The sequence below is a fragment of the Malania oleifera genome, chromosome 2 (genome assembly GCF_029873635.1).
Source record: "Malania oleifera isolate guangnan ecotype guangnan chromosome 2, ASM2987363v1, whole genome shotgun sequence".
NCBI lineage: Eukaryota > Viridiplantae > Streptophyta > Magnoliopsida > Santalales > Ximeniaceae > Malania > Malania oleifera.
The window spans coordinates 130,675,824-130,820,002 of NC_080418.1; the positions used below are offsets into that span (position 1 = coordinate 130,675,824).

Consider the following 144,179-nt stretch of genomic DNA (forward strand, 5'->3'; position numbering starts at 1 on the left):
TCGAAGTAACTTGGCAACACGAATTGAACACTTTTTGGGCCTATAAATACATGATTTCTTGAATCAAATCAATACCAAGAATAGAGAATCGGCTCTTAAGTCATATTGCTTTTTCTCTCTCAAAACTCTTTCGCTTGCACATTCATACTGAGAATTGCTAAGTTATACCAAGTCTCTGATCAATCTTCTCTAAGCTCAAACCTAAGAATTATATATTCATATCAAAAGAAGAATTCTAATAAAATAATTCTTATGCTTCAATTTGATTTCTTTTTCATATTTGTCTTAAAGTATATTAGCTGAGTTATATTTGTACTAACCAGCTTTATTTGAGAGCATCTCTGTTACAAAAGAAATCCTTCTTGTTTTCTTGTTTCTTAGATGGTTTAGGTTTATTGGATTGTTGTACCAAGCATGAGGTATCGCTTGGAGAGGGGGCTCTATTGTAAACAGTTTTTTCCGCCCACAAAGGAACGTTCTAGTGGAATCCTTATGTGGTCTTGCCTAAGGCGAGGACAGAGGTTGGGTATAAGCCGAACCTCGTAAAAAACTCGGTCTCACTCTTACCTTATACTCTTTAAATTTTCAGCATATATAAATTGTGTTTCTAAGTGCAGGCAGTTGAAAATTGAGATTGAGATAAACATTTAACTTAAAAAAGTACGTTGATTAATATTTTGTGAAAATCGTAAAGGGAGTACATTGATTAATCATTTTTGAAAATGTTGGTTAAAAGAAGTGCACCAATATTCATTCATACATGGCTCTATTTAAAACTCTAAGCTACGTTTTTGCAAATGCTAAATCAAGGACGTGTTGCAGCTCTTACAATTGGTTAAGTATCGTGTGTTTGAATGACTGGTTGATTAAATGTAATTGTTAAAGATATTTGGCTTGTATTGTGTGTTTTCTAAGTATACAAAAGGTTATGAATCTATAAAAGACTTAAAAAAGAAGTTTTTCAACCCAATTCACCTCCCCTCTTGGGATTACACCTTAGTTTTCAGTTTATTTTAAAATGGTGGGCTCAAGGTTTTTTTATTTATTTTATTTTTTATTTTTTTGAAAACCAGACATGGGCTTGGGTTCTTTGGGACTTGGTTAAGGTTCAATTTAGTGCTAGCTAGTGGTTCTAAGCCATGGTTTAGTTCAATCAAGTTCAAGTTGAGGGTTGAACCCAAATTTGGGTTTGAATTCCTACATTCACAATTTGACCCATAGTTCAACATTATAAGCTAGGAAGGAAAAGCCTTGAGTTACCTTGTGTCTTCCTCTCCTCCGATCATCTTGTCCTTCTTGCGAGTCTATTAGGTATTAGTCTAGGGTGCCGTTTAGGAAGTCTGGCTTTCGATTTTCAGAATGGATGTACTAACGAGTGCCTTCTATCATATGGGGGTAGTCTGACACTAGTGGATGTGCCTCTTGAGGGGATGGCTATAACCTTTGAGAGCCTCATAGGATTTTTGCCGCTTTGAAACCTTCTTCAAGAACTTCTTTCTCATGATCTTTGTCTGTCCACCTTGCTCTCAGCCAGTGTATGCACTCCTAATCTCCTTCGTTGATTGTGTTTCATTTGCTCTGTGCGAGACACCCTATTTATAGGGTTGGTCCTAGGTCAACTTAGCCAAAGTCAAGTTTCTTTTTTAAAAATAAATGGATGTTGGAATTGGTGTATTCCCAACAGATGGATGAATTGGAATTTTAAAATTCTTCCTAGGAGTAACCAAATATTAGTAGTATTTCACAACCTAGGTTCTTTCTAAATGCAATCCCAAATGCACAGATAAATATAATGTGCAAAAATTAAATCATGCACACCATTCACAGTATATTGAAAACAACATACATGTGCAGCAAATAAATTGCAAAAATATAAAGTGCACACAAGGTATGTTATCGGAGTTCGGTCAATACTGCCTACATCCCCGTCTTAGCTCGTAAGCCTAAGGATTCCACTAATGCTCACTTAACGGGCGGAGCGGCACCGAATACAATACCAAGTCAAATAACCAGGGTTGACCTTAACTTTTACATCCACTCCTTAAAGTGGTCGAGAAAACCCACCTAAGGCCACGCCTGAATTACAACTAATCCTTACGGGCTAGATCATAACCCTCTCAAGCAATGCCTAGAATAAAAAAAATGAATATAAAATTTGTGTACAATTTCAATGCTTCTCCAATAAGCAAATATGTACCGATACACACAAACAATAACTAATGCACTCACAGATAATAGTATTTAATGCTCAAGTGAGATCTTGAAAGTTTGATTCAAGATAATATATTCAACAAGTGAATATTCAAGGTTACCTCAAAACCCTAATCAAGTATCACACAAAAAATTTATCAAATATAATCACATAAGATACTTAGGGTTTAAGCTTGCAATATATTTATCAAAAGAAGTATGCAAGCTTTCGAAATAAGTATAAAAGATTTGAGGGAATTTTTTTCTAATTTCTTTTGCTAATCTACTTACTAATTAAGGCAAATGAGGGGGTATATATAGATATCCCACAAATTTTGACCGTTGGGGACCTATTGGGGATTTTAAAAATTTTAATTGAAAATTAACCCCAATTACCCTTAATTAACCATGGTAAAAATAAGGCAATACGAGAGTCCGATTGGCTGAGCCAAGGAGATTTCCCAAACGTTTGAGGTTTGGTCAACCGGTGAACTGTTTGCTCTGCTGAACTTCATAATTCGATCACCCAGGGACAATGAAAATGTGGCTTTTAAGCATTTGGCTGACCAAGGATAGTTACTTCAATTTAAGTTCGGTCGGACAAGCAAAGTCAAAAGTTGACTTCCTAGTTGTTTGATCTACTAAGGCGTTTATAGTGCCGATGGTTCGATCGATCGAGGTCTTTTGAAAACTTTTATTCTTCTTTTGACCTTATATGATTTAATACCTATTTGTATGTGTTTATAATTTTGTCTTAAAGGACTTAGTCATGATGTGTCTTATGGTCAGTCATGGCCTTGAGAGTTAACCCCAAAAATCTGACGTTGGTCGACCTAATCCCTAAGGTCAATCTATGGTCTTGAGCATTAAACGCTATCATGCTTGAGATGCAACTATTATAGACCATAAAAAAACTTATTACAATTACAATATAACTTGAACGAAAAACAAAAAAACTTCATGTTCTGCTCCTTTGCAATATCATGAATTACGCCGAATGATGGACTCGTTTAAGTGCTTATTGGCTTCCATTTCTCATCCGTTGTCCGTGCTTAGAAAAGTAAACTTGTTCATACACTTAGCACAGAGATGAGATATTCTTAGCACACAGATGAGATATTGTGGTTTGTCAAAATCAAAACAGGGATCAGACTCAAAAAGTTAACAATTTCCCCCTTTTTGATGGTGACAAACATAGGAGGAAAATTTTGGTTGACCTGACAAAGCTCCCCCTAACAATATGCATTAAAAGAATGATATTCAATAAAGTTCATATACAAGCATGAAGACTTCATAATTTTTCAAGTTGTGCATTTAAGTACAACTATCATTTTCCATTTTGAGTAACAAAAGTTTAGGGAGAAAGAACTAATTTTGCTCTCGTAAAACATCTCCCCCTTTTGTCCCCAGAAAAAGGGCAAAAACAAATATCTCCTCTTCCTCGAGGACCACAAACAACAGAGTCCCAAAAATTTATAAATTTCATGACAAAAAATAAAATTTTTTGAGCATAAGTCATGAATGCTTTGAAGCTTATACACTAGCAGCAAGAGATAAAGTTGATCATTTTAAAAGTTCATTTCTTGCCTAATAATAAAAATATATATATATATATATATATATATATGTATATATATATATATATTCCCTTTATGATATTATCAAGAAGTACTGAAGGTGATGCATTATTGAAGAAGAAACTTTAAAATAAGTCAAAAGCAAACATCAATGTTCAGGTTTATCATTTAAGCACAAGTTCATAAGATAACCATAATAGGACAACCATATAGATCTAATGACACATGTGAATATGGCTAACAATATATTTCACCTTAATATTTTCAATAAAATTTTCACATTTAAGCACAAGCCACAAGTGTTCATAACCGATCTAAGCTAAAAGTATTTGTGAGCATAACAAGATGAATATTTAATTTTGGATACTCCTCCTATCGATTTGAATCATAGATTAGATAAAATGAAATTCTTATACTAATCAAGATTTATTTTATTATGCCTAGAAGTATAAGCCATCATTTTAAATCTTTTAAACCAGCCATACTGATTATCAATCAACTACATTCTGATTAGTACAATCATTTTCTATAGGTTGCAAATGCATCATAAAATACATATTAAGGCATACCGTAATGTTCATAACCAAGAACAATTCATATCAAATTATGAAGCTTTGAGAGCTGGATATGATGTTCGTGATTCTCTGAAGAGCCTCAATATTACAAAAGAAACAAAAATGATGCATATGTGTCCTTTATGTTCTTTCTGTAGGGAAGGTACTTAGCTCCTCTATCCGATGATTATGCCAGGATGAAGTTTAATTTTCATTTAGTTTTCACTCATCCTTTCAAAAAGATTTTAACATTTATTCTATCATAATCATCTTTGTACAAGGTTTTATTTTAGGAGAATTTCTGTCAAAATTTCAGCAGCATGACGTCTATAAATCGGACATTTTTCCATAAAATCTGTTCCTGAAAATGTTATTTTTTTCAATAAATAAAACAATTCAAGCATGCAACAACCTATAATCCACTACCAACATGCAATTCATATCCACTGCATCCTCCGTGCAAAAGACATTCAATACAAGCATGAAATTCAGTAGTTCAAATATATGCTATCGAACAATTTATATAATCATTAGACAAACAATGGATAGTGGGCTGCAAAGTTATTCTCATCAAGGCATATAAGCGAATAATAATGTGAGAGCATTAAATTTATATAGACGTGAAAGAGAGATGCTCCCCCCGAGTTATGCAGTTATTCATTTTATGCCTTTCTTTTATCTTTTCAATTTCTCAAGTTCTTTAGCCAAATTTTTTAATATTTTCAAAGATTTAATCTTGGCTTTAAATGATTTCGCCTTAGAGGACCAAAAAGTCACAATGAATATTTCTTAAAGTATACTAAAGCCAAAATTGCCTCTATTGTAATGAGCTTTAATACGTGTGAGAGGCACAAATTCAAATGACTTTGAACTTTTAGTGACCGTGCATAGGTTTCCTTTAAAATATGTTTCTTCTTCTAAATTGAAACCTAGTGCAATCACTTGAACCATTCAACTTGCTCAAAAGAAATGAAGCTTTAAAGGATTTTATTAAAATTTGAGAGCTTATGAAAGAATTTGAATAAATACTCTTAAGGATTAAATTTCTATTAAGGTGAGAAGAGTATTCATTACAAGTGAACATGAATCAAAGTATTTGGGTGGAAGTAATCATGTCAAGGCTTGGGCAAAGAGCACATAGGAGAATATGAATATTTTTTTAACAATGCTCTTTGGAGAATGGCAAGTACCCTTTGGATATGATCATGATTTATGTTAGGATATGAGCCGATGGATGGATGGAACTTTACCAGATGTGATTGTGGTTTGGCAAGGAGTTCCTATGGAGGAGATGGTAAACCAAGATTGGAGGACTTTAATATTTTAAGATCAAAGGGAACATTTTGATTAATCTGTGAAACTAGAATCCCTTTAGTGGTTGTCTCTAATTTTGATTATGAGGAATGTCTTGCTAATCAGCACTAGTAGATATGGAATTTATTATCATTGGTGCTTATACCTAGAGTGATGATGGGATTTTGATTAATGAGATTAGGGTTAAATTTATATAGAATATGATGGATCCCTAAAGCTTATCTCTATGCAATGGACAACAATTGCTTAACTTAAGATGTTTAAATTCAAGTATGGATTAAGCACTAAGAAATATATACGTGGCAAAGATGCCTTGGCCAATTGGAAGTAGATTTTCTAGATCATGCTTTAGCCAATTTTCATATTTTATCCAACCATTATGATATATATACATATTAAGTTCAGGTTGGCTATATTACTTGAATACTTATATTGAATTATTTATCTAAGATTCTTAGTATTCAATATAGTGTATAGTGAATGCATCTACTAAAAATTTTCATCTTAGGCACCAATCACTTCCCAAGCCTACAATCATTACTATCCCCTCTAGCTAATCCTATGCACTAAGGAAGAATTTGATAATTATGTAATTTCAATTTGAGTATGATCTTCCTTTGGTCCTAAGGGGTTTGCCTTCATAATTACTCACATCATCTCTTTATCTAATCCTCTAACACTTTTACATGAACAAGTAGATTGAATGTGCCATTTCATTTTTCGAAATAAGCAAGTTTTGGATTTTCGTGAAGGGATATGCTTATTTATTCTGTTCTTACTTGATGAGGTATGACTGTGGGTTTGATAAATAGAACATGAACCTTTTTTGAAAATATTTTCCCTTTTAACTACAAAAGGTTCATTATGATTATTCTTTTCATTTTCAGCTTTGATTATAACACTAGAGTAATCATTTATTTCTTCCTCTGAGCACAAGATTCTCAATATCTTTTCAAATTTTTATTTTTAAGGATGACATGATGCTCTTTTAATTTGTATTGCGATGTCCCGGAGCGCGTGTACCCCAGGGTGGCGAAATAAAAATTATGGTTTAAATTTTCAGGAAAAACATGAATGGAATTAACTATCCTTTTAGTATAGTTAGAACACTTAATTACTACCTAGTTAAGGGTAGAATTGGTTTGCTTTACCAAAGTTGGGATCGGGAGTTTGGTTACTCGAGGGGAAGGTATGAGCACCCCCTACGCGCCCATTCTTCCAAACGGTACCTAATTAATTATGAAATTATATGAAAGTAAATTTAAAAATTCATTAAAATTACTCCCTATTAGTAAATTTTTAAAATACACCCAAAAAATATATATATAATATAAAATCCTTCAGAACCAAGGTACGTGAAGCTCGAAAGCTCATACCTTTGCTTTAAAATCATAAGGATAAAAAAAATTGAATATATTTAATAATATATATATATATATATAATACTAAGATATAAAAATAAGTATCATAGTTCATAATAATAAATATACACTAAAAATACCCTAATAAGTTATATATACTAATACACTAAAGATATCATAATAAGTAATACCCTATATATTAAAATACTAATGATACTCTCATAAGTAATACTAATATACTAAAGATACCAGAATAAGAACACCATAATGTACCAAAATACTAAAAAAAATATAATATGTAATACTAAATATAAACATATAACAATACGAAAATGCCATAATATCATATGTACCACCATAATAATAATTATACCATAATAATAATCTACCACAATACTTAATAAAATATCACAATAGTAAACTACCTTTTTACATAATATTGATACCCTAATAATAACTTACGATAATAAATAATAATAACACATTAATAATAACTTACCATATTAATAATGAGAAACCTATGTAATGATAAGCCAAAACCCTGAATACTACACATACAACTTGAATATTGCGCATTAAAAAAAATATGAGAACAAAAATTATTACATTTAAATATTATAATTGAAATCTTACCTCGACAATAAACAAAAAAAAATCCTACAATAATGAAAACAAATAAATTAATATTTATAAATATGAACATTAATTATTAAAAATCCTAAAACAATAACCAAACAAAATTTAAACTTTACAACAAAAACAAAAACGTGTGTGTATGTGTATATACTTGTTGTGTGTTTTAGTGTGTGTAGGGATGTGTGTAAAAGTGCGTGTTTAAAGATGTGTAAAATTGTCTCTTTAATGTGTGTAAAAGTGTGTGTGCAGCCTCATACAGTGGATGTCGCCAGAGCTGGAGGAGATGGCTGGAGAGATGGAAATGGAGGCGGTAGCGATAGTAGAAGGAGGAGATACTGGGGCTGGTATGACGGCGGTGACAAGTGGGAAGCGTTGCCGACGATGGAAACGGAGGTTGAGACGATGGAGCTGCTGGTTTGCTGCTCCTGCGAGGTTGCCGGAACCGTTGTGGGCATTGGTGATGACTCCGGTGTGAAAGCCTGAGGATTATGGTGATGCTGGGGAGTTTGGCCGTGAGGTTAGTTGCTGTTGTGGCTGTGGCTGGTGGCTCTCATAGTGCGGCTGTGTTGGTTGAGGACTGGTGGCTGGCTGGAGTGGAGCAGGGACTGCCGATAAGGGGTGGAGCTGCGGCTGAGGCAATGTTCATGGCTAGAGTTGCTGGCGTGTGAGTGGAAGTTGCTGGTTATGGCAACGACTGTGGAGGCTTGGCTGAAGAGCAGAGAGGGAGAGAGGGAGGTAAGGGGAGCCTAAGGGCTGCCGGGGAGACCGGTATGGCAGAGAAGAGGATGGTACATCAACAAAGATAGATTTTTTTTTTTAGCGTTGCCTCCCCACACATCCCCACCTCCCCTCCAGCTATAGTCCAGGCACCACACGTAGACCCGAAGACCTCCGTTTCCATCATTGCCGATGCTTCCCACCAGTCACCGCCGTCATATCAACCACCAATAGCTTCTTCTCCAGCTTCGACCACGAACCAGAGCTCCGGCCTCTTCCTCCCTTGTGAGTTCCCTGCACGCACAACACACATACATGCACGTGTGATTTTTTTTTTGTATTGTATTATTGTTGTAATATTGATTTTAATAACTAATATCCATGTATATATATATATTTGATTACCTTACTATTATTATTATTATGATTACTCTAGTATTAGTATTTTATCGTCTATTATTATTATTATTATTATTATTATTATTATTATTATTATTATTATTATTATTCTTGTTGTTATGGTTGTTGTTGTTGTTGTTATCATTATTATTATTGTTTGTATATCATTGTGATTATTATTATTATTATTGTTTGTATAGTAGTAGTATTATTTTTATTATTATTACTATTGTTGAATTAGGTGTAATCCCAAGAGGGGGGTGAAATGGGTATTTTAAAAATTTTTTGAATCTATTTATCACTTAATCCCTATTTGTATATTTAACTAATCAACTTCAAAGATTTATTACAAAATTAAATTTTATTTACCAATGAGTTCTTATTACCCAATTAATTGTGTGCAATGTTATTCAACCTACATATGCAATACGATGAATTTAAATGTAATGCTGAAAGTAAAGAGTATAGGGAAAAGAGACGACAAACACAGTTTTTACGAGGTTTAGCCAACTCGGCCTACATCCTCGCCTTGAGCAACCACTCAATGATTTCACTAAAATCCCTACTCCTTAAATTGGAACAAAGCTTCCCTTACAATCCGCTGCTTTCAAGAGGCATAGCTCCCTCCTACTCCGCTGCTTACAAGAGAAACAACTCTCTCCTCAATCTCAGTTCACACACCGAACCATGAATACAATAAAATCTGAAAAAAAAAAAAACACTCAAAAATGCTTCCAAATGAAAGCTCGTGAGTACAATTCAAATTCCTAATACATTAACATATGATATAACTTGAAGCTTAGAATGTAAAAAACGATACAATCGTTTATGTATGATATGCTTCAACACACAAATTCCTTTTTATCAAATCCCCCAAAAATATTTTTATAAATTAATACTTTGGAGAATATTAGGATTCGAGTTCACTTTGCTAAAATGTACAAATATATCTTTTGTGAACTTATCAAAAAGCTTTGAAGATTATATCAATTACAATCAAAAAGGTTCCTTTCAAGTATTCAATCTCAACACAATCTTTATTATATGTAAGTATGCATATATATATATATATATATATATATATATATATATATATATATATATATATATATATAATGATGTTCAACACTCACAAACTGAATATATTGTTGTTCAGAAAAATATCCCTCAATAAAATGTATATTTATAAAAACCAAGGATATTTAATCAAGCGTTAATATATGTAAAATATAGATCCTTTAACAAACACACACTAGAAACCAATCTTTTTAACCAATGATAAAAACCTTTATCAAGCAGTGAGATTATCTAGATAATATATAAAGTTTACTCACTCTCTATCACTTAGCACATTTTAACAATAGATTTCTAAATGAGTGATTCTTTGAAAAATATATATCTCAATGACAAAGTAAACTTTTTCAAGTAATGAACTTGTTAACAAAATCTATATATAGTTAAGAATGCTCAAGATCAAATTTTCTAAAGATATTCAATAGCAAGTAATGAGATGAGAAGCTCTTGAAAAAAAAAAAAAAAAAACTTGAATCACCAAACCTCAATACCAAGATGAAATACAAAATGTATACGTGAGTTCCCTTCTAATTTTCAGAGTTGATGTGCTCAAAGACGATGTGTAGAATGAAGTGCAAGCAATCGTATATCAATCAACTCAAGTTTCTCTATTCTCTTTCAATAAGATGTGTTCTTCTCTTCTTGTGTGTCTTAGCTTCGTTCTAGGGTTTAGATATTCAATATTTATAGTGTCTTACCCTTAGGATTGATCTCAACCATTAGATAAAAAAAAAAAGCTCGCGAGTTCTATTAGTAAAAATCTAAATTTTAAACATTCCTGCAACTTCAGGCAACTGAAGTGAAGTTCAGGCTCCTAAAGTGGTGACTTCAGGGTACCGAAGTTCCATTTCAGGCAACCGAAGTGCCTCGGCCAGATTCTATTTTCCCCATTAATTCTTTAAGTTACGGAACTTAATCTACAAGCTCCTAAACAAATTCTTTAGATGACTGAAGTTGAGTTCAGGCTACCGAAGGGCCCTTTTTCTCAAATTATCTTTTCTAATTTAAAAATCTGCTTTGCTCTCTTTCTTGGGTCTTTTATAAAACATATTTTCCATGATTTTAAAAGTATTTCTAAGTCCATGAAAGTCCCCTAATGATATACATGAAATGTAGGAATCCTAAAGTCATTCTAAGTTATGTGGAGCCTCAAATTATATCATATGAAAATATAAGTGCATGAGTTCTAAATACTCATTCCCAAGATCTTCTTGAACTTTGCCGCTTGCATCTTGATTCTCGTACTCTTTGAGTTCCATGGATCTTGCCAAGATATGTCAGCTTTACTTTATGGTTTCCATGACTCGTTATCTTTCCGTGCATGCTTAATATAGGTTATGTCACAAACTTAATGCACAGATCAAATACCAAGTGATTTGTCATCATCAAAACTGAATTGGACTCGTAGAGTCAACAACTATTATTATTATTATTATTGTTTGTATATTATTATTATTATTATGATTATGATTATTATTATTATTATTATTATTATTATTATTATAGTAATTGTAGATCATCGTGTATTCAATTGTTCTTGTTCTTTATTTATATATATCTGACATCAATTTATTTCTTTTGCAGGATTTTTTTTCTTTTTTGTAAATAATATTTATTCAAGTTATACATATTTGACTCCAATTTATTTCTTTTGCAAGATTTTTCTTCTTTCTTGTAATAATATTTATTTAAGTTCTGTATATATATAGTTGATATAAATTTGTTTTTATTGCAGGATTTTTCTTCTTTTTTAATTTTAGGAAGTCCATATTATTTCTGTATTTGTTTTTAAGGTTTCCATCTTATGGCATGTCTATTTATTATTAATGTGTATATTCCATAGTAGATTTATTATTTGAATGGTTTCCATAACTTTATTCCTTTTTCTTTCCAATATGTGCATATTATTTATGTGGGGGTTAATTATTTCCATATTAGTGTGCTTGTACTTATAGGATATTAGATGTGTGTATCATTATAAGGACAATCATTAGTACTTTTTATTATTACTATTATAATATGTGTTAGGAGTTATTGTTATTATATTTATTATTATTGTTATTATTATTATTATTGTTATTATTATTATTATTATTGTTATTATGGCATGAAGCATTATTATAGTATTATTATTATCAATCATATCATTATTAATGTTATTATCACTAATTTTAGTATTTTTGTTATTTGGCCTTATATGCACTACAGTATTTATTTTATAAAATATTTTGTTAATTTTCATCGCTCTAATTTTAATAAGAGGGTATGAGTTTTCGGGCTTCACGTACCTTTAGTTCTGAGAGAACATATGTATATATTACGTATATTTGTATAATTTTTTTTATTTATTTAGTTATTTTATTTGCTCGTATATTTTGTAAATTCACAAGAGGAGTAATTTTAAAGGCTTTTTAAATTTACTTTGGGATAATTTCATAACTAATTAGGTATCGGTCATAAGAACGGGCACGTAGGGGGTGCTTGTACCTTCCCCTCATGTAACTGAACTATCGATCCCGATTTTGGTAACGCAGACCAATTCTAACCTTAATTGGGTAGTAATTAAGTGTTCTAAATACACTAAAAGGTTAGTGATAACTCCAATATTCCCATTTTTTCCTAAAAATATAAAGTAATGTTTATTTTGCCACCCTGGGGTACCCGCGCTCTGAGACATCGCGACAATAATCAAAATAGAGATCAAACTCAAAAAGTCAACAATGGGCCTAGGTTCTTTTAAAATGGGTGCGGGTTAGGGTTTATTTTAAAATAGTGGGCTCGGGGGTTTAAAAAAAAAAAAAGGTATGGGCCTAGGTTCTCTTGGACTTGGTTGAGGTTTGGTTCAGTACTGGCCAGTGGTGCTAAGCTAGGATTCAGTTCAGGTTCAGGGTTGAACCCAAATTTGGGTTTGAATTCCTACATTCACAATTTCACCCATAATTAAACATTATAAGCCATAAAGGAAAAGCCTTGAGTAGCCTTGTGTCTTCCTCTCCTCCATTCTTCTTGTCATTCTTGCAAGTTTGTTAGGTATCTGTCTCAGGTGACTTACTGGGAGTTTGGCTTTCGATTTCTGAATCGATGCACTAAGGAGTTCCTTCTGTCAGATGGGGGTAGTCTGATACCAATGGATGTGCCTCTTGAGGGGATGGCTCCAACCTTTGAGAGCCTCGTAGGATTGCTTCCACTTTGAAACCTTCTTCAAGAACTTCTTTCTCTCAACCTTTGTTTGTCCTCCTTACTCACAATTTGTGTATACGCTCCTACCCTCCTTCGCTGATTGTGTGTCCTTTGCTCTGTGTGAGACTCCCTATTTATAGGGTTGGTCCTAGGTCAACTTAGGCAAAATTAGGTTTCTATTTTCTCTTATCTTTCCTTCTTAGCAGCAATCAATTGTTGACTTTCCTTCCAACAATGATTTGTTCCCCAATTCTTTCTATTGGGTTGATTCTCTAATCAATGGAGACACTAGCCGCGAGTATGAGGGGGGAACATTTCATTTTTTTTCTTGATCTTTTGCTATATTCCTTAGAAGATTGTTTCCAAATTTGCTCTCAAGCAAGGTATCTTCTATGCACATGTTCAATTTTTACGATTTCTTCATTTAACCATTCTTTGATTCACTCACTTTTCTTTCGAATGAGGTGAACAAAACCCCTGAGGATCCTTCAAAATATACCATCAAGCATCAATTGAAGATTTTGATTTGATTTTTGATTTCCCATGTATTTCCTTTGTATGTATTGTATGGTATTTCCTTATATTTCTCTGTATCTTGTATTTTAGCATTTCCTTGTATTTCATGACTTGGGCACGTGCCTACTTAATAAAATGTCTTACTTCATTATGCATGCATGGGCCCTTCCTTATATATGAAAACAAATCGGACTTAAAGATTCCAGAAATTTTCAATTAATCAACAAATGATTTTAAAAATTCCTAATACCACTTAAGTTCCCATGACGTGGTCTTCCAATAACCGATTAAGGATCTAATGAGCTCTTATGAACATAGCTAGGTAATTAAATCCATTGTAGCTCTATCAAGATGAATATCAATTCGAGAACTGTTATAAAGAATTAAAGATGAAAACCCCCATTTTTAGACCAAAATTTGGACTAATTTGACTTAGGACCCTTATTTATTTGGAATGGATGACTTGAACCATAGTTAGGATGACCTGGTAAAAATTAGGGTGTCTATATATAGCAAGAAATCGGGATTGGCCTCTACAAAAATTTGATGTTAAAAATGCTCTCCTCAATGGAGATTTAGAGGAAAAGGTCTACATGGAGTTGCCACCCAGAGTTAAACATAGCTTTTTGTGTAGTAGTGAAGTTTATAAATTTAAGAAGTCATTGTATGGGCTAGAATAGTCACCTTAAGCTTGGTTTGGGAGGTCCTCTTATACAATCAAAGAATTTGGTTATAAGAAAAGTAATTCATACCATACTTTGTTTATAAAACACAAAGAAGGGAACGTAACATCTTTAAACGCGTATGTCGATGATATGGTCTTGACAGGAGATGACCCATGCGAAATGAAAGTGTTACAAGAGTATTTGGATATTAAATTCAAAATGAAGGATCTGGGGAAACTTATATATTTCTTGGTTGTTGAGGTATCAAAATTAAAATAGGGGATTTTCCTTTTGCAACAAAAATATGTGCTAGATCTTTTAACGAAAACTAGAATGCTTGTTTGCAAACCAATAGAAATGCCCATAGAGATTAATCATAAGCTCGGAATTTTTCCAAATCAAGTTCCAATAGACAAGGTTTGTTACTAGTTGTTGTTGAGAGATTAATCTATTTGTCACACACAAGGCTAGATATAGCTTTCGCTATGAGCATTGTAAGCCAATATGCATGCACCAAGTGAAAGGCATATGAATGCGATATATTGAATCTTAAGATACTTAAAAGGTGCTCTAAGCAAAGGTTTTTTCTAAAAAAATGGTGTCTTTAACATGTGCAGAAGCTTAATTCTAAGGTATGACTCATGGTTTATGCAAATTGTTATGGATTAGGGGTGTTATGAAATATTTGAGGATTCAATATGCAAAACCTATGAATCCTCATTGTGATAATAGAGCAACCATTGAGATTGCATGTAATCTTGTACAACATGACCGCATTGAACATATTGAAGTTGATCACCATTTCATCAAGGAGAATCTCGATCAAAAGATTATATAATTTCCACTTGTCTAGTCTGAAAGTTAGTTAGCTAATATGCTCATGAAAATAGTTTGAAGATAGGTGTTCCATGGTATGATTCACAAGTTCGGCATGATAGATATCTATGCTCTAACATGAGGGGGGCTATCAGTACGAGTTGTATGTGTGGTTTAATTATTAGATTGATTATGTAATTAATGTTAGGGAATATTAGATTGATTTTTTAATTAATCCTAGGGTTCTGATTAGTTGACTAATCGTGTGTACTAAACATAGGAATATTTAATTTTGCTTAGAATAGGATTGTTTCCTACTTTATATGATGTCATTGTGTCTGTATATTGCCTTCAACTTGAAAAATATATACAAGAAGAATTATCCACATACACCATTGTTTAACACTCTCGTTGTCTAGCATAGACCCAGTAAGCCTTTAATGGACAAAACAAAAAATGAATGCATTATCCATTGAATGATATACATCAATTTTAAATAAAAGCTATAATCTATCACGTGACTTGTACAAAAATTGATTTAAAAAGAATAGATGATGTTTCTCTTGGGGCAACTACTTTTCATTTTTTTTTTTTAATTATGCACACAACATCAACATGTGATGACTATTTTTTTTTTCTTTTCTTAATCATCCTTCATCATATTTTTCATTATATTAAATAATAATCAAAAGGTCTATAAAAAGCATCATAAATTTTTTTTTATGCATTCAGTCCCTTGATAGAATTTATCTTTGAGTTTCTTCTCCACTCCTAAGGATCTTAAAGCTTGATTTAGGATTTAAACATGTCTTATCCCTTTCACTTGCTTCAGGGTGGATTATTTGGTTAGTATTCCTTTTATGATTTTGTATTCTTTATTCTAATAATTCCTAATTTGCGTGTGGTTTTTTGTTGCACTTACATAGATTTCATAATTTTCACGTCATTTGTCGAAAAAAACAAATGTTTGTTTTGTTTTTGTTTTTGTTTTTCTTAGTTTGGATTAATATTCAAAGTGATAAGTATTATAGTCTTTGCAATAAGACTATAACTGTTGTTCCTTGCTTAGAGTCAAGCACTTCAAGCATTCCAAAAGTAGTGTGCTTGAGATAATCCTCAAAGATTCCTTAGGTTATTATTGGATCTCTATAAAAAATTACTCTTGTAGTTTTGTTCTTTATGTGCTTGTTGCTCACCAAGTAGCCCATGAATTGGACAATGAAGTCTTTGAAAGTCATGATAGAGCTTGGCCTCAGCCTAGAGCACCATGTCTAGGTAGACTTCTCGAATATGGTGGTGAAATTATGACACATGTTGGATTGGAGGCTCTTTGGAGGACCATGATGGTTCAAAAAATCTGTCATATAAAATTGGAAACCTTGTCATTATATTCATTTACCAAGACTTAAGAAAACAAAAGAAGGCACATGCATTTGTTTATTTTCAAACATATGCGCGTACGATATTTTTTTTAAAAATGACTTTTTTCAACTTCTCCATGAATCAATATTTAAAAAAGGAAAAAAAAAAAATGGATTAGTGTATTTTTTTATTATTCAAATTTTTCTTGTACAATTTAAAAAAAAAAAATAGATAAATAGTAAGACACAAACCTTAAAAAAAAAAAAAAAAGAGGTTGAATGACCATATGCATGTTACCAAAGAATTCTATCTTCATAAAAATGCCTATTTCAACTCTATGCATGTTAAACTCTTTGATAACTTTAGTTAAGACAATCTTTAGCTTCATTAGCTATGCAAAAAAGAAAAAAAAAAAAAAAATCTTATTCAATACTTGTTGTTGAATTTTCATTATTTGAAACATGAAAGGAGAGTCATATATAAGATGTACAAATGAATGTGTATACCAATGGTTAGAACTTGAGACAGTCATAATGGTGGCCTTGGAATGAAATTTTTAGAGAGGTTGGGAAGGATATATATATATATGGGAGATGGACTACCACTTGTTGTCTAACGTAAGCCTAATGGTCCTCTAATGGAATTAAAAAAAAAAATGAATGCATAGTGGTACAGGTTGGGAGGGGCGACTTCTCAGCTTATAATATGGAAAACCATAAAAAAAAAAATTCATATAATATCATAAAAATTATCCATTCAAATAACTTTTTATCCTTTTATAAAAGAAATTTCGAGCATGGGATAGAATTACCATTACAACCAATCTAGTCAAGCATTGTTAAATCCTAATATCATAAACATTATCCATTGAAATAAACAAACCTTAGCTCCTAGCTTGACCATATATAAAGAGGAAACATATATGTGCTTCTTGTTTGTTATTTGCCATAGGTTGAATATTTATGATATGTTAGTTAAAAGAAAATAAAGTAGTTATTTAAATATTATAAATATCAGATTATTTTTATGAATATCCCTTTCTTCCATTTTAATGAAAATGACCAACTAGGTTACATGTAGAAAACATTTTAATGCATGAGCCAATTTAATGGTAAATAAGTGAGTTGCACTCAAGTGCATGTGCTATATTGGTGGCCACCAATACTTCAAAATGTTGGAAAAAATTTATTGCACATTAAGACTCTATAGAATTGAATTATTATAATTATTTTACTAACTAAATGTTGACGAAATGAAGTTTTGAAGTTTACTTTGACACGGTTGTGATAAGATATCCACCCCATTTTATATGATTTAGGTTTATTATAACAGAAATATTAGCACCTGTAATTGAATGTGGCCGTGCCGATTGCCCACGCTTCAATCCGCAATTTGATTATTATACTTTTTTCTTTTTGAAAGGTACCGACTTGATTCTGTTTTTTCAATATGAAGTTCTTAAGCATCCTCAATTGACGTTCTTGAATTCGTAGTTTTGATTCAGAATCTGTATAGATCATAATTGAATGTGAAAATTTTATTTTTCAAAAAAAAAATGTGAAAAAAATTTATTAAATTGAATATTGAATTTTGTATTATGCTCTGTTTTGGGGTTTCATTGATTTGTACGTGTTTTGTTGATCGATTTGGTTTGTGGGTCAGAGAGGGAGAAAAGAGATAATCAAGACGACCTATGATGGAAACAGATTAATTAGGAGTTAAGCTTTATTGAGTTCATTAATCCTATATATTATATTAATATGAGATTAATTAATTCTCAATTATAAGATGGTAGATTTGTATTTTTGGGTGACACAAAATGTTGAACATTTGACCCTATAACTAAACCATGTAGTCTTTAATTACCATATTAATATATTGATGCTAGATTTCATTCTAGCATTTAGCCCATGCTCAATTGTCTATGCCCTTTTTTGACTAGGTTTTACTTTAATTCAATTTTTTGTCTCCAAATTCCATGTGGGATTGAGGAAGCAATTTTTGACTTGGTTGTTGGTGGGTCTAAGCATCCCCTAGGAAAATGAAGAAATTTCTTGTCTCTAAGGAACACTCTTGGACAGAGGGAAATTTAGAAATTCCTAGCCCTTTTTATTATAATCATAATGATAAATTTATTATGAAAATTCAAATTTTCTAATAGATTTTCAATAACTTTTGTAAAAAATAATTGTTGAACATTAAAAAAATGGGTTAAAAATCAAAAAATCGAAACTGAACCGGCCAATGTTTAGTTCTCTAGGGGATAATTAGTTTGGTTTGGTTTGGTTTCGATTTCGGTTCGCAGACTTTAAAAATTGAAAAGTTCAACTCGATTTTTGGTTTAGCCCATAACTAAACCGTTATGATTGACACCACCCTTAAAATTCTAAGGAGCACTCATGGAAAGAGGGAAATTTTGAAAATCCTAGCGCTTTTTTATTATAAATAAGAGGCTATGGGAAAGGAAAAGGGGAGAAAGTTTGTACATTTTTAGGATAGAGTTAGAGACAAGAACGAGAAGGAGTGCAAGTTCAACCTTAGAGACAAGCAAGAAAAAAAGGGAAGCTAGAAGAAGAGAGGTGAATCACTATGTGAGAGCCACACAAAAAAAAAAAAATATTCCTTCTCTTCTTAAAGTGTCTCTAGAGGTATGTTCTTGCTTCTTGGTAGTTCCTTGGATGAGTATCATTAAACACCCATGATTCCTAGTCTTGGGAACTTGTTTTGATGGCTTGCGTATGTATGTTTTGCTTTTAGGATTCAATTTTATTTTCATGGCTTAAGTTTCTCCATCAAGCATTGTGTCCAGGGTGTCATAGCAATAAAAGGATTCGAGTATGCTAGTAGTGGATAGGCATGAATATAGAGAGGAAAAAACCTAAAGAGGGAGATTGTATAGGGAGAGAAGAAATATAAGGATAGAACGAAAAAGAGAGCAAGGTCTCATAGTGGCTATAGGCTTGAGAGGTCAGGGGGCGCCACCATGGCAGCATCCCCACATATCAATAGCAATCACAGAGAGAGGATGTGTTAAAAAATAATAAGAGAGAGAAGAGAGAGCAATTAGAAAGATGTCAGAGGTATTAGAGAGAGGAAAAGAGTTGGAGAGAGTTCTCCTTTGTTTTCTAGTGATTTGGCCTGCTAGAGAATCTCCATCGATGGAGAAAGGGCAGAAGGTAGTGGGCAACGAGGTGTGGTGCTTTGCAGTGGAGCATACAGAGAAGGCAATGGTTGTAGCTCTAGCCAAAGAGAGAGTTTCTTTTGTGTGTGTTTGTATGTGTTTGTGTTTTCATTCTGTAGGTTTTGCTGCCGATGATGTCATGGGGTTAGTAGTGGCCGACATCAGAATAGGATGGACCATAGTAGCAGCGATACAATGCCCCTTTGTGGCGTTGTTGCAGTAACCTTAGGGCTTGTAAGGGAGCCCTTTATGGGCAAGAAGAAGATGAACAGGGGCGGTGCATGTGCCATTCCCATATGCAAGTTTTTTAAGTGACCAGAACTGTTTGGTTCAATTTAATGAACTAGCCGGTCTGTTTGTTTTTTGTTTCTTTTTTTCTTTTTGTACTTATTTGTTCCAATTAGTTAAATTATGTAAAAAAAAATATAAAATATTACAAAAATTATTTTTAAAAAGTTAAAAATAAAACTAAATTTAAAATAAAAATTAATGTATTTGGGGGTATTTTTAGGTGTTTCTCTCATATGTCCCTAGGCATGATGAGGATACTCTTCCTTAAAACCATATGGCCAAGGGAAGTAGGTATCCTCATCAACAATAATGAGGCATGGAGAGAAAACATGAATCTCTCCTTATCCAAATTTTGATTTTTAAAAACCCTTTTGAAATAAGTGATTTCAAAATCTTTTCTCATATTAGCCTATGATGAAACCCTACGTTTTTCTTTAAAAGTTTTCTCTTCTTCATTTCAAATTCTTGCCTTTTCATGAATTCCAAATCTCATCACACTTTATCTTTTAAATCATTTCCTTTCTTAATTTACTTCAAATCAACTCCTTTCTATTATTTCAGTCTCCTTAAAGGTGTCAATTTCAAATTTGTTTCTCCTTAATTCATCACGTCTTTCCATTTTTTTTTCTCAAAATTCAAACTTATTGTTTTCTAAGGCCACCCGTTTTTCCAATAAGAGTACATTAAGGTTTTCTCAACCTTATTTTTTGAGCTATTAGATGATGATGTATAATTGGAGGAGGCAAAGGGGGATTTATTCCTATTTTTTTAAGGCACACATGCAACATTCATAAGTAACTATTTTTAGAATAGGTGTTGTTAATGCTACTGGTTGACCAATTTCCCTTAGAATGATTAGTCAACCACCTTCCTTACGCATAATTGTACTCAACTCATTCTCTAATTCGTAGATCTTTTAGGATTTTCTTAGTCAAAATATTCATTTTTATTTAGGTTTTCTTGTTTGGGGCAAAAAACCATTCGTCGGCACCTTAGGATTGAATCCGGTGTCGACATCAGGTCACATGCATATGCTTATGCATGGCTTAAATGCTAGGCCAAAATTTTTTTGTTTGAAATGGAGGACCCCTCTAGCTTTAGTGTACATGTTGGTTCCATTTTGAGCTAGAGACCCTAATGTATTTATTATTAAACATTTGAAGCTCTTAGTATGTACTTTTTGTACTACACTCCCTAATTGTTGACTTGAAATCTTTTGAGAAAGACTTTTTAGAAATAGAACAAAGGAATGTTGTCTTTTTAGACAAAAAACTAAAATCAATAACAATCAACAGGACATAATTTATTTAAAAATTAACAAGAAAAATTTAATTTGTACTTGTCTATCTTGGAATCAATCAATGGCATTCGTTTTTATGGAATTATGCATATTTATGCATGCATAATAATAGTCATGTTGAATTATAATTGGATTAAACTTGAAACTAGTAATTCTTATAAGTGATAATCATCCTCTTATGTCATAAGACAAATGAAGTTGATTGTGTTGTACATTCAAATTTTTTTACACCTATTGGTATCAGATCTTTGGAGGTATAGTATTCAACAACTTTGCTTTGTCTCAAGATAGGTTTTGGTTTGTTATTTTAGTCTAGATCCTTTGGTGGGACACATGATTTATGGATTTTTAATTTTTACCATAATTGTTTGGATAATGAAGAGATGACAATGATGATGATGTGAATTTTATTTTATTTTTTTAAAATGATAACATGGCATTGACATGGTAAAGAATAAATTTTTTTTTGAAAAATAAAATGAGAGATGTAACTTTTTATACTAATACAAAAATTATCAAAGGGTACTCAAATATAGGGGAAAACCCTTTTCTAATTAATGTAGACAAAATTTAGAACTTTCTATTATATGCAAGGAGTGTAAACAATACTATAAAACTCATTAGAAACACAAATTAAGGTAAATTAAAAAAAATACTAATAATTTTTAAAAAGCTTCTTGCAAATTTTTTTAAAGGATCTATGAAATAGCAATTGTTTTAAGATCCATTTCACTTATAGAAGGATTGATAAATTAATTCTATGTGCAGTTACAAAAAAAATTTAGTTGCTTTTTTCATACTTGTATTGATCAAAAGCACTTGTTTGTTCAAAAGTAATGAGTATATATTTATTTTCCTATGAAAATAGGTGGTGAAGCACATATCTCTAAACGGAGGCTTCCAAGGTCTACCTTTCTCCCAATATTACTTCTCTTTTTTACTCTATTGAATGGAATTACCTTTGCAGCTAAAAAAGTAAGCATGAATATACAACCTTCTATATTTGCAATAACATTTTTCCTCTCCCAACTTTAATAGTCCTAGTGTTGATCTAATTCTATAGTTTTCTTTGGATATATGGTGTAGTCATATATCGTATACATGGGAGGCTATTCACATGGACATGAATCATCATTGATTAGTGTGAATCAAGCGACGAAGTCTCACTATAGTCTTTTAGGATCATTATTAGGAAGGTAATGCAATTTTGTACTATGGATTATCATCTTTCTCCTACTCTCTTGCAAAATTTTTACCATAATTTTTTAATTCTTTTCAATTTTCTAATAGTGATGAACGTGCTAAAGAGGCCATTTTTTATTCATACACCCATCACATTAACGGTTTTGCAGCAATGCTTGAGGAAGAAGAAGCAAGAAAGATAGCTAGTAAAAATCTATTTTTATCCTATTTTCTCTTTCCATTTATTCTCTATTTTTTTAGTTTTAATCATTAGTTGTTTTATTATTTTTCATGTGTACATGGTTAATTGTGATTTGTTTCCACACAAAACAGAGCATCCAAAAGTTGTTTCAGTCTTTCCAAATAGAGCAAGGAAGTTGCACACGACTAGGTCATGGAGGTTCATGCAACTAGAGACAGATAATTGGATGATTCCATCATACTCTGCCTGGGAGATCGCAAGATATGGCGAGGACACAATCATCGGGAACATTGACTCAGGTAAACCTTTTTTAATCTCTTTCTCCTACTCTTTTCTTAAATTATTTAAAGTTTTTATGTATTCCACTACTTTACATTCGTTCTTAGATAGATAAACTCGAACATTAAATTAATCAATTTGATATAAATTAGACTAAATGCTTATTGATATGATCAAACAAAAATTAGTTATCTTATGATCTCTAGACTTTCTTAGTCAAAATATTTGAAGTGTTTTTACTAAGTTACATATATACCTTCAATTTTCACTTCTTTATCACCCTGGTGAATTTACAAAGAAAAAAAAGAAAATCTTTATTGCACAACAATTGTGCACAACCACATAGGTTAGCTTGTATTTGATATCCCCCCCCCCCCTTTTTTTTTTTTAAGTATCTTGCCTTTTTTAAGGAAATAAGTTGAAGGATGCGCATTCAGAAACTGTAACGCATGCGCCCAGGGTGTTACTTTAGTGACGTCTGCATGCCTGGTGCCATAATTATCATAATAAATGCAGCGAAAGTAATGAAACATTCTCGAAATATAAATTACCAGAGTTATAAGTTCCTTCCGTACACAAAGGTTTCTGAATATCCATAATACAATCTGACTCAAAAAGACAACTATTTCGATCCATACGACAATAATACAAGCCCGGAGGCATACAACATAACTACTCACATCAAAGTTCTTGCGAACACTTTCAAAAAGAAATTATACAAGTTTCTACCCCTTAGTTATGCTAAACTCGATACTTGTTGTTTCTTGAAAAGATGATTTATATATTAGCGTAAGACACTTCTCAATAAGGGTGATCAAGTTAATATCAATGTGTGGGCAGCATGCTTTAGTGCTCACAGAAGACATCCATTCTTCATTTTACCGAAAATAGCTGTCTTTACACTGTACGTACTTATATAGTTGGAAATACTTTTTTCATTTTCTTGATATAAACAGTTCATTAATTACATGACATCATTTACATAAATATACAGATATGCATAAAAGACACTCCCTGTTACTAATGACATGCTTAACCCCCATGACGGGTTGTGTTGCCCGAAGGCTGGACTAAGCCAGGGGTGATCAACCTAGACAAAGTCAAACATACATCCGCGTCTAACTCTGACTACACAGGCAACTGCAATTTGCTTGCGTGCTCTGATTGCCTTACCACGTCTTGAAAGTCCAGGCTTCTAGGGAAGGTACACCCTTTACCAAGGTTAACCGGCGAAAACCACCCAACACCACTCTCACCGTACAGTGTGGGAACGCATGGCCACATACATAATCTCTAACAATGGTATCGTGCTCATAACATAATGGTTTTTAGGGTTCCTAAATATTATCATGCAATTTAAGTAATAAAAATCATATTTCATATCCATTACATATAAAACCTGTCATTTAAAACTCCTAGCCCTTGGTTTTCATATAAAACTCAGCTCATAGCCATTAAACATAATTCTAGCCCTCGCAACCTTAAATATAATCTTGGCCTTCGTGGTCGTAAAGATAATCTTGGCCCTCGCGGCCGTAAACATATTCCTATACTTTCACAAGAAGTTCCAATATTTCACAAACACTCATCATTTCGATTATAAACTGGTACCTACATACCATTCACCTACCACACAATTTCCAGTATTTCAAAACATAGCCCGTTGGCAACTAAGAAAACATAGCAGCATCAATTCAAAAGATAAAACCAAACTTCCTACCATTCATTTTTACTGAAAATACCATAACATATATCCTAAGTTTCAAAATGATTCTTTTGAATAGTTGGTTTTCAAAATGTCAACTGAAAACATAAATATACTTAGTCCATAAATATTTCCAATGGTTCAATTTCATTAAAAAGCCAACTTAACTTAATCCCCTTACCAATTTCCTGAAAAACAACCCGAGACGCTCCAAAATCGAATCCTAGCTTTGTCCTAAGATCTAGAATCTACTCCACTAGACTTGCAGAAAATTTCCCCCAAATCCTCGTAGTAACTTCCGATCATCGATGAACCCTAAACTTGATATTTTTTACCATTCTAGATCTCTTCGTCGACGATGCTATGAATTTTGGCGACGAACCACCTGAGGGCCTTCATCGATGAGAACATGGACCTCGTTGACGAAGCCTGCTGTTCAACTATTTAAATTTTGCTCTCTTATTTAATTTTCTTATTTTTCGGGTTTGGGTTTCTACAATCTCCCCTTCTTATTAAAATTTTATCCTCGAAATTTGCTAACTATTTCCTATCACATCATCTAAACTGTTACTGCTCCAATCCTAGGAAGAGTCAGCGGCCACTCCTATAGCAGCCCCATCCTAAATTTATTAGATACTGTTCATTTAGGTGTAATTTTAATGGGGGGTGAATTTGGTATTTTAAAACTCTTTCAAACTTATTTATCACTTAGTCCCTCTTTTTATATTTAAAAAATTACTTATCAAGTTTGTGTGAAATTATTTAACATATATACATGCAATGTAGGTAATGAAGTGCGTTGCAGAAATTAAAAAGATAAGGGAAAAGAAAATGCAAATGTGGTTTTACAAGGTTCAGCCAACCCGACCTACGTCCTTACCTTAAGCAACCCACTCAAGGATTTCACTATAATCCTTGCTCCTTAAATTGGGACGGAACTTCCCTTACATCCACTACTTATAAGAGGTACAATTTCCTCCTAATCCGTTGCTTACAAAAGATACAGCTTTCTCCTCAAACGTGGTTCACAACCCGAACCGTGATTACAATCAAATATCAAATATCTGCAAAACAGTCAATGTTGCTTCTTACAAAGCTAGTGAGTACAATTGAAATTCCTAATACATAATCATATGATGAAACTTGAAGCTCAATATGTATGAAACGCTACAATCTTTTTATGCAAGAATATGATTCACTAAACTTTCCCTTTTATCAAATCTCCCAAAAATATTTATATAAGTCAATGCTTTGGAGAACTTAAGTTAAATCTTTGAATACATAAAAAGCTTTGAAGGATGCAAAGATTTGAAACATACTTTGTCACAACCATATTTCTCTTAAGTTTTCAACCACAATATGATCTTTGTAATATGCAACTTAATATATGTATATATATGATGTGATTACCGAAGATCAAAAACCCAATATAAGATTTTCTAGAAAATATCCCTCAAATATATATATATATATATATATATATATATTGTTACGAACTTATAAGGATATTTAATGAGCTGGTTTTATCAAAGATATCAAGTCTTTAACTAGATACACTTTTGAATCAAAAACTATTCAACCAATGGCAAAAACCTTTCACAAGTAATGATCTTGTCAAAAACTATCTCTATGTGTATATGAACACTCAAGATCAATCCCTCTAATAGTAATATTCAATAATAAATGACGAGATGAGAAAACTCTTGAAAATAATAAATTGATTTACCAAACCTCAATACCAAGTTAAAATCAAGATGTGTAAATGTAATCCCTTTTGTTTTTCTAAGTTGATTTACCCAAGCTTGCAGAAAATCATATAGCAATACGTTCAAATCTCTCAATTCTATGTCAAAAAGATGTTCTCTTCTTTTCATGTTGATCTTAGCTAACGTACTAGGGTTTAGATGTTCAATATATAGGTATCTTGCCCTTAGAATCAATCTTGACCGTTGGATAAAAAAATATCTTGCGAGTTCTCTTATTAAAAATTATATTTTTAAGTTTTCCCGCATGCTCAGACGACTGAGGTCAAAGGCCCAGACGACTGAAGTTCTTTAGAGCTTCAAAAAATTAACCTGGACACAGGGTTAGACAACTGAAGTTTGGGGATCAGACAACTGAAGTCTAAGTTCAGTCTTTTGAGGTGCTTCTGCCAGGTTCTATGTTTCACCATTAATTCCTCAGGCGACTGAACTTAATCTTCGGTCTTCTGAATAAATTCTTTAGACGATTGAGGTTAACTTCGGTCTTCTGAAGTGGCGACTTCAAGTGACTGACTACTAAGTTCATTCGTCTGAAGTACCTATTTCCTGAATTTTTTCTTTATACTTTGAAAAACTGCTTTCCTTTCTTTCTTGGCTCTTTTATAAAAATATTTTTTGTGGTTTTAAAAATATTTCTAAGTCCATGAATGTCCCCTAATTATGCTCATGAGATGCATGAGTCCTAAGGTCATTCTAGTTTATCATTTGAGCTTCAAATTAAATCATATAAAAATGTAAATACATGAGTTCTAAGTACTCATTCCCTTGATGCTCTTGAACTTGTTGCTTGCATCTTCATTCTTGTACTCTTTGAGTTCCATGGATTTGCCAGGTTGTGTATGCTTTACTCTTCATGGCTTCCATAACTTGTTATCCTTCCGTGCATGTTTAATATAGTTCCTATTCACAATCTCAATGCACAGATCAAATATCAAGCAATTTGTTATTATCAAAATTGGATTTAACTCATAGAGTCAACAGATACCCTCACCTATGGCGGAGGAATACCATGGTTACATATAATGTCTCAGGAGTTTAAAATACTATACATACTTCTCCCAGAGACCATCCATACCTAAACTCATAAATAACTGACAAACAAAACATACTTACCTTACCTAACCTGCATATAAGACTAACATATACCTGATCAACCATACCGGTCTATCTAATATTTATCATCACTGAAAGGTTGTGCATACTTCTACCGTATTTTTGTCTCTAGTTCCCAAGAAGCCTCCTCGGTTGTATGATTATGCCACACTACCTTCACTAACGGTATCTCCTTAGTACGCAGTTCCTGTGTTTTCCGATCCAGAATCTGAACTAGTACTTCTTCATAAGTCAAAACATACCTGATCTCTAAGGGTTCATTGCTGATCACGTGTATAGGATCTGACATGTACTTCCTCAGCACTGATACATAGAAGACCTTATGAACTCTTGACAATGCTGGGGGTAACGCCACTTGATAGGCCACTGGACCAATCCTTTCCAAGATCTCAAATGGCCCAATGTACCGAGGATTCAGCTTGCCTTTTTTTCCAAACCTCATCACTCCCTTCATTTAAGCAATCTTTAAGAATACCATATCCCCGATCTCGAACTCTAGCACCCATCGACGAGTATCTGCATAACTCTTCTACTGAATATGTGCTACCTTTATCCTCTCCCTGATAGGTTCGACCTTTGTAGAGGTCTACTGCACTAATTTTCGTCCCAACACGTACCGTTCGCCTACCTCATCCTAGTACAAGGGAGATTGACACTAGCGAGCATACAAAGCCTCATATGGTACCATTTTGATACTGACCTGATAGCTATTATTATAAGTGAAATCAACTAATGGTAGATATCTAATACAACTACCACCAAAATCTAGTACACGTGCCCACAGCATATCCTCCAAAATCTGAATGGTCCTCTTGGACTACCCTTCCGTCTACGGGTGGAACGAGGTACTAAAGGTGAGTTGAGATCCTAAGATGTCCTGCAAACTTTTTCAGAAACGAGAGGTGAACTATGGATCTTAATCTAAAACTATAGAAACTAGGACGCTATGAAGTCATACTATCTCCTGCACATAAAGTTCTGTCAGCTTATCCATTGAGTAACTAACTCTAATCAGAACGAAGTACATAGTCTTCATTAACCTATCCACAATAACCTAGATAGCGTTCTGCCCATGCACCACCGAAGGAAATCCCGACACAAAGTCCGTCAAGATATACTTCCACTTCCACTTTGGGATGTCAAGTAGCTATAGTGCTCCTACTAGGCTCTGGTGCTCAGCCTTTACCTATTGACACATCAGGTACTGCTCTACGAAATGGGTGATCTCTCTTTTTATGTTAGGCCACTAGAAAGAACCTCATAGATCCCTATACATCTTTGTGCTTCCTGGATGTACCATATATAAAGAGTGATGTGCCTTGTCCAAGATGGTTCGTTTAATGTCATCATCATTCAGTAGGCAGATCCTGGTGTGAAATCTCAACATCTCGTCATTAGAGATATTAAAATCTGTATTCAACCCATCCTGTATTCCACTCATAAGCTTTGCCAGCTCTATGTCTTTCATCTGAGCTGATTTGATCCTCTTCTGTAAGGTTGGTTGTACAACCAGGCCAGCAATGAATGCTTGGTGATTTCCTTCTACTAACTTTACCCCCAACCTTTCTAGGTCCATCTTTATCTTATTCCAAATCCTAACTGTGTAGATTGATGCAAGCATTGATGTCTCACTCAAAGCATTAGCTACCACATTAGCTTTGTTAGGATGGTAACTCATAGTACAGTCATAGTCTTTAATCAATTCAAGCCACCTTCGTCGCCTCATATTCAACTCGTTCTAGGTGGACAAGTATTTGAGACTCTTGTGATCAGTAAAGATCTCGCACTTTTCACCGTATAGGTAGTGCCACCAAATCTTTAGTACAAATACTACTACTACTAGCTTTAAGTAATGTATAGGGTAATTCTTCTCGTACTCCTTGAGTTGGTGAGAAGCATACGCAATAACTTTCCCTTGTTACATCAAAACACACCCAAGCCCTTTCTGGGATGTGTCACCCTAGATCATATAACCACCATCCCCTGATGGAATGGTCAACACTGGGGCTATGACTAGATGTTGCTTCAACTCTTGGAAGCTCTACTCACACTCACTAGTCCAGTCAAACCAACTGTTATTTCTTGTAAGATGTGTGAAAGGACTTGAAAGTCTAGAAAAACCCTTAATGAATCAGCGATAGTACCCCACAATACCCAAGAAACTTCTAATCTCATATATGTTCTTTGGCCTCACCTAGTTTACTACTGCCTCTACTTTGCCCGGGTCTACTGCAATTCCTTTCCTGGACACTACGTGTCCAAGAAATGGAACCTATTCTAGTCAAAACTCGCATTTCTTGAATTCAGTAAACAATCTCTTTTCCCTGAGTACATGAAGTACCAGCCTCAAATGAGCTTCATGCTTTACAGGACTCCTCGAATAAATCAAGATGTCATCAATAAATACCACCATGAACTCATCTCAGTACGTTTGGAACACCCTATTCATAAGATCCATGAAGGCTGCAGGCATATTCGTCAAACCAAACGATATAACCAAAAATTCATAATGGCCATATTGGCTTCGAAGATTGTCTTCGATATATCCTCTGACTTCACCTTCAACTGGTGATCAAATCACAAATCGATCTTAGAGAAAACCTGAGTACCCTTTAGATGGTAAAACAGGTCGTCAATACGTGGTAACAGGTACTTATTTTTCACGGTTACCTTGTTAGTCTCTTTTTAGTCGATGCACATCCTTGTCGACCCATCCTTTATTTGTAGGAACAACACCAGCGCTCCCTAGGGTGATACACTTGGTCTAATGAACCCTTTGTCAAGAAGTTCCTATATCTGCTCCTTTAGCTTCTTTAGTTTAGTCGGAGCCATTCGATATGGAGCCTTGGAAATTGGCACCATACCTGGAGTCAACACTATGGTGAATTCCACCTCACGATCCGGAGGCAACCTCGGTAAGTCCTTAGGAAACACATTCGAGAACTCCCTTATCATTGGGATATCCTCTAGCTTCATTCCTTCCTTTGGTGCTTCTTTCACATATGCAAGGTACCCCTGGTAACCCCTCAAAAGTAATCTCCTTGCTTGAATCGCCAAAAGAATTTTTGGTGCAGAGCGCACACAAGATTCGACAAATTTAAATTCTTGCTCTCATAGAGGTCTAAATACCACCTCCTTCTTGTGGCAGTCGATGCTCGCATAGGTGGATGTTAGCCAATCCATCCCTATAATAATGTCAAATCTATACATATCGAAGATTATTAGACTAGAAGACAACATTCTCCCCTGAATCTCCACTAGTAGTTTCTATCCACCTTACTCCATACAACAACTAACCCTATCAGCGTGACCACACCTAGCTCAACTTCTAACGACTGAGTTTCTAACCCGCCCACTTTAACAAACTCCCGAGATACGAACGAGTGGGTCACACCTGAATCAAAAAGCATAGTAGCTTTATTGGAAAGAATATAAATAATACTTGTAACTACGTCCCCAATGTGCTCGGTGTCACCCGACATCATAGAATACACCCTAGGGCTGTTTTCCCCTGGTGGCCACCTTGGGGTGCTTGGCTCCCTATTCCATACTGTGCTGCTAAGGTGTGTAATTCACTGTCGCATGACAATCCCACACTTGATGCCCTACTACACTGCACCATTAGCAAATAGCAAATTCAGCCCTACACTCGCCCTAATGCTTCTTATGGCATTTGGAACAAGTGGCACTCTGAGAACTCCCCTAAAAGGCTTGAGCTCCCATCACCTGCCGCTGGCCCAATGAACTATCAAGCCGCTTCCATGAGCTATGGCTGAAGCTGGACTAAAAACTTCGAGGCCAAGATCTCTTCTTCTGATTTGCCTCCCTCTCTCCTTCCTGAATACTGGCCTCCGCCGCCATGGCTCTGTCCACAAGTTTAGTAAAGCTATGAACCAATAACACTGCAACTTGGGCGCGTATTGCCTATCTCAGCCCCCTCCCATACATCCGAGCCTTCTTTGGCTTATTCGGAACCATATATGGAGCGAATCGGTATAGCTCCACAAATCGAGTTGCATTACTTCTGTACAGTAATGGGCCCCCTGGGTCAAATGTAAGAACTCCTCAGCTTTTACCTCCCAAGTGGCAATAGGGAAGTATCTGCTAAAGAAGGTACCCCTGAAGAAACTCCAAGTAATAGATACATACCTTGGACGCTGTTCCTACATCAGCCTAGTCGACCGCCACCACCTCTTTGCCTCTCCCACCAGTTTGAAGGTGGAAAACGAACCCTCTGTTCCTATGTGCATTCCAGCACACCCAATAGTTCTTGCATCTCCTGAATCCAGTATTTCGCAGCGATCAGGTTCGGTCCTCCCAAAAATGCTGGTGGATTCATCCAAGAAAACTGCTAGAACGTGTAACCTCTGTCAGCCGCTAGCTGACTCTGCTATCGAGAATCCCTCTGAGATTTTTTCTTAGCCTACTATGCTATACTACACAGCACATCCGAGGCCTCAACGTCATCCTCACTAGAGGTATCCACATGATTGTCCCCTTCAATCATGACCTTCTTTCCCCTGGGATCCATCATGAAGATATGATAGAAACCGACTTAGAAATTCCACATTTATCAAGGTTGCTGCAAGTATGGAATGACTAATAGTTAAAATATACAAATTTGCAGTTAGAGGAATCACTTATACATTTCAGCTATAGAACTGCCATAGTATCGGTTCCTAAGCATATGATGACACTACATACATACTTTTCCAACTTATCGTTTCCAACCTAAATTTCTAACCTCCAGTCCCTTAACCTAGAAATGAAACCATCGATGGATTTACCATGGTTTTCCTAAAATCGTCACTTCAGGAAAAACATAGAAGACTATTGAAAGATCATTATCCCTAAGCCTATAGACTAAAACCCAACTTAACATACCCATTCTTATCCTTAACTTATCTCAACCTCTACTCTCGTAATTATCACTGACAAAATCTACAGAGCCTGGCAAACCTAGGCTCTAATACCACTTGTAACGCCCTGATCCGACACGTGGACCCGGGATGCTTGGCGCCTGCGTGCCTGTTACCATAATTATCATAATAAATACAACGAAAGTAATGATCTCCAAACATACATAACCAAAGTTCTAAATTCCTTTCATACACAAAGGTTTCTGAATATCCATAATACAATCTAACTCAATAAGATAACTAGTTCGATCCATATGACCAAAATACAAGCCCAGAGGCATACAACAAAACTACTCACATCAGAGTTCTTGTTGACACCCTCAAAAAGAACTTATACTAGTCTCCACCCCCTAGTTTTGCTAAACTCAGTGTGTGGGCAGCATGCATTAGTGCTTATAGAAAGCATCCATTCTTCATTTCACTGAAAATAGTTGTCTTTACATTGTACATACTTATACAGTTGGAAATACTTGTTTCATTTTCCTGATATAAACAATTCATTAATTACATAACATCATTTACATAAATATACAAATATGCGTAAAAGACACTCCTTGGGACTAACAACATACTTAACCCTCATGATGGGTTGTGCTTCCCGAAGGCTGGACTAAGTGTGGGAGAACATGGCCACATACATAATCTCTAGCAATGGTACCGTGCTCATAACATAATGGTTCTCAAGGTTCCTAACACATATTATGCAATTTAAGTAATAAAAATCATATTTCATATCTATTACGTATATATAAAGCCTATAATTTAAAAATCCCGGCCCTTGGCCATCATATAAAACTCATCTCACAACCGTTAAACATAATTTTAGCCCTCGTGGCCTTAAACGTAATCTTGGCCCTCATAACCATAAACATAATCTTGCCCCTTGCGGCCGTAAACATATTCATATACTTTCATAAGCAGTTCCAATGTTTCATAAACATTCATCATTTCGGTTATAAACTAGTACCTACATATCATTCACCTGCCACACAATTTCTAGTATTTCAAAACATAGCCCATAGGCAACTAAGAAAACATAGCATCATCGGTTTAGAAGATGAAACCAAACTTCCTACCGTTCATTTGTTTTGAAAATACCATAGCATATATCCTAAGTTTGAAAAAGGTTTTTTTGAACAGTTGGGTTTTGAAACCTTAATTGAAAACATAAATATACTTACTCCATAAAAATTTCAAACGGTTCAATTTCATTAAAAAGTTGACTTATCTTAACCCCCTTACCTATTTCCTAAAAAAAATAAAAAATATGAGATGCTCAAAAATCGAATCCTAGCTTTTTCCTGAGATCAAGAATCTACTCCGCTAGACTTGCAGAGAATTTCCTCCTCATCCTTGTAGTAACATCTGATCGTCGATTTGGGCAACGAACAAAGAAAAAATCAGAGAGAGAGAGAGAGAGAGAGAGAGAGAGAGAGAGAGAGAAAGAGAGAAAGTGTGTTAGCTTTGGTGTAATCCCAAGAGAGGGGGTGAATTGGTATTTAAAAATTTTATCCCCTAGGTCGATCCACTAACAGCAGTATTACACAATCCTAAGGTCAATCTAGTGCATATCAAATAAATCAATGTAAATATAAAGCGAAATTTAAACTGCAATAGAAATTTAACCAAGTGTGCACAATAAAGAAGTAAAGGAGTCAACACCAGAAATGTTATCAAGGTTCAGCAAACTGCCTACGTCCCCGCCTTGGCTAACAAGCACAAGGATTACCACTATAGGGTTCACTTAACGGGTGGAGTGACACCTAAACAACTAGGTCAATTAGCATAAGGTTGACCTCAACCTTTACACCCTGGTTAATTAACACAAGGCTGACCTTAACTTTTACAATCAATTTCTTACCGGGCTGGATTACCACCCCCTCGGGTCACATCTGGAGTACCACAGTATTTTTCACAATATAACCGGTATAATGATTATGCTTCTCAGTAAAGCATACATGTACCAAATGTAATCAATCACATGCACATCAACAATATAGGAAATGTAAGCTCAGTGATGTGATTTTGTGCAAGCAACACTCAACAAGGTATTATCACTATTATGCTAAAGAGTGTTCTAATCAAGTTATTTCTTTGAAACATTATATATCAAAAATTCAATAATAAATTAGGGTTTTAAAGATGTTGCAAATATTCAAATCAACTCAAAATATTTTCTTCAAGGAAATAGGTTCAAGAGTTGAAAAAATAATAGCTTGTTAAAAATATTTGCACAACAAAATATAGCTATTGAAATCTTGCAATGACTATTGAAGAATCCTTAAGCTTCTGATTTTATCCCAACACAAGATTTATTATATTCAAATCTATTGGATAAAATTTGCTAAACTCCCCTAAATCAATATCAAATAATCAATCATTCAAATGGGAGTATGAGCAATCTCTAATAATCAATAACACAATATAACACTCTCAAAATACTAAGATGTATTAAGGGAATGAAGAAGTGAGAGTATTTGGGCAAAATAGAATTTTGAGTTTGAGAGGATTTCTTGCTAATCTAATACTAATCCTCACAACTGAACCCATATTTATAGACGAAGGCCAAAATATAACCGTTTAGGACATGTAAGGTATTATTAGCATTATTTTTAAATGCATTAGAAAAATTAACCCTGTTTAAAATATTTTAATCTCGGTAAGTATTTTGCAACCTGAGAAGTTTCGGGTGGCTGAACTTTAGTTTGGTCACCCGAATAGACTCAGCTCAAAAAGGCAATTTAAAAGGTTCAGTAGCCCGAGTCTAGGTTCGGTTGGCTGAACAAAAGTCAGAAACATTATGTCCGCGGTTGGGGTGCATGGATATAAGTTCGGTCGCCCAAGGCCTTTTTGAACGCGAAGATTCAGGTGACCGAGTTGGTGAAAAGTTCTCAGACACTTGTTCGGTCACCCTTGGATGATACGTTTGCCCGAAGCTAGGTCAAACCGCTGACTTCCCACTAGTTTGAGTGCTTGAGGTGTTTTGAACACCTAGGGTTCGGTCGCCCGACCTCCGATAATTATGCCAATTATGTTCAATTTCATTTCAAGTTGATCCCTTGATTGTGAATGTGAATGGGGACTGTGTTGTGCATATGTGTAGGGACCTAAGGTACTTTCTAAGGCCATTTTGAGATAGCCCCAAAATCATGCGTCAGTCAACTGAATGGTGATCCCTATGGTCTTTCCAAGGTCTTGAGCTTGCAACAACCTATATGCATGATATGCAGAGATTATTACAGACCTTTTTTCCTATAATTACTATTATAAACCTGAATAATATAAATTACAGCAAGGAATAATTTTTAGGGTCTTCAGGCTTTACTTTATGTGTCATCAATTGATTTTCTAATATAAACCTGCACACAAACTAGATAGCCATCAAATACTTGAGTATTTCTCATTATCAAAACTAGGTATGACCTATAAGGTCCACAAAAAGAGATATTTAGTTTTCTCAATGCAGAAGCAAGCAAAAATCCTATTTATAACCCCCCGACTCGGTCAAATTCGTCGACGAAGTGGCGCTTTTGTTGACGAACTACAGCAGGCCATTTGTCGATGAAAAAAGGGCTTCGTCGACGAATCCTAAACCTAATATTTTTGACCGTTCTGGATCTCTTTGTCGAAGATGCTCTGAATTTCGGCATCGAACAACCTAAGGGCCTTCGTCAACAAAGCCTGCTGTTCCACTATTGAAATTTTCCTTTCTTATTTAATTTCCATATTTTTTGGATTCGAGTTTTTATGGAAATTTAGAGAGCATTTGTGTTAGCTTTGGTGTATTCCCAGGGGGGGTGAATTGGAAATTTAAACTTTTTCCAAGGTTTACCCTAAACAACAGAAATATACACACAACCCAGGGTTTGTCTATGCAATTTCCAAATGCACAGATAAATATAATGTTGAAATTAAACCATACGCATCATTCACACTATAACATACACGTGCGGTAAATATAAAGTACATAAATATAAATAGACACACGATATGTTATGAGGGTTCGGTCAACTGTGCCTACTTCCTCGCCTCTAGCTCGCAAGCTCGATGATTCCATTAATGACTCACTTAATGAGTGAAGCGGCACCTAATACAACCAGGTCAATTAGCACAGGGCTGACCTCTACCTTTACAAACTCTCCTTGCTGGGCGGAGAAGGCCCTAGGTCAAATTCACAGGGCTGACCCCAACCTGATCCTTCCAGACTAGATCAAACCCCCTCAGGCCACGCTTGGAAATACAATAGTATTTTGCACAAAGTAACTGGTACAGTGATTATGCTTTTCAAGTAAAGCAGATATGTACCCAAATACGCGCAGTATAATCAATCAACCACACATCAACAATGTAGGTAAATGTAAGTTCAGTGATGTGTATTTTTGTGCAAGCTACACTCAATAAGATATGATCGCTAATATGCTCAAGAGTGTTCTTAAACAAGCAGTATCTTGGAATCTAAGCAATGCATAACTCAGTAGCAAATTAATATTCCAAAGATATGAATTAGATAATCGAACTAGTTCAATAAGATTTTCCTCAATGAAATACACACAATACAAGTTTGAAAATGTTTTGCTTGTTTGAAAAATATTTGCACAACAAAAACCAAACTATTGGACACTTGCAATAATAATGCAAATATCCTAAGCTAACTAGGTTATCTCAACACAAGATTTATAGTATGAAAATCTATGGGATAAACCTAAGCTAAACTCCCCAAAAATAATATCTCAATCACACAAGCACAATGGGAGTATTAGCAATACTTAATATACACTAGCACAACAAATATACTCTCACAATACTAAAATGTATCAAGGGAATAAAAAATTTGAGAGTATTTGGACAAAAAGAGTATTTGAGATAGAGAGGATTTTTATTAACGATTTTTGCTAATCTAATACTAATCCTCACAAATGAACCAATATTTATAGGCAGGGGTAAAATTATAAAACTTGGGGACTTGTTGGGAATAGTTAGAAAAGATTCAAAATGTTAAAAGCTCATTAACCCAACTTAACCCAATTTTACCGTGGTTAATTTAATTTTAACCCGCCAAGATTCGGTCACCCAAACAGACACAGGAATAAAAGTGATTTAAATAGGTTCGGTTGCCCGTGTCATGTTTCGGTAGCCCGAATCAAAGTCAGAAAGTTTTCTTCGTAACTTCGGGTGCCCGGTCTAGGGTTCGGTAGCTTGAACTCATATGTTTCGGTAGCCCCGAGTTGGTGTGGAGTCCCTTTCAAGGGATTTGGATGCCCGAGGACGATAAGGTCAAAATGGGTTCGGTCGTTCGAAGTCTAGTCAAACTGTTGACTCCTTAACAGTTCGGGCGCCCGAGGTGATTTGTTCACCTGGGGTTCGGTCACCCGAACTCACACATTTTATGCCTTTTAAGTTCATTTTCACTTTGATTAATTCCCTTGATATTGTAAGTGACATTGGGGACTTTGTGCACTATGTGTAGGAACCTAGAGTCTTTTCAAGTATGCCAAAAACCTGGCGTCGGTCGACCGAAGGGTGCCCTAAAGTCATTCGGTCTCTATGGTCAATCTATGGCATTTCTAAGCTTACAGAAACCTACATGCATGACATGCAGCGATTATTACAGATCATATCCTAATTACTATTAGAGACCCAATACAACTATTAATAAACATTCCAGGCTTTCAATTTCTTTAAGTTGACATGTGCCATCAATATGATCTTCTAATTATATAGCTGCACACAAACTCAAAAGTCATCGAATACCGGAGTATTTTTCATAATCAAAACAGGGTATAACCTATCAGGTCAATAATCTCCCCCTTTTTGATAATGACAAACACTTTATGCAAAAGTAGGTACAGCCAAGAAAGACTCCCCCTAACTTTATGCATAAAGACAATTTAAGTTCAAATTAAATGATTTATCAGTGGGTAATTAAATTTAGATTTTAGAAAAGAACCCAGTTTTGCCTTTTCTCCTCCTTTTGGCAACAGAAAAAAGGGCTATAAATATAAAGCATGTAAGCAAGGCATTTGAGTATGCATCATTTAAATACACGATAAGATTGGGAAAATTTTTGAAATTTCGGCAGTATGCTGTTTGAAAATAGAGCATTTTTCCAAAAATACCTATATAGAAATGACCTGATTGAGTTTTAAATTTGCAATATCTTCACAACAATCAAGTCAAACAGTTCAATATTCTCAAAACATAAATATAACTATCAATCATGCAAGAGATATGATAGTCATGCATTTTATAGCACAAATAACTTCATAAAGTATAAAGACTTGACAGGTTTAGCATTTAAGCACACAAACTCTATAACTGGTCATTTAAATGATTTAAATGACATAACAAACGTAATTAGACCGGAATTATCCACAAACCATAGCACTTTAAATCATATCATAAGACCCATGAAAGATTTGAGTTAAAAGCACACGGCATATGATACCAAATAGAAGGTTTGAGCATAAAAACAATCTAACTAGTTCGCATGCAGTTTTATGTAGGGTTGCTGAACCAGTTATGCAATTTTAAAAGCATATATATATGGTTATAATAATGAGGCAAGAAAGGAAAAATGAATTTAGTTTTGAACTTAGTTCTTGCCATAAAATATTACCATAAATAAATATATATATATATATATATATATGTATAGACATAAAAATATATATCCCCCTTTGATATTTTCAAAATGTATTGGGGGTTGCTTGCTGAAAAAGAAATTTTAATTTTGAAATAAGCAAGCAAGCACAAATTTTCTGGTTTTAGCATTTAAGTAGATTCATAATATAACCTGAAAACCAAAGCCATAATGATCTTAAAATTCAACAATCACATGCAAGATCATATGACAAACACAAACAGCTGTGGCAATGTAAACATGCTTCAGATTATGATTTTCAATAAAAGTATTTCATTCAATCACATGCCACAATTAGTTCACAATAGATCTAAGCTATAGATATTTGTGAGCAAAACAATTAGATGCTCCCCCTATCATTTGGAATTCATGCTTAGATACAATAAGCTGCTTATACTAGATGAATAATTGTTTTATTATGCCTAGTAGTATAAGCCATTAATGTAGTATAAGCCATTAATCCAAGTCTTTAAAATCAACTATACTGAGAATTTGTCAATTACATATTATCACTTGATGAGTATAGTTGTCCCTATAGACCATGGATGCATAAGAGGATATATATTAAGACATGCAATAGAGTTCATGGCCCACGAACATTCTATATCAAAACATAAAGCTTTAAGAGCAGGATATAATGTTCAGGGATTTCAGAGGAGCCTCAATATTTTAGTTGATAAAAGTGATGCATATAGATTCTTTAAGTTCTTTCTATAAGGATGGAGTTGGGCTCCCCTAATTATTCGATGATTATGCAAGGATGAAAATTAATTTTCTATTTGGTTTCACTCATCCTTTCAAAAATGTTTTAATATTAATTTTATCATAATCATCTTTAGCACAAGATTTTATTTTGGGAAAATTCCTGTCAAAATTTTTGCAGCATGCCGTCTGTAAATCTGACATTTTCCTATAAAACCTGTACCGGATAGTGGGTTGTTTTCAACAGATAAACCATGTAAAACAAGCAACAACCTAATATCCACAACTAGCATGTAAAATATATCACTGCATCGGCCATGCAGGAGGCTTTCAATACATACATGCAATTCATTAGTATGATCAACTCAAGATATTTAGTGTAGCTCAATAGTAGAGATATGAACTATCCATCACAGATATTTTAGCCATTAATCAAATCATGGATAGTGTGCTGCAATGCTATACACGTATACGCATAAAGACATAAGCGGTATAAGAATATGAGAGCATTTTAATTTATACAGACATTAAAGATAAATGCTCCCCCTCAATTATGTACTTGTTCATTTTATGCCTTTTTCATCACCAAATATTTAGCCAAGGTCATTAGGATTTTCAATGAATTTATACTTGGCATGAATGTTTTAGGCATATTGGACCAAAGAGTCACAATGAATATTCATTAAGATGATAAGCCTATGTCTGCCTCTTTTCTTAAGAATCTGAATACATGTAAGAGGTACAAGATCGAATGGCGTTGAATTTTAACTACATATGAATAGGCCTCTTTCAAATTTCATTTCATCATCTAGATTTGAAACCTAGTGCAATCACTTTAGCCATTCAACACATTTCAAACGATTTGATTTTAATGTTTGAGAGCTTATGATAATATTTCAAATGAATACTTTTGACAATTGAATTATCATTAAGTTCGGAAGAGTATCCAGAAGTGAGCACATGTGGACAATAATAAAATACTTTTATGATAGTGCATATGTCTAGATTATTGGACAAAGAGCTACAAGGTAAATATGATTTTTGAACATAGCTCTTCGGTGATTGGAAGTATCCTTTAAATAGGAAAATAGTTTGGAACAAGGATACAAACCAAGGAATGGGTAAAACCTTACCGACTATGATCGTGGTTTGGTAAGGATTTCCTATGGATGAGATAAACCAAAATTAGAGGATTTTTTATATTTTTGGTTCAAAGAGAATATTTTGATTTATCAATAAAAATTGAATCCCTTAGTGGTTGCTTCTAATCTTGATTATAGCATGATGTCTTATGAAGAGCACATTTAATATATATTAATCATTTATAATCAATTGTGCTTTAAGCCTAGAGTGATGACTTGATTTTGACTTTAGACTTTTCATATTCAAAAGTGAGTTTAGGGTATAGATGATATAAGATGAAACCCTAACACTCAATTTTATGCAATGGACAGCAGTATGCTTAACTTAAAGTATTATATTTAAACATGGATTAAGCATTTGGAAATATTTACCTAACAAAGATGCCTAGTCCATTTGGAAGTGGAATTTAACCAATTTTTGAATTAGCTTACTAATCTTATGATTCTTAGTATGGCAAAAGTGCATAGTGAATACATATACTAAGAATTTTCATTTTAAGCACAAACCACTTCCTAAGCCTATAGTGATCACAACCCCTAAACCTAGGAACTAAGGGAAGATTAAAATATTTATACAATTTCTATTGGAATCTGATCTTCCTTAGACCCCACAGGGTTTGCTTTCATGATTACCCATATCATTTCTTTGTTTAGGCCTCAGGCGCTTATGGATGAGCAAGTAAATCGAATGTGCTTTTTCTTTTACAAAGTAAGCATGATTTGTATTTACGTGAATGATTATGCTTATATATTTTGTTTTTGCTTAATGAGGCATGAAAAATGCTATGGGATTTAAGAAATAAACCCTTTTTGAAATAAATATTTCTTCTTAATTCTAAGGGTTTGTTATGATTATTCTTCTCATTTTTGCCTTTGAGTGTAAATCTAGAATAATCATCTATTTCTTTCTCCAAGCATATAATTTTCAATATTTTCTCAATCTTTTTCTTTTTAAAAATAGCATGATAATTTTCTACCTCCTTTAATTGTTTTGCTATTCTTTTTTTCTCATTCTTAAAAAGTATTTTATGCTTAGACGTTTGAACTAGAAATTTATGCATTTTAGATAAAGTACATTCTAGTTCTTTGTTTGAAGACATGCTTTCAATAATGAATTCAATGCTTGATTCATCACAAGATATATCAAAATTATTACATGAATCATTCCATGCTTTGTCAACATAATTATCACAAAGAATATCAGATGATTCATCATACAATATGCTGCAATACTTTTCACAAGAATCACCACACACATTATCAACAGAACTGCCATTATATTTAATAGATGATTCAGCATATGATATATCACAGAATTTTTCATAAGAATCATTGCATGCATTAACAAAAAAACTATCATGAAATTCAACAGATGATTCATCCTTTGATACAACACAACATTCAGCATAAGAATCATCAATTGAGTTTGAGTTCGAATCATATACCTCCTCTTTTGTTAATGTAATTTCCCTATCATTTACCACTCCTTGAGTGGTGGTCTCATTCTCCTGGGACTCTCCATATTTCCTTTCAAGTTCATCCCAGATATCCTTTGCAGTCCGACATGCCACAAACTCAACAAAAATATCAGAATCTATTACAAGATATAACATGTCCATGACATATGAATTTGCATGCATCAAATTAATATTGTTTTCTATTGGCATACAAATTCCTTTATTAATCACTTGTCAGGCCCTCCAATTCCTAGATTTTATAAAAATAGTCATTTTAATTTTCCATACCATAAAATCTACACCATAAAACAATGGAGGATCTGAAAGGGATCGTCCCTCACCGAATGGGGATACACCAAATTGAGTCATCTCGATCTTTTAGAAAAAACGTTTAAGTCAATGTCACGAGGCTCTGTACCAATTGTTAACTTTGGTGTATTCCCAAGAGGGGGGGGTTGAATTGGAAATTTAAATTTTTTCCTAGGTTTACCATAAACAACAGCAGTATACACACAACCCATGGTCTGTCTATGCAATTTACAAATGCGCATATAAATATAATGTGAAAATTAAATCATACACATCATTCACACTATAACATACACGTGCAGTAAATATAAAGCACATAAATATAAATAGACACACGATGTGTTATCGGGGTTCAGTCAACTGTGCCTACATCCTCGCCTCTAGCTCGCAAGCTTGATGATTCCATTAATGGCTCACTTAACGGGTGGAGCGGCACCTAATACAACCAGGTCAATTAGCACAGGGCTGACCTCAACCTTTACAAACTCTCCTTGTGGGGCGGAGAAGACCCTAGGTCAAATTCGCAGGGCTGACCCCAACCTGATCCTTCCAGACTAGATCAAACCCCCTCAGGCCACGCCTAGAAATACAATAGTATTTTTCGCAAAGTAACTGGTACAGTGATTATGCTTCTCAAGTAAAGCAGAATATGTACCCAAATACGCGCAGTATAATCAATCAACCACACATCAACAATGTGGGTAACTGTAAGCTCGGTGATGTGTATTTTTGTGCAAGCTACACTCAATAAGATATGATTGCTAATATGCTCAAGAGTGTTCTTAAACAAACAGTATCTTGGAATCTAAGCAATGCACAACTCAGTAGCAAATTAATATTCCAAAGATATGAATCAGATAATCGAAATAGTTCAATAAGATTTTCCTCAATGAAATACGCACAATACTAGTTTGAAAATTTTTTTCTTGTTTGAAAAATATTTGCACAACAAAAACCAAACTATTAGACACTTGCAATAATAATGCAAATATCCTAAGCTTACTAGGTTATCCCAACACAAGATTGATAGTATGAAAATCTGTGGGATAAACCTAAGCTAAACTCCCCAAAAATAATATCTCAAGCACACAAGCACACTGGGAGTATAAGCAATACTTAATATACACTAGCACGACAAATATACTCTCACAATACTAAAATGTATCAAGGGAATAGAAAATTTGAGAGTATTTGGACAAAAAGAGTATTTGAGATAGAGAGGTTTTTTACTAATGATTTTTGCTAATCTTTTACTAATCCTCACAAATGAACCCATATTTATAGGCAGGGGTAAAATTATAACCATTGGGGACTTGTTGGGAATAATTAGAAAAGATTCAAAATGTTAGAAGCTCATTAACCCAACTTAACCCAATTTTACTGTGGTTAATTTAATTTTAACCCGCCGAGGTTCGGGTGGCTAAACCAAGGTTTGGTCGCCAAACAAACACAATAATAAAAGTGATTTAAATAGGTTCGGTCGCCCGTGTCATGTTTCGGCAGCTCGAATCAAAGTCAGAAAGTTTTCTTCGTAACTTCAGGTGCCCGGTCTAGGGTTTGGTAGCCCGAACTCATATGTTCGGTCGCCCGGGGTCCTTTTGAACTATATGGTTCAGTAACCCGAGTTGGTGAGGAGTCCCTTTCAAGGGATTGGGCGCCCGAGGACGATAAGGTCAAAATGGGTTCGGTCGCCCGAAGTCTAGTCAAATTGTTGACTCCTCAACAGTTTGGGTGCCCGAGGTGATTTGTTCACCTGGGGTTCGGTCACCCGACCTCACACATTTTATGCCTTTTAAGTTTATTTTCACTTTGATTAATCCCCCTGATATTATAAGTGATATTGGGGACTTTGTGCACTATGTGTAGGAACCTAGTGTATTTTCAAGTACGTCCAAAAACCTATAGTCAGTCCACCGAAGGGTGCCCTAAAGTCATTCGATCTCTATGGTCAATCGATGGCATTTTTGAGCATACAAAAACCTACATGCATGACATGCAGAGATTATTACAGACCATATCCTAATTACTATTATAGACCCAATAACATTACAACGATTAATAAACATTCCGGGTCTTCAATTTCTTCAAGTTGCCATGTGCCATCAATATGATCTTCTAATTATATACCTGCATACAAACTTGAAAGTCATCAAATACCGGAGTATTTGTCATAATTAAAACAGGGTATGACCTATCAGGTCAACAATTTGGTATCAATGTCAAAAACTATGAAAGCAAAAATCAAAAAATAAAAACTTAAAATTAGAGATAGAAACTAAGAATTGAAAACCTACAATCAGTTTGGTTAATATTTTTAAAACAAAAACAACTTAAAAACTTGGTTAAACAAATGCACTTTTTTGTCCTCGAACCAAATAAAAGATTTAAAAAATATGGTCATAAAATAAAAGTATAAAATAACAATATAAATTAAAAGTAATATAATAAAAATAAAAATTATTATTTTACTTTACTATTATATTCAAAATTCACTTTATAAGAACAATTTTATTCTACATGAAAATTGAAAAGTAGTAAAAGTAATTTGTAAGATGATTATTATTTTTTGTTTTTTTTTTTGAAATTTTATTAAAATTTTAATTTTTGTTATATTTTAAATTCATATGAACATTTTATTTTAATTTTAACTACGAAGTATGTATAAAATGAATGATTAAATTAAACAAAAAGTTGTTTCGGGATGCTAAAATATTTTGGCTACAAGTTGGCAGAATAACTGAAAAGAACAACTAAAAACCATAAAACTTGATTTTCAGTCTTTTTTTTTTTTTCCCCAAATAATTGAAAAGTGACAATAGAAGCAAAATATTAGCACTAAACAAATGCTTTTCATAATATGTTTCTTCATCATACAAAAACTAATATAGAAAATAAAAACAGAAATACAGCGAACAAATGCCTACTTTTAAGCTTTTATAGAAACTGACATTTATCTTGTTTTGGAAGCTTTCATAAGATAGGAATTTAAAATCTTAAAGCAAGAAACTAATTATCCTAGCACATGCCTACCGTAAACTCTTAACAAACATTAGAACGTCATATAATTCGATAATCATGAAAATTTATGGAAGAATGTACTTTCCTTTATTAAAATTTATTTGGAAGGTTAATTTTTTTTTCAAAAAAATATTTAGATATGGCATTCTTCTTATAAGTAATTCCATTATGTAGCAAGTCTAAACAATATTTATTGCAACATAAATTGGGTCCATTTTAATGGTTCCTTTCCATTAGCATCTTTTGATAAATCAAATTCGAGCCAAACTATTTCTCAGTGGGTTAATTTCACCACACACACTATTTTTATTTTTATTTTGTTAGTTGGATGCCTACACTGGGCTTTGCTTACACAACAGAAGGTAGCCAATCTCCTATCCTTTAAAGATTTTTGAATAACAACTTCTTGTACTTTATTGCATGGTATATAATTAATGAGGGAGTACATAGAATCACATTCATTAGCAATTAGTTTTATCTTAATCTTCACTTTTTTTCTATGCTTCAAAGATTAGATGTAACTTTTTATTTATCTTTGGTAGGCTCACTAAGGTTTGGGTCCTTAACTACCAAAAACAATATTTATAAAACCTAACTATTCTCAAGTTTAGTAGAAAGTGTGGAAGTCGGGTATCAATCCACGGGGATTAGAGTGCAACTAACAACTACTTGAAAGCATGTAAATCTAAATTAACTCTACTCCTACATTGCAATGCTCAATCATGAATCTGACCTAAGACGTTGTGTGCGCAATCTATGTTCAGTCAATTATTTGTAATAAGGTTACACAGTGAAAGGAGTCATTCGATGGCATAGGGTAGTAAGCGGGGCACTAACCGTCTAGAGTACGGTCGGGATCCAGAGTATACCCTACCATAACGATCATGAGAACCTTTTTAGATTTGTAGCCTATTACGTATACTTGACTGAATCTATAGAAACGTTATCCTATCTCTCAGGGCATTAACACAATCAAAGTAATAAATAAAAGTAGTAAATCAAAGCATGAAAAGAAAGCATTAAAGGAAAGCAGTAAATAGAAAGTATGTAAAATGATCAATCCTCTTACGACCGAGTGTCTGTCACTAACACCAAAGAATACAATTGAACGATCATCTAATCTATGAGGAAATCATGTAAAAATGGCTTCTCATTGCAAACGAATCATCTATCACTAATGATCAGAAGTACAAAAGAAAACCAAGATAGGAATGTAAGTACAAAAGAAAACCAAGTTAGGAATGTAAAGGAAAGCAATTAAATCTTCTCTAAGGTTGGTTCTCAATGGCATTTTAGGTCTGTCACTAACCCAAAATCAGCCAAAAAGGAACCCAAAGAACATGTTCAAAGCTATTATTTATACCAATTAGGGTTTACAAAGTTTGAAATTTGAATTAGGAAACTTTGCAGCAAATCTCGCGTAGAAGATCGTCATTGTCGACCAAGTTGCTCCTATGCTTCCCTTAATCGTGCCCTGGTCGAGACTTGCGAGAAGTTAGGGATTCAAATCTTCAATGTCTTTGATTAAGTCGCACTATAGGGTCTTGCTGGTTGAGTTGATGGTCGAGACTTGTAGGATCTCGATCGTCAGGAAATCTCAGGAGCTCGACATAGTCGCCCCTTGAGGTCTTTTCGTCGACCACTTGGTTAATGCTCTTGGTATTTCTTGACTCAGTAGGCTTCAGCATCTTGCCTTAGTCACCCTTGAGGGTCACATGATAGAACACTTGGTCGAACCTTGCATTATTTTGGTCTAAGTTTGAACCTTGGAGTCTGTAGTGAATGACTTGGTCGCCCCTTGTGTTACCAATCGCACCACCTGGTAGAGTATAGTCTTCTTTTGCTTTGATGATTCGAGGCTTTGAGTTTGGCTGGAAATTTGATTTGAGCTTTGAGTTTCCCAAATGCTCCCTTGCCTTCTCGTAATGCATAACTCCTTAGTCTCAACCTGTATTTTCTAGAACACGAACAAACCTTGCATAACTCTAAATTATGTTGAAAAAGGGTTACTTTCTGGATAAAAGAGGATAAACAAAGGTAATTGAGGGCCTAAAATCATGCATTTTAGGGACTCATCAATCTTTATTGAGGAAAATTTTAATGAATATTATTTATAAACTATTATGTCATGTTTGGTTTATGGAATGACTGTAATACTAAATGAATGAAAAAAAAAAATTTAAATGGAGAGCATGATGAAATCAATCAAATGATAAATTTGATTTCATTCTTACATGTTTGTTTCCATAATTAACAAAGTGAGATAAATTAAGTTTTAAAATAAAATTATTTTTTAAAAAAAAATTATTGCCATAGTAGTAGCAAGGGTGAACGTTCTCACAAGATAATCTATTCAAATGTACTAATGCAAGTGGGTTATGATAATGTTCTCACAAGATTTCATTCGATGTAAAAAAGAAATTATATTATTTTTTTGGAAAATAATGTTCTACTTCTTACGATAATTTTTTAAGAAGAAAAATAATGACTCATTCAATTGACAATATGAATTGCAACCTGTATGGTATGTTTTTAACCCTCCTATAATAGCACTCCTAAAAATGAAGATTGGGAAATGCATAAAGCTCTAGTTCATTGTAGTTAATTAGGAAAGAAAGCATTTTAGAGAGAGACATATCGTGCAAGTATAACTAATTATCATTAATAAAATATACGCAAGTTCAGATCAATCCAGTGACATGACTATGTAGTGTACTATTTTTATTTAGACATGACTATGTAGTGTACTATTTTATATTTACTAGTAACATATATAAAATTAATGAAAATAAAATTGACTAATTTAATTAGCAACAATTTTCAATAATACAACCACATGGATAGTTAGAATAAATGAAGATGATGTATAATACAACGAGTAAGAATAAATAACGACAACAATAAGTTTTAAGTCTCATTAGGTAGGGTTGGTTATATGAATCTTTTTTCATCATTTTATCTTATTAAGAGTGCTTTCCTCTATTAAATTAAAGGCTAATAAATCCTTTTTCACTATCTCATTTCAACTTTTCATGTGAGACACAACAACTAACTCACTCCTTATAGGTTCTGTACTACACCTGCGTTTTAAATGCTCGACTATCTAAGATGATCCTCCCTTATCTTATTTTCAACTGATGTTATGCCTAAGTTTTTACATATATGTTCATTTCCTATTTTATCTTTTAATGTTAAATCACTCATCCACCTTAATATTCACATCTTAATAACTTTTATTTTTTGTACATGTTATTTCTTAGTTGCTCAATATTCGTAACCATAAAGCATATCTGGCCTTATAATCGTCTTATAAAACTTTCCTTTTAATTTTAAGTGTATTCTATAATCACACAACACACCCAACATAGTCCTCCACAACTTGTTTTAATTATATGTACTACATCTTCTTCAATTTCCCCTTTAGCTTGCATAATAGACATCCAAGATATCCAAAGCTATTAGTGCTATTAATCTCTTGATTATCAAGCTTAATCTTCTCTCTATTGCTACTCCTTACATTACTGAAATTACATTTCATAAATTCTATTTTATTCCTACTTATCATAAACCCTTTAGACTCTAATGTGGCTTTCCAGGTCTATCTTAGATTTCACTTCGCTCCAACTATCATCAATAAACATGATATCATCTCTAAACAACATACACCAAGGGATCTCATTTTCCATATTTTTAGTTAATTCATTAATTACTAAAGTAAAAAGATAAATACTCAAAGCAGAATCTTGATGTACACCTATTTATGTGATTGAAAAATCTCTAGATTCACCTCCTACAGTCCTTACACTAGTCACTACTCTATCATACATATCCCTAATGTTTTCTATATATCTACTAAAACTCCCTTCTTTTCTAAGATCCACTAAAGAACTTCTCTAGGTATTCTATCATAAGCTTTAACCAGTTCAATAAAAAACCATATGCAAGTCCCTATTCTTTTCCCTAAAAAAACGTTTCCATTAGACTTCTTAGAAGATTAATAGCTTTTGTTGTTAATTTCCCAAACATAAAACCAAATTGATTTTTATAAAATCTTTGTTTCTAATCTTATTTTATGTCCAATTACTCTTTTCCATAATTTTATTGTGTGACTCATAATCTTAATTCCATGATAGTTATTACAATTTGAATATCACTTTATTTTTGTGCACATGTACTAATGTACTTTTCCGCCATTATTTTGGAATTTTTCTTTTTATAATAGTGCTGAATAGATTAGTTAACTAAACAATTCCCTCTCCTAAACATTTTCAAACTTCAATTGGTATTTTATTTTGCCCTATAGATTTCCTATTCTTCATTTTTTAATGTCATATCAGCTTCAGGACCCTTTTTGTGAATAAATTCGTCTATTTTTAGGTCTTCTCCCCATTTTTAACTTCCAAGTTCAATCTTTCATTTTTGGTTTTAATTAAAAAACTTATCAAAGTATCTCCACCACATCTTTTGTATGTCTTCTTCTCTAATTAAGACATAATCATTCGCGCCCTTTATATATTTTACATAACTTATATTTTGCATTTTCTTTCTCTAGCTTTAGCAATTTTATAAATGTCTTTTTCTCCTTCTTTTGCATCTAGTTTAGTATATAAAGTATTATAAGACCTATGTTTAGTTTCACTAATAGTTTTCTTTTTTCATTTTTTCTTACTTTATATTTCTCAACTGTTTCTATATTTCTACAATTTTTTTTTCATATTTTATACCAATTTCTTTTTGTCTTACTGATTTTTGGGACCTTTTGATCCTACGACCAACTTTTTTTACTACCCGAGTATCTTCCTTTGGACTCACCTGAAACCTCTTTTATTATCCTTATTGACAGTTATGGTGTAATCCCGATAGGGGGGGTGAATTGGGTATTTAAAAAATTCCTAGGTTAAATATGTTCCGTTTTTAAACCGCATTCAGTATTACACAACCTAAGGTCTTTCTAAGCACTCATAAATACCACAAATAATTTATACACACATGTAATACAATGAAGACAATAAATAATTAAATATACATGTGTGGAAATTAACTAGTATAAGGAGAGAGAGCAAACACAATATTTTTATTGAGATTCGGCCAATCCCGCCTATGTCCCAGCCTTGGGCAAACCACCCAAGGATTCCACTACCTTACTCACCTATCCAGGTGGAGTGACGCTATTTATAATACTCCTTATAGGGTGGAGTCTCCCTAACTCACTTAACCAAGAGGAGGCAAATTGGTACACACCTTACAGGATGGTGTCCTCCTCCTCTAGTGATACCTTGCACCAGGAGCACGGTTCACTACCTGAACTGCAGGGATACAAAAGATATGAAATAAATTTGTGTACAAATAAGATGCTTCTCAAATAAGCAAATAAATACAATTTGAAGTTCAATATGCACTCTCAAATGATATAAAATAATGCTCAATAGAGTATGATAATTTTTTTAATGAAACTTTTGGAATTTTTGAATAAAATGTGCATAATGAATATTTCCAAGATTCAACCCCAAATGATTTCTTCCAAAATGATATTCAAAAAAATGTTTAAAGGAAGCTAGGGTTTTGCTCAAAATGATTCTTTGCAATAAAGACTAGTGAATTTTTTAATCTTGCAATGGATGTGCATAAAGATTCACAAGTCAAATAAAGTTTCTCCAAAAATATTTATCAAGAAAAATATATGGATAAACTCAAGCCTTACTCTCTAAAAATGATTTTCAAAGTGAAGGATTAAATAAGTGTAAATGCTTTGGATGAAGAAATAAATACCCTGAATAAATGCTCCTTTCAACAATCCCTCAAAAGTACATAATCTATAAATAAGGGAGTGAAAGAAAATCAAATTCTCTCTTAAAAAGTACTTTTTTAAAAGAATGAGAGTAAGAGAGTATAAATGATTTGCTTGTGTTTGAAAAGATAAGAGAAAAATGAAGCACAAAATTTTTGAGAGGATTTTCAATATAATCTCAATGTTAGAAATGAATTATGAAAGGAGTATTTATAGAATCTCTTAAAAAAAAATAACCATTAGAGACCTAATGGGCATTAATTAATTTGTTTAATAAAAAACTAATGGCGCTTTCAGCTTTGAAAACTGCCCAACCGGAGAGGTCCAGTTGACTGCGGATTGCTCTGATCGGTTGGCCTTAGGCTATTTTCAAAAATCTCAGAGGTTTGGTTGACTGGGCAAAGTGCTAGTTGGCTAGCCTTGGGCAATTTTTCAAATGACCAAGAAATGGTCTACCGGCCTGAGGATTCGATCGACTGGGCCTTGAAGGCCTGTCAACTAGGGTTCATAAACTAAAAATGATCGGTCGGCTGGGGTATACCAAATTGGCCTAAAGGCACTAGCCGTTTGACTGGTCTTCACACAACATGAAATGGCCAGTCGAATGGGACACACAACCCTGGCCAATATGACTAGCCGATCAACTAGGCCATTTATACTTAACCACGGCTGGTTGATTAAGCACCTTGAGAATTTTAGTTTTAGCCCAAATTTTGATTTTTTTAAAAAGAACATTTTAAAACCTTTGAATGATTTAAGCATTTTTAGAAAAAGGTTTTTCATGGAAGATTTTGGTTCCCTATGATCAATCTATGGTCCATTTGAACTTAGCATCATGTCATGCAAGATATGCATTATTTACAATATAGAACTAAATGCAATACAATTTAAATAAATGTCTTCATATCCTTTGCTCTTTAATTTTTCGTGGAATATGTAGGACAATATGATCTTTGAGTCCTTTAGGCTTCCATTTTTCATTCCCTTATGTATGTGCTGAATTATAAACATGTTCATATACTAAAGAGACACATAAAATACATGTGTTATGTCATTATCAAAACAAGGATCAGACTCAAAAAGTCAATAGTTATGATAGAATTTGTCATTCTATTCGAAAAGGTATTTGCATCAACCTTATCCCATGATGTCCAATCACACTCTTTGTTATTCTATCTTTAAATTGTATTGTTTTATCTCCCTTCAAGTATTGTTGTGTTTGGTGGCTCATTTCTTGGAATGGTTAACATATACAAGGAGAAGGACATAGTTAATATCAGAATTCTAGGAAAAATCATCGACGATTTTTCTAAAATTGTTAGTGGTTTCACTAAAATTTCAAAAATCTCAGAAACCTACTCTCAGTACTTTTTTTATCTATCAACAGTTTCAGGAAAACTGTTGACGGTTTTTTTTTTAGGCTGTGAGGCTTAATTCAAATTTTGAATTTGCACATTCAGTTGGTTGGGTTTTGTGAGGACACCTCCAAAAGAAAGTTTATTTATACACTTGTCTGAATGCATTGTGGGAGAGAGAACATTGTAATTGTTGGAAATGGTGTGATCCCAAGAGGGGGGTGAATTGGGTTTTAAAAATATTTTGGCTAAATGAAACATTTACGCTCATTCAACACATATCATATCACATTCAATATAATAACACGTATGAAAAATGATTAAGCTATCAGTGCAGACATACACGTGTACAACATATATCATTTAAATTAAATGTATGCATGCAAATAATTTTAGCAGTGAACAAATAAGCATACACATATGGAAATTAAAGTGCAATAACTAAATGAGATAGGGAGAAAGAAACGTACAAAATTTTTTATCGAGATTCGGCAAAATCATTTTATGTCCTCACCTTGGGCATACCCCCCCAAGGATTACACTATCCCTTCTCACTTAAACAGGTGGAGTAGAAGCCATTTACATCTTCTCCTTACAGGGTGAGAAAAACCCTAGTTCAATTTCCAGGCGAGAAAAGTTAGGCTAATAAAAGTTACTAATCAAAGCAAATGAGGGAGTATTTATAGATTTTTTGAAAATTATAACCGTTGGGGACACACTGGGTACTTTCCAAACTGTTTAATTAAAATTTAATTACATTTAAGCCCTTAAAAAATTTGGAACCCGAAAGGTTCGATTGACCAGATTACTAAGTTCGGTCGACCACGACATTTTTGAACTGAGGTTTTAGTCGACCAACTTTGAGGTAATTTTGAGACCTTCGAGGTTTGGTCAGCCAGCCTAAGTTCAATTGACCAAATTTGGACGTTTGGTCTAGCAAACTATTTTTCAACTTCAAGTTCGGTCGATTAGAGCGTTGGAAGTTACCCACGTGCCAGTTCGGTCGACTAGACAGTTGAAGTTCATTTTATAATTGGTCAAACCTTTGACCCTGGGGAGGTTCAGTCAACCGAAAGTCTCTCTAAATTCAGGTTCGGCCAACTGACCATATTAAAATTATGCATTTAAGTCCAAATTTTTATTTAAAGTCACCTCGGTTCACATAATTATAACTTATAAGTTATAGGGGACATTTCATGTGATGTGTAGGGACCTATGGTTAGTCTAAGGTCTTTGAGCTAATCCTAAAAATTCGGTGTTCATTGACCAAAGGGTGCGTACGGTTATTTGGTTCCTTATGGTCAATCTACGGTTGATATAAGCATTCGTCTATGTCATGCAAATGCATGCATTATTACAGACCAAAGATAAAAAAAAAAATTAGATGCAATACAATTACAAAAAAAATGTCTTCTTCTTTGCGCCTTTGTCTTTCGTGGAAAATGCCAGTTGATGTGAGCTTTTTGACTTCCATCTTCGTCTTCTATGTGTGCATTTTGAATTGTAAACCTATTCAAAACACTATGTTAACTTTTTGAGTCCTATCTTGTTTTTTATATGACAAATACAAGGTATTTAATGTTTGTCAAGTTTGTGTGCAGGGTCATATTAGTAAGATCATTTGATGGCACATGAAGACTTGAAAACTAAAGACCCAAAAGATTTATTTTGTGTTGTAATTCATATCATGTTTAATTTGGGTCTGTAATAGTAATATAGAAAATGGTTTGTCATAATTTATGTGCATCATGCAAGTTGGATCAATAAGCTCAACAAGACCTTTAATTGACCATAGGGATCTGAATGACTTTAGGAGGTTAACCGATGCCAGGTTTTTGGCCTTAGAAAGACCTTAGATTCCCACACTTTGAATGCATAAGACCCCACATAACTTATATATTTTCTGGGGTAAAATTAAATTGAAGAATGGACCTTAGGCATAAAATCATAAGAGCTTCAGGCAACCGAACCAAGCAAGTCAAATTGCTTTTGTCAACCGAACAGTTGGAAAGTCAAAGGGTTGACTTGGTTTCGAGCAACCGAACCATTGGTGTTCACAACACCTCAGGCGACCGAACCATGGACGGCTCAACAAGTTAACCTTAGTTCGGCAAACCGAACCATAATGAACACATCTTCCATGGTCAACCGAACTTGTGTCATGTAACTTTTCACTAACCCGAATGCCCGAACCTGAGCGTTCAAAATAGCCTCAGGTGACCGAATTTATAAGCTTGGGTTACCGAACTTTAGACCAAGCACCCAAACCACGGACCTCTTGAGGAATCATCTCATTCAGCTAACCAAGCTTATACTTGGGCACCCAAACCTTGAAAACTACTTTTCAAGTTGTATATGTCCGGGCGACCGAATTGAGGTTCAGGCACCCAAAAACTCTTGGGTTGTTTTATTTTTACCGAGGTTAATAGTGGTTAAATGGGGTTAATTTTACTAAAATACTTTTAAAACAATTTTAATAATTCCCCTAGTATCCCCAACAGTCATAATTCTTCCCATGTCTATATATATAAAATCATTTGCAAGATTAACACAAGATTAGGGAGTTTGATTAAGAAAAATTTTCTCTGAATTTTTTAAATCCCTTTCTTCATACACATCCCATATACTCATCCTTTTATCATTCCCTTACCAAATCTTTTTGAGTGAGTATGAGAGATCCTGCAAAGCTATTACTCTCATTACTTTGATTGTTTGAGAGTTTAGCCAAAGGTTTTTCCTTGGATTAACTAATATTCTTTGTATAGGAAAACCTTATAGCTAGTGGGTCTTTGCATCACCATTGTAAGACTCACTTGGCTTGTGTTTTTGATTGTGCAAATATATTTTTCACAAGCATACTTTTCCAATATCTCTTGAGCTATATTTTTCAGAAAATCATTTGGGAGATATTTTGAACACTCTTGTTGAAAATCTTTGAAATCCTTGCTATGATTGATCAATATTGATACTTGGTTTTAAGGATAGATTAATTGTACACTCTTTATGGCTATTGCATATTGACGTGTGTTAGAGTGTAGTTAAACACATTGCATAAAGCTTATAGTTTTTATATCATCTTGATGTGCATTGGTTATACTGTGCGTACAGGTACATATCTACTTATGTAAGAAGCATTTATTTGTACACAAATTTTTATACCATTTGTATCCCAGGCGTAGGCCTAAAGAGGGAGACAAGCCTTATTGAATAGTCCCGGATTGGCTTAGACCCGATTAGGAAAGCAAGGTGCACCATTCGGGTAAGGTGTGGTTGTAGGTTGAGGTCAGCCCCATTAATTGACCTAGTTGTAACTGGTGCCGCTCCACCCGTTAAGTGAGCAGTAGTGGAATCCTCGGGCTTGCGAGCTAGAGATGGGGACGTAGGTAGTATTGGCCGAACCCCAATAAAATATCGTGTGTGCAATTCACATTTCCACAATTTATTTAGCACACATGTATGTTATATTGTGAATATTGCGCAGGATTTAATTTCCACACGTTATATTTATCTGTGCATTTGGACCTACATAGACAGACCCTAGGTTGTGGATATACGACTGCTATTTGTGTTAAACCTAGGAGATAAATTTTTAAATTTCCAATTCACCCCCTCCCCCCTATTGGGAATACACCAAAGCTAACAAACTAGGTACACACATAAGATATATGTGTTTTGTCAGAATCAAAATAGGAATTGGACTCAAAAAGTCAACAGTAATACAATTGTATTATGTACTTTGAGAATTTCATAGTGAAACCTTTGTTGATTGCTCTTGTGGATGTAGGAGTTGCTGAACCAAGTATATTGTCATGTTGATTCTTGTTGCTATCAGATATATTGTTTGTGTGAATTATAATTTGGTACTTCATTGTTTGCTATGTTCATATATATTCCATTGTGCAATCCCATACTCTTTTCACAACATTTGGTATCATAGCGTTGTTGTCATGGCTTCAGGTTCTTTTTCTACAAGGTTTGACATTGTCAAATTTGATGGAACTAGAAACTTCATTTTGAGGCAAAGGAGAGTGAAGGATTTGTTTGTGCAACAAGGGATGGTGAAATCCTTGTATAATGTTCAACCGATCAATATGAATAAGGTAACTTGGAAAGAATTGGAGGCAAAGACTGTTTTGACATTACGTTTGTGTTTGGATGACAAAGTGATTTATTATGTGATGGAGGAGGATTCTCCAGCAGCTCTGTGGCAAAAGTTAGAAAGTCGATACATGTCCAAATCACTTTCTAGTAAGTTATTTCGTAAGCAGTGTATTTATTGGCTTAATTTGATTGATGGTTTGATCTTAAATCAACACACCAATGCATTTAATCAAATTATTAGTGATTTAATGCGTGTTGATGTAAGTTTGATAAAGATGATAAGACTTTGATGTTACTAAATTCCTTGCATACAACTCACACTTATGAAAATTTAGTTACCACTCTTACATAGGGAAAAGAGACTCTTTTAATTTGGAAGAGGTGACAAGTGCCTTGCTAAATTTTTATCAAAGGCTGAAAATATGTGATGAAGGAGAAGGACTTGTGGTGAAAGGTAACTATGAGCGTGGGAAAGGAAAATCCAAACATGGATCAAGTAAAAAATCTCATACTCAATCCAAGAAGAAAAAGGATATCTAGTGTTATAAGTGCAGTAAAAGGGGGCATGTGAGACCGAAGTGTCCGAATTGGAAGAAAGGAAATGCGGAAAAGCATGACAGGACTTCAAAATGTGGTTCAAGAAGAAAATTTAGTTTGCAATGATGGTGATGTACTTTTATTTTTGCTACGGTTGGATCACCTTACGGACTCATTGATACTTGACTCAACATGTTCTTAACATATGACTCCAAACAAGGAATGGTTCAGCACCTATAGGTTGGTGAATTCAGGTTGGCTTCTTATGGGTAATGATGTTTCTTGTAAGATCACTGGCATAGAAAATGTTAAAATAAAAATGTTTGATGGTGCTGTGAGAACCTTGAGTATTGTAAGACACGTACAGAAGTTAAGGAAGAGTCTTATTTCACTTGAAACCTTGGATTGTAATGGTTTCAATTACAAATATGAAGGTGGGGCTATGATAGTATGGAAAGGTCATCTAACAGTGATGAAAGGGCAAAAGGTAGATGGGAATATTTACACAATGTAGGAAGCTACTGTTGTAGGTGGAGCAAAAGTCATAGATGTTAAATCTGATGAAACTGTCTTGTGGCATATACGTCTTGGGCATATGGGGGAACATGGAAAGAAAAAACTACACAAGAGGAAACTCTTGAAAGGTATGATAACATGTAAGCTGGATTTTTGAAAAATTTTTGTTCTTGGAAAACAAAACAGGGCAAAATTCAAATTAGTTATTCATAAAATGGAAGGTATTCTTGATTTTGTACATTTTGATGTTTAGGGTCTGGTTAGAGTAGCATCAAGGGGTGGACATGTGTATTATATGAGTTTTTTTTAATATCACTCATGAAAAGTCTGGGTATACTTCATGCGGCACAAGTTTAATATGTTTGCCAGGTTTAAGATATGGAAAGTTGAAGTGGAAACCCATATAGGAAGGAGAATCAAATGTCTAAGGTCACACAATGGGACGGAGTACGTTGATTCTAGGTTCATGGAGTTTTGTGAGTAGCAGGGCATTAAGAGACACTTTACTGTTCTCTATACACCTCAGAAAAATGGTGTGGCTGAAAGGATGAGCCGAACTCTAGCTGAAAGAGCTCGGTATCTCAGGCTTAATGTAGGGCCACTGAAGAACTTCTGGGCTGAGGTAGTTAATATGGCTTGTTTCTTAAACTAATCAATAAGGTATCACTGGAGGGGAAAGTGGCAGAAGAGGTATGGAAGGGAAATGTAGTAGACTAGTCCGGATTGAAGGTATTCAATTGTCCAGCCTATGTTCATGTGTCTAGTAAGGAGAGATTGAAGCTTGACTCAAATTCTAGATGTTGCATCCTTTTGGGATATCAAAAGGGTATGAAGGGTTTTAAGTTGTGCGATCTAGTGGCAAACATGGTGGTGATCAATAGAGATGTAGTCTTTGATGAGAAGGTTATGGTGAAGCGTACTCAAAATTTGTGATGAATAGAAATAGGAGCCAGAAAATTGGGGCAAAGATGAACAGGTTGTGTTGGTGGAGTTAGAAGCTCAGAGCAATGACAATGATTATGGTCCTTTGGTTGCAGGAAGTTTTAGCTCAAGAAACCAATAAGTTGACAATTTTCGTATATGGAGATCCAGACGCATTATTAAACCACCACCAAGGTATTGATTTGAAGAGTTAGAGTCTTATGCTTTCCTTACAAGTTGTAGTGATCCAACAACATTTCAAAAGGCAGTGCACAACAAGGAGAAAGGTAGGTAGATGAGTGTAATGATTGAGGAAATGGAATCACTACATAATAATCAAACTTGGGAGTTGGTGTAGCTTCCAGATGGGAAGAGGGATATAGTCTAAAAATGGGTATATAGGAAAAAAGGAAGCAATTTCAAAAAATGAAGGAAAAAAATTCAAGGCAAGGTTAGTAGCAAAAGGGTACTCACAGAAAAGGGGAATAGGTTATAATGAAATTTCTTCATTCGTGGTACGACACACTTCTATCAGGATAGTGTTGGGGTTGGTGGCTTATTATGATATGTATTTGGAACAAATGGATGTGAAGACGACGTTTCTTCACGGTGACTTGGAGGAACATTTTTATATGGTACAACCAGAAGGATTTAGTGAACGAGGAAAATAAAACTTAGTTTGCAAGTTGAAGAAATCATTTTACGGGTTGAAACAATCATCAAGGCAACGGTATAAAATATTTGATTCCTATATGATCAAGATTGGCTACAAAATATATGAGTATGACTATTGCATGTATGTAAATAAACTTGATGATGGTTCTCTTATTTTATTGTTGTTGTATGTCGATGACATGTTAATAGCTGCTAAAGATTTAACTGAGGTAAATCAATTAAAAGAATAGTTGCATAAAGAATTTGACATGAAAGATTTTGGTCTAACTAAGAAGATACTTGGGATGGATATTCGTGAGGATAGAACTGTAGGGAGGTTATGGTTATCTCAGGGTGGTTATGTGGAGAAGGTGTTGGATAGGTTTAGCATGGTCGATTCAAAACTGGTATGTACACCTCTAGCGATTCATTTTAAATTATCTGAAAACTAAGGTGTAATCCCAAGAGGGGGGTGAATTGGATTTTCTTTTAATTCTTTTCAAGAATCTTTAACTTCCTCTTCTTCTTTTAATGAATTCTTTACTTCTTGTTGATTTATTCAAATAATAAATACTTAAAAACAAAATTCAATCCACAACCAACAAAGTACTTAACTAATCAATCAACCAATCAATTTTCCAATCATCCACAATATTCAAACTAAGATAGACGATTCATCTTGTGTCTGTTTGCAACCCTATAGTTAATGCATTTGCTTTCTTAAAATGATTTTCAACAAAACATTCACACTCTTCCCAAAATTCAGAATTCAAATAAACTCTTTGTTAATTTATCTTTGAGTGTTAACCAATTAACGTATTCCCTTATGGTTTCCGTAAAGTATGGTTTAACCAATGTACTCCTTTTCGATTTCTACAACCCAAATCAAAATTAGACTTTAAGTTTACTAAATTCAAAATTTGCATAGTATATATATGATTAGGAAATTAAATCATCCACGCAATTTATATGTGCTAAAAAAAAAAAAAAAGCAAGGGAAAGAGAGAGTGAGACCACGACTTTTACATGGTTTGGCTTATACTCAGCCCATGTCCTCGCCTTTAGCAAACCACCAAAGGATTCACTAAAATCAGTTCCTTTTTCGGATAGAACGACACAATTTACACACTCCTTTGATTAGGCTAGAGCCTGCCTCTCCAAACGATATACCCTCATTCGGTCACTCCTTCAATTAGGTTAGACTAGCACCTCTATAAGCGATATCCCCATGCTTAGCCAACAATCCGAACACCTTAAATCATCCAAGAACTACAAAAGATATGAAGTAATCACTGCGTACAAAAGCACTCTCAAAACATAGTAGATTAATACAAATTCAGCTCTAGGTACTTCAACAATTTAAATACCAATAATAAATAGAATTGAAGCTCAACTATAGAATTCACCAAGGGTTCCATTGTGATTGAAACAACTCAGTGTGAGAACCTTAGCTTGATGCTTTAGCAGCAATACATATGATTTCTCTTCAGCAAGAGTTTGAGTAATAGAGAAATTTGAGAGAGATTGAAAGAATTAATGCAAGTATGCTATGTAATTGCCTTGGTTATAATTTCTTGGGATTAAGGTAGTATTTATAGGCTTCTTAGAATTAGTTTCCTTGTTCCCCAAGTTTACTTAGAGTGTCCTCCAAGTTTTTATAACGTTTATAATTGAAAAACTAAAATTTGAAATTTTCCCGTTAGAGTTTAAAAAATCAAATCCCGTGGAGTCAGTCAGCTGACCAGGTGACTAGGTAGTACATTTCTATAGGGTATGTCAGCTGGACAAGCGGTTGACACCCTTTTGTCTTCCAAAAATTTAAATAAGGAAATTGTCAGTCGGCTGGCGTGACATAAATCAAAATGAGTCAGTTGGCTGGGCACTATTAGTCAGTTGAGTGTTTTTCAGTTCATTTTGTTAGTCGGCTGCACAGTTAACTTAGCTGTTGTTTTTCTATCGATTGGCTGAGTGAACCCAGAGTATTTATGATTTTTTATTTTGGGTTTTCAATTTTAGTTTTGCTCTCTTGCTTTGGTCTTTCATAAAACATCTTCCAGAGTTTAAAAATAGGTCTCTAAGTCCATGTATTTCCCATAAAGAGCTTTAACAATATTTCAAAAGATATTTAAATACTAAAGCACTTACATAAAAACTTCTAAGCCATTTTTTTTTTTCTTAAACACTTAAGTCTTCATGCTTTGATCTGCTACTTCTCTTCAAACTTTAAGATACTTTTAGATTTTCATCGAGTTCTCTTTAATATCCATGCTCTCATGATCTTTATGCTTTAGTCTTTGAATTCTCATGCCTTAAAGTATTCTTTAAGCTTCATATGATTATGTTCCTTTGGAATATAAGCTTCAATTGATCCTCGTGAGTACTTGACCTTGCTTTCACATATGTGAGAACTAAAATATCATTATTCAACCAAATATGTTAAGTTCCACTTGTTTGTTAGCATCAAAATAGGATGTTAGGCTTTGTAAGACCAACATTATTTTTTGTAGATTTCCCAAGTACAAATGATGATATTTAAGATATGTCAAAGGTCCCCTATGCTAGCGTCGTGGGGAGTTTAATATATGTCTTGGTGTGTACAAGGCAATATTTAGCACATGTTGTGAGTGTGGTAAGTAAGTTTCTTTCTAGTCTAGGTAGACAAACTTGGGAAGCCATCAAATTGATTTTCAGATACTCACGAGATACATCAAATTATAGCATCATGTTTGGCAAACAACAAGTTTGTCCTTCAGTTAAGGGGTCTGTAAATGCTAATTATGCAAAAGATATGGATGACAGAGGGTCTACAATGGGTTATGTATTTACCCTTGTAGAAGGACCAATATGTTGGAGATCCATGGTTCAATCTCTGGTGGCATTGTCCACAATTGAAGCTCAATATATAGTAGTTGTCAAACCTAGAAAGGAAGCCTTATGGCTAACTAGTTTGGTCAAAGAGCTGGGTATAAAAAAAGATGGAGTTGTGCTACATTATGATAGTCAGAGTGCCATGTAACTGGCAAAGAATCACGTGTACCATGCTAGAACCAAACATATTGATATGAGGCTCTATAGTGTTCGGGAATTGATTACTTCGGGTAAGCTTGTATTGGAGAAGGTTCACAAATAGGAAAATACAGTGGATATTTTGACAAAGTCGATTATTACTGTAAATTTCAAGCATTTCTTGAACTTTCTTTATGTCTCTAGTTGCTAGAATGAAGATGGTCCCAACTCAACAATCTAAGGTCAAGGAGGAGTGTCGGGCTATGTTTTTCGGGTCTACCTAAGGGGCATAAATTCGCCAAGGTGGAGATTGTTGAGTTTGGTGGCTCATTTCTTGGAATGGTTAACATATACAAGGAGAAGGACATAGTTAATATAAGCATTATAGGCTGAAACTGTCGACGGTTTCACTGAAATTTTAGAAATCTAAGAAACCTGTTGTCACGCCCCTGATTTTCTACCATTTTTTTCCATCTGTATATATATCTATAAAATAAACCTGCTCTTATACAAAAGTAATACTGTCATCATGAAAACTATGATACCAAACTATAAAATTCTGTACATAATTCCGTTAGCAAATGTGCTATAGTAACTTGTGTTGCCTAAAGTGGCACCAGGTACAACAGTCCTAAAATAGCCATATAACTCAGCGGAAGCATCTATATACATATCCAATAGCAATACCAGATTTTTGACCATCCTCTTGTTCATACATAAATCCCCAAGAACTATCGATCCATATACGTCCCAAAATCATGCACATACATTCCTATACCACACAGTGTCAAACTATTACTTAACTTAAATAGTACTCTTAATCTCTGCTCTATAGAACTCTAAACCTGTCTACCTGGATTTCCTGAAATGATGAAATTATTAAAGTAAGACACCTCTTAGTAAAACAAAATAGATTATTATCAGTGCGCGGCAACATGAGTTTTAATGTTTCAAATACACTTTCATAGTTTGTCTTTTCTTACTTTGTGAGCTCATATAAAACTGCATACATGCCCGTAAAAATACTTTTCTGATTACTTTCCTTTCTTTCAAATCATGTTGTAAGTAAAATAGTATCTCAAATCATACTCTATATAAACCAGCATCACAAATCATACACTATCTAAAAATGTGTATCTTAATTCATACTTTGTATATAACAAGTGTCTCAAATCATACTTTGTACAAAATAAGCATCTCTGTACAAGTAAGTGCGCATCTATGTATAGAAGAACTCCTTTATATGGATAATACTATAACTTTATGAATTAACCCCGCAAGATATGGGTTGTGCAGCTCAAAGGCTGGACCAAGCCATGGTTGGCGTACCAAACTAGATCAATTATGTCCGTAATTGTAACTGTATCTCAAACTATGAGTATGATTCACCTGCCCAATTTGTTCGAACTCCAAGGAGTAGCTCTACACTTCAATGACAGAATTGACTATGCCACCAACACCCTATCAAAGAAGTGTGGCTGCACTGGAAACTATGGGGCTACGGTACCATGCCTAACTATGGTCCATCAAGGTTCTTAAACCATATAATGCAATTTTCAAAATATTATATACATGATATCATTAACATATTCTGTTAAAAACTATCAAACTATGTACATCTGTAGAAAAAAACTATAACTCTATATAAAAGTACTATACTGTAGTTCCATAAGGAATGTTGTTTCTCCGTATTAAGTATCAATGCTATAGTTCCACTTAGGGAACATTGTAGTTCCACTTAAGGAACGATGTATCTCTGTATAAATATATGTATTGTAGTTCCTTAAGAAATGCCATAGTTCTATATAGAATACTATATTACTGTATAAAATATCTATATAAAACTATGTACGATAGTTCTATATAGAAAACTATATCTTTGTATAAAATCTGCATAAAACTCTGTATAAACTCGGTTACACTGTAGCTTTCTAAAAAGCACTGTCATACTATTGTACTGCATAAAAATCATTTCTCTATCTATATATATACTTTTCTATAAAGTAATAAAGTTATTTTATACATAATATTCAACTCATGTCACACATTTTCTCTGATAATTTGGATTTTAATATACAATTAAAAATATTGGTATCATTATCTCTAGGGTTTTACTCAACCCAACCCAACTTACATAAAATGTATATCTTATCAAAATTCCCATTTCATACGTTTTTATATTCAAGAAAACTCAGACAATCATTTATGAATTCACATGCTATAATTTAGGTAGTTAACTTTGTAAAACGCCCGATGTAATCAATTCCCCTTACCTGATTTATGGAGAAATACTTGTAGGGATCCTAAAGCAGTGCCTGACGCATTCACATAAATCCCCATATTCATATATTTTAGTTTAATAAGCTAAATCCTAGAATAATTACAATCCTAATATCCCTAGGCTCACACACTCTCGTTGACCGGTTAAATTCTAAAAAAAATGTGGGTATGATCCACTTCCCATTTTTAAATTTAATTTCTAACATATTTAAAAATACCTATATGATCAAATTCCCACAGTTTAATGTAATTCCAAAAAATTTTCTGAAATATAATTTTATCATATACTATAATTTAATTAATAAACCATAATTTTCATACCCATAAAATTACTCATAAATCCATATACAATATTCCAGTAATTATATACCATGATTGAACTGGGTGAATTTCTAAAATAACTAACATAACCTATTTTCTATACCTAATCCCAAGAGTGGTTCTTACGATGCCCAAATGATGAATCCACTCCGGTAAAAATGTTGGTGGTTGAATTTGGAACCCAAGGATATTTTCCGTTCTTCAATCGGCACACATTTTGCCAAAAAATCGAGAGAGAGAGAGAGAGAGAGAGAGAGAGAGAGGAGAGACGAAATTGGGGAGTTGGGGGCTTCTTCTGTAATTGGAAGTCCGGAAGATTAATTCTTAAGCTTCCATGTATATATTTATATCTATTATTATATATACCATTAACTTTATATACTTATATATATATATATATATATGTGTGTGTGTGTGTGTGTGTGTATCTATTATTATGTCATATTCATATATATATATATATATATATATATATATTGTTTACTTATTTAATTCGATTAATTCAAAATTTTTAATACTATTCATTGTATTGTTTAATTAATTAATTTAATATAATAATAATTTAATTTTTTTTTTTAAAGATCATTCCATTAATCTTGTATAACTATTTTTGAGGTCGTTACATTCTTCTCTCCTTATAAAAATTTTGTCCTAGAAATTTGCTATCAATCTCATGTATAAATCTCTGAGGAAACATTCAATACAATTTTATTAATTACCCTCACTTATGGTGGAGAAATACCATGGTTACAACAGAGGGTCCTAGGAGATTACAATCATTCACATAAAAGAAAACTCTTCCAAAACCATTCATAACCAAAACCGAAACACTAACTACCCTTCACTATACAAGTCAATAAAAATATACTATCATTTTCTTTTACTCTTACTAGTCTAACTATGGGTCCCATTGAACAGGTGTGGATATCTCTGGCACATTTTTCCTCTAATTCCCATGAAGTTTCTTCTATTACATGATTGTACCAGAGCACTTTTACTAGTGGGATCTTTTTAGTACATAGTTCTTGTTCCTTCCAATCCAAGAACTGCATTGGCACTTCTTCATATGACAGGGCATCTTTAAGTTATAGTGCCTCATAACTAATTACATGAGGTGGATCTATGACGTATTTCCTTAACATAGATACGTGGAATGCATCATGGATTCTTGATAGAACCGATGGTAATGCTAACTTGTAGGCAACTGGATCCACTCTTTCCAATATATCAAATGGTCTAATAAACCTAGGGCTCAGCTTACCCTTTCTCCCAAATATCATTACTCCTTTTATCAGTGCAATTTTAAAAAACACATGGTCCCCAGCACCAAACTTCAGCTCTCGTCAATGGGTGTCGACATAACTTTTCTAGCAACTCTAAGCTATTTTGATCATGTATCGGATGAGTTTGATCTTTTGTGAAGTTTGTTAAACTATCTCTAGCCCCAATATTCGTCTTTCGCCAATTTCATCTCAATATAACAGAGATCAATACCTCCAGCCATACAACGCTTCATATGGTACCATCCCAATGTTGGCCTGGTAGCTATTATTGTAAGCAAATTCAACCAATGGTAAAAACTGTATCCAACTACCACCAAAGTCTAACACACAAGCTCGCAGCATATCCTCTAGTATTTGTATGCTCCTCTCTGTCTATCCATCAGTATGAGGATGAAATGTTGTATTAAATGTCAGTTGTGAACCAATGGCTCTTTGCAAACTCCTCCAAAACTGAGATGCAAGTTGTGGGTCTTGGCCTGATACAATGGACACTCGCACATTGGGCAATCTAACTATCTTTCGTATGTACAACTCTGCTAGTCTACTCATGGAGTAGTTATCTTATCGAAAGGATATAGGCAGCCTTCATCAATCGGTCAATGACTACCCAGATGGTGTCCTGTCCATGAAGTGCCAGTGGTAACCCTGTGACGAAGTCCATCAAAATGTTCTCCCACTTCCATTCGGGGATGTGAAGTGGTTGCGATGATCCAATCGATCTCTAATACTCAACTTTCACCTGATGGCATGTCAAACACTACTTCACATATGCAACAATTTCTTTTTTCATATTACTATACCAAAAAGACTCTCATAAATCCCTGTACATCTTCGTGCTTCTAAGGTGCACTGTATAAAGGGATTGATGTGCTTCCTCTAGGATAATTCTTTTGATCTGGGCATCAACAGGTATGCAAAGCCTGGTACAGAACCTCAAAACTCCATCCTTTGAGATATTAAACTCTACTCCTTGACCATTTTGCCCTTTATCCATAATCTTTAATAATTCTGCATCTTTCATCTGGGCAACTTTAATTCTTTCCTATAAGGTGGGTTAAAGTACCAGATTAGCAATGAGGATCTAGTGATTTCCCTCTACCAACTCCACATCAAGCCTTTTCTAAATCCATCTGGATCGGATGCTGAGTCACCATTGTTAATATTGATGAACCCACTAACTTCCTACTCAAAGCATTAGCTACCACATTAGCTTTTCCTTGGTGGTCACTGATGGTGCAATCATAATCTTTAATTAGTTATAGAGACCTTCTTTATCTCATGTTTAATTATTTCTATGTGAAGAAATACTTCAAATTCTTGTGGTATGTGAAGACCTCACACCTACCCCCATACAAATAATGTCTCCAAATTTTTATGGCATAAACCACTACTGCTAATTGTAGATCATGGGTAGGGTAATTCTTTTAATATTCTTTGAGATTCCAAGAAGCATAAGCGACAATTCTCCCCTGCTGCATCAAAACACACTTGAGTCCTTTGTGTGATGCAACACTATAAATTATAAAACCCTCTTCTCCCGAAGGAATCATTAGAACCAGTGCAGTGATGAGTCACTGCTCTAATTCCTAGAAGCTCTGTTCACACTCATTTGTCCATTCAAACTTCACACTCTTCCTGGTAAATTTTGTCCAAGGACCTAACAATTTAGAGAATTCCTCTACAAATTAGCCAGAGTATCCAGCTAATCCCAAGAAAATTCTTGCTTCCTGCTCATTTTTTTATCTTTCCCAGTCCACTACCGCCTTAATCTTGCTTGGATCCACATAAATGCCGCCCATGGATATCACGTGTCCGAGGAATGTGACTTGTTTCAACAAGAATTCACACTTCTTAAACTTGGCATACAACCTCCTTTCTCTCAGCACCTGTAAAACTATCCACAAATGATCCTCTTGTTCCTCAGAGCTCTTTGAATTCACTAGAATATCATTAATAAAAACCACAACAAACTAATCCAAGTACTGATGGAAGACCCTATTCATTAGGTCCATTAATACAACAAGAGCATTCGTTAGTCTGAACGGCATAATCTGGAATTCATAATGGTCATACCGAGTTTGGAATGTTATTTTTTGAACATCCTCTGCCTTGACCTTCACTTGATGGTACCCGGATCATAGATCAATCTTGTAAAATGTTTGTTCCCTGAGGCTGGTCAAACAAATCATCAATATGAGGAAGCGGGTATTTATTCTTAATGGTAACTTTATTGATTTCTCTATAGTTGACACACATTCTCATCGACCCATATTTCTCTTTCATAAACAATACCGATGCTCCCCAAGGTGACACACTAAGCCTAATAAACCCTATGTATAACAATTCTTGTAGCTATTCTTTCAACTCTTTCAATTTCGATGGCGCCATTCCGTATGGAGCTTTAGAAATCGGTATTGTTCCTAGTGATAGGTTGATAGCAAACTCTACCCCACAATCAGGAGGCAATTTGAGCAAATCCTCCAAAAACATATCAGGAAAATCCCTTATTATCGGGATATCTTTCAATTTTAATTCCGCTTCTAGCACTTCCTTCACACAAACCATTTACCCCTGGCATCCCTCAATAAACAACCTCCTTCCCTGAATGAATCCTAATATCTATAGTGGAGTACACACACATGTCCCCACAAATCTGTACTCCTACTCTCCTAGAGGTCTAAATACTACCTTTTTCTAATAGCAATCAATACTAGCATAGTGGGCAGCTAGCCAGTCCATTCCCAGAATTACCTCAAAACCATGCTTGTCTAGAACTACCAAGTTAGCTGGCAAAGACCTCCCCTGAATACTAATTGGACAATCTTTGAGTACCTTTCTACATAACACTATGGTCCTGGTCAGTGTAGCCACTGATAAACTGATATCTAGTGGCTAAACTTCTATATCACATAACTTAATGAATTCTTGGGCTATGAAGGAGTAAGTCGCTCCTGAATCAAATAAAGCAATAGCTCTATATGACAAAATTGAAATCATACATGTCTCTACATCGTCGGTCACCTCTACGTCTCATTGTGTCAGTGCATAGGCTCGCATTGGGGCATTGTTCCTCTATTGATTTCCTCGGGGTGATTGATTGTTCCCCCGCAATTTTCTTGGAGCAGACAGATTAGTTTGTTGTGCTCATTAGTTTTTCACAATATGTCTAGGCTGACCACACCTATAGCAGGCATTTATCCCAACTCAACACTCCCTCTAATGCCTCCGATCACACCTAGCACAAATAGGGGGTGCTGGATTTCTCCGAGGGACTCCGTGTCTCGCCATCTGCCGTGGACCCATATTGTGCCTCCTCCACTAACTCTTACTGGTGCTCGCGTGGAATCGAGAGGTGTAGGCCTCTTCCTCTGACTCTATATCCCAACACCTCTCAATAGACTAGTCTCTATTACTGTGGCTTTATCTACTAGTTATGAAAAAGTATGGAACTAAAAGGCACTACTTGCTCATATATACCTTGGCTTAGGCCACTTTCAAATTTCCTTGCCTTTTTTTCTTCGACTAGCACCATGTATGGAGCAAAACAGGACAACTCAATGAACCTCACGACATATTGCTATACGTATCCCTTGGTCAAATTCAAAAAATTTCATTGCTTTTGCATTTCTGGTGGTAGCATAGAAATAGCGCTCAAAGAATAATTCCCTAAAGCGGCTCCAGGTCATGGCTATAGGCACAGGCTTCTGCTCCTCCAGCAATCTCGCTGATCTCCACTAGTGTTTAGCCTCTCCTATCAACTTAAATGTAGAAAACAAGACTTTCTACTCATCTGTACAAGGGAGAACTGCCAATGTCTCCTCAATCTACTAGACCCAATCTTCAGCCACGAATGGGTCAGCCCCTCCAAAAAATGGTAGGAGATTCATACATGTAAAGTGCTCAATCGTGTAGTCCTGTTCCCTAGAATTTCTGGCCATTTCTGCCATCACTTGTTGGGTGACACTATGTAACACCACATTCGAATCTCCACCACCTGAATGAGAGGGCCCTGCATCATCACCTTTAGCATGTGCATTGCTACTTCTAGGGTCCATCTTGAAAATGGAACAAATTGCCTTAGAATTCCACTATCTTAATATTGTTGATGTAGTCATTGAACTATATAAAATATACTATATCCTTACACGACCTACCAACTTAACGTCCTTACTCCCAATTTAAGATTCAGTCTTACCACTTAGAAATAAGAATCGACAATAGTTTACTATGGCTTTCCTGAAATCGTCACCCAAGGAAAATCACATAAACCACAACGGAATCTCCTACCTCCAAGCTGCGAGAGAGAATCACAAATACCAATCTTAACCTCCAACAATGACTTACTATAATCACATTCTACCAATTTATTATTCTCATCAAAATTCATTCCTATACTTAGGTATTGCTATTCGCTGTTTACTAAAGTTTACATAACCTAGCAACTTAGGCTCTAATACCAAATTGTCATGCCCCGATTTTCTACCATATTTGTTTTCCATATGTATATATATCGATAAAATAAAACTCTGATACAGGAATAATAATGTCACCATGACAACTCTAATTCTAGACTGTAATAACTTGTGTAAAATTCTATACATTATTCCCGTGGCAAATGCACTATAGTAACTTGTGTTGCCTAAAGTGGTACCAGGTACAATAGTCCTCAAACAGTCATATAACTCAGCAGAAGCATCTATTTACACACATATACAATAGCAATACCATAGTTTAGACCATCATCCTATTCATACATAAGTATCCAAGAAGTATCCATTCATATACATCCCAAAATCATACATATACTTTCCTATACAAAACAGTATCTCACTATTACTTACCTTGAACAGTACTCTTAATCCTTGCTTTGTAGAACTCTAAGCATGTCTACCTCAGTTTCCTGAAATGATGAAATTATAAGAGTGAGACACCTCTTAGTAAGACATAATAGATTATTATCAGTGTGTGACAACATGAGTTTTAATGTTTCGAATACACTTTCATAGTCTATCTTTTCTTACTCTGTGAGCTCATATAGAACTGTATACATGCCCGTAAAAATAATTTTCATATTACTTTCCTTTCTTTCAAATCATGCTATGAGTAAAATAGTATCTCAAATCATACTCTATATAAACTAGTATTGCAAATCATACTTTGTACAAAAATCTGTATCTTAATTCATACTCTGTATATAACAAGTGTCTCAAATCATACTCTGTATAAAATAAGCATCTCTGTACAAGTAAATGTGCATATATGTATAAAAGAACTCCACTGGATGGATAATACTATAACGTCATGAATTAACCCTGCATGATTCGGGTTGTGCAGCTTGAAGGCTGGACCTAGCCATGGTTGGCGTACTAGATCAACTATGTCTATAACTATAACTGTATCTTAAACTATGAGTATGATTCACCTACCCAACTGGTCCGGACTCCAAGGGGTAGCTCTACACTTCAATGGCAGAATCGACTATGCCACCAACACCCTATCAAAGAAGTGTGGCTACACTAGTGACTATGGGGCAACGGCACCATGCCTAATTATAGTCCATCGGGGTTCTTAAACCATATAATGTGATTTCCAAAACAATATATACATGATATCATTAACACATTCGACTAAAAGCAGTCATATTATATACATCTGTAGAAAAACACTATAGCTCTGTATAAAAATACTATACTGTAGTTCCATAAGGAACATTGTTTCTCTATATAAAATATATGTGCTATAGTTCCACTTAGGGAACATTGCAGTTCCATAAGGAACATTGTAGTTCCACTTGGGGAACGATGTATCTCTATATGAATATATGTACTATAGTTACTTAAGGAACGCCATAGTTCTATATAGAACACTATATTACTTGATAAAATATCTGTATAAAACTCTGTACTATAGTTCTATATAGAACACTATATCTTTGTATAAAATTTGTATAAAACTCTATATAGACTCGGTTACACTATAGCTTTATAGAAGGCACTGTCATACTATGGTACTGTATAAATTCCATATCTCTGTCTATTTAAATACTTTTCCATAAACTAATAAAGTTATTAATGCATAATATTCAACTCATGCCACACATTTTCTCTGATAATTTGTACTTTAATATACTGTTGAAAATATTGGTATCATTATATTTGGGGTTTTACTCAACCCAACCCCACTTACACAAAATGTATATCTTTTCAAAACTCCCATTTCATACGTCTGTATATCCAGGAAAACTCGGACAATCATTTCTGAATTCACACACTATAATTTAGGCAGTTAACTTTGTAAAACACTTGACTTAATCTATTCCACTTACCTTATTTCTGGAGAAATACCTACAGGGATCCAAAAGTAGTGCTTTTGGCATTCGCACAAATCCCTATATTCATATATTTTAGCTTAATCAACTAAATCCCCAAATAATTACTATCCTAACATCCATAGGCTCAGACGCTCCCGTTAACCAGTTAAATTCTAAAAGAGGATAAATAAATAAACGCGGGTATAATCCGCTTCCCATATTTAAATTTAATTTTTTAACATATTTAAAAATACCAATATGATCAAATCCCCGCGGTTTAATCTAATTCCAAAATATTTCCATAAATTTAATTTAATCAAATACTATGATTTAATAAATAAATCATAATTTTCATACCCATAAAATTTCTCAGAAATCCATATACAATATTCCAATAATTATATACCATGATTTAACTGGTTGAATTTCTAAAATGAGTAATATAACTTATTCTCCTTACCTTATCCCAGGAGTGGTACTTATGATGCCCAAATGACGAATGCATTCTAGTTAAAATGTTGGTGGTTGAATTTAGAACTCAGGCATATTTTTTGTTCTTCAATTGGCGCACGTTTCGCTGAAAATTCGAGGGGAGAGAGAGTAAGTTGTGGACAGAGAGAGAGAGAGAGAGAGAGAGAGAGATGAAATTGGGGAGGGGGCATCTTCTGTAATTGGAATTCCTTAAGCTTCCATGTATATATTTATATCTATTATTATATATACCATAAACTTTATATACTTATATATATATATATATATATATATATATATATACATACATTAAATTTATCCTTATATATATATCTATATATATGTATGTATATATAATATTTTTTACTTATTTAATTCAATTAATTCAAAAAAAAATTAATACTATTGATTCTATTGTTTACTTAATTAATTTAATATAATAATAATTAAAGAAAAAGAATTCTACTAATCTTGTATAACTATTTTTGAGGTCGTTACACTTGTATTGTGTACTTTGAGAATTTCAAAGTGAAACCTTTGCCAATTGCTCCCGTGGATGTAGGCATTGTCGAACCACGTATATTTTCGTGTTGATTCTTGTTGCTTTCATATATGTTGTGTAATACTAAGGCTCTATATTGTGTAGCCAAACGTTAACCTAAAATAACTATAATTCCTCCCAAGATAGACGATTCCCATTGTTTGTTAAGAAGAAATCTATTTAGCTTTTATTATACCCACTCTTGAAGGTTTAAGTATTCTTTTCTTTTCATAAAGCGAGTTTTGAAAATAACCAAATCGTAAGACATGGAAAAATCTAAGATTTTATCCCCAATCTCATTTTATCTCAATATTTGTGGCCTCGATGTATCCTCTCATATTCTATGTTACTCTTTCCAATGTGAACATTCAAATAATTAGCTCTTATGATTGTCTTTTAAGATATAGGCATACCATCCATATCTTCCCAAAAATGTCTTTTAAGATTTTCAGCTAATCTTACTTGGGAAGCATATGCACTAATGACATTCACTATCTTCAAACCTAAACCTATCTTAATTTTAATGATTATATCCCCTGTTCTTTTAATATCTACTATGTTATCTTTTAGGTCTTTGTCTACAATAATTCCCATCCCATTTTTATGTTTCTCTATACTAGTGTATCAAAGTTTAAATCCTGATTTTTCAATTTCTCTAACTTTCTCTCCTATCCATTTAGTCTCTTGAAGGCATATTAAGTTAATTTCTCCCTAAACATTATTTCCACTATTTCCAAACTTAATCTCATAAGAGTTCTTATATTCCAAGTTGCTAATCTAATATTAGTTTCTTGTGCCCTCTTCCTTTTATATTGACTTGGTCTATTCCCTTTACCTTGGTGGACTTGGTAAGAATTCATGATAATAAGATTTGACAAAATTTTAAACTAGCTATCATATACTTAACACGATTCTGCTCCTTTATTCGAGCTTGGGACTGGCAATCTATGCAAATAATTTATGCTACACAAGTGAAATACATGTTTGCCTTTTCTTTCTTTTTTCGCATAGGCAATTTTCTAAATCACACCCTACAACTATTAGAAACCTCCCACACAATTTTTAATACAAATGCATAAAAAAAATTGAAGCATAGAAATTTGAGTAAGAATAAATTAATAAGAGTGATGAAATAATAATATGAAATGAAAAAAAAAATCATTCAATTAATGTGGATGAAATTATTATGTACTTTACTAGCTCAAACTATACTTTTATAATTATGTTTTCATTTAATGGGATTATACTAGGTGTTTGGCCTGAATCTAAGAGCTTTAGTGACGAGGGGATTGGAGAAATTCCAAGAAGATGGAAAGGGTTTTGCGAAAATGAAAATGGTACCACATTTCATTGCAACAGGTATGGAACTTGTGCTTTTTAACATTTTAAGCATCAAAGATCCTTCTTCTATGTTCTACCGTCAATGAGAATTTTTCTGTGTTGAATTCAAGCTTCGTCTACATTGTTCATGAAATCCTAAGATCTCAATTTCTAGGTAATGTGATTGTTTAACACAATACACATATTTAAGGATTTCAAATTTATATACATTATTTCATATTTTTAGCCATAATTTCCAAAAACTTTTAGTTAAATTGGTTCCAACATTTGTATGTATGTATTTTGATTATGCTTTGACTAATTGGTTGGACAAAATATTTTCTCATTTTCTTATATATCTATATTATTATTTTTTGAGGATATTTTTTTATCTCCCTTTTTTTTCTTACTTATTTTTCCTTTAACATTCTTTAGAATTATTTCTTGCCTCTTTAATAGAAATAGAAAATGAGGATAATATAGTAAAATTAATACTTTAAGAAAATTATTTCCCTAACTTTCTAGTACTAAGATATACTTTCTCATCCATGTAGCAGTTGTCCATAGACTAATAAACAAATTATGACTAGAAAAACTTTATATTATTTACTAGGCTACTGCCAATACCTTATCAAACAAGTATTGACCATTCCTAATAGTTTGTTTGATTCCTTTGCATGAACAAAATAGTCTGAGAGTAGGCCAAGAACTCAAACTTATTTGTTTATAAGCTCAAAATAGTACTGATTAATGACAAGAACGGTCAACTACTGATTGACTTATATATTAATATTAATCTTGGTGTCATAGGCATCTAACAAAATAGAGGAATCTACATTGATCTTCGTATCTTGAAAAATAAGCTAGTTCATGGCTCTCTGGGAATAACAGATAACAACACACCATAGGGTTTTTCTGAATTATTTCCTACGACAAGAAGCTGATTGAGGTCATCTTCCCATTTTGGAGGCCAAGAAATCATGACCTTTTTGGTAGATTAAGGAAGTCGCAGAAATGCCAAAAAAATAAAATAAAATAATGATCTATAGTTTCAAGTTGTGCCCTAGCCTATAGCTTTTCATATGGGGTCAACAGTGGCACACCATTTAACCACGCTGCCCATGGTGTTGAGCCTATTATATATTGCATGCTAGGAGACATACGTGCCTCATATGAATCCTTGTTCTTCTACAGATGAAGTTAAGTATCTTAGTCGAATAGATACTTGTCGCGACGTCCCGGGAGCGCGTGTGCCCCAGGCGGCGAAATCAAAATCAATTTTAATTTTTCAGGAAAAATCATGGAAAAGGTCGGAGTCGCCACTAACCTTTTGTGCGGTTAGAACACATGATTACTACCCCAGTAGGGGTAGAATCGGTCTACATTACCAGAGTTGGGGTCGGGAGTTCGGTTACGCGAGGGGAAGGTACAAGCACCCCCTACGCGCCCGTTCTTACGAACGGTATCTAATTAATTTGAAATTATCCCTAAGTTAATCTAATAAGTCTTTAAATTACTCATTTTTATGAATTTATAAATACCTATAAAAAATAAATAAATATATACATATATTCCCTCAGAGCTTAAGGTACGTGAAGCCCAAAGGCTAATACCCCCCGCAATTAAATCATAGGGATAAAATCGAAAATAATTTACAAAATACACTTCCAAATTTTGAAAATTTTCTAGGGTTTTTCTAAGTATTAAAATACTAGTTGGAAGGTTTTTGGAACTAAAAAATATTTTTAAGTTTCAAAGTATTTTCCTTACCTTCTTCTAATTTTCTGATTTTTTATTTTTTTCATATTTTTACTGTATTTTGAAATAATAAATCAAAAATATTTTTTAGAATTTTCTCCTAATTTTCTATTTTTTATTATTTTCTGTATTTTACAAAAATTTCAAATAGCTAATAACAAAAAATAATATACTACTTAAAATATAAATCATAACACGTAAATATTATATATCATAATAGTCAAATTTTTAATGATAAAACCCCAAGTATTAATAATCAAACCCTAATGATATACTCTAAAATGGAAATAATCAAACCCTAAAAATTATGTACTTTTTATAAACATGTGAGGAGATAGAATGAGATTATGGACAATAATTCACATCATGAATCTATAAAATATGCATAAATTTTAAACTATTAATATACCTTAATATGGAAATGCTGTACATAAATATGGAAAATAAATCAAATTCTCCCAAACCATATAAAAGCCAAAGAAGTAATATACATTTTATGGAAACCCTTAAGATCAATATTCAATGGTATGGAATCCCCAAAATTAGTACACAATAACAGTACAGGGACAGATTAAATAAAACACTACTCAAAACCCTAATAACGTAAAATAGTCAAAACCCTAAACTAAAACAATAATCAAAACCTTAAAAGATAATATCATGAAAATAATGTAAATAATCAAGAATCATGAACATGCGTAAATGTTACAATCCTAAACAATAATACACAAAATCCCTAAATATCCTATAAACAATAAATATGATAAATATCCTAAATACATCAAAAAGCCTAAATAATGTCTACACAATAAAACAAACACCCTAAATAATATGTAACAATAAAAATAAGTATATTACAATGAAAACAACGATAATACAAGTACTTTAAACAAATATACAACAATAGCTATAACATAAATAAATAAATAAATAAATAAATAATAAAAATTAAATGATATAATCCAAAACCTACGACAATAATATTGAGTAATATACACAATAAAGGCAATGAAACTTTAAACCTAAATTTTAAATATTAAAACACTACCAATAACAACCAAAATAATAACATTAGATATGTGTATGTAAAACCTGAATAAAAATTCTTACACAAGGGAAGAAAATCCTGAAAAAATTGATGTCAGATATACCTATATAAATATTATCATAAAAAGAAGAAAAGCCCCGCAATAAAAGAATAGACTCAATTAGCATTTTCCATGCATAAACAAAAATAATTAAAATTTGAATATGAACAAAAATCCTGCAGTAAGAAGAATAAGATTAATTAGTATTTTCCATGCATAAACAAAAATAATTAAATTTTGAATGTGAACAAAAATCCTGCCATAAGAAGAATAAAATTAATTAGTATTTACCATTTAAAAATTAAAACAATATTACTATATTAATTATCTAACAGGTATAGTTTTAACAAATAAAACAAAATAAACACATCATAAGAAAACTAAAATAAATAAAAGTATACACAACATGTAAAAAAAAATAAAAAAATAAAAGTAAAAACTAAAAGACTTAAACTTTATGTCATAAATTGCAAAACTGAATCCATATATATATATATATATATTCACGAGTGTGTGTGTGCAGTTACAACAGAGGGGGCAGGAAACTGGGTAAGGGATTTGCAGAGATGCTCACCGGAGGGTTGCTGGTGTTGTAGCAGTGGAGTCGCCACTGCTGGGGGTCTTGCCGGGAGCAAGGGTGGCCGGCGTTGCAGCGGTGGCCAGAGGCTGCGAGGATGATGGCTGGAGGTGCGGGTGAGTTGTGGAGCTGAGGATGATGGTTCTTTTGGAGTGGGGGCTAGCCGTGGCTGCTGGAGAGGCCGAAGACAGCCTCGGCTGGAGCTGGAGCTGGTGCTGGTGGCCGCCGCTGCTAGCGGCGTGAAGAGAGTCTGCTGTATTCTCGGGATAGAGGCGTGCTGCTAGAGAGGTCTCGGGTGGCTGTGACGGACGGACGTGAGTCTGAGCTGAGAGATGCCGGAGACGATGGATGGGAGTAAATAGATTGCCGGAAGCAGAGCACGAACAAACAGACAACGCTAGAGAGATGGGCTAATATGGGAGCGTCGGAGAAGACGAGAACGACGAGCACTGAGAACTGAGATGCTGAAACGAGCCGGAGTTTACGAAAACACTGAGATGAGAGATAAGTCAGAGAGAGACGGGAAAACTAAGAAAAACAGAAAGAGAGAGATGGAGAGGGTGAGTGATGATTCCGGCAGTCGTGAGGCCGTTCGGCCGTGAGCAGGGTCTTTGGGGTGGTTGCTGGAGATGAGAGTATCCGCGTGAGAGAGAGATGAGGAAAAGGAAAAAAATTTCTTTGGTTTCGGGCCTCCCCTGTGCTACGCGCAGCCCCCACCTTATAACAGAATTTTTTTTTTGAAAACCCTAACAAAATTTCCTTTCTTGATTTTATTTTTCTTTTTCTCCCTTTTTTTTATGCTTTTATTCTTATGGTATTAATGAAAAAGGAAATAATATTAATAATAATAATCATAATAATATAAATACCAATAAGGTAATAATAATAATAATACTACTAAATAGTAAATAGTAATAAATAATTATAGTAAAAATAAAAGTAATAAAGATATTAAAAATAATAATAATACTAATAAAAATAACACAAAAAGTAATAATAATAATAATATATCAAAAAATAATAACAATAAAATAAATGGAAAACAAAAATAATTATAGTAAAGTAAAAATAAAATAAAGATAATAAAAGTACTAGTAATAAAAAAATGAAAAATAATAATAATAATGATAAAAATACTATCAAAATAATAATAAAGTACTAATAATATAGGAAAATAATAATAATAATAATAAATAAATAAATAAATAAAAATTAAAAAATATACCCAAAATAATAGTAAGGTAACACTAATTATAATACTAGTAATGAACAATAATAAATAATATAAATAATTATAAGAAAATAATAATAATAAAAATAAAGTAATAATAATAATAATATAATGAGAAGGGACTCCTTTGTTCTATTTGGCTAGGGCAAAAATAGGGTGTCTACAATACTACTATTGTAATGTCTTTCCCTCCTAGAAAAGTGGGAGAACATGGTGTTAGGAGAAATTACATTGGCATGAATTGGAGAAGCTTATTCAAAGAAAAGGATAATGTTGATGATGAGGAATTGCAATGTCATAAACCCTCTAACACAAATAGGGTGAATTTATTTACTATTTCTCTTTTGCAAAATGTTTTTCGATTTGTGGTCTAATTACCAAAATGGAATTTTCATTTCCAAAACACCCTTAATGTAGACAATTAATTAAGAACAAGAAATTTTAGAATAGTTCAATTACCTAAAATATTCAATCATGATTGATTTGATTATAAAAAGAGTTCTCTTATAACGTTGGTTCTTAAATTTATGTAATTTAATCACACACCCCACAAGTTTATATGATTTCAAAACATTAGGGCTTGCTTTGTAGTATCAAAATGAGTTTGATAAAGTTAGGAGATACTTGCTTAGAAAGAATTACCAAGTTAATTAAGCATCCCATTTTGGAAATCACAATGCATATAATGCATAATGTCAACTTAATGAATAAAATAAAATCTTAATTACATGGGATGCAAGCAATGATAGGTTAAGGGAAGCAATGAATTCAAGCACATGAATTGTGTTTGGAATTTGAAGAGCTCAAGGCTCAAAAGCTCAAAGTCTTAAATTGGCTTGATGCTATAGTTGATCAGATAAAATCTCCATTTAGCCAAAGGTAAAAATTAGCCAAAGGAAGGATAATAAGTCATGTTACCACCATGAAAATAAGAAACAAATGGCCTTTGTTTCAGGAAGATAGATTCTTGACACGACCTTGATAACAAATGAGGGGATAGACTCTCTTTGCACAAACAAGACTAAAAGTTGTGTGCAAGCTTTATATGCAAAAAGCCTTTGATCATGTCAATTGGAAATGCCTTATCAATATCCTCAAAATCATGGGATTTGGAGAAAAATAGAGGAGCTAGATCGAACCGTGCATCTCGATGGCTTCTTGATTAGTGTTGGTTAATGAAAAGGAAACTGGTTTCATCAAATGCTCAAGGGGTCTAAGATAAGGAGATCCATTGTCTCCTTTTATCTTTGTTATCATAATGGAAGCTTTTTCTCAAATGATCAACAAAGGTTTGGCTATCGGTATCTTAAAGGGAGCTAATCTTCACAACCTATCTCATTCTACCACTTTATTTATCCTTCTTTTTGCAGATGATACCCTGGTCTTTTATCTTTGTTATCCTTATTTGTTTTGAGCCATTTGCGGGCCTTAAAGCTCACCTGTCCAAGCGTAGCATCTTCCCAATCGAAGGAGTTGAAGGTGTTGAGAAAAAGGCTAGAATCCTAAAATACAAATTGGATTCCTTCCCAACATCATATTTGGGTCTCCCACTTGGAGCCAAATTAACCTCAACACACATTTGGGACCTGGTGGTGGAAAAGATGGAGAGGAACGTAACCACTTGGAAATCAAAGTTCCTTTCTTTGGGAGGTAGACTGACCCTTTTAAACTCCGTGCTTTCCAAACAACCCGTTTAGTATGTGTCTATGTTTCCCATTCCTAAAAAAGTGGTTCAGGCTATAGAAAGAATTCAAAGAAACTTCTTGTGGAGTGGTACAGAGGAAAGCTTCAAATATCCCCTTGCCAAATAGAGTACAGTTAATCAAAAAAGCAAGGCGGACTGGGAATCAAATAATTTGAGAACATGAATAAAGATTTCATGGGGAAATGGATATGGAGGTTGGCAAGGAAGAAAATTCATTTTGGAAGGTGGTGATTAGCATCAGGCACATATACGACACTGCGAACTAGTACCCGAATAATATTAGCAAAGGCACAAGATGGGGTCTTTGGAAAAACTTCTGCAAACTTAAATCCACCATTTGGGAAGATACGAACATCAGTATTGGAGACAGGAGCAACAAAAAAATTTAGATGGATAATTGGGCTACAAAAGCCACCCTTCGGGATCTCTTTTCAAGCCTTTTCTAGGTGGCTTGTCAAAAGGATGCTAAGGTGGCCGGTTTATTGAGATTCTATAACAACAATCCTTTTTGCAATGTAACATTCGACGAAAACATGAAGGGCAAGGAGATCAATAAAGTTTTTGTGTTATTCAAATTGTTTTACAATGCCAACATAAATAAGTGGAAAAAAATATTTGTGTTCTTGGACCTTCACTACTTCTCAAACATTCACGGTATCTAGCTTTTACAATCATCTAGCAAGCAGGAACAATTGCAACAATCTTTGAAATTCCATACAATCAACTATGGAACTCTTTCATCCCTTCAAAGGTGAGTGTCTTATGTTGGCTCAAAATCAATAATAGAATTCTTACAATAGACAATTTGCAAAAAAGAGGCTGGAGGATGGCATCTATGTGTGTATTATGTCAAAAGGAAAGTGAAGGAGTTGGCCACATTTTTATACATTGCCCTTTTAGCCACCAGATTTGGGATTTTGTGTGTTGAATAACTAGTAATCATTTGATCACGCCGAACACCCTGAAATCAATAATTTTAGCATGGAATTTCTCAAATCTCGAAGGGTTTGTCAAAAGGTTGAAAGCAGCCATTACAACAATCATCTGTTGGGAAGTTTGGAAGGAAATAAATGAAAGAATTTTAAAAGATAATTATTCCTCAGCTGTGAAAGTGTATGATTAATTTTGATTAAATCTGTGCCTTTAGAGTAGGTCTAACTCCCTTTTGTTCCATCTGGATTTGGAAGAGTTCTCATGTATTTTCGATAATTTAGGAGGGTGATTTTTCCCACCTCTCCTTTCTCTATTCTTCTTTGTTCTTAGGAAGGTTTTAAGCTTCTTTACTGTCTTCCCTTTAATAAAGTTGTCTTTCTTTAAAAGTAAATGTTAGCTTTGGTGCAATCCCAAAGGGGGGTGAATTGGTTTTTAAAAATTTTATCCCCTAGGTCAATCCACTAACAACACTATTGCATAAGCCTAAGCTCAATCTAGTGCATGTAAAATAAATCAATGCAAATATACAACGGAATTTAAACTGCAATAGAAATTTAACCAAGCATGCACAATAAAGCAGCAAAGGAGACGACACCCAAAAATGTTATCAAGGTTTGGCCAAATTGCCTACGTCCCTGCCTTGGCTAACAAGCACAAGGATTACCACCATAGGCTCACTTAACGGGTGGAATGACACCTAAACAATTAGGTCAATTAACATAGGGCTAACCTTAACCTTTACAACCAGGTTGATTAAAACAGGGCTGGCCTCAACCTACACAATCCTTCCTGGGCTAGATTATTGCCCCCTCTAGCCATGCCTAGAAATACAATAGCAATTTCTCAATCAAATGGTATAGTGATTATGCTTTCATGTAAAGCATATATGTACCCAATATGCACAGTATAATCAATACACTGCCAAAAGATAGGACTTCATAAGCTCATTGTAGTCTAAGTGTCTACTCTCAAATAATTATGCAAATATTGCAATCAGTGCGTGAGAGTGTAAATGATATGATCTTTGTGTCAAAATGATGATTTCAATCGCAATGCACAAACAAAGATCCTTAGCACACTTTAAATATCTCAACAAATATTTTTGTACAAATATAAACCTCAATAGATATTTAGATTTGATTTATAAAATGATTTGATCTTTGTGTTCAATAATATAAAATCAATCAAAGGATATTTCAACAAAGATCTTTTTGTATATGCACAAATATCTCAACAAAATATTTCTCAAAGTAAATTACACGAGATATTCGAAATCGATTTGTAAAAATTATTTGATCTTTGTGTCAAGATGATATTATCAATCAAAAGGTACAATAACAAAGATCTTCATAAGAAAAATATCCCAAAAATATTTTTCTAAAAAATAAGCACACGGGATAATTGAAAATGGTTCGTAAATATTTATTTCACAAACAAAAAGCAATGTGGACTCTTGAGTATTGCAATGATGATGCAAAACTCACAAGCTCTACGAAGCTTTCCTACAGAAGACTTATTAATGGCGTCTCCTAAAAAACTCATGCTTACTCTTGGATAAAAAAATATATATCAATCAAGTAGAACTAGCGAGAGTGTAAGCATAACTAGAAACCCACAATAGCACTCTTACTTAGCAATGTTTGCAATGAGGATGAGTAAGAATGAAGAAATGAAGCTTGGATGTGAGAAATAAAGCTTTTGAAAATCAGAGAAAATTTGTTAATTGTTTTTGCTAATCTCTTGCTAATGATTGCAAATGAAGGGGTATATATAGAAGTGGGAAGAATTATAGTCATTGGGGGGCATACAAGGTATTATTATAATTGTTTTAAAATATTTTAACCACATTAACCATGTTTTATTATTTTAACCGCGGTAAAATAATTAAGGCAACCTGAGAGCGCCGGTCGACCAAAGGGAGGTTTAGTTGATCGAGTTGTTTGAAGTTTGGTCGACCGGGCATAAATTGAACTAGAAGTTCGGTTGACCAGACACGGTGCCCCAAGAGTGATTTTTCTATTTAGCACAATTCGGTCAACCGAAAACCTTTTGAACTAATTAGTTCGGTCGACTGGAGAGTTGAGTTCTCATACATGGGAACTCGGTCGACCAAGTAGTTGGTTTACAATTTTAGCTCGGTTGATCGAGTGGTCAAAGTGTTGACTTATAGGGAGTTCGGTCGACTGGGAGGAATATACTGGCCATGGCTCGGTCGACTAGGCTATGGTCTAACTGTTGACCCGGTCCCGATTCGGTCAATTGGGTAGTATTGTACTTGGTAGTACGGTCGACTGAACATGCAGATTTAGTGCATTTCAGTCTTTTTTACTTATGTAATCACCCTATTCATTTAGCCATACATATATATATATATATATATATATATATATATATGCATATGTGAGTTTCCTAAGGTTAGTCTGGGTCTTCTTTAGGGCACCGAAAAAATTCGACGTCAGTCGACCGAAGGGTGTTCCCTAAGGTCCATCTATGGACCTGAGCTTATCCTTCCTACCATCCAAGTAAGACATTAATTATTACAGACCATGTTCCTATGTTACTATTACGGACCCAAATAAAGGATTAATTTACAATACAACATGAAATGATTTTCAGGGTCTTTAGGTCTTCACTTCATGTGCCATGTGGGTGCACCATATAATACTTCCTATTAGTCCTGCACACAAACTCATCAACCATTAAATACCAAAGTATTTGTCATAATCAAAATGGGATATGACCAATAGGTCAATAGTAAAGTTTAACTTTTGTCTTTCTTTGTTACACCTTCATGTTTTCTTGAGTATTTTTCCATGGGTGGTATTATTATACATGCATTTTTTTTTTTATAAAGATTAGATCATTTTATTACAAAGCATGTGTTTACCCCTTTGAATGATGGTGTTCTTGATAAAGATGAATCCAAAATTGAAGACTCATTATTAGTTCATAGTAGTTATTTTGTGGATGGCAACATTAGGGGAATGATATATATATATATTCAACTTGTTTGGCTTTTTGTTCAATTTTTTGGGCAATACAGAGTCCATGGCTACCAACTCTCTGGTAATATAGTGGAGAAAACAAGGGAAAGTGAGTTAAATAAAATGATAAGCTAGAGAGAGAAAGAGAGAGAGAGAGAGAGAGAGAGAGAGAGAGAGAGAGAGAGAGAGATGACATCATAAAGTGTGGGAGGCGTAAAAAAGTTTTAGTGAGTCCGAGGTGCTTTGGTAGGCACTTGTGCCACAACAACATGGTTATAAGTAGCCATGGTCACCCATGCAAAGGAAGCATGTGGAATCGATGTGGAGTGATGATGCGTAGGGGACCAATGATGGGTGACAAGGATGTCTATCCAACCATGGTAGGTGGTGACTAGGTTTTGGAGAAACTACTTGCGTGAGAGAAGATGAAGATGGATGTTTAACTGGTCAATTTGTTCACTTAGATTAGTTGATCATTAGGCTTTCTACTTTTTTTTTTTTTTTTTCATATTTTTTCTCTCATTTATAACTTTAAGAAAACTAGAAATGAAATTAAATCCAAAAACCCCATAAATTCCCTTAAAAAATAAAAAAAAAATAAATTAGAAAAGTGATAAAAAAAAATTGTTTTGCTATTTTAAGCTCTTTTTAGTTTTAATCAATATTACTTTTGTTATAATATTAATATTTGAATTTATTTGTAACGACCCCAAATTTTTGCTATTTATTTATTTATTTTATAATATTATTTATAGAACTCGGATACCATAAACATAATCAAAGTCAACACGGACCCCAAGGGAATCGGGGATACACCAGATTATAAACATATGTCAACTATGCAGCGAAAAGCATAATATACTTAACCATATATACAATACCAGAGTTTTACTATTTCCAATACATACATACATACATATATATATATATATACCACCCAAAAAGGACCATACATCCTAAAGTCATACCAAAAAATCCATCCTAATCCCAACTCAACTACTTACCTTGCAACTGGGGTAGTACCGACAAACTCATCTATCTCAGAGCCCGCTCTACTCATCTGTCGAGGTTTCCTGAAATGTTTGTAATGCTGGGTTGAGACACCTCTCAGTAAGCGAGATAGACTAATATCAGTATATGGCAACATGAGTATTATTGTGTTATAACACATACTATACATGATAATATCATAATGTTGTCTTAGAGATATCCGCTGCCTTGACCTTCACTTGATGGTACTCGAAGCGTAGATCAATCTTTGACTACAACCGTGTACCCTAGAGCTGATCAAACAAGTCATCTATATGGGGAAGAGGATACTTATTCTTAACAGTTACTTTATTTATTTCTCTATAGTCTATACACATCCTCATCATCCCGTCTTTCTTCTTTACTAATATAACTGATGCTCCCCAGGTGATACACTCGGTCTCATAAAACCTTTATCTAATAAGTTTTGTAGTTGATCTTTTAACTCTCTCAATTCTACTGGATCCATTTTGTAGGGAGATTTAGAAATTGGTGTCAACCTTGGAAGTAACTCAATGGAAAAGTCAATCTCACGGTTAGGACACAATCTAGGTAGCTCATCTAGAAAAATATTTGAAAATTCTCTCACCACTGGAAAATCTATAAGCTTCAATTCTTTCTCTGGCACTTCCTTTACACAAGCTATATATCGCTGACATTCATCCACGAGTAGCCTCCTCGTTTGAATGGCTGACACTAGCTGTGGTGAAGAATGCACACGTGATCCCACAAATTTGATCTCCTACTCTCCAAGAGGTGTAAATATCACCTCTTTTTAATGACAGTCAATGCTAGCATAATTAGAAGCTAACCAGTCCATTCCCAATATCATATCAAATCCATGCATGTCTAACACTACTAGGTCAGCTGATAATACTCTCCTTTGAATATCTACTGGATAGCCTCTAATTGCCTTTCAACACCTCACCACTGACTTTGTCGGTGCAGTTATTACTAATTCGGTGTATAACATCCGTGTTTCTACCCTACATAACTTGACATATCCCAAAAACACAAACGAGTGTGGTTCTGAATCAAATAAAATAACAACTTTAATTGAGAGTGTATCAAATGTACCTGTCACCACATCACCTGCCACCTCAGTATCTCCTGGTGTCAGTGTGTAGACCCGCGCCTCCACGGTGTTCCTCTACAGACTGCCTCGGGGACACCAGTAGTAGACATTTCTCCCCACTCGGCACTCTCCCATGTGTCCCTTATAGCAATTGGGGCAAACGGGATAGATCTGTTCACCCTGCATCTCTTGGCTCCCCGTGTCCTCCTTCTGTCCTACGCTGTAACCACCTCTTTTCCATAGACCTCAGCTAAAACCTGCCTAAGATCTGGGAGGTGTGGGTCTCTTCCTTTGCCCGTACACCTTAGCACCCCTCTTCTTGCTCACTTTAGCCACAGTGGCCCTATCTACTAGTTCTGCAAAATCTTGTACCTTCAATACCACAACCTGTTCATAAAATTCATGCCTCAAGCCTCTCTCAAATTTTCTTACTTTCTTCGCCTCATTTGGGACTATGTAAAGGGCAAAATGGGACAGTGCAATAAATTTTGCCACATAGTGCTGGACTATTCCATGCCCCTACGTCAAGTTCAAGAATTCCTCCACTTTTGGCTCTCTAGTGGTGGCAGGAAAATATTGATCAAAGAACATCTCTTTAAACCCACTCCAAGTCATGGCTACAAGTACTGGTCTCTGCTCCTCCAGGAGTCTCATAGTAGACCACCAACGCTCAGATTCCCCTGTCATTTTGAAGCTGGCATACAATACTCTATGCTTGTCAGTGCAACATAGTATAATCAGTATCTTTTTTATTTCCATACCCAGTTCACTACTACAATCGGGTCTGTACTCCTTGAAAAAATCAAAGGCTTCATTTTTGTGAACTATTCTAACCTAGGTTTTCCAGGGAGCACTGCATCTCTCCTCGTCCACCTGGACCATACAACAGGGGGGCGGGCCTTATCGGACTAATGACTAGCCCCATAAACCAACGCATGTTCTTTTCAGTGTGTTTTGTCCTCACTCACACACTTCCTGAGAAAACTTCCCAGGTGGTCACCCATCCCAAGATTGCTCAAAGTCAAGCACACTTAACTATGGAGTTCTTATGGGAAAGCTCTTGAAAAGAAAGGTGCACCTTGTTGATATGGGCAGTAACATCTAATCTTTTAAGTCTTTCATCCATAGGGTATCACATTCTCCCCAATTTATAGAACGCAACGTCCTCATTGCGAACCCACATTTCCAAACCTAGGCGATGTGAATCTTATCACACTTCCAGCCGGGTGTTGGCTCTGATACCATTTGTAACGCCCCAACCTAGGTCTGCCAAGGAGCACTGCATCTCTTCTCCTCCACTTGGACTAATCAATTGGGGGGCAAGCCTTATTGGACTAATGACTGGCCCCCCAAACCAACACGGGTTCTTTTCAGTGTGTTTTTTCCTCACTCACACATTTCATAAGAAAATTTCCTAGGTGGTCACCCATCCCAAGATTGCTCCAAGCCAAGCATGCTTAACTATGGAGTTCTTATGAGAAAGCTCTCGAAAAGAAAGGTGCACCTTGTTGATATGGGTGGTAACATCTAATCTTTTAAGTCTTTCATCCATGGGGTATCACATTGATCTATGAAGCAAAGCGAGATAGCTCAATGAATCTCGTCGCGTACTGCTGTACTTATAGCTATCCCTGCTTCAGATTCAGGAACTCCTCAATCTTAGCCTCCCTGGACGAGGCTAGAAAATACTTGTTGAAGAATATTTCTTTAAACCACTCCCACGTCATCTCCATAGGTATTGTCCTCTGTTGCTCTAAAAGTCTCACTGCCGACCACCGTCTCTCAGCCTCCCTAGTCAATTTGTAGGTGGCAAACAGCACCCTCTGCTCCTCTGAACACTGCAGCACTACAAATATTTTCTCTATGTCCTGCACCCAGTTTTCAGCAACTGCAAGATCTATTCCTCCTGAGAAAGCGAGAGGATTCATCTTTATCAATTTCTCTATCGAGCTACCGTGGCCTGCCGATGGACCACCCTGTTCCTTCGAACTCTTGGCAATTTCTGCCACAACCTGCTGTGCCACGCAACGTAAGACGACATCTGAATCACTACCCGCAGCGCATGAAGGTCCAGCACCCTCACTCCCACTGGCATGGGCACTACTGCTACTAGGGTCCATTCTGAAAAGCAAATAACTTAACTCAAAATCCTTTTCTCTATACATATCCTCCAACTTATATAGTATATTCTCCTAATTAATTCATCTCTCTTGATCTTAATTCAAGGTTCAATCCTGCAACCTAGATACCCAACCCGACGATAGTTTACCATGACCTTCCTGAAATCGTCACCCCAAGAAAATCACACAAACCACCACGGAAGTCCTGCATCTAGACTACAAAACCAGACCTCAAATTCCCTTATCCTATACTCTGGTATTATTACTACTGCACTATAGAGTCTACAGAACCTAGTATCCTAGGCTCTGATACCAAACTATAATGTCCTGCTTCACTTATCACATAATAAACATAATAATAACAATATCAACCCGAACCCATCGGTAGCAGGGATAGCTAGACATGAACAGCGGAAACCTAAGCAGTAGTAAAAATAAATTACATCCATCAAACCATTAATTACGTAATACCAGAGTCTACTTCATTCTCAAAATACAGTATTTATATACAATCTCCAAAAATGCCAAAATAAACCTAGGATTATACAACAAAAATCTCTTGAGCCTAGTACAAGACTTACCCTCCTAACGGGGTAACTCAATAAACTCAACGGCGGTCACGACCCCCCGATCTCTCAGGGTCTCTTGAAAAATTAATTAAGTTTGGGGGTGAGACACTTTTCAGTAAGGGAAAATAAACTAAATATAGTTGTGTAGCAACATGAATATATAATGTAGTTATACATATACAATACATTTTGTATATTTGTAAACATTCATTATAACATACTGAATTATCATATACGTTCATATTTTTCTAGTAACTCATATCATTTATAAACCGTCTGTTAAATCAGATAATACTGAAAACATACCCAAGATGAATAGCTAGCTGATGTCATGTATTACCCCCCCCCCATGATGGGTTGTGTAGCCTGAAGGCGGGACCTGACAATAGCTGGCCGACCACTGCCGAGTCAAAAATATCTGTAAGTACGATGGGCCCGCCACACCCTGGTTTGGACTGCCAGGTGGACGTCTACAATTCTACTCTGAAAGTCACATCGACTATCCATCTCCCACCCCCTCGTGGGGTGGTTATCACAAGTCTGAAAATAGATACCTGATTTATATAGTTATGGTACCGAACTCCTGAAACTGAACTAAACTAACATCCGGGTTCTGATAACATACAATATATGATACTATAGCATCTTTCATAATTTCATAATTACAGCCTCATGTCGAACATTTCATAATTACGGCCTCGTGCCGAACATTCATAGTTACGGCCTCGTGCCGAACATTTCATAATTATGGCCTCGTGCCAAAAATTTCATATATAACATTCTGAAAATAAATTAATTATCATGTATTTCAAAATCATCATATACTGCATTATTATGTAATTCCTGAAAACATGCTTATTCGCAAAATTTCCGTAACATAATACATTTCATGAAAATAATACTCATGCCACACAATGTTGGGTAAATCATACATTTTATTCTAAAATCATAATTCTCGTACAACAGCAGTATTTTCCCAAATATGCATTTATTCCATAATATTCGTACATATTTTTTTAGAAAATCATTTTGCTTATAAATAATATTAATTTGCATGAAAAATAACTGCTTTAGTTTATTCCCTTACTTGGTTATTGAGAAAGCCCCTAAAATATCCTAGTCTAACACTCGTAGGGTTTTTTGATCAATACCCTAAAAATGAAAACTTCTAGTATTAAACTTCAGTATTTTCGCGCGTATATCATTTCTTATAACTACCGTAAGATCAAATTTGGCTTAAAAAGCCTAACCTCAACTCAGGGATGGTTTCCATCTTGCTTTCACCAACGATCCGCTTCGGCAGATTTGGAAAGAACTTCCCTAGGAGCATCGTGGTGGCTTCAGATTGTCGAATCGGCGTAAATTTGGTCCAAAATTGAAGAAAGAAGGAGAGGGAGCCGAAGGGAGGAGAGAGTGGGAGAGAGATTCCTTAGTTGCAATAAGAGGTTGATGCACTTCTCCACTTCCCTTTAAAATCCATCCATCCTTATATTTTTTCATAAATCATTAGTTTTAGACTAGTGGAATTGAAAATATCGTAATGGGTTTGTTTCATAAAAAAATCAGCAGTAGAGGATACGTGTAAATAAGCAAAGAGTTGATTCATAATTCCTCTATATGGAAGAATAACTCGTCATACTTCAACATGAGATATCATACATTTGAGCATTAGACTAGGTAAGTCAAGTTTCTTGCCCTTGAGCAAGCACCATAGTACAAATCTGTCTAAATAGGAGATATACGCGTGTGAACTGACTTAAGGAAGCATATTGTAAGTGATAATTTTTTGAAGAATTTGAGCTTAAAGGTTCATGTGCTTGTACAAAGGTGGATTTTCAAATGAAATGGGCTCGGTGTCCCTAATTAAGGGAATAAATTCCTGTGGAGTGAAGCCCTAATCCATGATCCATGATGTTCCAAAGAACGGCATTCGAAATCTCCTTTGGAAATTTTGAAAATGGTGGCTATTGAATCGAGAGTAAGAGAAATGGATTTTCCTACTACTTCGTTAGCAAGTCCAATTTCTTCCTTAACCAAAATTGCATAGAAGAGTTTTACTAGCTTAGGAAAGTGTCCCTTAGCTTGATACAATACAAAATTCTTCCATCCTAGGGCATCGAAAAGTGATAGAATGTGAGGGAAATCGATTAATAAAAATGAGGCATCAAGAATTTTACCTAGTATTGGATCCTCTGTTCATAAGTGATTTTGGTAAAAACTCTTGGTATGAGGAGCGACAAGCCATTGTTCGATGGTAGAATCCTCAATGGATTGGGAAGAAGTGGAGGGATTCTTGCATCCAACTGTTTTAGTTTGTGACATATTGGTTCTTTTCAAAATAATCCGAACGTGGAAAACCCTAGGTTTGCGTGAGGAATCATGTGAGAATGATGAGGTTTTGGTGGATTTGAAAGTGGAAGGGCTGAGAAACATAGGGGAGTAAGAGAAAGAGAGAGGCGCACACCCTAGTTAGTTGGCTGACAACTCAAAGGGCTAGGGTTTTAAACGAGTTTTTATAAAGTTCTGTCAATCAGTTGGCTGGCCCCATGGTTAATCGGCAGACTCTTTGCTGTTTTAGAGAAATTTGTTCCTTCAGTCAGTCGGCTGGGCTTTTGGTCAGTCAGCTGACTGTTGCCTTCTTTTCACAGATTTGTTCAGTCAGTCGGCTAGGCTTTTAGTCAGTCGACTGACTGTTGTTCTTTTCTTAAATTTTGTTTTCTTACACAATTTCTCTGCTATGTAACAGACCAAACTCTCTTCTAATGGTTATAAATCTGTATTCTGAAAGAGGTTTAGTAACAATACTAGCCCATTGATCATTTGTATTGATAAGTTCAGGTGTTATAGCTTCTTTTTGAACGTGATGTCTCAAGAAATGATGTCTAATATCAATATATTTTGTTTTAGAGTGTGATATAGAATTTTTAGATATATTTATTGCACTTGTATTATCACACTTGATTGGAATTGTTTGATATTCTAGATTAAAGTCTTTTTATTGTTGTTTCGTGTATAGACTTTGTGCACAGTAACTCCTAGTTGCAACATACACAACTTCAGCAATTGATAGAGCTACTGAGTTTTGTTTCTTTGAAAACCATGATACTAAGGAACGTCCTAGGAAGTGACATGTGCCACTTGTGCTTTTTCTATCAATCTTGCATCCGGTATAGTCGGCATCTGAATAACTAGTTATTTCAAATTCAGTGTCTTTTGGATACCAAAGTCCTAGGTCGATTATTCCTAATAAGTATCTTAAAATTCTTGTTACAGCTATTTGATGTGATTCTTTAAGATCTGATTGAAATTGAGCACATAAGCACACACTAAACATTATATCCAGTCTACTAGTTGTTAAATATAACAAACTTCCTATCATACCTCGATAGTATTTTATATCTAGTGGTTTTCCTTTTTCATCTTTGTCAAGAATTTATTCAGGTACTCATAAGAGTTCCTATTTGTTTACATCCTTCCATATCAAATTTTTTAAGCATATCTTTTATATATTTTGATTGATTAATGAATGCTCCATTCTTAGCTTGCTTTATTTGTAAACCTAGGAAGTAATTCAATTCTCCTATCATACTCATTTCAAACTCATTTTGCATGCATTTTGCAAATTCTTTACATAATTCTTCATTTGTAGAACCAAATATTATATCATCAACATAGATTTGGATTATGAGCATGTCTTTGTTTTTGGATTTTATGAATAAGGTACTATCTACCTTTCCTCTTGAGAAACCATTATCTAATAAGAATTTACTTAACCTTTCATACCAAGCTCTAGGAGCTTGTTTTAATCCATACAAAGCTTTGGTTAATTTAAATACATGATTAGGTTGTTTTATATCTTCAAATCATGAAGGTTGTTCTATGTATACATCTTCCTTTATATATCCATTCAAGAAGGCACTTTTGACATCCATTTGGTTTAATTTGAATTCTTTGTGGGATGCATTAGCTAATAGCATTCTTGTTGCTTTCATTCTAGCTACAAGGGGAAAAGTTTCGTCATAATCTATGCCTTCTTCTTGGTTATACCCTTTAGTTACAAGTCTAGCCTTGTTTCTAACAACTATACCATTTTCATCCTTTTTATTTCTAAATACCCATTTAGTTCCAATAATTGAATGATTTTTAGGCTTGGGTACCAGTTGCCATACTTCTTTCAAAATGATTTAACTCCTCTTGCATATAAATTATCCATGAATCATCTTTTAAGGTTTCTTCAACATTTTTAGGTTCCTCTTAAGATAGAAATGCATAGTTGTCGCGACGTCCCGTGAGCGCATGTGCCTCGGGCGGCGAAATTAAAAATCAATTAAATATTTTTAGAAAAAATATGGTATAGGAGTCGCCACTAACCTTTAGTGCGGTTAGAACACATGATTACTACCCTGTTAGGGGTAGAATCAGTCTACATTACCAGAGTTGGGGTCGGGAGTTCGGTTATGCGAGGGGAAGGTACGAGCACCCCCTACGCGCCCGTTCTTACGAACGGTACCTAATTAATTTGAAATTATCCCTAAGTTAATCTAATAATTCTTTAAATTACTCCTTTTTATGAATTTATAATTACATGTGAAAAATAAATAAATAAAATAATAAATAAATAAAGATAATATATACATATATATTCCCTCAGAGCTTAAAGGTACGTGAAGCCCAAAGGCTAATACCCTAGCACTAAAATCATAGAGATTAAAAATCAAGAATACTTTATAAAATACGCTCCCAAATTTTAGAAATTTTATGGGTTTTCCTAAGTATGAAAATACTAGTTTGGGAGGTTTTGGATAATAGATATAATAATTTAAACATAATAAATAAATAAATAAATGAATAAAATAATAATAAACTAGAGTATTAGGATACCACAATATGTACTAATCAACATATATAATAGAAGCTAAAATATCTAACATACCAATAATAGTAGAATATAAACATATAATATAGACTAAGATAATGAGCATATCATAATATTAAAATACTACATGTGCGTTATAAACAAAAATACTCAAACATACCATAATAAACATAATCACGATGATAACAATAATAAATATCCACAAATAATATAATACGTAATAAATTACTATAATACTATATATACTAAACATACCATATAATAGCATGATACCAAAACACCAAAAATATTATATTACCTAAAATATTAAACTTACCATAATAATCAACATACTAAAAGTATCATAATAATAAATATATAGTATTACCCAAGATGCTATATTAAAAGTTACCTAGAATACTAAATTATATGCATGATGTTACTTATAAATCCTAAGTTATTAAATACCTAATATGACTAACATCCTAGAATGCACATACAACTATAGTTTCAAAATACCACTACAACTAATCTACTAAAACTCCTAACAGGATATATAACACGACCAAAATTCTAAAATACTAATAATGTACTAGAAAGTTAACCTACGACATATGCATGAATAAAATAATATATATAAAAAAAAAATCTTACACATATGAACCACAACAAGATAAAAAAAAAAAACCCGAAACCTAAGAATACATATTACACATACAACTTAAATATTACACACTAAAAAAAATGACAACATAAGTTATTACATTTAAATATTACAATTGAAATCTTACCTTGGCAATAAAAAGAAAAATCCTACAATAATGAAGATAAACAAATTAGTATTTATAAATATGGACATCCTGAATAAATATACAAATAAAAAAAATATATATATATATATATATATATATATATATGATGAAATATACCATAACATTGAAAATGCCCCATACAATAACAGTAAATATTTAATAAAAAATAATAATAATAATAATACAACAAAATTAACTGTCCTAAATTAATATACAAACTATATATATATAAAAAAAAATGAAAGAATAACAACAATATTAGAGCATCTTAAATAAACATACGAATAAAAATATTTAATAACCTTAAACCACCCTAACCAATATACAAACAAATAAATATCCATGATTAAATACTAAGTCACCCTAAACAATATACAAACAATAAAAAAAATGCATATATAACAATGGTGAAATATTAACAATAAAACTGCCCTAAATAAATATACATACAAATAAACATGAATGTGTTTGCAAAATGGTAAAATATTAAATGTAGTATGACAAATATGAATATATAAGATCATTAAATAAATAATAATAAGGGGGAAAACAAAAGAAATAACACCTTTAGAGAGTGTGTATTTTAGTATGTGTGTGTGTGTTGTCTGCCCCCAGAGGCTATTCTCTGCGGCTGTGCATGCACAGCTGCTGCCAGTGGGAATCCGTGAGTGTGTGTGAGAGTGAGTAGTGAGAAGGTGAGGAGTGGAGTGGTGGTTTCGGGGACTGTTCGTATGGCTGGGTGTTTGGCTGCTACCGGAGGCTTGGGGGCTGCGGTGTGGAGGTTTGGGTTGCAACCGAGTGGAGAGGGAGAGCTGGGAAAGAGACTGATGGGAAGAAGATAAAGGAGAGGTTGGGCGAATGGTTGCCGTGGTGGCCGCCGGAGATGGCTGCTGTGATGGCTGCCTACTGGTGGTCGGGTGTTGCAGAGAAGAAACGCTGGTGCTGCAGAGGCCCGGTGGTGTAGCAAAAAAGAAGAAGAAGTTGATGGTTTGGCCGTTGGACTGCAAAGGCATGCACAAGGGATTCGTGAGGGCAGAGGGAAGAAGATGATGGAGAAGAAGAAAGCACAGAGTTTTTTTTTTTTTTTTTCGGCTGTGCCTGCCCCCCGGTGCTGTGTGTTTTTCCTATGCTCGGCTGTGCGCAGCCCCCTTGTGCAGCGCCCCCGGCCCCCCTTGAAGAGAGGAAAAAAAGTCCCTTATATAAAAATTTTAGAAACCCTAACCCATCCCTTTTCCTTTTTTGGTTTTTTGTATTTTATGGTATTTTTTTCTTTTTGGAAACAATATATATGAGTATAACTACTTATTATGGTAATAAGGAAATAATAATAATACTAAGGTAAAAAAAAATAATGATAATAATAAAATAATAATAATAATAGTAATAACAAAGATAAATAAATAAATAAAATAATGATAATAATAGTAATAATAAAGGTAAAAATACTAAAAAATAATGTCAATAATAATGAAAATAATAAATAATAATAATAATAAACAGTATAAATAGAAATAAAAATAAAAGTAATAATAATAATACTAGTGAATAATAATAATAATAATAATAATAATAATAATAAATAAGATAATAGTAATAATAGTAATAAAAATACTAATAATAATGATAATAAAAATAATAATGAAAATAATAATAATAATAATAATAATAAAATAGACATAAAAAAATAAAAATAAAAGTAATATTAATAATACTAATGAAAAATAATAATAATAATAAAGAAAATAATAATAATAATAATAAGATTAATGAAAATTAATAATAATAATAAATAAAATAATAATAATAATAATAATAAAATAACAATAATAATAATAATAGTAATACATATATTGGGCCTGGGTAAAAATGGGGTGTCTACAATTATACCATTTTCTAAAAATGGGGTGTCTACAATAATAATAGTCTAGCCTTGTTTCTAACAACTATACCATTTTCATCCTTTTTATTTCTAAATACCCATTTAGTTCCAATAATTGAATGATTTTTAGGCTTGGGTACCAGTTGCCATACTTCTTTCAAAATGATTTAACTCCTCTTGCATATAAATTATCCATGAATCATCTTTTAAGGTTTCTTCAACATTTTTAGGTTCCTCTTGAGATAGAAATGCATAGTGATTACATAGGTTTTTCAAAGATGATCTTGTAGTTACTCTTTTAGATGGTTCTCCTATTTTTTGGTCTTTGGGATGGTTTCTTATGTATTTCCATTCCTTTGGTAATTCAATTGATTATCATTTGGAGTCTCTTCAATTGTTTCTTTTTTTTTTTTTCATCTCTTACTTCTTCAATATCTAAATTTTCTAGTTTTTCTAAGGAGTCATCTTTCTCTTCAATTTGAATTGTTTTAGTATAAGGACTAGTTTCATCAAATGTTACATGGATTGATTCAATAATAGTGAGTGTTCTCTTATTGTAGATGCTATATGCTTTGCTATTTGCTGCATATCATAGGAAGATACCCGCATCCGACTTAGCCTCAAATTTCCCTAAGTTATCTTTGTCATTAAGCACAAAGCACTTACATCCAAATACTTGAAAGTAAGCTATATCGGGTCTTCTTCCTTTCCTTAATTCATATGGAGTTTTATTTAAGCTTGATCTTATAGATACTCCGTTTATCACATAACATGTAGTTTTAACCACTTCAGCCCAAAAGTATTTAGGTAATTTGTTTTCATTCAACATAGTCCTAGCCATTTCTTGAAGTGTCCTTTTCTTTCATTCTACAACTCCATTTTGTTGTGGAGTTCTTGGTGCTGAAATATTGTGTCTAATTCCATGTTCATTGCAAAATTTTTCTACATCTTTATTATTGAATTCTCTTCCTTGATCACTTATAATTTTTGTAATGCCATAACCTTTTTCATATTGAAGTCTTGTACATAAGTTTATTAACATATTGCATGCTTCATCATTTGAGGTTAAGAAGAGTACCCATGTAAACCTAGAGTAGTCATCAACAATAATGAAAGCATATTGCTTTCCTCCTAGACATTGTGTCCTAGTTGGTCCAAACAAATCTAGGCGAATAAGCTCTAAGGGCCTGCTAGTGGAGATTTGTTTCTTTTTCTTAAAGCTGGACTTTGTTTGTTTCCCTAATTGACAATCATCACATATTTTATCTTTAACAGACTTTGTACTAGGAAGTCCTTTAACTAAGTTCTTTTTAGCTAATCTTGATAATAAGTCCATGCTAGTGTGTCCTAGTCTCCTATGCCATAACCAACTAGCCTCATTCACAGATACTAAGCATGTGATATTTTGAGATTTTATCTTTTCAAAGTTTATGCAATATACATTGTCAATTCTTTGAGCAGTGAAGAAAAAATTGTGTTTTTCTCTATTTTCAACAACACATTTGTCTTTTTTAATGGTTACATCAAATCCTTTGTCGCATAATTAGCTTATGCTTAAGAGATTATGTTTTAACCCTTCTACTAATAACACATCATCAATAGTCAGGGAAGGTTTTTTACCTATCTTACCAATCCCAATGATTTTGCCCTTAGCATTGTCTCCAAAAGTGACGTATCCACCATCTTTTAGCATGAGTGAGGCGAATGTGGATCTATTTCTAGTCATGTGCCTAGAACACCCACTATCCAAGTACCATTTGTCTTTTGATGTTGTCGTGCTAAGGCCAACTTACAAGAAGGATTCAATGTGTTACTTTTAGGAATCCAAACTTTTTTAGAATTTATAGATTCATTTTTGTTTTCTTTAATTTTCCATACTTTCTTTATTCTTACACTCTTTCTTTTAAATGGACAATCAAATTTAATGTGTCCCTTTTCCTTACATAGGAAACATGTAGTGTGTTGATAGATATTGTTTGAGGAAGTGCTTGCATAGTATTTTGATTCTTGGACAAAATATCCCATATAAAGACCCTTTTTCTTTTTGTTCTCAATTCCATTATATCCAATTCATTCCTTGTCTAATGACATCTTTTGTTTACCAAACAACTTTTCAAAGTTCTCTTTTCCTTTGGTAAAATTGTGTATGATTTTCTTTTTATCTTCAATTTTGTCTCTAAGATCCTTTATTTCTATGTCTTTCTCACTTTGACCATTTACTTGTATTTTAACTATCTCTTGAGATAAGTCATTTATCTTTTTCATAAGTTCATCAATATGTGAATCTTTTTCTTTTTCAATTAATTTTAGTGTGTCAAGTTGTTTTGTGAAAGATTCATTTTGTTCTTTTAAGGCAATGTTCCTTCTTGTGACTCTTACAAATCTATTGCATAAGGCAAAGAGTTCAGCTTGCATTTCTTTGTATGATGGCATACTATCACTAGAGTCACTACACGAACTATCACTAGATTCATTTGATGAATTGTAGGAATTTACCTCATCATCATGTGCCATGAAGCATGTGTTGGCTACTTCTTGATCACTTGATTTGTACTCCGATTCGCTTGAGCTGGTGTCATCCCAAGTAGCTTTCATCGCCTTCTTTTTCTTTTTTTGGCATCCTTTTTGAGCTATGGACAATCAAGTTTAATTTGTCCTACATTTTTACAATTGTAGCAAGTTGGAGGTTCTTTCTTGTTTTCCTTTTTACTTGTTTCTTTTTTTTTTTTTTTTTTTTTTTTGATTTTGACCCTTTAAAATTTCTAGCAAACATTTTATTTCTTTTAAAAAATTTTCCAAACTTCTTAGTAATGATTGCTAGTTCTTCATCATCTAGGTCACTTGACTTTTCCTCTTCCACTTCCTCACTAGAGTTTTCTTTTGCTACCTTAAGGGCTATAGATTTTTTATTCTTGTTTTCAACATTTCATTCATTCATAGTCATCTCATAGGTGAGAAGAGATCCTATAAGTTCATCTAGAGAAGTATTCTTAAGGTTTTTTCCTTCTGTAATAGTTGTGGCTTTAGGTTCCCAAATGGGTGGAAGGCCTCTAAGGATTTTTTGAATCATCTCATAAGTAGAGTAATTCTTTCCTAAGGCATTTAGGGAGTTTATTATATAGGTGAACGTAGTATACATACTTGTGATAGATTCATCCAGTTTCATTCTAAAAGCTTCATATTAACTAGTAAGCATGTCAATCCTATTATCTCTTACATCGACGGTGCCTTCATAGGTTACTTCTAGTTTAACCTATATTTCTTTTGCGGTTTTGCAAGCCATGACTCTATTGAACTTATTCATATCAAAGGCACAATACAAGGCATTAATAGCACTAAAGTTTACTTGTAGCATCTTGTGATCAATTTTAGTCATGTCTTTTTCTTCCTTGGGTACTTCTCTTCTGTCTACAAGTTTTGTAGTACAACTGGTCGGCCTATAGCCTTGATCCCGACTCAGGGGGCCCAACAACCCTACAAAATAGCTCAGTCAACTGTCATGCTACACACTTCAAAAGTTCAAGTGGTTGCACTAACACCATTAGCAACGGTACTGTGCTCAATATCATAACCATCCATTAAGGTTCACTACCACATACATGCAATTATTATGCGTTATTGGCATTTCATCAATTATATTCCAGTATATCACAATTCAGTTCAATATAAATATTCTCATCATTTTCTGTGCACATTTCATCACCTCGTAATAATATATATCATATTTCACATATTTTCACATCTTCCCAAAATACTCATACCAGTAATTTGTACAAACACATTTCTCATGCAAATAATTTTCACTCACATATAAATACCACATTTCATTTTTTTTTTTTTTTTGCTGATCACATCAAACATTCTCATTTCAATATTTTCTAAGAAAATACCCATCGTTATATTTCACATTTTTCAACACATGTCATGTGCCACACAGTTTTTATCTAATATTCATAATATATCAATTTCATACTCCAAAACATCACAAATTAATATTACTCAAATGTCACACAATTATCTAATATTTATATCATAATAATTTTCAGGCAAAATACAATATGCTCATTTTCATATATTAATTCAAACAGTAATTCTAAAAATACTGCTATAATTTATTCCACTTACCTGGCTTATTAAGAGTCTCATTCGAACCCAAATCCTACGCCCTTAGTGCCCGAAATTCAACTCTTGCAATTTATATTTTTCCCAAGTTAATTAATTCATTTCCCAAAAATACAACCCATCTAACCTTCCCTAGACCCCATGTACTCCAAATTAACATTTAAACCAATATTTGACACCCCCACTTAATTTTCTCAATTTTGCTTGTGGGTCCCAAAATTACACTTGCGGTACTCACCCGGGCCCTAAATTCCTAAAATTCTACTTCAACTCCAGATGCTCAACATTTTAGCATTTTCAAATTTATCCCAATTAATTAAAAATAAGCCCCTTAATAATCCTGTACCCTAAATTTGGGGTTTTGCCCACAACAACCCCACGAGAATTCCCTCTCGCTAGACTTGTAGAGAATCATCCCTAGATTCTCGTGGTAGTGTCCGTTCATCAATCGAGCTTATAAATTTCTAGAAATTAAAGAAAAAGGGAAAATTGGTTTACCCCAAGAGATACGCCTACACCACTCCTACCACAGATCCGCTCGGTAGAAATGTCGGTAGCGGAGAATGGAGTCCAACAGTATCTTCTGATTTTCGATCGGGTGAAAATTCGCCACGTAACTGAGGAGAGAGAGAGAGAGAGAGAGAGAGAGAGAGAGAGAGACTGCGTAGAAGACCTGCATAGTAGAAAAAATAGAATAGAAAAGGTGGGGAAGATTGGTCTTCCTGAAGGATTTATCCTTCAGGAAGTTACATTTATAATAATAATAATAATAATAATAATAATAATAATAATAATAATAATAATAATAATAATAATTAATATTAATAATAATATATTTTATTAATAAAAATAAAAATATATTTTAATAAATATTTTTTCTTTTTTTATAAATTTAATTAACTAATTAATTAATAAATTAATTAATTAAATTTTTTTTTTAGAATCACTCCACCAATCTTGTATATCCATTTTTGGGGTTATTATAGTCAACATTTTACAAATCCCTCTTTTACAGGAAGAGAAACCTCTCCAAGCGATCAACCCACGCTTGGTTCAATGATCCAATAGCCTTGAATCATCTACAAGAACTACAAGATATGAACAAGAATCTGTGTACAAGGACACTCTCAAAATAAAGCAAATTTGTACTTCAATCGAATATTAAAATAGAAAATGTGAAGCTCAATGTCAGATTTCACCATAGGTTCTTTAAGATTTGAGAAATCTCAATAGCAACTTTAAGAACTTATCAGTAGGAATTCAGTGATTACTCTTCCAACAAGAGTTTGAGCAAGTGTGAACTTTGGGAAAATTTGCAATTAGGATGCTTGAATGTTGTGTCTATGCTTGGTGATATGATGCGTTGGGTTAAAGGAGTTTTTATAGAGTTTTTAGAGTGAGTTTTCTTGTTTCTCAAGTTACTTGGAGTGTCCCCAAGTTTTTACAACATTTAAATTTGAAAAACTAATTTTTGAAATTCTTCCGTTAAAGTTCGAATTTAAAATCTACGTAGGGTCAGCCGGTTGAGTCACTTGACTAGGCCCAATTTTGTATAGGTGACTCGGCTGGACAGGCGGCTGACACCATTCTATTTGTCTGGAAATTAAATCATTTAATTGTCAGTTGGCTGACTGAACATAGTTCAAAATGGTCAATCAATTGGATAGTCCCTTTGTCAATTGGATGACTAGACATAGTTCAATGAGGCCAGTCAGCTAAACAGTTTAATTATTTGTTTGCAATTGTCGGTCGGCTAGGGAATCACAGTGCAATCTAGTTAGTCGGCTAAGCAGTCCATTTTTCCAAAACTTTCATTTTTTAAGACTTTAAACCCTTTTTATTTGAAAAACTCAATTGTGACTTTTCAAAATCATTTTCCAGAGTTTTCAAAAGATGGTCTCTAAGTCTATATGGCATCCTAAAGAGCTTCATATGTCTATATTATATTGAATTGAAGTGCTTACAAATGACTTTATAATTATGAACTCATTCTGCCCTATGTCTTCAAGCTCTTTTCCTTCTCTTAATGTTTAGCTTGAATTCAAGTCCCAATAAGCTTTGAGCTTTCATTTGTCATCTTGCAATACTTCTATATTCCGGTAAGCTTTCATTTGTTTGACTTTAATTGTAAGTTTTCTCCCGTGATTACCCTGTGAGCTCTTTGATCATTCAATCATGAAACATTGTAACTTAAACAACACATGTTAAGGTGTCCTTTATTTGTTATCATCAAAACAAGATTGAAAAGTCATGTTAGGCCAACACTGCTACACTTGATGAAGTCTCGGCCTCCGTATGAGATGTATAGACACAATCTCGAAGCATATCTGAGGAGGGAATTATGTATGATGACAAGAGTCAAAACTAAAAAAATAAATCGATAAATCGAAAAAGGGGCTAATAAAATCACTTGGGAAAGCTTGAAGACTCTAATGGATAGGGAATACAAAGACGAAATTCGCAGGAGTTTACTAGCCCTTGCTATCTATGGGCTGGTAATTTTTCCTAAAGAATTAGGAGTTATTAACTAAGAAATGACATCCTTTGTGGCTCAAATTCAGAATAGGATTAACCTAATACCCAGAATCCTAGCATAAACATTTTGGTCTCTCAAATACTACAAAACTAGAGGAAAGGGTAGATTGAGATGTTGTGTTCTGATGCTTTTACATCTGGGAGGTTATTTTCATCCCATGCTATCAAGTCTTCGAATTCCTTTAGCAAATTTTGAAAAAGGCAAGTGAGAAGAACAACCAAACAAGTGTGAATGGGGTAAAAAAAAAAAAAGTGAAACTAGGTAACAATGGAGTTTGTGTGGCAAGCTCCATGGATGGGACACACTGACATGATATACAAATGTGAAGAATTTTCATGGGTCTCATTCCTAGGCCTATTGGGAGGAATAGTCTACACTCCTCTCATGTTCAAGAAATAGGTTGAATCTTGTCAGTTCATACCCATAACGCATAGATTGAGTGAGTCAAAGATCACTTATGGGCAGGAACAAGTTCGAAAGCGAATTGGGAAGTTTGTGGTGGCATGGAAGGTCCTCTATTTGATAGATTCAGGCAAAGGTATCATAAGAATCCAGTAAGACTATGAAAAATGGTGCACTAGCATGACTAACCCTTAGTTCATAGAGTTCCAAATGTCAAGAGCTCAAAAAATTCCTACCTCTCCGACAGCATCCTTGATGATTGCTCGATCCCTAATGAAATAAGAAGTTAAAAAGGTCGAAAGAGCAAAATGGCAGAAGAAACTTCATTCTATTGAAGAGAGAGCTATGGAGGCTGGATGGAGTGCAATATTGTCAAAGCAAAGGGAACACAGAATAATCCTTTGATGTTGAAGGAATGTAAAGCAAAAAATATACAAGTGCAATCAAGCCGAGGAGGAGATAATAACTTTAAAGAAAAGGGGAAAAAGGCTCCAAATAGATGCCAAACTCAGTAGAAAATTGCTAAAGGCTATTAAATCTGAGAATGAAAGGACGTCTCAAGCCTTGCAAGAACTTGAAGCTCAAGTGCAAGAATGGGACAAATAGTTACAAGCCAAGTGAAAGGCATGACACTGAGGAGCTAAATCTTGAACACCACACTATCTGGTATTTGAGAGTACTTGACAATTTGAGTATGATGTACTAGGCATTTTGCATTAGAAATCTATGTAATGAAATTGTATGGAATAATTAAAAGAGATCTTGTTTCCTATATTTGCTTTTTTCAAAGTAATGAGTTTTTTTTTTGTGAATTTTGGCAAAGTACTCATTTTAGTTGCATAACATAAACATTCATACATTTTTGCACATATCCATGCATACATGATCATTACTTATAAAAAATAGTTGCTGGCAGAAGGGAGTCAGCCAAACAGGGTTCATAGGTCAATATTAAGCCTCACAAGATAGCTTTGCATCCTTACAATACTAGGTGGAAAACTAGAATCATAAGTGAACAACTAGAAAATTGCATGATGGTATTAGAGCAGGACAATGAGGAAGTAAGCCAAGACATTAGGGAGATAAGGAGCAAATGAACAAATAAATGGAACCGATGACCTCCACAAGCAAGGGGAAAGCTATACAAATTCTCGATACCATGGCTGAGGAAGAGCCCTTATACCTGCCGAGGTTCAAACCTATTAATGGACCCACTCCATCTTAATCGGCTAATGTGGCAACTGGCCCAAGCCTAAGTACCCAATCATTTTGACAACTACACTAGTTTTAGGGTTTTCATCAGCGGGAACACCACCGATTGTAATATCGGATCCTGAGAAAAAGTGAGTAACTAGAGATCAAACCCTTAACTCAGAAGTTGACCACAAGTATGAGGTGCTGAAGGAATGCTTATGGGCTATGGAAGGGGCAAACCTATTCCGGTTACTCAATGCATTCAATTTATGTTTGGTCTCAAAAGTCCCCGATTTTGAAATTTTAATGGGTCCGGATGTCCATTGACCCATCTAAGGATGTATTTCTAGAAAATGGTTGCATATTCTAATAATGACAAGTTGCTAATTCATTGTTTCTACGACATTTTAACTTGGCCAACTATAAGATGGTATATTTAGTTAGACAGGACCAAGATCCATACTTGGAGAGACCTGGCCCATGCTTTCATAGCTCAGTATAGACACATAATTGAAATGGTCCTGAACAGGCTAACCTTGCAAAATATGGAGAAGAAAACAAATGAGATATTCAAGAAGTATACCTACCGATGGAGAGAGGCAGCAGCACAAGTGCATCTTCCAGTGGAGGATAGGGAAGCTATCTCTTCATTTGACAACACATTCAAGGATTCATATTTTGGCCATCTCATCTAAAGCACCCCTGGAGAAAGGACTGAAAACACATTCAAAATACGGAGAATGATAGACATAAGTATTGAGTAAAGCTCTGCAAACAAAATGGGTCGGAAATAATAAAGAATGAGAAACCTAAATGATTCAGTCACTTGTAGTAGGAAAGTGGAACTAGGTGTGTAGATAAAGGTGCAATGTTCAAGGCAACAGTCAACAATATAGCACAACAAGGTGCACGACCGCATTTGATTTCCTTCGAGCCTTCATGCTAAAAAACCGATCCTTGTTTATCAACCACACATTGTCTAACGAAATCCAATTCTCTCTCGATACGTTCCTCAAAAAATCTGATTTGTGCAAATTCTTCCCCCAACTAACGAAGAGATCTTGGCAGAATTGCCACATATGAAATTGAACACAATTTTGCAAAGAAATAGCCCACTTGTTTCTCGAGAAGAGATGGGAAACATGCCCAATATCAGTTGATTGAATAGTTGACCCAACCTAAAGGCAACCATATCCACAGTTTTTGGAGAGGAGATTTTCAAGGGACACTAATAAAATTGAGCCAATTTCTATGACCTATTCTAAATTATTTCCACATTTAGTCTAGAAAAACTAGTCGCACCTATTCCAGGATTTCCCGTGCATCCTCCTTTCCCAAGATGGAACGATCCAGATCTTTGATGTGAGTATCACGCTAATGCTCTTGGAAACATGATTAATAGATGTTGGTCTTTCAAGTACAAGGTGCAAGCATTAAGGGATGCAGGTTGATTGGGTTTTAATACTAAAGAACCCAGTGTCCATGGTAACACACTGCCTAATCATGGAGGAGGAGCAATCAATGTTATAGGGGAGGAAGCTGGCAAGAATAAGAAAGAAAAAGTAAGGAAGGTTCAGATTCCACTAGACAAGATCTATATGGAGTTGTTTCAAAAAGCAATGATGAAAGAAGAAGCAGTTTGCTCTGAAAGAATGATATGCAATTGTCAAAATAAGGCATGTTTTTTTGTGCAAAGTTGCAATATGTTTCAACAGTTCATTCAAAGTCATATGAATTCTAGTGATAGAATTTTATATCGAAAAAGAAGATGTGGCAGTACATACTATAGGAAAAGAAGATTACAAGGCTACACATCCATAATACACTAATAAACCTTTCATTCCTATAGGTATCCAAAAGAGTTCCTCAATTATGGGAGAGGTGAGTAGGGGACCTACCAAACTCACAATACCAGTCCTGAGCCCTTTTCTTAATTCGAGTAACGAAGCAGTACCTTGGAGGTATGGATACCGAGTTAAGGACGATAATGCTGCTGACAAGGAAAGCATCAACAATACTATTGGTGTCAGCAGAATAATCCGCAGTGGTAGAGTCTATACCCTAAAATACATGGATAGGTCCTGCAAAGAGAAAGGAAAAAAGGAAAAAAAAAAAGAAAAAGAAAAAAGGATGAAGCTAACAGAGATAGGAAGAGTAATTAAGGAGCCTATTTATTGGGGGCATATTAAGGCGCTTTATATCTCTACTAAATGCAAGGATCACGTAGTTTTGAGGGTATTGATTGACAACAGCTTAATTTAATTCCAATGTACACATTACAAAAACTATCAATCGACATTTCGTACATGTAGCAGAGTAATCTGATAGTCAGAGCCTTTGATGGGACTCGCAGAGAGTCCATGGGAATCATTGAGATACCAATGTAGATCGGCCCCATAATTTTTAGTATTACGTTATAGGTCATGGAAATATCACCATCGTATAGTTGCATGTTGGGTAGGCCATGGATACATATGACAGAAGCTGTACCATCTTCATTGCATCAAAAGGTGAAATTTGTGGTGGAGGGAAAACTAGTTTGCATAAATGGAGAGACAAATTTGATGGTGATGAAGCCTTCCTAGACCCCTTATATGGAACACGCCGAAGAGGTGCCTGACGATTTATTCCATTCCTTTGAAGTTGTTAGTATGCCATATGTAGTCGAGGGCTCGCCCATCCCTCGATCTCAAATCTCAGCTGCAGCTAAAATGGTATCGAAAGAAATTATCTGCGCAAAATATAGTCCAGGGAAAGGTTTGGGCAAGATTTTACAAGGGGTCTCGATTCCTATATAGATGCCAAGGAAAGGAGAAGGGTTCGAATTAGGGCATGTTACATGAAGAGCACAAAAAAATTATTAAAAAAGGGAAGGAAAGAAGAATGACATGTCTCTCTAGACAAGATATTTATTCAGAACATATGAAGTTTCCTGTTTTATCTTAAACATTTTAAAGTGGGGGAATAATGGGTCCAAATGACACAACAAAAGCAGGATCTTCATAATAGCTAAGTCAGAAATTTGAATAGTTGATCATCTCCATGGTGGGTTAGTTCGGCACCGAAGAAGGCATGGAAAATTGGGTTTATCCCACCTCGGATGATACAAAACTGAAGAACTGGCATGTGTTTGAGTACCCCAGGGTGGCCAATACAATGTAATTTTGAAATGATTATGAGTTTATTTTGGTTTTTTTTTAAGGGAGCAACACCTCATTAACTCTTCTTGTTTAAGTCATTTTGATTTTTTTTTTAAGTGCATTTCAGTTACTTCTCATTGCATCTTTCTTTATTACTTTTGCCAAATTTTTTCTGGGTTGCTTGCTCTTCATGCAGAGATATAGGAAATGACTTTACTAGTATGAAAGATCCTAAAGTGGAGATTGAATTTGAGAATCTAGTCAATAGGATAGAAATGGAGGAAGAGGAAGAGGAAGGTACCCCCTAAAATGATGAGAATGATGGAATTTTAGAAAAAACAAATAGTTTCTAGTGAGGATCCAACATTAACAATTAACTTGGGAACCAGATAGGAGCCAAAGCAAGCAAAAATTGGGGCATTATTGTCTGATGAGGAAAATAGTAAAATGGTTGGCCTTTTGTATGAATACATTGATGTGTTTGCATAGTCATACCAAGACATGCCTAGGTTGAGCACGGATATGGTAACACATAAGATACCCACTTATCTAGACAGTAAACCCGTAAAATAGAAAATGAGAAGAATGAGACCTTAAATGTTGTTGAAAATCAAAGAAGAGGTTGAAAAGCAGGAAGTCTATATAATGAGATGACATCCCAATTATAGCTTGGAAACATCTAGGTGACAAAGTATATGACTAACTAACCTATTCAACACTATTATAAAAATCAAGAAAATGCTAGAGGAATGGAAGAAAAGCACATTAATATTTATATATAGAAATAAAGATGATATAAACAACTATAACAACTATTGCAAATAAAACTTATAAGTCATATGATTAAACTTTAGGTAAGGACAAAGACTAAGAATAGAAATGAGAGTCTTGAGGAATCAATTTGATTTTGTCCCTGAGAGATTGCAACAAAAGCTATCTATTTCTAAAAAGGTTAATGGAAAAATTTAAGGAAAAGAAAAGGGACTTACATATGGTTTTTGATGACTTAGAGCAATCTTATAATAGAGCACCTGGAGAAGTGTTTGGTGAGTCCTAGAAAAGAAAGGAGTATGCATTAGGTATACTGATGTCATTAAGGAATGTATGATAAAGCAGTGACTAGCATTGGGACTATGGGTGGAGAGTTTAGAGAATTTCCAACTGTAGTAGGTGTACATTAAGGTTTTGCTTTAATCCCTTAGCTTTTTGCTTAAGTGATTGATGAACTCACTAAGAATATCCAAAAGGAGATCTCATGGCATATGTTATTCATAGATGATATGGTTCTAATTTATGAAAGTAGGAGAAAGTTAGAATCTAAGCTAGAACTCTGAAGAATAACCTTAGGATTTGGAGGTTTTAGGATAACTAGAAATAACATTAAATATATGAAATGTGATTTTAGCAAGAGGAATATTGAAAATAAGACTAAAATTGATAATCAAGAAATCAACAACACTAGTATACTTTGACATTTGGAATCTATTATGCAAGTGGGAGGAGAAATTGAAGAGGGTGTGATGCATAAAGTTAAAATAGGTTGGGTAAAATGGGGATGTTCTTTGGGCATGTTGTGTGATACTATTGAAATTAAAAGGAAAGTTCATATAGGACAGTTATAGGACCAACCATGTTATATGGATTAGAATGTTAGGCAACTAAGAAACAAAATCTAAAAGTAAAAGTTGTTGAATTGTGAATGCTTTGATGGATTAAGGCTAAAACATTAAAGGATAAATATAATGAATGTAACAAATTCACAACAAACTAAGAATAGTAGTGATAGAAGAGAAGATAAGAGAACAATAACTTAGATGATTAATTTGGGCATTTAAAACAAAGACCAGGAAGTGCATTGGGTAGGAGGAGCAAGCCAGTTATTGTTAATGGTACTAGAAGAGAGGTAGACATAAAATTACTTATAATTAGACAGTGAGGGAGGATTTAACAACTCTTAAATTGGTTAAGGAAACTACCCTTGATCATGTGAATGACCAAATATGATTCATATAACCGACCCTACTTAGTGAGACTTGAGGCTTCTTGTTGTTGTTATTGTTGTTCTTGTATCGACCTCAAGTGAAGATTGACAAATAGAAAGGGACCTCCCTCGAGGCTTCAAAAAATTCAAGGATCTCCCTTAAACTTTGATTTTTGGGACATTTATACCCCTTCTTGGGGCTATCATTTTTCTAAATATCATAAGAGTTTCACATCATTTTTTCAAACCTCGAACGAGGTTTGTGTAATTTTAGAACCTTAGTGGAGGTCCATGTCTGTTTTATAAACCTTAGTAGAGGATAGTGTCCTTTGCACTTTAAAATTTATAAAAAAAATAAAATAAAATTGACTTATAGTCAACAAGAAGACAAATTTTTGTTTTGGTTTACAAGTACATATTTATGTATGGAAAAACTTATATAACAAGATAATACACACAACTTCTTTGTAATTATTTATATCAATAAAAGAGGTCATTTTTAAAAATAAGAGTTACTGCAATGTAGAATATTAGAAACTAATAATTAATTTCCATCTACGTAATTAACTCAGAGTATAATATGAGAGAATATTATGAAAAAGCTATTTCATTTTAAATTATAAAAATTAGAATTTTAATATGACATATAATTTAGACATGGTTTTGACTCTAAATTTCAATAAAATAATTAGTAATTAGATATAATTATGAGCTAACACATAATGAAGTATAAGTCGGTAGACACCATGTAAAAAATTAGTAGGTCCTTTTACATTAAGTCAAGTTTGTGGAATGATTTGATATTGTGGAAAACCTAACAAATTTTTCGTGACTTCAATCCATAAAACTAAGAATAAACATTATCAAATTGGAAAAATAGGAAGTTGATTGGAGCAAGGTACTTCAATAAAGGGTTTTTGGCGGCAATAATGGAAAAGGGTTTAAACGCTTCCACGTTTGGCAACTTGTATTCACCTCGTGACAGTGATGGCCATGGCAGTCACACCTTATCAACAGCAGGAGGCAGTTATGTGGCAAATGCAAGTATTTTTGGGATAGGCAATGGAACGGCAAAAGGTGGATCACCTAAAGCTCGAGTGGCAGCTTACAGGGTATGTTGGAGTGATTTTGATTGCTTGGATGCTGATATACTAGCAGCCTTCGATGCCGGCATTCATGATGGCGTCGATGTTATGTCGGTGTCACTTGGACTGGAATCTTCTGTGCTCGTGAACGATAGTGTTGCTATTGGATCTTTACATGCCGTGAGTGAGGGCATTGTGGTGGTCTCCGCAGCAGGTAATGATGGACCTGATAATGCGACCGTTTTAAACATTGCTCCTTGGTTGATCACTGTCGGAGCCAGCACTATCGATCGCCACATCTCTTCTTTTGTTGTCCTTTCCAACAACATAGTTTTCCAGGTAATGTTAATCATCGACCCAATATGCTATCATTTGTCAATATACTATTATTTTCTTTCTGTTTTTTTCTTTGCAATTCATTGCGGTCTCTTATGAACTTTTCAATGCACTTATTGGCTTGTTATATAAAAGAACACCTAGACATCACACTTTTACTACCACGAACATAGTACAATATGTACAAAACAAGGGCAAATTAAAGTCCAAAATCTAAAAAGTAATAAAAACATATTTTTAAATTTTTTATAGAAATTTTTAAAAATTAAAAATAAGGTGGCATTTTATTAATTCTTTAAAATTAGAAATTAAAAGAACTTTTTTTATTGTTACCTAGTTTTCTAATACAAATCTTACAAAATTGGAAAAATAAGCTGAATATTTTTGTAATATTTTGAAAAATTAATTATAAGAAATGAAAAGTATTTTTTATAGATAACAAGCTTTGGATGTGTCTCTCTCTTTCATTAAATTCATTTAACAATATATATGTTATCATTTTTGAAAAAAAAAAAATTCGTGAATGATTGATGCAAGAAAAGGAAATATATTATGTTCATCTCTTATTCACTAGTAATTTTTTAACTTTCTTTATCGATGATTAAGATTTTTAAAATATATATATATATATATATATATAATTATATATGTTATTTCTTTTACTAATCTTCAAACCCTTCTGTGCTAAAACTTCTCTCTGCAGTTTCACCTCGTATTCAATCTCAAGTGAATTCACAAATTATATGCATCACAAAACCTAATTTTTGAATGTATATCATATATTGATTTATATCTAAAATAATTAAAGATATGAATTTATTGTGGAAATTCCTTATATTTCCTATTATCCAAACATTAGCCGTTGTACCTTTTCTGCTTAATCCCACCATATATATAACTTACCATAAACTTCCTTAGCTTCTTGTCAAAATTTGTACCATTTTATTCGTGAAAAATTCAATACTTAGGCTTTACAATTTACACCTTGAATTAAACATGTGTTAAGGGATTATCCATGTCAATCTAGTCTCGGCCTACATAAATAGGTGCAAGTTGTGTGTGCACATATCACCGTTTGTGCATATGTTTAATGCCTAAAAATCTTGTCTCTTTGATAATTTTATTGTTTGAACTCAAAGTGCTTCATGAATAACAAATATTGTTTGTTTTGAAGGGAAAGAGTGTTACAGATAAATTCTTGCCAAAGAAGTTCTTTCCGCTGACTAGTGCAGCTAAAGCAAATGCTGCTAATGCTTCGGCTAAAGACTCGTAAGGATAGACAAAAATAAATTTATTGCAAATTTTATTTTATAAATGTACTCCTATTTATTATAAATATAGGAACTTCATTTGGTTTCATTTTAAACAATAATGGCATTTTATTTTTCCCTTCTCTTTGTTTTTTTTTTTGCTTGAATGATGCAGAGCCCTATGCAAGAATGGAACGTTAGATCCCTTGAAGGTCAATGGAACAATCTTGGTTTGTCTTAGAGGAGAAAATGGAAGATTGGACAAGGGTATACAAGCTGCTTTCGCTGGTGCTGTAGGGATGATTCTAGCTAATGATAAGCAGTCTGGTAAAAAAATCGTTGCTGACGCATATTTCATCCCGGCAACACATGTCAACTACACTGATGGTGTTGATATCTTTGCTTACATCAATTCTACCAAGTAAGATAATTTTCTAATACAAAAAATCATGCTTATAAATGAGACCGATGCATTTCTCACTCTGAAAAATAAATAATATAATGAGAACTGTAAACAATTGAAGGGAAGGGATGGACCTACTGTTTATGTTTAAATTTGGTAGCTCTTTCATTTCTTATGCCAGACATCCTCTTAAAGATTGTGAATAAGATTATACGTCTATGTTAGATGCATTTACATTTCCTTTAGTAATCATGAATTTTGAATAGGTCACCTATGGCTTACATTTCCCGCCCAACTACACAATTAGGCATAAAGCCCGCACCAATTATGGCAATTTTCTCATCTAGGGGACCAAATCCCTTTATGCCAGAAATTCTTAAGGTTTTCTCATAAACTCAACCTCTAATTTTGTGTCCTTTAAATTTTCATATGATCACTTTAAGTTAAATTATTTGAGTTTTATTGTGAGCTTTTATACTAATTTTTGTGTTACATCTTGAGCCTGATATCACTGCCCCAGGAGTAGATATAATAGCTGCTTACACTGAAGAACTAGGACCGACAGGTTTTGAGTCGGATACGCGCAGAGTTCAATTTAATACACTGAGCGGGACTTCAATGGCATGCCCTCATGTTTCTGGCATTGCTGGGCTTCTTAAAACCCTCCATCCAAATTGGAGTCCTGCAGCAATTAAATCAGCAATCATGACAACCGGTGAGAAGATCACAATCACTTTTAATTATTTTAAATATTTAAAAGACTAAAAATAAGAAAAATTCTTGGCCATATGATTATATGGTTATTGGCTGGACATCGTAGTCAAATTAGTATTTATGTTTAAATTGCTAAAATTTCACTTTTGTACTTTTTTTTCCGTTCAATTTGCAGCAAAAACGTGGGATAACAATATGGAGCCGATGCTGGATATGGCTGATGACTCAAAGGCAACACCTTTTGCTTATGGAGCAGGACATGTAGATGCAAACAAGGCTATGGATCCTGGGTTGGTTTATGATTTAACCATTAATGATTATTTAAATTTACTTTGCGCCACTGGTAAGAGCCAAGCCTTAACTGCTTCTTTACTAGAGGGTCGCCCTTATGCATGTCCTGATTCCCTTAATCTACTAGACTTCAACTATCCTTCAATCACCATACCTGAACTTCGTGGCACAATCAATGTTAGTAGAACCATTACAAATGTCGGTTCTCCGGCAACTTACATAGCACATCTCCAAAACCCAGGAGGAATTCTTATTAATGTGGTCCCAAAATTGTTGAAGTTCAATCAAATTGGTGAGAAGAAGATCTTTAACCTTACACTGAAGGTTTTGAATGCAGAGGATGGGAAGAAATATTCATTTGGAAGGCTAATGTGGTGCGATGGTAAGCATACGGTAAGCAGCCCTATTACAGTAAAGACAATTTAACTTGATATTACACTCTTTTTACTACAAGTTAGATCAAAACTTTTGTATCTCGCCAAGGCTTTCAACATAAGGCCTAGCTCACTTAATGTAAAAGAAGTATGAGCATTTTAACTAAAATAATATTGCACTATCGATAAATGGAAGGAATGAAACATTAGGCTTTGAATTATTGTACTAGTTAATTAATGTTTCATGTATATGCTTATCTGTACGTGGACATGTGTATGTGAAAGTGTGATCCTATACCAATAACATCTTTAGGTATTACCATGACTTTGGTTTTAATACAATTTCCTTGATCCATCTCCTCCTACCCAAGTTTAGTTAACACATAACTTATGTAATAACTTAAATCGGATCATGGTAAATGGCTTGCTCTTGTTTAGTCATGGTATGATTAGCAACAATGGTGACCTCTTCCGTAATGATCCTAGTTAGCACACACGTGGTGGCCTTTGATACGTTGGGACAACATTTAAAAAAATACAACAATAATGGAATGAAAAAAGTTAGTTGATCACACTATGGTTATAATTTTGTTAAATTAATGTTATTTACAGGATGCAAATTTCCAATTTGTTTTTAGTTTTACAAATGTTCCTACAACTTTTCTTTTTCACTAAAGGTTTGTTTGGATGAGGGATTTTGATTGAAGAAAAAAAAGGAAATGAAAGAAAATGAGAAGGAAACTCATTTTTCACTATTTTCCTTGTATACCAAATACTACTAAAAATAAAAATTTATTTTCATGGATATAATTTTTTTTTTAAACCAAATGTAAATTGTTTCTAAAATCACTAATTTAAAATATTTTTTTAATTTTTTTCTTTTGATAACCAAACATGAAAAAGTGATTCCTTCATATTTTTTCTTTCATTTCCCAAGATTTTTCAAGTTCCAAAGAAGATCTAAAGAAAATGATACAATAATAAAAATAGTAAGACAATTATACTTTAAAACCAATCAAATAAAAAATTTAAAGAAAATGTCTATCGATAACATGGCAATATAAATTCAATCTTATGCATAATTATTTGAGAAAATGTATAATAAGGTAAATAAATCTATCTTTAAATAAATATTATATTTAAAATTTTTTATCATTTTAAATATTAAGGGAGAGCCCTATAGATAGATAATGTTTCAAGCATCTAGTCCTCTAGATAATATTTCAAGGTAATATGCAATAAAATAAACTAATAGTAAAGTAGCAAATAGTCATTTAGATCATATTAGTGTTATGTGTGTATTGTGCAAGGTTTCCATGGAAATGGGGCTAGCCTTGAGTTAGTACAAGGAACTTGCACCAAATCGAAAGGTGACACGCTCGTATCACAAAAAATTAGGATTGTATAAATTTATAGTTTAGAAAAAAAATGAATGTGTAGATCTATCAAAACCTAAAAGGAAAAGAAGAAATGTAATACACAATTCAACTTTTTTCTTGTAGAAAGAATAGTAGGAAAAAATTTAACATAGTAAGGCACTTGGCTAACTAAAACACCCAGTCACCATTTGCAAGTCGCTAGGATGACCTCATTCCAATTGAAGGAAAAAAATGATAAACTCTCACTTTTATTTCATTGTGACAGTTAATGGTGAAATAGAGCAAGTCACTGGTACATCATATATATTAAAGCTAATCCACAATTTCATAAACTGATACTCAAAATGGATAATAATAATAATAATAATAATAATAATAATAATAATAATAATAATAATAATAATAATAAGGTGTTCGTTCTACTACTCAAATTTTTATCATTTGGGAAAATATATAAATACAATTAAGATAATAAAAAAGGCACTTGGGGTGGTAAGGAGCTCATTTTTTCATTTTTTATTTTTTGTCAATTAGAAGCTTATACAATGCTCGTACCACTCAACAAATGGTATTCCATCTCTTATTTTATATCCTTTCACACCCTTCATAAGATTTGAACACAAGACAATAGCCACATGCAAGCGAATATAGGTCCATGCTTACACCTGCACACACATAAATGAATTTTTTAGTTAGAAAATTAGAATTGAAAACTAATTAGTTAATTAACATTGATTGAATAATTTAAATTAATTAATCAACTTAATTAATAAATTAGTTTTAAATTTGATTGATTAATTTAAATTTGATTAGTCAATCAAATTTAAGTTAGGAATAAGGAACAAACCTATAAATAAAGGCCTTTTGAGCCTGCTCTAGGCACACAATTTTTTATCATTAAAAAATATATGGAATTAAAATAGTAAAAAGGCACTTGGGGTGGTAAGGAGCTCATTTTATTTTTTTTTAAGGAATGCAATTTTTATTAATAACAATTTGGAACAGTTAATGACATAAAGATTGAAATAATAAAAAACAGAAAAAAATAGAAACCTAGTCATTATATTCTTGTATCAAGATTTAAAAGAATGTAAAAAAGCAACAAGCATTTTTTATTATTAAACATTTTCTCGTACGATAATTTTTGAAACAAAAAAAAATGTTCAACTTCATCATGAACCAATACTTAATGTCGCAACATCTTGGACAAGGGTATGAAATAGCAAGAAATAATAATATTGAAAGTTTGATCGAGTCGCCACTAACCTATTATTTTCCGATGTATAGTTAGATCACCTAATTACTACTTGTTGATTGGTTTCTAAACTAATCATAAGTCAAGGAACCAGTAGTCTCAGTCTACACTTATTAGAGTTGAGATCAAGAGTTTAATTATGCGAGAAGAAAGTTCTAGCACCCCCTACACACCCGTGTTATAAGCGGTACCTAATTAATTATGAGTTGTCCCTAAATTGAATCTAATGGTCTTTAATTAAATATTTAAAATTTAAATGTAAAATGTGAAATAAGGTGTGATTTAGGAATGTCTAATAAGACCTCCAAAGGAGGGGATCTTATTAGATAAACTTCCCCCCCCCCCCCCCCAGAATTAATATAGCTGAGATTTGAAATACCTATTTACCTTTTGTTTAATCATTGGGATGCACACACATAAAAATAAAATATATAGAAATAATAAATTCATCAAATTTTATTAAAAAGAATCTTCAAAATATTCCTAATTTTTTTTTTTTTTAGAATTTTCTAAAAGTTTTCCAACATTTTTCTGTAATTTTTTGGGATTTTAAAAAAATTTTTCTTTCATTTATTGATATTTTTATTTTCTAATATTTTTTGTTATCTAAGTCAAAATAACTCCTAAATTTTTTATTTATATTTCTCTTATTTTAAAATTTTTTTTTTCTAAATATTTACTATTTTTTCCTAATTTTTAAATATTTTAAATTTAATTAAAAACCAATCTTAAAATTAAACAAATTGAGCCAGCGATTTGGGTAGGTTAGATCAGCTCAACTAGTCAAATTCGGGTCAATGGATCAACTCAAGTTGATTCAGGTCAATGGGTGACCTAGGTCAAACTGGATTTCAGCTAGTTGGGAAAGAGTGGCCATGTGTCGAATAGTGATAGCGACACGTGGCACAATTTTATTATTTTTAATTATTTATTTATTTAGAAAAAAATTGTAACAGGGTGACTTCAGCATGGCGTCCTATGAAAGAAAAGATTGTTAATCATAGGAAAGAAAAGAAAGAAGTAAAGAAAGATATATTAAGCCTTCAAAATGTTCTACCAAGGACTCAATGATGTGAACACTACCACTATCAAAATAACTAGGAAAAGAGAAAGAAGAAAAGAAGGGAACCAATTATCACCCAAATGATAAAAGGAGGTGCCCTGACTTGAAGGAGCAAAGTATTTTTAGAAATGATTGTTTATTTGCTAAAAATAAATCAATTGAGCTTCTAAAATGTAAAATACTTGAGGAAATAGAGAAGATAGACGATGAAAACTATTGCAAGAACCATTGTATTCTTGGTCATCCTCTTAAAAAAAAAATACTTTGTCTTAAAACGAAAAAAAAGTTCATGAAGCTTTTTAGAGATAGAAAAATAGATATCATGTAGTGACCCAGAGAATTATAGTATTTAAATAATGGAAGAAGAAGGAGAAAGGAATTAAAGAAGGTAATTAAAAAGAGCCTCATCGACGAAAGGAATTAAAGAAGGTAATTAAACAGAGCCTCATCGACGAACATAGGTGATTCGTCGACGAGAGCACAAGAGGGGCTCGTTCGACGGGGATGTGTCTCGTTGACGAGAAGATATCGAGAGGGGTTTTGGCAATTCTGAATTTTGTCGACGAGTGGTTAGTGTTCGTCGACGAATTTCCTTCTTGACCTCGTCGAAGAATTTCCTTCTTGACCTCATCGACAAAGTGACGTGGCTTGTCGACGAACACCAGTATATAAATAGGCCAAACTCCATTTTTTGGCTGAATTTCGATGCACCAACTTCCCTCTATCTCCTCCATTCATCCCTCCTCCCTTCTCTCTAAGATTTTGGGCTAGATTCTCATTGGTTCGATGATCTGAAGCTACCATGACACTCTTGGGAAAGTTTTCTACAAATCTACTGGAGTCGATCATCGGTGGAGTTACTTTGGAATTCATCCCACATTCAAGGTAGGACTTTTTATTCGAAATTTGGCCTTTCCATAGTTATAGGAAATATTGTATATGAAGAAATATTGAAGTTTAGTTATGAGAGATGTTGGTTTCAGGGTATTGAATGGGGAACTCTGCGAGTGCAAGACAAGTATATTTTAGGGGGTTTATTTTCAGGAATGAGGTAAGGGAATAAATTAAAGCAGTCACTTTTTCATGAAAATATTATTAAAGTACTAGTAGATTTATGTTTAGAAAGCATGTATTACATTTGAGTATTATTGAGAAAATGCTTATTTGGGAAAATACCGTTGTTATATTGAAATGTATGCATTAGTATAAAATGGCAGAAAATATGATTTCAGTATAGAATGTGTGGTCTTATTCAGCATTATGTGGCATGAATATTATTTTACGTGAAAAGTATTATATTAAGACAATTTACAGATAAAGTACGTTTTAAGAAATTATGGAATAATGCAGTACATTACGATTTTATAATACATGATAAATAACATGTTTATTCAGATCATTATGTACGAAATGTTCGGCGCAAGGCCGTGATTGATAGCCGGCGCAAGACCGTGTATTATGTATGATTTCAGAGCAAATCCATATTTATGAAATGTTCGGCGCAAGGCCACATATGTGAAAGTAATCGGCAGAAGACCGTATGTATTTATGATTTTACAGAAAATGCTATCAATCTATTTATGTTAAACTGTATATTATCACGTGTTATATATTATTAGAACCCAGGTAATAGTTCAGTTTAGTTTTAGGAGCACGGTACTGTAGCTATACAGATCAAATTATTATGGTTCAGACTTGTGCTAACCACCCCTGCAACTAGAGGGGGTGGGAGATGGATAGTCAGTGTGGCTTTCAGTGTAGAGTTGTAGACGTCCACCTGACAGTCTAGACCAAGGTGTTGCAAGCCCATCGTACTTACAGATATTTTTGACTCGGCAGTGGTTGGCCAGCTATTATCGGGTGCCGCTTTCGGACTACACAACCCGTAATGGGGGTTAATACATGACATAAGCTAGTTATACATCTTGGGTAAATTTCAGTATTATTGGCTATATCAGACAATTCATGAACAGTACGATTTATTAGAAATATGAAAGTATATGTTTATGCAGTTATGATATGATTAATGTTTTCGAGTATAAAAAATGTACTGTATTATTGGGGATTGTAGTTAACTCTAGTATTATGTACTTTATGGTTTGGTAGATGTAATTTATATTTACTGCTACTTAGGTTTCCACTATGTATGTCAGGTATATCCCCGTTACCCATGGGTTCGGGTTGACTTTATTAAATATGATTAATTGTTTGGTAAGTTAAGCAGGTCGTTACATATTGAACTTGACGATATAGTTGAGTTAAATCATGCTACCATTTTTATGGCACATCGATTCCCTTTAATTAGTTAACCAACACAAAAACTCGTATCATTAGTTGCATTCAATGCTCACCCAATTCAGAGATTAAACCTATTATAGTTGGATGCATGAAAAAAAAACTTGGGAGATTAAGTTTGATAATAATGTTGGATTAAATCATAAAATGAAAAGGGATGGACTCTGGTGACACAACGCAAGATAGGGAAGTTATGTCTCGCCCAATCGACATTTACTCCACCAAAAAGGAAAAAAAATAAAAAATAAAATCACATTCTCACTCAAAGAGAAGAGGAGGAAATAAATAGCTTGGAAGATCACAATAAAAGATGATGATGTTGTAAAATAACAACCCTAAGAGCCTATTACATTAAGAGAGTACTTTCCACAAATATTTTTAGGAAATACGATGGTCTATCAAGAGGTTTATGATGAAGATTACCCAAATAAAGCAATAATGCTACAAAGTCCAGTAATGAGTCTCAAACCTTTAAAAAACTGAGGTTTGCTATCCTATATCAGCGTTGACGATTTCATTAAGATTCCTAAAGTTGTACAAGAAAAGAATGTACAAAACCCAAATAAAATGACCCTGAAATCAAGTCAATTTGACCCGAATATCTAGGTCAAACCATTTATGACCTTGGGTCAAGTTGACTCGAGTACCTAAGCTAACCCAAGCCCTGACCCAAGTCAACCTAAGCCTTGACCTGAGTCAACCTTATCGTACCCAAGTTAAATTAACCCCAATCCAACTAAGCCCAACCTAAACTAAGCCCACTTAAACCCAAAACCCATGCCTAAATCCAACACCTAAAACCCTTAAGCCCACTTAAGCTTAAACCCAACCCAGACCAATCTACACATAAAGTAAGCCCAAACTCAAATAAACTGAACCCAACTTGGATCCTAAATTAACTTGGTCAATCCTAAAACCTAAACCTAGTATTTAACCTAACCCAACCTATTCTAACCCAACTAGCCCAAAACTTGACCAAAGCCCAATTCTCCTAAGGCCCAATTCGCTTAGGCCCAAAATCAATACCCTAACCCAAAACCTAAAAATAGCTTAAACCCAACTAAGCCTAACAACATTAGCCCAAACCTGAAGTTTGGCCCAGCCCAAAAACCAAACTAGGCCCCAAATCTTGACCAAACCTTAATCTAACTAAAACCTAACTGCAAAGCCCAAAACTAGAACCCTAACCTAACCCTAAGCACTATCATAAACCCAAACTCTAACCTAACCTAACCCAACCTCAATTTTAACCTAATCTAAGTTAACACCCAGGTCAATCCAACCCCATGTTCCTACTATTCGGCTCCCAAGAAACTAATGGAAAATGCAAGAAAATAAAAAGAAAATGAAAGAGTGAGAGAAAGAGAGAGAAAGAGAGAGAGAGAGAGAGAGAGAGAGAGAGAGAGAACCTATCTGGCAAAAAGAAGAGGCAGAGAGCTCTCTTACTTCTTCGATAACATGCAAAAAAAAAAAAAGATCAAAGGGGATTATCGAGAAATAATAAGAGAGAAAGAGAGACAAAGAAGAAAGAGATGGAGTGAGAAAAAGAGTGAGACTGAATGAAAGAAGAAAGAAAGAGAGAGTTTTTGAGAATGAGAAGGAGATAAGAGAGAGATTGAAAGAGAGATCGAGAAATATTGAAAGGGAGGGAAAAGATGTTGACTTTTTGAGTCTGGTGCCTGTTTTGATAATGAAAAAGCATAAATATCTTATATGTGTCTTTAGTATGTGAATAGCTTTAAATTCAGCACACATAAGGTAAAGGAGAAATGGAAGCCAAGAAGGAACTTAAAGCACATACAACTTGGTGTATTCCGTGGAGATTTGAAGAGCAAAAAGGATGAAGACATGTTTTATTTTATTTGTAAATGCATTTAGATTTATCTCAAATAATGCATGCCTTGCATGGTATGATGTTAAGCTCAAATGAACCATAGAAGGACCATAGGGAACCAAAAGCTTTCATGAAAAACCTTCTCCTAAAAGCTAAAATCATATAGAAGGTTTAAATTACTTTTAAGGGGAAAAAAGGGCTATAATCATGTTTTCAACTAAGTCTAGTCAACCAGCCCTTTCATGTTCTATAAGCCCCAGTTGACCGACCCTGCCCTTAGGCTAGAAATCAAAATATACAAAGCCCTAGTTGACCAGCCTATCAATTTGGTTGGTAGTGAGTAGCCCCAGCCGATCAGCCACCAAATAAACTGAAAATGCCCAGTCGATCGGCCTTCAAAGCCAAGCTGACCAGATCATTAGGCCAGCCGTCCGAGTCTCGATAATTTGGAAAATCACCCAAGGACAACCGATTAGCGATTTGCCCAATTGAACAAACCTCTTAGATTTTTGAAAATACCCTATGGCCATTCGATTAGCGCCTTCTTTAGTCTACCAGACATCTTAGGTTGGGAAAGTTTTCAGCGCTAAATGGTCATTAATTTATTATTAAACAAATTTAAAAATGCCCAACGTGTCCTTAACGGTCATATTTTTAGAGACTGTATAAATAGCCCATTCAAAAATTCATTTAACAACTTTTTTGAGCATATTGACAATCCTCTCAAATTATTTGTACTTTATTTTTACATTTTCAAGCAAGAAAATTCATACTCTCTTTATTATTCTTTTGAAACATCTTTTTGAAAGAGAGCTTTGATTTTCTTTTACTCCATTCACTTGCAAACTTATTGCTCTTTAGGGTTGTTTAAGAATCATTCCTTTGGGCATTATTTATGTCATTTTAAAGCATTTACTCTCACCTATCTTCTTATTTGAAAATCATTTTTGAGAGTAAGCTTAAAAGTTTCTCCCATATACTTTTCTTGATAAATATTTTTGAAGAAACTTATTCTAGTTTGTGAATCTTTGTGCACATCTATTGCAAGATTCAAAATGTCACTTGTCTTTATTGCAAAAATATTTTTGAGCAAAACCCTAAGTTTCTCCTATATCTAGTTCGAAACCTATTTTTGAAGAAAATCTTTGGGTGAGTTAAGAGAGCCTTTAGCATATATTTATTTATATATCTTTGCTTGAAAGGTTTCTCATATTTTGATCTTGAGTAAATCAATCCCACACTCTCTCATTTTTATTTGAAAAATTATTTTTTAGAGAGAAAAGCATACTTTATTGAGCTTTATTTCATATCATTTGAGAGTGCATATAGAACTTTAATTTTTACACATCAGCTTATTTGAGAAGCACTTTATTTGTACACAAAAATTTTCATATTTTTTATATTCCAGGCATGGGGTATCGCCTGAGGAGGAGGACACCATATTGTAAGGTGTGTTACGGTTTGGCTCCACCCGATTAAGTGAGCTAGGGGGACTCCACCCTATAAGGACAAATGATTTGGCTCCACTCGATTTAGTGATTTTTGAATTTGTGGATCCCCAAGAGGGGGAGTGAATTGGGTATTTAAAGAAAATTTCTGCCTTGGTCAAATTAAAATTAACAATCAGGATATCACAATTTAGTGTTTGTCTAAGCATTCACGAATTCATATATATATAAAATGCATGTTATCGTGATCTGCAGGGGCTGCTGCGGTGGGCTCTGTTCTGCTGTGGAGGGAGCCTCGAGTTGGCGGCAATGGTGTTGCCTGTGAGATGGAGATGGAGAAGAGAGTTAGGGTTTTTTCTTTTTGGCCTCCCCTCCTTGTGTGCGCTTGGCCTCCCTTCTTATAAAAATAATTTTGAAAAAAAACCCTAAAAACATTTCCTTTTTTGGTTTATGGTATTTTTCTTTTTTTGGCAATAATATATACTACTATTATGGTGATAAGGAAATAATAATAATAATAATAATAATAATAATAATAATAATAAAAAATAAAATAATAGTAATAATAGTAATCCTAAAGATAAAAATACTAATAATAATAATAAATATTAAAAATAATATAAATAATAATGAAAATAATAAATAATAATAATAATAATAATAATAATAATAATAATAATAAACAATATAAATAGAAATAAAAATAAAAGTAATAAGAATAATACTAATGAAAAATAATAATAATAATAATAATAATAATAATAATAATAATAATAAATAAAATAATAGTAATAATAGTAATCCTAAAGATAAAAATACTAATAATAATAATAAAAATTAAAAATAATATAAATAATAATGAAAATAATAAATAATAATAATAATAATAATAATAATAATAATAATAGACAATATAAATAGAAGTAAAAATAAAAATAAAAGTAATAATAATAATACTAATGAAAAATAATAATAATAATAATAATAATAATAATAATAAGACTAATTAATAATAATAATAATAATAATAAGAAAATAAGAGGGGACCCCTTGTTTTATTTGGCTAGGGCAAAAATAGGGTGTCTACAGCTGCCCCTCTTTGTTGGCTTAGTTGCTTCAACGTAACGGTAGGAACTCTCCTACGTTTTTGTAGCAACAAGCCTGCAAAGATAAAAGACACCTATTTTAGCCAAGCCATTCAACTCTCTATGGCTTTTCAGGTTAATCAAGAGTTGTTTATTTCTGCCAACCAGAGACGATCTGCACTGAATGTAAGAATCCAAGTTGAGGTACACAGGGATGGCTTGCTGCGAATGTAAGAATCCAAGCCGTAGGGATACGATGATCCAGCCATGGGACACAATGATGGCTTGCTTCGAATGTAAGAATCAGAGCCGTAGGGACACGATGATCCAGCCATAGGACACAATGATGGCTTGCTTCGAATGTAAGAATCCGAGCCGTAGGGACACAATGATCCAACCATAGGACACAATGATGGCTTGCTTCGAATGTAAGAATCCGAGCCATAGGGACACGATGATCCAGCCATGGGACACAATGATGGCTTTCTTCGAATGTAAGAATCCGAGCCGTAGGGACACGATGATCCAGCCAAGGGACACAATGATGGCTTGCTTCGAATGTAAGAATCCGAGCCGTAGGGACACGATGATCCAGCCATAGGACACAATGATGGCTTGCTTCGAATGTAAGAATCCGAGCCGTAGGGACACGATGATCCAGTCATGGGACACAATGATGGCTTGCTTCGAATGTAAGAATCCGAGCCGTAGGGACACGATGATCCAGCCATAGGACACAATGATGGCTTGCTTTGAATGTAAGAATCCGAGCCGTAAGGACACGATGATCCAGCAATGGGACACAATGATGGCTTGCTTCGAATGTAAGAATCCGAGTCGTAGGGACACGATGATCCAGCCATGGGACACAATGATGGCTTGCTTCGAATGTAAGAATCCGAGCCGTAGGGACACGATGATCAAGCCATGGGACACAATGATGGCTTGCTTCAAATGTAAGAATCCGAGCCGTAGGGACACGATGATCCAGCCATGGGACACAATGATGGCTTGCTTCGAATGTAAGAATCCGAGCCGTAGGGACACGATGATCCAGCCATGGGACACAATGATGGATTGCTTCGAATGTAAGAATTCGAGCCGTAGGGACATGATGATCCAGCCATGGGACACAATGATGGCTTGCTTCGAATGTAAGAATCCGAGCCGTAGGGACACGATGATCCAACCATGGGACACAATGATGACTGCTTCAAATGTAAGAATCCGAGCCGTAGGGACACGATGATCCAGCCATGGGACACAATGATGGCTTGCTTCGAATGTAAGAATCCGAGCCGTAGGGACACGATGATCCAGCCATGGGACACAATGATGACTTGCTTCGAATGTAAGAATCCGAGCCGTAGGGACACGATGATCCAGCCATGGGACACAATGATGGCTTGCTTCGAATGTAAGAATCCGAGCCGTAGGGACACGATGATCCAGCCATGGGACACAATGATGGCTTGCTTCGAATGTAAGAATCCAAGCCGTAGGGACACGATGATCCAGCCATGGGACACAATGATGGCTTGATTCGAATATAAGAATCCGAGCCATAGGGATACGATGATCCAGTCATGGGACACAATGATGGCTTGCTTCGAATGTAAGAATCCGAGCCGTAGGGACACGATGATCCAGCCATCTCAACAAGTAACAAGGTGTGCAAGCAAAGTTTTGAAAGTTGTTACTCTATTTGGAGAATGCACTTGGGGTAAAGTCCGAATGTCAATGAATGAATCCCCTTGTCTTCGGGATCTGTTGCCCCAGTTTCAAAATAAATCAATATGTGTCTAGGGTCAACTTGCCTAAGTTTTTCAAGTAAATAAATGTGTGCTTGGGGTCAGCTACCCCAGCTCAGAATTAAACACAACTGAAATCTCTCTATCAAGGATGTCAAATAATCATTCGATAGCTCAAGACAAGTGTGAAGGGTGCTCTATTATTGCTTATGATGCTATAATGCGATGATATGTTACTATATGTATGCATGTGGCTAACTTATAATGCAGTGATATGTTGCTATTGATATGCATGTTACTAACTTGTGATCATATGTTTGCATTTTTTTATTTTTTATGTTTTTATTTTTTTGGGTAATGTACGAAATGCACAATGGTGATGCATGAGATGTATTGGTAATACATAGAATGTAGGTAATGCATGCAATGCATGGCGATGCATAAAATGTATGGTAATGCGTGAAATGTAGGACAATGCATAAGATGCATGGTAATACATGAAATGCATGACAATGCATGAGATGTGTGGTAATGTGTGAAATATAAGGTAATGCATGAAATGCATGGCGATGCATAAGATGTATGGTAATGCATAAGATGTATGATAATGCATGAAATGTAGATAATGCATGAAAATGCATGAGATGAATGGTAATGCATGGAATGCATGACAATATATGAAATCTAGGTAATACATGAAATGTATGACAATGCATGAAATTTGGGGTAATGCATGACAATGCATGAATCTTTTCTCCCAATGCACTCGTGATCAATGTCCTCGTCTTTGGTCTCTACATGAAACTCGCCATATTTGAATGGATCTGTAACTGATCTTGGTTTAATCTTCTTTATTCATCCAGTCATGAAAGTGATTGACTCAGCTCAAAAATCACAAAATCTGCCCCAGTTGAATGGTCCTACAGCTGATCTTGACTCTGATTTCCTATTCCAATCCGATAAGAAAGTGCTTGAATGGGACCTACTGAGACTCAACTCGAAATTTGCCCCAGTTAAATTCATCTGCCACCGATCTTGACTCTATTGTTGGATTCCTTTTGAACTTGACATAACATTTGCCCCAGTTTGACTGCTCTTTCTCCACAAGTATCTTGTTGTAGAAACTACCAGGGATTTTGAAACCTTTTGACTATCTATCCTCTTTTTAACATTCTGAAGAGTAAGAAGGTTTCCTTTTTATTTTTTTTATTTTTTAAGGAACGATGAATGATTATGCAACGATGACATCAACTTGCTAAATCAAAAGGCCCTCTGCACAAAATAAATGTTTACCATGTTTCAATGCTATCATAGGGGAAAATTCATACCAGTATTCAAAAGTCGTATAACGTTGATTTCCCAGCCTAGATGACAGTCATTCTCTTCAACTGCCCCAGTTTCATCAACCCATGCTTTGATCTCAAGATGGTCTTTAAGACTCGGGACGAAACGTAGGCTTAGGGATGTAGGATTTCAGGATAAAAGGGAAACTAAGGCTCAAAAATACCACCCCAAATAATGTTTTATGCCCCCAGTTCGATTTGAGGCACTTTGCAAGATGTTGACTGAACTTGTTATTTAAACAAGCTGCCTACGTACCTTTTCAGGATCAGGTCATTACGTAGTTCAGACTCAATATTGAGTCTGACAAATCATTTAAGACAACAATGTATACCAATCTGGTCAGGACTTTTATTTGGACCGTAATGTAGGCTAAGGATATGGGTTAAAGAAGAAAGGAGTTACATAAAGCTCAAAATCATCAATTTCAGTAAGGGTAATTTGGTCAAAGATCACATATGTAGTAAGTCTCTTATTCTCTTTCTTCTTCCTCCTGCTGCTTTTTTTTTTTTTTTTCTTTTTCTTCTTCTTTTACTGCAACTTTCACTTTTCCTTTTATCAAGGAATCTTGACATTATTTTCATTTGAACTTCAATTGGGACCAATCTTTTAAAAACTGCCCCAGTGTGGGGTGTGATCCTTTGACGGGTTAATCAAGAAATAAATCTTTTAGGCTTAAAAAGGGTTTGCAAGGGATTTCTTCTTTGACTTTCTTTTGGGTAGCAGAACAATGGCCTGCCATCCTTTTGGTAATGACTATTGTCTCAAATGATTTGCCAAACGCTAAGGGACCCAAACTCAGGTTGGATTTTTGATGATCTGACTTTTAAGAAAAAGCTGGTTTAACATTCAGGTTCAATTTGGTTAACGAATGGTAAATCATTGTTTGGGTTCTTTTAGGGATAACTGGTTGGCCAAAGAGGGTCATCCATCATTTGATCAAAACATGAGTGATTAATTAATTAAAACAGCGCAGCCACTTCGTTGAATTCCTTGGAAAGTTAAAAAAACTTCTTCATAACGTCTGAATTCAATGGTTGTTTCATCCTTTAACATCTCTTTCTAGCTCATGAACACTGGCAATATTACTTTCCCTATTCCGGCATGAAACATAAGCAAACAGAATTTGGCAATTGGACTTATGATAAAAGTGAGATAACGAACTGCATATTTATTGAATATAGAAACTATTTCGAGACACAAGCGTCCACGGACTACAAAAAGAAAATGACAATGGAAAACAAAAGAACATCAATTGAAAAGGATTAGATAGTCAAAAGTTCGGTACTCCATCACTTTAGCCTCGGCGGATAATGACTGAAACCATTGATTTTGGGAAGCCCCCTGATATGTCAACTACTTCCTTCCTCGTGTTTGGGCAAAGGATTCCCCTGGACTCCTGGTTGCTTGTCATCAAAAGCTAACCATCCTGCGTCTCTTAACGATTGCACCTTATGCTTGAAAGCCCAACAGCGGTCAATAGTATGGCCAGGAGAGTTAGCATGGTACTCACAACGAACCCCAGAATCATACCACTGTGGAGGAGGGTTCGCAACGGGCGTCCCAGGGATTGCAGATACCATCCCCCTTTCCCGCAGCTGAGGAAACAATTCGGCATATGTCATGGGAATGGGATCTACCCTTCGGAAGTTTCTAGTTACATTCCTATCTTGTGTTTGCTGATTCGGTGGACCAGAGTGAACAATCTGGGGCCTTGTGCCTGTATGCGCCGTTTGATTTACCATGGGCTCAAAACCAAAGTTTTTCTTGAGCCATTGGTTCCCACCACTGGTGTACTGATTCTTCCAATTAAACTGTCCCTGTATCATTTGAGCCTCTTCCTCCTTCTTCCTATTAGTCCACCTTTTGCCTAAACTAGTTTCCGAGCCACTATCCTTGACTAGGCCTGTCTTGATATCGCCTTCAATTCTTCCTCCTGCAGCCACAATATCCATAAAATCATAGGGAGTTGCTCCCCTAAGGTGCGTACGGTAGGGGTCTTTTAATGTGCTCACGAACAAGGAGATGGCCTCTCGGTCACTCACCGGGGGGTCCACTTGGATTGACATATCCCTCCACCTATAAGCATATTCTCTGAATGTTTCGGTGGATTTCTTCTCCATTTCTTGTAGAGTCATTCGATCAGGTGCCATTTCCGTCACATGGCGGTAGTGAGTGATAAAGGTGTCGCGACGTCCCGGGAGCGCGTGTGCCCCGGGCAGCGAAATCAAAATCATTTTTAATATTTTCATGGGGGAACATGGATATCGGAGTCACCACTAACCTTTAGTGCGGTTAGAACACATGATTACCACCCCATTAGGGGTGGAATCGGTCTACATTACCAGAGTTGGGGTCGGGAGTTCAGTTACGCGAGGGGAAGGTACGAGCACCCCCTACGCGCCCGTTCTTACGAACGGTACCTAATTAATTCGAAATTATCCCTAAGTTAATCTAATAAATCTTTACATTACTCTTTTTTATGAATTTATAATTATACATGAAAAATAAAGAAATAAATATATACATATATTCCCTCAGAGCTTAGGGTACGTGATGCCCAAAGGCTAATACCCCTTGCAATTAAATCATAGGGATTTAAAAATCAAGAAAATATTTTATCAAAATATATACCATAGTACGTATAAGATTGAATAAAGAAAATACTAAAAATGGTAATAATATTATTAATAATGATAAGAATGATAACGTTAATAAATAATACTAATACTAATAACAATACTAATATTAATAGTAGTAATAGATATGATAATAATAATAATAATAATAATAATAAATGACAATAATGGTAACAATAATAATATTAACAGTAACAATACTAAACATCATTAACTAACAATATACATATTTTAATAATATGATATTTATCCTAATATTAACACGCGGTCAAAGATATGCACAAGACATACATATGCTAACAATTAATTAAGGAAAACAAATCGAATTTAAAATATGTAAACTACTAAAACGGGCAAGAAAATAATTGAATTTATGGAAACAAGTTAATTCTAAAATTAATAATTACCTATTTAATTAACACGCAACCTTAACTATACAAATATTAAATACAAAGAGAGTACAATAATGACCAAAAAACCCTAAGTACATAATTTATGTGGAAGCAATTTCAACCCTAAAAGTACATCAAGATACAATAAATCAAAATACGAGAATACCATAGAATGTGCATGAATATGCAAATAATTATATAAGGCAATCACAATAATAATACAAATATACAAACTATACAAAAAAATGTGCATTCAAAATAATATAAATATACAAATAGACATATAAGACAATAACAATAATATATATGCACATTAGATAATAACTAATAAATGACAACAATAATAATAGTACTCCAATAATATAATAATAATAATAAGAACATACCAACAATATAATAATAATACTAATAATAATAAGTCAACAATATAATAACATTACTAATAATAATACAAACAAAGTAATACTAATACAAGTAAAATCAATATAATAATGTTAATACAATTAATATAATGGCAATAATAATATCCAAGCAATTTACTAATAACAATATACAAATAATAATAACAATATGATTAACATAAAAAAAAACCTTCAATAACAATTTTAATATATATAACAAGGATAAAATAAAGAAAAATTTAAACATTAAAACATAAGGTGTGTGTGTGCGCATGTATTTACAGAGGGGGTCACCGTGGGTATTGCCAGAGTTGGGTGATTGCCGGAACTGGTGAGGAGTTGCTGACAGGAGCAGTGGAGAGGCCTGGTGGTCTGCTAGTGTTGCTGTGCGCGGGTGTGGAGGACCTCCGGCGTTTGCAGAAGAGTTGCAGAGTGGCCTGGTGAGTCTCGGGTGTTCTGGTCCTCCACGGCGGCTGTAGGAAACGATGGTGATGCCAAGTTGCAGCAGAGATTGGAGGATGGAATCTGCTAGTCTGTCGTGCGGGTGTTGCAGCGAGATACTGGTTGGAGCAAGGGCGGCTACTTGCTGCGGGTTAGCCGGATTGCTGGAGTGCCACTGCGGAAGATGGTTGGAGCTTCAACTGCTGCAAGGACTCGCCGGTGAGGTCGTGGTAGGCTGGATGTTCGGGTGGCTCTGGTTCGTGCCGGCGTGATAGTGGTTTCGGGTGTGGCTGGCTCTGCAGGGAGCGGCGGCGATGGCATGCACGGGGGCAGCGTGTGCGAGTGTAGAGTTGCTGAAGATCGGCTGGATGATGGTGAGTTCGAGTCTGCCACAGCCGTGGAGTGTTGTGGTTCTTGCGGAGATGGAGGTTGCCGGAGTGAGGAGCGGCAGCTGGGAGATGGTGAGGGAGGAGGTGGTCGGGGCTGGGAGACTGAGGGAGATCGAGAATGGCTGCGAGAGAGTGGGAGGGGGCAAGGAGACAATGGAGGCAGTGGTGTCTGGGTTGCGCAGAGAGGGTGACAGGAGATGAGGAGATGGGGATCTCGGCAGCTATGGAAGAAGAAGAAGAAGAAGAAGAAGAAGTAAGAAAAAAAAATTTTGTTTTTGGGTTTCTTTGCCTGTTGCGCTGCGCCCCCCTTTTAGAAGCCAAAAGAGACCCCTTATATAAAAAAAAAATTAGAAACCCTACTTCTCCTTTCCTTTTTTGGTTTTTTTGTATTTTATGGTACTTTTCTTTTTTTTTTGGAAATAATATATACTACTATTATGGTAATAATAATAATAATAATAATAATAATAATAATAATAATAATAAGAAGGTAAAAATAATAATAATAATAATAGTAATAACAAAGAATAATAAAATAATAATAATAATAGTAATAATAAAGGTAAAAATACTAATAATAATGTCAATAATAATGAAAATAATAAATAATAATAATAATAAAATAGACGTAAAAAAATAAAATAAAATAAAATAAAATAAAATAAAGATAAAAGTAATATTAATAATACTAATGAAAAATAATAATAATAATAATAATAAAAATAATAATAAGATTAGTGAAAATTAATAATAATAATAATAATAATAATAATAAGAATAAATAAAATAATAATAGTAATAATAATAATAATATAACAATAATAATAATAATAGTAATACATATATTGGGCCTGGGTAAAAATGGGGTGTCTACAGCTGCCCCTCTTTGTAGGATTCGTTGCTTCAAAGTAAAAGTAAGACCTCTCCTACGTTATTTGTGGCAACAAGCCTGCAAAGATAAAAGACGCTGATTTTGGACCAGGCCCATTGTAACGGAAGAGACCAAAATGATTTGTGAAAATCGATTTGCATGTATGCTTGAGAGCACATGAGAATGACTTGCGTCGAGTGTAGGAACCCGAGCTGTAGTTCAAGAGGGTGACTCGCACCGGGTGTAGGAACCCGAGCTATAGAGCACGGACGATGACTTGCACTAGGCGTAGGAACCCGAGCTATAGTTCACGGAAGGGTGACTTGCACCGGGTGAAGGAACGCGAGTTATAGTTCACAAAAGGGTCAATAAGGTGGGACCGTGAATGGTCAATAAGATGGGACCTTGATGGGTCAATAAGGTGGGACCTTGATGGGTCAATAAGGTGGGACCACGAAGGGTCAATAAGGTGGGACCGCGATGAGTCAATAAGAATGGGACCGCCAAGGGTCAATAAAGTGGGACTGTGAAGGGTCAATAAGAGTTGGACGGCGAATGGTCAATAAGATGGGACAGCGATGGGTCAATAAGGTGGGACCGCAATGGGTCAATAAGATGGGACCGCGATGGGTCAATAAGAATGGAACCGTGATAGGTCAATAAGGTGGGACCACGAAGGGTCAATAAGGTGGGACCGCGATAGGTCAATAAGGTAGGACCGCGAAGGGTCAATAAAGTGGGACCGCGATGGGTCAATAAGAATGGGACCGTGATAGGTCAATAAGAATGGGATCACGATGGATCAATAAGGTGTGACCGCGAAGGGTCAATAAGAGTGGACCGCAATGGGTCAATAAGAGTGGACCGCGATGGGTCAATAAGAATGGACCGCAATGGGTCAATAAGAGTGGGACCGTGAAGGGCCAATAAGAGTGGACCGCGATGGGTCAATAAAAGTGGACCGCAATGGGTCAATAAGAATGGACCGCGATGGGTCAATAAAAGTGGACCGCAATGGGTCAATAAGAATGGACCGTAATGGGTCAATAAGAGTGGAACCGTGAAAGGTCAATATGAATGGGACCACGATGGATCAATAAGGTGTGACCGCAAAGGGTCAATAAGAGTGGACCGCAATGGGTCAATAAGAGTGGGACCGTGAAGGGCCAATAAGAGTGGACCACGATGGGTCAATAAGAATGGACCGCGATGGGTCAATACGAATGGGACCACGATGGATCAATAAGGTGTGACCGCAAAGGGTCAATAAGGTGGGACCGCGATGGGTCAATAAGAATGGGACCGTGATAGGTCAATAAGGTGGGACCGCGAAGGGTCAATAAGATGGGACCGCAATGGGTCAATAAGAATAGGATCGTGATAGGTCAATAAGGTGGGACCGCGAAAGGTCAATAAGGTGGGACCACGATGGGTCAATAAGGTGGGACTGCAATGGGTCAATAAGGTGGGACCACGATGGGTCAATAAGAATGGGACCGTGATAGGTCAATAAGAATGAGACCGTGATAGGTCAATAAGGTGGGACCGCGAATGGTCAATAAGGTGGGACCGCGATGGGTCAATAAGAATGGGACCGTGATAGGTCAATAAGGTGGGACCGCAAAGGGTCAATAAGGTGGGACCGCGATGGGTCAATAAGAGTGGGACTGCAAAGGGTTAATAAGGTGAGACCACGATGGGTCAATAAGGTGGGAACATGATGATCCAGCCATAGGACACAATGATGGCTTGCTTCGAATGTAAGAATCCGAGCCGTAGGGACACGATGATCCAGCCATGGGACACAATGATGGCTTGCTTCGAATGTAAGAATCCGAGCCGTAGGGACACGATGATCCAGCCATGAGACACAACGATGGCTTGCTTCGAATGTAAGAATCCGAGCCGTAGGGACACGATGATCCAGCCACCTCAATCCAGTAACAAGATGTGAAAGCAAAATTTGGAAAGTTGTTACTCTATTTGGAAAATGCACTTGGGGTAAAGTCTAAATGTCAATGAATGAATCTCCTATCTTTGGGATTTGTTGCCCCAGTTCAAAATAAATCAACGTGTGTCTGGGGTCAACTTGCCCTAGTTTTCCAAGTAAATCAATGTGTGCTTGGGGTCAGTTACCCCAATACAACTGAAATCTCTCCATCCAAGATGTCAAATAATTATTTGAAATCTCAAGACAAGTGTGAAGGGTGCTCTATTGCTGCTTGTGATGCTAGAATGCAATGATATGCTGCTATATGTATGCATGTTGCTAACTGGTGATTTTTATTTTTTATTTTTGTGATGCTAAAATATAAAATGCATAAGATGTATGGTAATGCGTGAAATGCATGACAATGCATGAGATGCATAGTAATACATGAATGCATGGCAATGCATGAGATGTGTGGTAATGTGTGCATGACATGCAAGGCGATGCATAAGATGTATGGTAATGCATAAGATGTATGGCAATGTGTGAAATGCATGGAAATGCATAAGATGTATGGTAATACATGAAATGCATGCAATGCATGACGATGCATAAGATGTATGGTAATGCTTGAAATGCATGACAATGCATGAAATGTACGGTAATACATGAAATGTAGGTACTGCATGCAATGGATGATAATGCATGAAATGTAGATAATGCATGAAATGCATGACAATATATGAGATGAATGGTAGTGCATGGAATGCATGGCAATATGTGAAATCTAGGTAATGTATGAAATGTATGACAATGCATGAAATTTGGGGTAATGCATGATAATGCATGAATCTTTTCTCCCAATGCACTCATGATCAATGTCCTCATCTTTGGTCTCTACATGAGGTTCGCCACATTTGAATGGATTTGTAACCGATCTTAGCTTAATCTTCTTTATTCATCCGGTCATGGAAGTGATTGACTCAGCTCAAATGAAAATCATAAAATCTGCCCCAGTTGAATGGACCTACAGATGATCTTGACTCTGATTTCCTATTCCAATCCGATAAGAAAGTACTTGAATGGGACCTACTGAGACTCAACTCGGAATTTGCCCCAGTTAAATTCATCTGTCACCGATCTTGAATCTATTGTTGGATTCCTTTTGAACTTGGCATAACATTTGCCCCAGTTTGACTGCTCTTTCTCCACAAGGATCTTCTTTATAGAAATTTCTGGTGATTCTGAAACTCTTTGACTATCCATCCCATTGGAATGATTATGCAATTATGACATCAACTTGGGAAATCAAAAGGTCAACCACCCAAAAAGATGTTTTACCATGTTCCAATGTTATTACAAGAAAATTTTATACCAGTATTCAAAAGCCATATGATATTGATGTTTAATTTACCAAACTGAATGGCTGATCTTTTCTTCGACTGTCCCAACTTTATCGATGGCCACCTCTCTTCTTTTGTTTCATCATGCTGTGAAACCATTAGAAATTTCACCTATTTAAACGTTGTCTTTAGTTTAGTCAAGTTCAACTCATGTTTTGATCTCAAGATGGTCTTTAAGACTCGGGACGAAACGTAGGCTAAGGGATACAGGTTTTCAGAATAAAAGGGAAACTAAGGCTCAAAAATACCACCCCAAATAATGTTTTACGCCCCCAGTTCAAGTTGAGACGTTTTGCAAGATGTTGACCGAACTTGTTATTCAAACAAGCCGCCTACGTACCTTTTCAGGATCAGGTCATTACGTAGTTCAGACTCGTCATTGAGTCTGACAAATCATTAGAGACAACAATGTATACCAATCTGGTCAGGACTTCATTTGGACCGTAATGTAGGCTGGGGGTTATAGGTTAAAGAAAGAAAGAGTTGAATAGGGCTCAAAATCATCATTTTCATCAAGGGTAATTTGGTCAAGGATCACATGCGTAGTATGTCCCTTATTTTCTTTCTCTTTTCTTCTTTCTCTTTCCATTTTCTTTTATTGCTCCCTTTTGTTTTTCTCTTTCATGAAGGGATTTTTTCATTTTTGTTTGAACTTCATTTGGGACTAATCCTTTAAAATTGCCCCAGTGTGGGGTGTGATCCTTTGACGGGTTAATTAATAAATGAATTTTTCAGGCTCAAAAGGGCTTGCAAGAGATTTCTTCTTTGAATTTCTTTTGGATAGCAGAAAAATGGCCTGCCATCATTTCGATAGCCCATTGTTGTCTCATATGACTTGCCAAACGCTAGGAGACCCAACCCAGGTTAACTTTTTGGTGAACTGACTTTTAAGAAAAGGCTAGTTTAACAATCAAGCTCAACTTGGTTAGCAATTGGTAAATCAATATTTGGTTCTTTTTAGGAATAACTGGTCGGCCAAAGATGGCCATCTATCATTTGATCAAAACATGAATAATGTATTGACTTGAAACTCTTGGCACTACATATATTTTGCTGAATTCCTTCGAGAACATCTGTCTTCATAGGGTGAGGAAAATTGTTTTATCTTCTTCTGATTCCACCTCCCGTGTTTGGTTTTCAAAATTAACATCACTTTCTGGCTTATGAATATTGGTATTATTATTTTCCTTATCTTTACACGAAACATCAGCAAACAAACTCTTGGTCAATTGAACTCAGGACACAAGTGATATGAAAAGAATGCATAATTCAATTTATTGATGAAAGGAAAATTGTCCGAGACAATAGTGTCGACAGACTTCCAGAAGATAGGGAATTAAAATGACATCATCACATGAAACAAACTAGATAATCAAAAACTTGCCCCTTGTGTACTTTTGCTCATTTTGGGCTCCTTACGAGAACTCTAGGATCCATAACTTGACAGATTCTTTTGCCTGACCTCGGCTCCTACAACATATTAACCATTTCTTTCCCCGTGATTGGGTAGGGGATCACTCTGGATTCCTAGCTGCTTATCATCGAAGACCAACCAACCGGCATCCCTCAACGACTGTACCTTGTGTTTAAATGTCCAACAGCGGTCAACGGTGTGACCTGGAGAATTGGAGTGATACGCGCACTTAGCGTCCGGGTCATACCATTGTGGTAGAGGGTGTCGTATGGCTACTCCAGGGATTGTTGAAATAAGCCTTCTTTCGAGCAATTGGGGGAGCAATTCCGAATAGGACATGGGAATTGGTTGCACCCTATTAGGACCATATCTCTGTGTTTGAACATTTTTCTGTGTGAGCTTAGGCCCATAGGGAACAAACTGAGACCCTGTGCCTACATGCGCTATTTGATTAACAATATTTCTTCTAAACCTTTGGTTATGACCTCTTTGGTATTGTCGCCCTTGAATCATATGAGTTTCATCATCCTTCTTCCTATTTGCCCATTTCTTGTCTGAAACAGTTTCTTCGCCACTACTTCTGGCTTTTCCAACTTTGATAGCCGTCTCAATCCTCTCTCCGGTAGATACAATATCCATGAAGTCATGGGGGGTTGCCCCTAAGAGATGCCCAAAGTAGGGATCTTTCAATGTATTCACGAATAGGGAGATAGCCTCCCTATCGTCCACTGGAGGGCTCACTTGGACGGACATGTCCCTCCATCTATATGCATATTCTCTAAATGTTTCATTAGGTTTCATTTGCATGCTTTGCAGGGTCATACGATCAGGTGCCATTTCTATCACGTGGCGGTACTGAGCTATGAAGGAATTTGCCAGATCTTTCCAAGTACGGATTCGAGCTCGATCCTGCTGAATGTACCATCTGATAGCTGCTCCAGTCAAACTATCTTGAAAGCAATGCATCATCAACCTCTCATCATCGGTATGTGCAGCCATTTTTTGGCAATACAGGCGCAGGTGGGTCCGAGGACAGTGGGTCCCATCAAATTTTTCAAAATCCGGCAACTTGAATTTTGGCGGCAGAGTGACCTTTGGCACTAGGCAAAGGTCATTAGGGTCAACGGAGTCAAGTGTATTATGCCCTTTCAATTGCTTTCAAGCGCTCCTCCAATACATCACAACGATACTCAGACTCAGATCTATTTATCCCCATATCAGGAGTTGCTAAGGGGGAAGTCCCTGCCACTGGAAACCCCTGTGCTGGCACAGTTGGGATAAATGGAGGCATATTTGGCATTGGATCCCCCATGACGCCCGGTGGTGGAGCTGATGTTTGTCCATGATTTAGGGTGAACCCTGGAGGATGAGTAGGGTCTATATCTGTTTCAGAATCATTTTGTACCGCTTTTCCTTTGTTCATCAACAATTCCATAATTTTACTCATTTTTTCAATCAATTCTTCCTGTCCTTGTTCTATGCCCAGGACTCTACCTTCCAATTGTTCACTCATTTCTTTTGCCCTTCTCCTGGTATTGTATTGATGCGTGACAGTCTCAATGTTGCTTGCTCAGACAAATTCTGTGGCTAGGCACTGTAAACCAAAACTTTCCCTTTTTAGAATCGTGAATGCATTATTATGTAAGGCACGAATGTGTGAGTATCTAATGCATGACCATGAGATGTAATAAATGTTGGTGCATGGATGTAACTAGTGCAGTTACACATACAAATAGAGATATGACCATGCATGTGACCTATCGTGCATGATTATGCGTAAAATTATGCATGAATGCATGGATGCAATGAATGTTTGTGCATGGATGTAACTAGTACAATTACACATACAAATAGAGATATGAACATGCATGTGACCTATCGTACATGACGATGTGTGAAATTATGCATGAATGCATGGGTGCAATGTAACCTAACTAACTACTTTGTCAGCATTCTAGGAAAAGTCCCACTAATGAGAGATTTCAAGATTAAGATAATCATTGATGGGCCACAATTTCAATTCAATTCTTCCCTCAATCATTCTTTTCCTTAATGACGGTCCATGTACCTCAGATTCCATGAAGGGTCAACTTATGATCTGAGGTTGGGGTTGACCCAAGTTAGTCAACCCACTGGATTTGTTCAATACGGGCTTGTGGACTTTAGTGTGCACTTGGGCCTCAAGTATCTTAAAATATGAGCTTCAATATATTTCATGATGGGATCAGGCCCTAGTTTTAAAAGGACTTGGGATTGGATTGCTTAGAAAAATGTTAGCCTATATTTTTAGACAATAGGGCCGAAGCCCACTTTTGAAATCTGGGTTTTAACCTTTTTGAAAATCAGGCTTGGGTCGAGTTTTTACTTAGGAAAAGGTCGGGCCTGGGTTTGTTTTTAAAGAATTGGGCCCAAGTTATTTGAAAAGGGTTGGGCCGAATTTTTAGGTAATAGGACCTAAGCCCATTTTTGAAATTTGGGTTTAACCCCCCCCCCTTTTTTTTTTTTTTTTTGAAAATCAGGCCTGGGCCGAGTTTTTGCTTAGGAAAATGTTGGGCCTATACTTGTTATTTCTCAAAAAATTAGGCCCGAGTTATTTGAAAAGGGTTGGGTCAACCCATATTTTAAAATAGCTGGGCCAAGTGCTTCATTTTTGAAAGGATGGGCCTTTGTCTCATTATTGGGCTTTTTCTGAATACTGACTAAGTAGTATGTATGGATGTCAAATGTATGATATAATACAAAGTATCTTATAGCTTATATACAACACACTATACATGGAGAAGGATGTGGCTCCTGTCCCAACCCAGGGTAGGTACACCTATTTTATAGGGTTTCTTCATGGCTCTATCCTAATTAAGGGAAAACTATGGACAATTACGTGTGGGTAGGCTCTAATCCCTATATAAAACAGGTTCCCAATCTAACCTCCATCCTCACCCAAAAGGGGTTTGGACAAAGTTTAAACTGAGTGGAGTGGTTCGCGGGTCCCCACAAGCCCTGCCACGTGGGGACAAACGCTATTACACTCCTATCTAATCCTAGTAAGGAAAGCTCGGGTATAGAGCGTGAGAGTGTGTGAATTTAATTTTTAACCTAATCTCACTATCCCCACATTTATTCACATGCTATAAACAATATGGAAAATATATATTTACAATTAATATATATATTCAAAAGATAAGGAAACACAATATATGCAATTAATATGTTTATTCACAAAAAATTTGGAAACAAAAATAAGGAAACAAAATATTTACGATTTGTATACAAAATATCTATAATTAATTTACTTTTTCAAAATATCTTACAATTAATATGCTTTATTCAGAATATTTGGAAATAAAATATCCATAATTAATATTCACAAAATTAGGAAACAAAATATTTTTAATTAAGTAGAGTTATTTGTAAATTATGGAAGCAAAATATTTACAATTAAGTAAAGTTATTTATGAATTACTATATTTACAAAATAAGGAGTAATTAAAAGATTTATTAAATTTAAACTTTGGATAATTTTCAATTAATTAATGGCTCGACTCTCTAAGGTCCCCAGCGGAGTCGCCAAGCTGTCACGACGTCCCGGGAGCGCGTGTGCCCCGGGCAGCGAAATCAAAATCATTTTTAATATTTTCATGGGGGAACATGGATATCGGAGTCGCCACTAACCTTTAGTGCGGTTAGAACACATGATTACCACCCCATTAGGGGTGGAATCGGTCTACATTACCAGAGTTGGGGTCGGGAGTTCGGTTACGCGACGGGAAGGTACGAGCACCCCCTACGCGCCCGTTCTTACGAACGGTACCTAATTAATTCGAAATTATCCCTAAGTTAATCTAATAAATCTTTACATTACTCCTTTTTATGAATTTATAATTATACATGAAAAATAAAGAAATAAATATATACATATATTCCCTCAGAGCTTAGGGTACGTGATGCCCAAAGGCTAATACCCCTTGCAATTAAATCATAGGGATTTAAAAATCAAGAAAATATTTTATCAAAATATATACCATAGTACGTATAAGATTGAATAAAGAAAATACTAAAAATGGTAATAATATTATTAATAATGATAAGAATGATAACGTTAATAAATAATACTAATACTAATAACAATACTAATATTAATAGTAGTAATAGATATGATAATAATAATAATAATAATAATAAATGACAATAATGGTAACAATAATAATATTAACAGTAACAATACTAAACATCATTAACTAACAATATACATATTTTAATAATATGATATTTATCCTAATATTAACACGCGGTCAAAGATATGCACAAGACATACATATGCTAACAATTAATTAAGGAAAACAAATCGAATTTAAAATATGTAAACTACTAAAACGGGCAAGAAAATAATTGAATTTATGGAAACAAGTTAATTCTAAAATTAATAATTACCTATTTAATATGGCAACCAAAATTAACACGCAACCTTAACTATACAAATATTAAATACAAAGAGAGTACAATAATGACCAAAAAACCCTAAGTACATAATTTATGTGGAAGCAATTTCAACCCTAAAAGTACATCAAGATACAATAAATCAAAATACGAGAATACCATAGAATGTGCATGAATATGCAAATAATTATATAAGGCAATCACAATAATAATACAAATATACAAACTATACAAAAAAATGTGCATTCAAAATAATATAAATATACAAATAGACATATAAGACAATAACAATAATATATATGCACATTAGATAATAACTAATAAATGACAACAATAATAATAGTACTCCAATAATATAATAATAATAATAAGAACATACCAACAATATAATAATAATACTAATAATAATAAGTCAACAATATAATAACATTACTAATAATAATACAAACAAAGTAATACTAATACAAGTAAAATCAATATAATAATGTTAATACAATTAATATAATGGCAATAATAATATCCAAGCAATTTACTAATAACAATATACAAATAATAATAACAATATGATTAACATAAAAAAAAACCTTCAATAACAATTTTAATATATATAACAAGGATAAAATAAAGAAAAATTTAAACATTAAAACATAAGGTGTGTGTGTGCGCATGTATTTACAGAGGGGGTCACCGTGGGTATTGCCAGAGTTGGGTGATTGCCGGAACTGGTGAGGAGTTGCTGACAGGAGCAGTGGAGAGGCCTGGTGGTCTGCTAGTGTTGCTGTGCGCGGGTGTGGAGGACCTCCGGCGTTTGCAGAAGAGTTGCAGAGTGGCCTGGTGAGTCTCGGGTGTTCTGGTCCTCCACGGCGGCTGTAGGAAACGATGGTGATGCCAAGTTGCAGCAGAGATTGGAGGATGGAATCTGCTAGTCTGTCGTGCGGGTGTTGCAGCGAGATACTGGTTGGAGCAAGGGCGGCTACTTGCTGCGGGTTTGCCGGATTGCTGG

The 144,179-nt window shown here is 34.5% G+C and overlaps 1 protein-coding gene across 1 annotated transcript; it reads left to right on the forward strand.

The window, feature by feature from the left end:
• Window positions 1–8,120: 8,120 nt before the first annotated feature.
• Window positions 8,121–115,463, forward strand: LOC131148370 (subtilisin-like protease SBT5.4). Its single transcript, XM_058098082.1, has 13 exons — window positions 8,121–8,296; window positions 8,453–8,634; window positions 22,002–22,108; window positions 22,220–22,329; window positions 22,424–22,521; window positions 22,649–22,816; window positions 74,899–75,007; window positions 111,839–112,382; window positions 113,554–113,648; window positions 113,805–114,050; window positions 114,299–114,413; window positions 114,534–114,747; window positions 114,922–115,463. The coding sequence occupies exons 1-13, from the start codon at window positions 8,121–8,123 to the stop codon at window positions 115,461–115,463; spliced, it is 2,706 nt and encodes a 901-aa protein (XP_057954065.1).
• Window positions 115,464–144,179: the final 28,716 nt, after the last annotated feature.

Excerpts from the sequence above, each read along its gene's own strand:
- LOC131148370 (XM_058098082.1), top strand. The coding sequence starts at position 8,121 with ATGGTGATGCTGGGGAGTTTGGCCGTGAGGTTAGTTGCTGTTGTGGCT. Across the intron at positions 75,008-111,838 it reads ACCACATTTCATTGCAACAG|GAAGTTGATTGGAGCAAGGT; the intron begins GTATGGAACTTG and ends TTGGAAAAATAG. Across the intron at positions 112,383-113,553 it reads CCAACAACATAGTTTTCCAG|GGAAAGAGTGTTACAGATAA; the intron begins GTAATGTTAATC and ends TTTGTTTTGAAG.